General features: G+C 43.8%; 2 protein-coding genes across 2 annotated transcripts; both read left to right on the top strand.

Annotated features, from left to right (window-relative positions):
• Nucleotides 1-46,417: 46,417 nt before the first annotated feature.
• LOC311133974 (plexin-A2-like) lies at nucleotides 46,418-90,476 on the top strand (the record flags this gene model as incomplete). Its single annotated transcript, XM_084167600.1, has 31 exons — nucleotides 46,418-47,638; nucleotides 48,958-49,140; nucleotides 61,679-61,813; nucleotides 68,492-68,592; nucleotides 71,259-71,382; nucleotides 71,513-71,666; nucleotides 71,857-71,953; nucleotides 74,257-74,371; nucleotides 74,544-74,744; nucleotides 75,340-75,436; nucleotides 76,232-76,431; nucleotides 77,205-77,356; nucleotides 78,206-78,323; nucleotides 78,484-78,620; nucleotides 80,793-80,960; nucleotides 82,374-82,467; nucleotides 82,626-82,865; nucleotides 82,973-83,116; nucleotides 83,688-83,922; nucleotides 84,043-84,185; nucleotides 84,400-84,668; nucleotides 85,613-85,679; nucleotides 86,053-86,199; nucleotides 86,858-87,017; nucleotides 87,171-87,274; nucleotides 88,283-88,379; nucleotides 88,508-88,701; nucleotides 88,806-88,975; nucleotides 89,089-89,301; nucleotides 89,978-90,128; nucleotides 90,342-90,476. The coding sequence occupies 31 exons, from the start codon at nucleotides 46,418-46,420 to the stop codon at nucleotides 90,474-90,476; spliced, it is 5,766 nt and encodes a 1,921-aa protein (XP_084023726.1).
• Nucleotides 90,477-111,831: 21,355 nt separating this feature from the next.
• LOC311134300 (uncharacterized protein) lies at nucleotides 111,832-139,859 on the top strand. Its single transcript, XM_084167935.1, has 8 exons — nucleotides 111,832-112,015; nucleotides 128,856-128,963; nucleotides 131,589-131,767; nucleotides 131,874-131,954; nucleotides 136,167-136,287; nucleotides 136,383-136,435; nucleotides 137,473-137,622; nucleotides 138,455-139,859. Exons 1-8 carry the CDS (start codon nucleotides 111,928-111,930, stop codon nucleotides 138,635-138,637), a joined length of 963 nt encoding a protein of 320 aa, XP_084024061.1. The 5' UTR covers nucleotides 111,832-111,927; the 3' UTR covers nucleotides 138,638-139,859.
• Nucleotides 139,860-144,179: the final 4,320 nt, after the last annotated feature.

Here is a 144,179-nt window from a genome sequence, read left to right as displayed (position 1 = left end):
CTGGGCCAGCCACAGTCTCCTCCCAGCCTATACTTTCAGGTGAGATATGTGCTGCTGTGTCTGGACTTGCACAACATTCAAGGCTGGCTGCAATCTTCCCAGCAACGCATTTGATCAGAGAGAGTGCAGCTCTGAGTTTCACCTGTAGCCAACACATTACTCAATGCCAAATACTGTACAAGCAGAGACAAAATAGAAGGGGAAGGTGGGGAAGCAAAGCAGAACCCCATCACGAGGCAAGAAGACACTTTGTGACAAGCCAAGCTGGCATTACAGTAGATGAACACATCTCACATAAAACCTGTGAATTGGTTTGGCAGAAAAATACGCTCAGATTTGCTACATCAATTCCATTGTCATCAATGTGAAGCTAATTCTACTGAACAAAAATATAAACGCAACATGCAAACATTTCAAAGATTTGACTGAGTTACAGTACATACAAGGAAATCAGTTAATTTAAATAAATTCATTAGGCCCTAATCTATGGATTTCACATGACTAGGCAGGGGTGCAGCCATGGGTGGGCCTTCGAGGGCATAGGCCCACCCACTTGGCAACCAGGCCCACCCACTGGGGAGCCAGGCCCAGCCAATCAGAATGAGTTTTTCCCAACAAAAGGGTTTTATTACAGACAGAAATACTCCCCCCCCAACCCCCGTTAGACGATCCCGCAGGTGAAGAAGCCGGATGTGGAGGTTCTGAGCTGGCGTGGTTACACGTGGTCTGTGGTTGTGAGGCCGGTTGGACATACTGCCAAATTCTCTAAAACGACATTGGAGGCAGCTTATGGTAGAGAAATGAACATTCAATTATCTGGCAACAGCTCTGGTGGACATTCCTGCAGTCAGCATGCCAATTGCACACTCCCTCAGAACTTGAGAAATCTGTGGCATTGTGTTGTATGACAAAACTGCACATTTTAAAGTGGCCTTTTATTGTCCCCAGCACAAGGTGCACCTGTGTAATGATCATGCTGTTTAATCAGCTTCTTGATATGCCATAAGCTTCTTGTGCGTATGGAAAGAATTTGATCTATATTAGGGTGTCAGTTTGCAGAGATGAATTATTTTGATTAAACCAATGATCCAATCCAGTGTCCTCCCTTGGGGCGACTGTGACATGCTGTGTGCTCCCTGAATACAAAACCCTAGCTTCAAGATTCTAATCTAATTTCATGATTGTGGTTAAGAGCTGAAGGCTGAAGGGCTGAAGCTTGGGGATGGTTGATTATAACTCCTGAAGGACCCTGAGTCTGGCCCTGATTGAAGTTTAGTTTATTTTGGATTACGATGTCACCTCCTCTGTCTTTCAGCAATGACACAGAAGAGACACAGCCTGGCAGCATTGTCAAAAGTTCAAAATGTAAAACATCGGCTACATAGTGTTTCACCACAGCAACAAATTTGGTGAGAAGTGAGGAATAGCCATAAAATACTGTATGTTCTTGAAACTAAAGCTATTATAGAGGCCAGTTGTACAGAAACAGGTTATCCCACACAGTACTAGGTTGAGTTATTGTGGTCCCTTGGCCACCCCTTCTTCTCTTTCAATCCACCGAGGTGGAATTTTCCACATGGGAGCTCCGTAGACCGGTGTGGAATGTAGACAAGATGGAACACGCTGCGCCTGTCCTGAATCCTGTCAGTCTTGTGTTGTAGTGTAGTACTTTACTTGTGCACATCATCTCCAGTGCCTGATAAAGGGGAATCCCCAAAGGGGTGGTCAATTACTCAGAATGTAAGCTACATCCACTAGTCACTGGGGCTACTGACTCGTTGCCCAGAGGGTCTTACAGCAGTCAACTAAATAGAGAAGGGGTAAGACTATAGTGAATGCCACAACAAAATCTCTCTCTGATCCTCACCCATCAGATTACATTCTGTTGTTTTGGATTGGTATGAGTTAACACAGTAGTTAAAACATGTTGCTGAGGAGCATTTCTTACCAGAAGGAATTGGTCTTGCAAATACCATGAAAACACAGATGAGAGGATGTCTTTACACTCGACATATGCTGATGTATAGAGCTGATTCAGACATTTAACAGTCATAGATGGTTATCTTTGCCTTGGAGCAACAAATCAGAACTTGTAAAGTTATACATCATGGGCAGGGCATGTGCTGACATAGCAACAGCCTCAGAGCTCTCTCTATCTCTCTCCAGACTGGTCTCATAGACTAGACGTAACATAGTAAATGTAACTCTGGGACACTCAAATTAGTATGATATGTTAAGTTTGGTATGGTTATATAAGACAGAAGGTTTGGAATGTGGTTGGTCGGGGTGGAGGGGTGGGCGTATATATAACGCAAATGTCTAGCAACCCAAAGGTTGCATGTTCGAATCTCATGATGGACAACCTCAGCATTTTAGCTAATTAGCAACTTTGCAACTACTTACAACTTTTTGCTCCATTGCAACTACTTAGCCTGTTAGCGAACCCTTCCCCAAACTTACTCCTTTTAGCTTTCCCTAACCTTAACCATTTAACCTCTACAGGATCGGTGTCCCTGTACCGGGACGGTTGCTGCTCAATATGCAAAATGTGACTAGAATGGTGTTGTTAACAACGCCAACTTTCCAGGACATAGACATGTCTTATACAGGCAGCAAGCTTAAATTCTTGTTAATCTATCTGCACTGTCCAATTTACAGTAGCTATTACAGAAAAAAATACCATGCTATTGTTTGAGGATAGTGCACAACAGCAAAACACTTTTGTCTTTGCAACTGGTTTGATACATTCACCTCTGAAGGTAAATAATGTACTTACATTCAGTAATCTTGCTTTGATTTGTCATCCTGTGGGTTCCATACATAAAATGTAGCATAGTTTTGTTTGATAAAATCAATTTTTATATTCAAATGTAGGAACTGGGTTCTACACTTGCCCCCCCCATCCCCCTCCCCCCAACCCCCAATTCGGAAAATTTGGGAAAACTCATGGCAGACTTTGCACACACAATGCTGCCATCTTGTGGACAAATTGTTAACATATCATACATTTTGCAAATACGTAACATATTGTACGTTTTGAAAGTTCATAACATATCATACGAATTGTAATTCGTAACATATCATACAAAATGGAGTGTCTTAGATTTACGTACAGAATTAAAAAAAAAAAACATTGCTCTCTCCCCTCCTCTTCCACCCCTATAGGTAAATGAAGGGCAAACCTTAAAGAAAGGTCTAGACCTTAAAGAAGCAGTAGAATCACAGATTTTGAACTATTTCCCCTAAACAGACTGAAATGTGACACAACAAGACCATGCTTGCCAATATGTAAAACATGAGGCACTAGACTTCAGCTGGAAAATCTGTCTTGACCATTACATTTTCATCCAATGAGATTCTCTGAGAACTACTTAAGTCATTTTTTGGGGTATCTGTACTTGACTATTGATAAATGTTTTTATTTTCTCCTTCAATCCTTTCTTTTAACCCAATTTTAATCTTGCCTCATCGCTGCAACTCCCCAACGGGCTCAGGAGAGGCAAAGGTTGAGTCATGCATCCTCCGAAACATGACCCACCAAACGACACTCCTTAACACGGAATCCAGCTGCACTAATGTGTTGGAGGAAACACTGTTCAACTGATGATTTAAGTCAGCCTGCAGGCGCCCAGCCGGCCACAAGGAGTTGCAAGAGCACAATGAGCCAAGTAAAGCCCCCCCCGGCCAAAACCTCCCCTAACCCGGACGACGCTGGGCCAATTCTGCGCCGCCTTATGGGACTCCCGGTCACAGCTGGTTGTGACACAGCCTGGGATCGAATCCGGGTCTGTAGTGACGCCTCAAGCACTGCGATGCAGTGCCTTAGACCGCTGCACCACTCGGGAGGCCCTAGTTCACTACATTCCTAAAGAAAATATGTACTTTTTACTCCCATACATTTTTCCTGACACCCAAAAGTACTTGTTACATTTCAAATGCTCAGGCAGGACAGCAGTATGGTGTAATTCTCGCAACCATCAATATAACGAGTTGTCATCCCTACTGCTCCTACCCTCCACGCTACCCAATGCTGGAAACCATGTGTTTGATGTATTTGATACCATTCCATTGATTCCGCTCTAGTCATTACCATGAGCCCATTCTCCCCAATTAAGGTGCCACCAACCTCCTGTGATATAGCATCTGTCAGAGTTTTCAAGACAACATAGCAGTTTAACGTGTAGCACATAAATGCCATTCCAGTGCTCTAATGTTGAGTAAAGGTGCAATATGCAGAAATCGCTCCGCCATTTTGTGGTTGCTAAAATTCTAATAGTTCACCTAATTTCAGTTTATGTGACAAAACAAGCAATGTATAGTGTAATAACTAGTCAGTTGTACAACTGAACGCATTCGACTGAAATGTGTCTTCCGCATTTAACCCAACTCCTCTGAATCAGAGAGGTTCGGGGGGCTGCCTTAACCGACATCCACGTCATCGGCACCTGGGGAACATTGGTTTAACTGCCTTGCTCAGGGGCAGAAAGAGAGAATTTTACCTTATCAACTCAGGGATTCGATCCAGCCACCTTTCGGTTGCTGGCCCAATGCTCCTACCCTCCAGGTTACCTGTAGAGAATCATTATGCCATCTAAACTGCTGTGAAATATATTTTCAACAACCAGAAATATTGTATTTTAAGCTGTTTGAAGCTGGTGTACAAAGCTGAAAGCAAAAGATGCATAAACTAAACTTAAGAACGGGAAGCATAGAAATAGCGCACATAGTTGGAATCACATAATCGCTTAGAATGCTGTAGCATTAAGATTTCCCTTCACTGGAACTAAGGGGCCTAGCCCGAAAAACAGCCCCAGACCATTATTCCTCCTCCACCAAACTTTACAGTTGGCACTATGCATTCGGGCAGGTAGTGTTCTCCTGACATCCGCCAAACCCAGATTTGTCTGTCGGACTGCCAGATGGTGAAGCGTGATTCATCACTCCAGAGAATGCGTTTCCACTGCTCCAGTGTCCAACACCACTCCAGCCGATGCTCGGCCATGGAAGCCCATTTTATGAAGCTCCCGATGAACAGTTCTTATCCTGACGTTGCTTCCAGAGGCAGTTTGGAACTCGGTAGTGAATGTTGCAACCGAGGACAGACGATTTTTTCACGCTATGCGCTTCAGCACTCAGCGGTCCCATTCTGTGAGCTTGTGTGGCCTACCACTTCACAAATGAGCCGTTGTTGCTCCTAGACGTTTCCACAATAACAGCACTTACAGTTGACCGGGGCAGCTCTAGCAGGGCAGAAATGTGTGATGAACTGACTTGTTGGAAAGGTGGCATCCTATGACGGTGCCACATTGAAAGTCACTGATCTCTTCAGTAAGGCCATTCTACTGCCAATGTTTGTCTATGGAGATTGCATGGCGGTGTGTTCAATTTTATACACCTGTCAGCAACGGGGGTGGCTGAAATAGCCGAATCCACTCATTTGAAGGCGTGTCCACATACTTTTGTATATATAGTGTAGATACTACAATGCTCAAGCTTGGTCTGTCTGCAAATTCAGAGCAGGGTTCACAAATTAATACATATGTTACGAAACGTAACATATCATTCTAAATGGAGTGTCCCGGATTTACGTACAGAATAATATGCAGGTTGTTCTACCAGCAATACACAAGAGCTGTACATTTATTTACACACATAAAAAGATTTACATCTCTTTGGAGATTGAATTTAATCTGCACTGTGAGATTCTGGAGGGGTTATCTAAAACCTCTTAAACGTAAGTAAATGTAATCGAAAATGTAATTTACGTAATCCCCAAAAGTTATTATATATTATGAGAGGGCCATAAATAACAACTAGTAATGCTGCATACTCCAAGAAAGGTTAAAATCTCACCTTTCTGGTAGAAATAGTTATAAATTGCTGAGGTGTAGGCACTTGAAGCTCAAGTGCACAGTACAAATATGTTATATGATGTACAGTTGTGGTCAAAAGTTTTGAGAATGACACAAATACTAATTTTCACAAAGTCTGCTGCCTCAGTTTTGATGATGGCAATTTGCATTTACTCCAGAATGTCATGAAGAGTGATCAGATGAATTGCAATTAATGTTTTGCCCAAAAAACATTTCCACTGCATTTCAGCCCTGCCACAAAAGGACCAGCTGCCATAATGTCAGTGATTCTCTCGTTAACACAGGTGAGAGTGTTGATGAGGACAAGGCTGGAGATCACTCTGTCATGCTGATTGAGTTAGAATAACAGACTGGAAGCTTTAAAAGGAGGGTGGTGCTTGAAATCATTGTTCTTCCTCTGTTAACCATGGTTACCTGCAAGGAAACACGTGCCGTCATCATTGCTTTGCACAAAAAGGGTTTCACAGGCAAGGATATTGCTGCTAGTAAGATTGCACCTAAATCAACAATTTATCAGATCATCAAGAACTTCAAGGAGAGAGGTTCAATTGTTGTGAAGAAGGCGTCAGGGCGCCCAAGAAAGTCCAGCAAGTGCCAGGACCATCTCCTAAAGTTGATTCAGCTGCGGGATCAGGGCACCACCAGTGCAGAGCTTGCTCAGGAATGGCGGCAGGCAGGTGTGAGTGCATCTGCACGCAAAGTGAGGCAAAGTCTTTTGGAGGATGGCCTGGTGTCAAGAAGGGCAGCAAAGAAGCCACTTCTCTCCAGGAAAAACATCAGGGACAGACTGATATTCTGCAAAAGGTACAAGGATTGGACTGCTGAGGACTGGGGTAAAGTCATTTTCTCTGATGAAGCCCCTTTCCGATTGTTTGGGGCATCTGGAAAACACCTTGTCCGGAGAAGACAAGGTGAGCGCTACCATCAGTCCTGTGTCATAACAACAGTAAAGTATCCTGAGACCATTCATGTGTGGGGTTGCTTCTCGGCCAAGGGAGTGGGCTCACTCACAATTTTGCCTAAGAACACAGCCATGAATAAAGAATGGTACCAAAACATCCTCAGAGAGCAACTTCTCCCAACCATCCAGGAACAGTTTGGTGACAACCAATGCCTTTTCCAGCATGATGGAGCACCTTGCCATAAGGCAAAAGTGATAACTAAGTGGCTCGGGGAACAAAACATTGACATTTTGGGTCCATGGCCAGGAAACTCCCCAGAACTTAATCCCATTGAGAACTTGTGGTCGATCCTCAAGAGGCGAGTGGACAAACAAAAACCCACAAAGTCTGACAAACTCCAAGCATTGATTATGCAAAAATGGGCTGCAGAGGTCTTGAAAAAGAAGGGTCAATACTGCAAATAATGATTCTTTGCATTAACTTAATGTAATTGTCAATAAAAGCCTTTGACACTTATGGAATGCTTGTAATTATACTTCAGTATACCATAGTAACATCTGACAAAAATATCTGATAACACTGAAGCAGTGAACTTTGTGAAGACCAGTACTTGTGTCATTCTCAAAACTTTTGACCATGACTGTATTTCATATTCAACAAAATTGTATGAATAAGGCTTCAAATGACTTTTTTCTAAATATACAGTAGTTTAATCAATTTATAAAATGACTAACTATAAGATTACACCTTCCTTATAACTGTAAAATACATAAACACATACAGTATTTTCTAAAGGTTTCTAAAGGTCTCTCTTGATCAAAACGTCTGCCCCCATCGCTGTGAACGTCTCACACAGCTCTGGCGTGGCTTCCTGAATTCGTTAGGAACTCGCCTTTTATCTCATATTAATCTTGTCCGTCTATCACAAGCCAGATTACTGGCTATAAATCGATCTCTGAATGTGCTACAGCTACGAAACCACTCTCTCCGGCTGCGTTATGATGTAAGGATTCCAGGCATATGCATTGTTAGTGGCTGTGAAGTAGGAGTTGATGGACAGTCAGAAGAGCGAATTAAATGGTAGGAGGGACATCTCAGCTTCAGGTGGTGTCAGATTTCACATCATGCTTCACACAGGCAGAATAGACATACTTCTGTGTCCGTGAGAACCAGGACTACTGCTCAATGCATGCCATTTCCATCTACGGTGTCCACAGATTTAAGCGAAAATGTTGGTCAGAAACGGTACCAGAACCACGCAGGTCCCCTAAACAGGGGACTTTACATCGAAGAGGTTTTAATATTGACCCTTTTCATACACTGACTTTCAGGTGCCACTTAAGCACTGTGCCTTTGAAACAGTGCTGTAGGTACTCTAGTTGAACACCTTCCCTCTGCCAATAGGCTTTACAGGGGATTAAGTAGAGGAGAAAAACTAGAGAACAAAGCTAAGGAGCCTGCACCGTTCCAAGGCTGCCTGCTTCATTCAACAGACTCATTCTGATAGCGGCTCTACATAAGGGGCTTATTCTGACTCATTCCAGTGCAGAACTCACAGGAGCATTCACAGAAAGTTTTCTTTGAAACCCAAGATGATTATGCACACTTTATAGGTTTGTTGACTGTGTGAAGAGTGTTAGGCATGGAAATGTATCACAAAGCTGCCACCTCACTACCTTGCCCAGTGGAGGGAGAGTTTTATACCTTATCTACTCAAGGTGATTTTTCCCTACTATAACTAAAAAGAAAGAGAGACAGAGTGCATGAGAACAATGCAGCTACTAAACATTACCAATGCTTGTACTCCTCCTTAACCCTTACGATGGCAAAGACACACTCTAGCTTAGATCACGCTGTTTTGTTGTTGCGCATAGAAGCACTTCCAGGAACTCGGGCAGATAAAGAGATAAAACAGACACTTGAGGGCATCTTGTTAGAATGTGATGTGGTGGTGGAGATTGAGCGAGGCAAATGCTGTAGGTTTAAAAGGCTCTCCTCTGCATGGAGTCGAAGTCTTAAATAATGTATAGGCACATCTGTCTGTAGGATCACTGTGGTCGACCTGCTGATCAATTAGACCAAGCTGGATTAACATTCATAGCAACACACCATGGCAGCACTGATTCACATCACTCTCCTGCAATATTACCATTCCATAACATATCTGCAGTGTAGCCCTGGAGTAATTAGTCCAAATGAATGACAGAAGAAAATGAGAAAATTGGCTCCCTCATGTACAGTAATACAATCTTTAGAAATAATATTTGTTGAAATGGAAGGAAAGATGAAGATGCTTGTGGATTTTACAGCATCTTCATCAAAGATACAGTATATTTCTTGAATCTATCAAGCTATAGCTACAGCAGTAAATGTTACATACAGCACATACTACATTCATACATATACAGTATGTGATTGTGTATGTGTATACACACAATCACAATAGGTAGCCTATGGGTAATGAGGGTACATTGATTGCCTGAAGCTTTCAATCTCTGCCATACATTGTGGTTTCTATGGTTGTCTTTCACTGAAGGGAGAGGAGAGGCCACTAATTTTAACGGTTGAGAACATTCTCCATGTGGTGTCCAATGAGCAGCAGCAAAGGTTCAGGTGTTCCAGTCAGACAATACCCACTGTCTGTCACGCCCTGGCTCGGGGGACTCTTAAATGTTAAGCCAGGGTGTGGAGTTTCTGTTAGTTTTCTATGTTTTTCGTTCTAGATCGTTTATATCTATGTTGGCCAGGGTGGTTCCCAATCAGAGACAGCTGTAGCTCGTTGTCTCTGATTGGGGTCCATACTTAGGCAGCCTTTTGGCATGTTAGTTTTGTGGGATCTTGTTCCGTAGGGTTTTGTGTATAACCTAGGACTGTTCGTGTCAGTACAAATAAAGAATGAACGCTTATCACGCTGCGCCTTGGTCCGCTTCATCTGTCGACGATCGTGACACTGTCACAACAGTTGCTTATTATAAACTTGACCCAAGTCCTCTCAGGTCAGCGGTGCTTTTCTTCTTCTCTCCTCCCCTCATTCCCCAGACACACATCATTACACCCTCCATCCATGCCCATATAACCCTTGTCAGCATTTCATTTATTGACCAGTTAGGCCAGAACCAGATGCCCGTTGTGACCTCCACTGAGTCGTCAGTCTTTATCTCCCTTATCACGAACCTCTACTCCAATCAATACGCGATGGCAGGCTCTCAATCACAAGTAATTAGACAAGGTAACTTTGTCTTTGTCACATTCAACTTGGGAAATGCTCTTGTGTATCTGCCAGGGGGATTTCATTTTGTGTGAACATTTTACCATAAGGATCCAGCAATCACCAGCAGGCACTGTTATTGTAAATGAGCCAAGGCAGGGATCAGGACCCCTTCACAGCATAGGATCAAGATAGTGACTAAAGGTCAACATAGAAGGTCAACATACGTTATATTCACTGCATGCTGAGTACAGTACCTATCTAAAACAAGCATTTTACACCTGCATTTTACGGAAGCTACAGGAACACATTCTACTGTCTGTTCTCTAGCAGAAGAAAGCAATCTCTAAACACCTGAAGTAAGGCACTGTTTTCTCATCTAAACCATGCAACGATAATGTTTGGGTAGGCTATACACAATGCTGTCTGATAACTCTGAGTGAGCGGAGGCAGAAACTAGAATGACAAAGTCTAAAGATGAATCGATTAGAAGGTATTCTCATTATCACAAACCATCCGTTGAGCATGCATTTAGACCTGGTTACAGACAATACATTGAGAGATGATTACTCTTTCACTGGAGATACTAAGCTTTTGCTGTCTGTCATTATGTCGTGTTTCATATGTTTGCCCTGATGAAGACCTCAACTCTTCCATTTGAAATAATTTTTGATGGAGAGTGATGAAAGTATATTTCCTTGGAAAATACCACAAGCTGGGTTAAATCTCCAAGCTGCCAAAAATCTGCCCAGAGACCAATGAGAGATACCAGAGAAACTCCCAACTCTCTGGAAACAGCATGTTATGGAAAGCACAGCAAGATGAAAATGACAGGCAAAAAATTGCAATATACAGTATGTACCCTGTCTCTATTACATGTTTACTATGTGTCATTGCATCTAACATCATCTTTTCAGAGGAACATGATGTTCCCTGCTGGAATCCATTATGAAAGGTTGCAAATAGGCTAATTTGTAGCTCTGACAGCAGTGACACTAGACTTGGCAATGGGAACCGTAATAGAGTAGCTGCAGCAGTGCCAGTCCACTGACAGCTGTGATGAGAATACTGTGGCTGAGAAAAGGTGTAGGTAAGTTCTCTCTGAAAATGTTGACAAATTAAGAATAGAAAACCTTTGACATTTTATCATGCTAGGGCGATGCAAAGCCTACAGCAGTTTCTTTCAATTTCTTTTCCCATCCCCTCAAGACATATTTAGCTGTAATAGCTTATTGCACCAGGAAAGGATATTAGGTGCCAAGGCTTCAGCAACACACACACACACACACACACACACACACACACACACACACACACACACACACACACACACACACACACACACACACACACACACACACACACACACACAATAATATTACCTCTATGTGAGCCTGTTCATATGAAAGGTCACTGTAGAATGAAGGCACTGTAAAGAGATTGTTTATTAAACTATTTTATATGAAAGAAATACATCACAAAATCACTTGGTTCCGTTGAACTACAGTAGGCCTATACATGTTGTGGAAATGAACAATCATTATCATGTTTGAAATAAGGTTCACATATTCCTCTGTTGCTTTGCTGTCTGTGGCCGGTCTCTGTGTCGTATCTGCATCCTTTCTTTCTGATGTTTACTTTAATCATCAGAGTTAAAAGGGACAAACTGCAGATAGCCTGTAGAGCAGATTAGCTAAAGGATACACGTTTTCAAGAGGATGTGACTGTGTAAAATACAACCCCAAGCATGTAAATAATGAAGGAAGTTAACAAAGTCATTGTGATTATATTGCCATATATCACTCTGTACCGTATTACGTCTTGTAACACTGGTGGAGCATGACTGTCTCATTTAAATGTTAATATAATTCCCATAATTCATAATGTAATGTGGTCTCTGGCATTTTCTGTTAATCTCTGTAGCATTGTACATGACAATCCAATTTACAAGGATTTGGACAAATTGCTTTAGCATTGTAACACACTACTACAGTATAATAGATCCAATATATTTCTCAGGTCACAGAAAGCTATTCATACTCAGCACATTATCTTCTTTCTGTCTGTTCAGTTGAATCCTTAATATCATCTTTGCTATGGGAGTTTTCCTTTGAGCAACTATAAAACTATAGTGCACCCTAACCAATCATCATACCTATGTAGGAGAGTGCCTGTGAGATTCTCCTCTGCTGTCCATCCTCCCCAAGAGGTGAAATGAGTGAAGCATTAAAACAGAAGGAGATGAAACCAGTGGGGTGGGAGGCCATGCAGTAATAGCCTTGGGGGAAATACTTCTGACAGACTACAGCTCTGAGGAGACAGAGAGGCAGGCTTAATGTTGGTATCTCTGGGACCTTTCCAGGCATCATCAGAGTGCCCAGAGCGTAGCACGTGACACTGATTCTCTGCTGCTGTATGTCTGCAATGTTTCCCTCCAGAACTCTACAAGGCCTCTGTCGTTCCTCCAGACAGACAGCGCTACTGTCATCGGACTGTAATTCAGCCCCTAATGCCCCAATTTCTTCATCTGACATGGGTATAGCTGGCGTCACTAATGATCCCTACTCTCAATAATGCATTGAAATGGTTCCCTCGCTGTTGGGTGGCTTAACCTTTGATGAGGCTCTGGCAGATCTCAGGGCATAAAGAGGATTAGTTGATTCATGAAAGCCATTGTAAAAGAAAGGTTGCATCAGAGGATGGGCATTATTTAGGGAATTTGAACAAATGCACAAGCCCAAACAAATGAGAAATTAAAGCTTGAAGAAGAGTAGTCTGATTCAATTTCAACATCTGTTTAACAAGAGTGTAAATTGTGTTAAGTATCTGTCACGGTTTCGGCCGAGGCTGCCTCTCTCCCTTGTTCGGGCAGGCTTCGGCGTTCGTCGTCTCCGGAATTCTAGCTGCCACCGATTTATGTTTTCATGTTCGTTTGCTTTTGTCTGTTTGTGTCACACCTGTTTCTGTTTTACGTGATTAGTATCCTATAAGTTTCTCGTTGTGTTTGTCTTGTGTTGTGTGTGATTGTTTTCGTCAGTGTTGTGTTTGCTCGGTTGAGCATATTTCTCTCCACTGCGCTGGAGCTCGTTTGCACTTGTTTCGTGCACTACATATTTTGTCGCACCTGTTTTGTGCGCATTTTGCCTACACGCCTTTGGCGTAGTTTAGCTGTTGGGCTTTGTTGCCCTGTTGCCTGTGTTTGGGTCGGAATACAGCTTTTGGAACCTACCGTCTGCGTCCTGCATCTGATTTCCTACACCACACCTACACACGCCCTGACAGAATCACACACCACCCATGGAATCAGCAGGAGCAGAAGCAGCCCAGACAAGACTGGAAGCCCAGGTTCGGGATCAGCAGGAGCAACTCCTGCAGATGGGGAACGCCCTGCAGGAGGTTATTTCCACACTCCGAGGCTGGGGTTCGCCTCCACCACCGCCCGCCCAGCCAGCACCATCGGTCAGCCCGCCCGTTCCAGCACCGGAACATCGAGGAGTCCGTCTATCTCTCCCGAGGGCTTACGACGGGACAGCGGCTGGGTGTCAGGGGTTCTTGCTCCAGGTCGAGCTGTACCTGGCCACAGTCCATCCGGCACCGTCAGGGCATGAGAGCGTGTCCGCCCTAATCTCCTGCCTGGCCGGTAAAGCGTTGGAGTGGGCCAACGCAGAGTGGAGGAAGATCGACGCCACGACCATCACCTACACCGAGTTCTCCCGCCGCTTTAGGGCGGTGTTCGACCATCCCCCGGAGGGGAAAGCGGCGGGGGAGCGTCTGGTCTTCCTTAGGCAGGGGAGGAGGAGTGCCCAGGAATTCGCACTCGAATTCCGTACTCTAGCGGCAGATGCAGGGTGGAATGATCGGGCCCTCATCGATCTCTACCGATGTAGCCTCAGAGAGGACGTCCGTCGGGAGCTGGCCTGTCGGGACGCCAGTCTCACTTTCGACCAGCTGGTCGACATGTCAATTAGGTTGGATAACCTATTGGCTACCCGCGGACGTCCTGAGGGGGGTCCGTCCATTCCATCCTCCAGCGCACCCGAGCCGTGTCCTATGGAGCTCGGGGGCGCTGGCGCTAGAGGTAGGAGGAGTCGGCAGAGTGGGGGGTCCATCCACTGCACCAACTGTGGTCGGGGAGGACACACCGCGGCTAGGTGCTGGGGATGGCCTCCTCGGGGAGATGACGACAGGTCCCGCACTGGGGATTCCCTCCAGGTGAGTAGGCGCCCCACTCACCCAGAGCTCACTGTTGCCCATTTTTGTATGCCTGTGTGTTTTCCGCAGGTGGCACCTCATTCCCAGTGTAAGGCGCTGGTAGATTCAGGCGCGGCTGGGAATTTCATTGATAAGAAGTTTTGTTTAGAGTTAGGGTTTCCCCTTCTCCCTGTGGAAGTTCCTTTTCCCGTTCACGCCCTAGATAGTCGTCCGTTGGGTACGGGCTTAATCAGGGAGGTCACGGCGCCACTTAGGATGTGTGCGCAGGGGAGTCATCAGGAGATAATACAACTGTTTCTGATTGACTCTCCTGCGTATCCGGTGGTGCTGGGCATGCCCTGGTTAAGTACCCATAACCCCGTTATTTCGTGGCAGGAGAGGGCTCTGAAGGAGTGGTCTGCTCAGTGTGTGGGTAGATGTTTGGGCGTTTCCTTAGGGGCTACCTCGGTGGAAAGTCCAAACCAGGTGCCCGCATTGCACATTCCACCTGAGTATGGGGATCTGGCTATCGCGTTTAGTAAGGCGAGGGCGACGCGATTGCCACCCCATAGGCAGGGGGATTGTGCGATAGACCTTCAGGCAGGAGCTGCGCTCCCACGGAGTCATGTGTATCCTCTGTCTCAGGAGGAGAAGAAAGCTATGGAGGTTTACATAGACGAATCACTGAGACAAGGATACATACGGCCGTCCACTTCCCCCGCGTCCTCGAGTTTCTTTTTCGTGAAGAAGAAGGATGGGGGGTTGCGTCCGTGCATCGACTACCGTGGTCTCAATCAGATTACGGTGAAGTATAGTTATCCACTCCCGCTGATTGCGACCATGACTGAGTCGTTGCATGGGGCGCGTTTCTTCACGAAATTAGATCTCAGGAGCGCGTACAACTTGGTGCGCATCAGGAAGGATGATGAATGGAAAACAGCCTTTAGTACCACCTCGGGCCATTACGAGTATCTCGTCATGCCATACGGGTTGATGAATGCTCCGTCAGTGTTCCAATCATTCGTGGATGAGATCTTCAGGGACATGCAGGGACAGGGAGTGGTGGTGTACATAGATGACATCCTCGTGTACTCACCTACCCGTGTCGAGCATGTGGCCCTGGTGCGCAGAGTGTTGCGGAGGCTGGTGGAGCACGACCTGTATGTGAAGGCAGAGAAGTGTCTGTTTTTCCAGGAGTCGATTTCCTTCTTGGGGTATCAGTTGTCTGCGTCAGGGGTGGAGATGGAGGTAGACCGAGTGTCAGCCGTGAGTAATTGGCAAACACCAACCACTGTGAAAGAGGTGCAGCAGTTTTTGGGGTTTGCGAATTACTACCGGAGGTTTATCCGGGGTTTTGGGCAGGTGGCAGCTCCCATCACGTCTCTCTTAAAGGGGGGCCCGGTGCGTCTGCAGTGGTCAGTCGAGGCGGACAGGGCTTTTAAGAAGCTGAAGGACCTGTTCACCTCGGCTCCGGTGCTGGCGCATCCGGATCCCTCCTTACCATTTCAGGTAGAGGTGGACGCGTCTGAAGCCGGTATTGGCGCCGTGCTGTCCCAACGGTCAGGCGCGCCACCTAAACTCCGCCCCGTTGCCTTCTATTCCAAGAAGCTCAGCCCGGCGGAGCGAAATTATGACGTAGGGGACAGGGAGCTGTTAGCTGTGGTCCAAGCCCTTAAGGTGTGGAGGCACTGGCTTGAGGGGGCTCAACACCCTTTCCTCATTTTGACGGACCACCGTAACCTGGAGTACATCCGGGCAGCGAGGAGGCTGAACCCTCGACAGGCTAGATGGAGTATGTTTTTGACCCGTTTCTCTTTTAAGATCACCTACATCCCTGGGTCACAAAACGGTAAGGCAGATGCACTGTCTCGGCGGTATGACGGGGAGGAGAGGTCCGTGGAGCCCACTCCCATACTGCCGGAGTCGTGTCTAGTGGCACCGGTGGTGTGGGAGCTCGATTCTGAGCTCGAGCGGGCATTACGCACCGACCCTAGTCCACCACAATGCCCGGAGGGTCGGAAGTATGTTCCGCTCGAGTGTCGGGATCGATTGATCTATTGGGCTCACACGTCACCCTCCTCTGGACATCCGGGTATCGGCCGGACAGTGCACTGTCTTAGTGCCAAATATTGGTGGCCTACGTTGGCCAGGGATGTGAGGGTTTATGTTTCCTCCTGCTCGGTGTGCGCCCAGTGTAAGGCGCCTAGACATCTGCCTAGGGGTAAGTTACTACCCCTGCCCGTTCCACAACGACCATGGTCCCACCTCTCGGTGGATTTTATAACTGACCTTCCCCTCTCTCAAGGGAATACTACACTCCTGGTCGTTGTGGATCGGTTCTCTAAGGCCTGTCGTTTGCTCCCCATGCCGGGTCTTCCTACTGCCCTACAAACCGCCGAAGCACTATTCACTCATGTGTTCCGGCACTACGGGGTGCCCGAGGACATTGTGGCTGACCGGGGTCCCCAATTCACCTCCAGAGTCTGGAGAGCTTTTATGGAGCGGTTGGGGGTCTCGGTGAGTCTCACCTCGGGTTACCACCCGGAGAGTAATGGGCAGGTGGAACGCGTAAACCAGGATGTGGGCAGGTTTCTCAGAACATACTGCAGGGACCGGCCGGAGGAGTGGGCGAGATATGTGCCCTGGGCTGAGATGGCACAGAACTCTCTTCGCCACTCCTCCACCCAACTAACCCCTTTTCAGTGTGTTTTAGGGTACCAGCCGGTTCTGGCACCATGGCATGAGAGCCAGATCGAGGCCCCCGCTGTGGATGAGTGGGTGCGGCGCTCGGAGGAGACGTGGAACGCTGCACACGTCCATCTGCAGCGTGCCATACGTCGACAGAAGACGAGCGCCGACCTACACCGCAGTGAGGGGCCTGTGTACGCACCTGGAGATCGAGTCTGGCTCTCTGCCAGAAACCTGCCCCTCCGCCTGCCCTGTCGGAAACTGGGTCGGCGGTTTGTAGGGCCATTTAAAGTCCTGAGAAGGTTGAACGAGGTTTGTTATAGATTACAGTTGCCAGTGGAGTATAAATGTATTAACCCCTCGTTCCATGTGTCCCTTCTCAGGCCGGTGGTAGCAGGCCCGCTCCAAGAACATGAGATCTTGGAGACCCCCCCGCCCCCGTTGGACATCGAGGGGGCACCGGCGTACACCGTGAGATCCATCTTGGATTCTAGACGTCGGAGAGGGGGTCTTCAGTATCTAGTGGAGTGGGAGGGGTACGGTCCGGAGGAGCGGTGCTGGGTGCCGAGGAGAGACATCTTGGACCCGTCGCTCCTGACGGAATTCCATCGGGGGTATCCGACGCGCCCTGCGCCGCGGCCTCCGGGTCGTCCCCAAGGCCGGAGTCGGCGCGCGTCTGGAGCCGCGCGTCAAGGGGGGGGTACTGTCACGGTTTCGGCCGAGGCTGCCTCTCTCCCTTGTTCGGGCAGGCTTCGGCGTTCGTCGTCTCCGGAATTCTAGCTGCCACCGATTTATGTTTTCATGTTCGTTTGCTTTTGTCTGTTTGTGTCACACCTGTTTCTGTTTTACGTGATTAGTATCCTATAAGTTTCTCGTTGTGTTTGTCTTGTGTTGTGTGTGATTGTTTTCGTCAGTGTTGTGTTTGCTCGGTTGAGCATATTTCTCTCCACTGCGCTGGAGCTCGTTTGCACTTGTTTCGTGCACTACATATTTTGTCGCACCTGTTTTGTGCGCATTTTGCCTACACGCCTTTGGCGTAGTTTAGCTGTTGGGCTTTGTTGCCCTGTTGCCTGTGTTTGGGTCGGAATACAGCTTTTGGAACCTACCGTCTGCGTCCTGCATCTGATTTCCTACACCACACCTACACACGCCCTGACAGTATCAGAGAAATGTAAATTTACAGCTACAGTATATATTTTAAACTGGTGATTTATAACCTTCTCTTTGATGCACTGTCATTGTATTAACTCACCATAAGACTCTTTTGAGAGACTGGCATCCATAATAAATATTACAACTTACAACCATTGTTGCAACTGTACAATATCATGTATGCAGACATCATACTCTGAATAGGGCAACAAGGCTTCAGAACTACTGCAAAAGACAATGAATATGCACGCATATTTATATGATGCCAACTACATATCATATCAGCCCAAAAAAATAGTCCAACAAGTATCAATGCATATTCAATTGAACAGACACAGCTCTGAAAATGTGTGGCAATGTTGAAAAAACAGAGAAGTTTATATCTCAATGAGTCTCCTGGCTGTAAACCAGAAGCACTATTCGAAAAGTGCATGTAGCCCTTTCCTGCAGTAAAATGACCTAGTGGCCTCATGGGTGGAATGTTATTAATATTTCTCATAATTTCATAATTAATAAACTTTGTTCTTTTTTTTTACACTGAAAATGTGGTGTTTATATGTCAAATGGTTTTGCTATATTTCAGTCTTTTGTGATGTATATAAAGTGTAATATTGGGATGTAAACTCAAAATTGAATACATTTCAACTCTATATCTGACATGGTACAGGTGTCTTATTTTTTTAAAGCTCATAACCATGTGTGTGAGGTGTATACTTTTGTTTCAAGGTAGATTTGTTTAAGACTACCAAGAAACAATCTGTGTGACCCTGATTTAGCACACTGCAGTAAAAACACATCCAAAATAACTTAGTTTTCCTCCCCGTAGGGATGTTTTATAAATTCATGACAACACTGCGTCTATGTGTTCCCTCCCATCGTCCTCCATATCTGACGTCCTCCAGACGCGCCTCTGGACAGATTGTGTTTTGAATGACAGATGAGAGGAAATTATTCATTTATCAGACAGGGCCCAGGCTGTAATCCCAGGTGCCCTGGTGATCAGACGGCTGATATTACACATCCTCCCCTGGCTGACGGTGGAAGCTGTTAATAGGCCTGTCAATAGATGTGCAGCGGCCCAGCAAATCTCAACCTCTTCTATAGGTTATCTTTCCTCCCTCCATCCCTCCCCGACTTCTCTTGATGACAGCAAACAAGCTGGCTGCCTTTGAAAAGTGGACGTCCTGTTCTTAAAGACTGGTCATCCATGCCACCTAATTCAAACGTCAGTTCAAATAGCTGAGTGAAAGGTAGACAGTTTGGAATGAGGTGTAGCCTTTCAGGACTATAATGGTTTTGTTGGAAGTGGAAATATGTGTTTGCACCCCTAGAGTGAGGATTTTCTTTAGCTTTCTACAGCATTGTCTGTGTGAATACTGGACCAGTTTTATACATAGAAAATGATTACTATGAACAGGCAGGTAATTTCAGAGCAGAAGTAACAGGAAGTTATGTGGACAACGTGAGCTGCTGTCCATGGTGCTGAAAGGGCACATGTACTAAGTGCACTGTTTTCCCTCTCCAAAACACAATTAGAGCCACAGAGGGAGTCAGGAGCTCTACCTTATGGCAGACATGTGACCATGACAGACTCACATTGGTATGTATGCCTTCCAATACAAGGCATCCAGCCGCTTCCAAAATCAGGTGTATTAAAGCCAGACTTTAGAGTGACCATGTATCCCTCTTTCTATCTCTTTCTCTCTCCATTGTTTTAGGACATAGTCCCACACTATTGGGTAGACTTCAATTATGGAGCAATGAAAGAATCTAATAAAAAGGCTGAAGGTGAGCGATAACAGACAGCAGTTTAATCAGAGAGCCATTGGTTGAACATAGTGACGGTGCCGAGGTCTGAGGTCCTTGTCAGGCTCATCAGAGTCCATTGTCAAACTGTAAGTATTTTATACAGCACAAAATCAAAATCTCCTCCAACTCTCCTGCTTTCAGATTTCTGTGGCTGACCTTTGGCACAATTTGCATTGGAGCAATTTCAAGTCCCAATGAAGGGAGAGGGAGGTTAAATGAGGCTTTATAGAGAGCAGCTTCCATTCCATTACTCTCCAACGTGGCAATATTCTATAAACCAGAGGACCTATCTTTCACAACATTTATTTACAGCCCTGAGGTGTGTTGCCCTCAGTCTTGTTGAATATGTGCACATCTTTTATTCACAAAAAAGGCACATTTACCATGCAGACGCATTCTCTTTTAACCAATAAGCAAGATGCAAATGAGTTCCAGGAAAGAAGGTCAATCGCATTCAAGTCCCATTTGAAAAGGTCTGGATGTTGCTCGTTTATAATGGAAGAGCAACTTTTAAAAGATTATGCCTTCCTAACTCATGACATACAAACAGAAAAAGGTACTTTTATTCTCCCAAAATTGATATTATCTGAAAGCACGTGAAAAAGTATTCAAATCTTTTTCAACATCTTCCCTCAGGCCATTTCATGAAATGGACAGAACTAAACCATGTGCATTAGGCAGGTCACCAAAACCATTTGGCTTCTGACCACAAACCACTCTGCAGGATGTGGGGATGTGCTGACTTGGCTGCTCTGGTCTAGTCCAGGTCTAGTCCTTCTAGACCTGTCTGCTGCCTTTGATACTGTGAACCATCAGATCCTCCTCTCCACCCTCTCCGAGCTGGGCATCTCCGGCGCGGCTCACTCCTGGATTGCGTCCTACCTGACCGGTCGCTCCTACCAAGTGGCGTGGCGAGAAGCTGTCTCCGCACCACGTGCTCTCACCACTGGTGTCCCCCAAGGCTCAGTTCTAGGCCCTCTCCTTTTCTCCCTATACACCAAGTCACTTGGCTCTGTCATATCCTCACATGGTCTCTCCTATCATTGCTACGCTGACGATACACAACTAATCTTCTCCTTTCCCCCTTCTGATAACCAGGTGGCGAATCGCATCTCTGCATGTCTGGCAGACATATCAGTATGGATGACGGATCACCACCTCAAGCTGAACCCTGGCAAGACGGAGCTGCTCTTCCTCCCGGGGAAGGACTGCCCGTTCCATGATCTCGCCATCACGGTTGACAACTCCGCTGTGTCCTCCTCCCAGAGTGCGAAGAGCCTAGGCGTGACCCTGGACAACACCCTGTCGTTCTCCGCCAACATCAAGGCGGTGACCCGCTCCTGCAGGTTCATGCTCTACAACATTCGGAGAGTACGACCCTGCCTTACACAGGAAGCGGCACAGGTCCTAATCCAGGCACTTGTCATCTCCCGTCTGGACTACTGCAACTCGCTGTTGGCTGGCCTCCCTGCCTGTGCCATTAAACCCCTACAACTCATCCAGAATGCCGCAGCCCGTCTGGTGTTCAACCTTCCCAAGTTCTCTCACGTCACCCCCCTCCTCCGCACACTCCACTGGCTTCCAGTTGAAGCTCGCATCCGCTATAAGACCATGGTGCTTGCCTATGGAGCAGTGAGGGGAACGGCACCTCTGTACCTTCAGGCTCTGATCAGTCCCTACACCCAAACGAGGGCATTGCGCTCATCCACCTCTGGCCTGCTGGCTCCCCTTCCTCTGCGGAAGCATAGTTCCCGCTCAGCCCAGTCAAAACTGTTCACTGCTCTGGCACCCCAATGGTGGAACAAGCTCCCTCACGACGCCAGGACAGCGGAGTCACTCACCACCTTCCGGAGACATTTGAAACCCCACCTCTTTAAGGAATACCTGGGATAGGATAAAGGAATCCTTCTACCCCCCCCCCAATTGTAAAGTGGTTATCCCACTGGCTATAGGGTGAACGCACCAATTTGTGAGTCGCTCTGGCTAAGAGCGTCTGCTAAATGACGTTAATGTGCCCTTGAGCAAGGCACTTAACCCTAATTGCTCCTGTAAGTCGCTCTGGATAAGAGCGTCTGCTAAATGACTAAAATGTAAATGTAAAATGTAGTCCACCTGTTCACCAGGGAATGACCTCCAGACCCAGGTAGCAGATCACAGTAGGACTCATCAGCATCATAGGCCAAATCCAGATGAGAGGAGGAGAAAGGAAACATTTGATAAAATAGTGATGCGTGATGAAAGAATAGAGGACAGGTGGAAGCGGAAAGAAAGTGTCTGCAGAAGTATTCTAAAGTATCAAGTGAACCTTACCTTTTTACACTTATCTTATTTCCAGCAGTGGTGGAAAAAGAACCCAATTGTCATACTTGAGTAAAAGTAAAGATACCTTAATAGAAAATGACTAAAGTAAAAGTGAAAGTCAGCCAGTAAAATCCCACTTGAGTAAAATTCTAAAAGTATTTGGTTTTAAATATACTTAAGTATGAAAAGTAAATGTGATTGCTAAAATATACTGAACAATTTTCGTGTAATTTTTTTAATGTAAGGATAGCCAGGGGCACGCTCCAACACTCAGACATAATTTACAAACGAAGCATGTGTTTTGTGAGTTCTCCAGATCAGACGCTGTAGGGATGACCAGGGATGTTCTCTTGATAAGTATGTGAATTAGACCATTTTCCTGTCCTGCTAAGCATTCAAAATGTAACAAGTAATTTTGGGTGTCAGGGAAAATGTATGGAGTAAAAAGTACATTATTTTCTTTAGGAATGTAGTGAAATAAAAGTGGTCAAAAATATAAATAGTAAAGTAAAGTACAGATACCCCAAAAAACTACTTAAGTAGTACTTTCAAGTATTTTTACTTAAATACTTTATACCACTGATTGCCAGCTATGCCCAACATTTACTGTAATAATGAGCGTTTGTGTACCATAAATGGATTATGAAGGCAGGAGAACATTGATGCCATTACTCCAGCCATTCAGAAAGACTTCACACAGAATTGTCACGCCCTGGCTCTGGGGACACTGTTATGTTGAGCCAGGGTGTGTAATTCTATGTTTGTATTTCTATGTTGGCCTGAGTGACTCCCAATCAGAGGCAACGAGTGTCAGCTGGTTGTCTCTGATTGGGAGCCATATTTAACTGTCTGTCTTTCACTTTGTGTTTGTGGTTTATTGTTCCGTGTTGGTTGGTGTATGTAACCAGGGACGTCACGGTTTCGTTTTGTTGTTTTGATCGTGTGATCATTTATCAAATAAAGAAGATGTTTGCCTTCAACGCTGCGCCTTGGTCCTCCTCCTTAGACGAGCGTGACAAGAATGAATGCATCTGCTGTTTCATTACCTTCCTCCAGATTAGTTACCGGAGTGTAACTCCAGTTCTATGAGTGGAGCGGAGCCCCATAGGGGAGCTCTGCTCCTATTGGTTTACCCACTGCCCTAAGGCAGCATCAGCCTGAGACAAAATTATGCACACACCTGCAGCCAATAGGAGTACAGGTGTCCCTATAAGAGGGGATGCCTCCCCTCAATCAGCCTTCTGAGATATTTATCTTCAGCGAGACTAGAGAGGGTCGGCAGGGCCTTAAGTCCTATGGGGCTCCGCTCCACTCATAGAACTGGAGTTACACTCCGGTAACTAATCGTTCTATATCGTGGAGCTCCGCCCCATAGGGGAGCTCTGCTCCTATTGGTTTAAGGCGGAGCGTAGCGCTCCAAAATGTACTCCCTACCGAGCCCAACACTTCCCATCAAAATGAAAAGGTCAGGCCTAGCAATGGCTGCAACCAATTCCCACAGTACTGTAACCACTGTCACCCTACAAGTGTCACAATATACTGCGTAATCGGTTAAAAACCCGCCCCACCTAGTCCAATGGCAACACCAATGACTAGTGGGCAGATCACCAGAATACAGGCCATACTAATCTGTACTAGCAGATAGATGGTACCTCAATATCCTGTTACAATACTACCGACCACTAATGGAATGACACAAAGTGTCACTCTACATTGTGTACACGGTAGGCCGCCTCACTCAATCAATGGAACCCCAGAGATTAGTGGGCAGATCCCAGAACACGATTCATACTAATCTGAACAAGCAGATAGATGATGTCACATAACGTCAAATTGTCATGACCGGTCTAATAGTATCGTAACCCAGGTTACTACTATTATCCCTCATCATCCCGCCTCACTCCAGTGAATCACTGGTGGGCAGATCAATACATGCCCTCTACTGTACTGAACCTGTCAGTCAGGAGTCATGCCAAAAATATGTCCTATCAGAAGCGGACCTGATAGAGACCCTATCTCCACAGTCCTGTATTCCTCCTCCTAGCTCAAAGTCTCACTTCAGCCACGCTGAGTACAGACTGAGCCAAAGAGTTAGAAGACATATCCAAGAGATAGAAACGGATAAATGGAGACGGTGTTGACCATGACGCCGCTCTACATATATCCTCTACCCCTGTTCCTCTGAAAAGGGCAGTAGAAGCTGCTACTCCACGAGTGGAGTGAGCTCTGATACCCTGAGGCAATTGTCGCCCCACTGCCTCATAAGCTGCCTCAATGCCCTCACAGAGCCAATGAGACAGACGCTGTTTCGAAAGTGGTCTACCTAGTGCAGCAGCACCATGACACACAAACTGCTGAGGCGATGACCTAATCGCTGCTGTGCGCTCAACGTAACACGCCAAGGCGCGTACTGGGCACAGGCGATGGAGCCTTTCCTCACTCCTCTCTCTATGAGGAGGAGAAAAAGCCCACAGCTCCACGGTCTGTGATCTATATGAACTCCTAATAACCTTCGGCACAAATGCCGGGTTAGGATGTAACACCGCTCTGCTCAGATCGCCATTAATGGCGAGGCAGTCGGGTCTCGTCGAAAGAGCACACAAATCACTAACACGCTTAGCCATAGTCAAAGCGAGCAACAGTGCTGTCTTCAAAGACAGCATCTTGAGGGGTATTTGATTCAATGGCTCGAACGGCGACTTACATAGCGCTTCGAGTACCAAGGCCAAATCCCACTGAGGAAGCGTGGCTCTAGGTGTTGGCCTAAGCCGCCGCGTTCCTAATAGGAAACGTTTCACTAGAGGGTGGCTAAAGACATTGTCTCTGCCAAACCCCTCGTGGCAAGCTGAAATCGCCGCTGCAAACACCTTAATGGTGGCGGGCGATCTCTGCTCGTCAAACATAAGCTGTAGGAAAGAGAGAATACTCTCAACCTGACAGCTCATGGGGTCTACACCTTGTGTGACACACCATTGTGAAAACACGTTCCATCTACTGGCATACATCTTAGAAGTGGAACTGGCACGTGAACCCTGTATGGTCCTGATCACCGCATCAGATAACCCACGGCGCTCTAGCCTGTCCCTCTCAGCAGCCAGGCCTTCAGTGGTTGGCCGATTATGGGCAACTGCCCAATCGTGCCCCCCGCCTGAGACAACGCATCCCGTCGATGTGGAATTGGCCAAGGTGGCGCAATCAACATCTGACTCATCTCCGCAAACCAAGGAGCCCCTGGGCGATCGGGGGCTACCAGTATCACTGACATCCCTCCTGACCTCACCCTGGCTAACAGTGGGAGAATGCAGGACAGCGGAGGGAATGCATACAGAAGAACTCTCGGCCACGGGTGGTGCACAAAGGCGTCTCTTCCTAGTGGCGGTTCTTCCTGCTCCCTCAGAGAGAACCATAGTTGACATTGCGCGTTCACACGTGACGCGAATAGATCCACCTCGGCTCTCCCGAACTGTTCCCAAATTTGGAGAACAATGTCCGGATGCAGACACCACTCGTCGTCTCGAGGACCCCCTCTTGACATGAGGTCTGCTCCTACATTCAAGTAGCCCGGAATGTGTGCTGCTCTCAATGAGCGAAGGTGCTCGTGAGCCCACAGCCACAATTCCTCTTCCGCCCGATGGAGAGCAGGAGACCTGACTCCTCCCTGGCGATTTATGTGGGCTACTGTGGTCCGGTTGTCTGACCAGACCAACACATCGCGACCCCGAAGGGTAGACGCGAAGTGGGTCAAAACCAGTCGAACCGTTTCCAACTCCAAGAGGTTGATGTGGCGACTCGAAAGAGGCCACACCTCCTATCGCTTGGGTCTGACATGTTCCTCCCCATCCCGTCAGAGACGCATCTGTGAACACTGGGATGTAAGAGGACACTTTGCCTATCGGGACTCCGTGCGTGAGAACGCGTGGGTTTCTCCAATAGTTCAGATCTGCACTGAGCGAGAGGGGAACCACCACCAACCGATGACGTTGACGCAATGGGTCTAGTCTTAGTTGGGCGAACCATCGTTGCATCCTGCGCATGTGCAGGAGTCCCAGCGGAACCATAGAGTGGGCTGACGACATGAGACCCAAGAGTGGCATGATCGACAGCGCCATCACCGTGTGATTCGGACGACACTTCCTCAGGGCTAGCAACAAGGCTACCCTTCGGGGGTCCGAAATTTGAGCACTCATCATTACAGTGTCTAGCTGTATCCCCAGGTAGACAATCTGATGACTGGGCCAGGGCATGCTCTTTTTCCAATTCACAGCGAACCCCAGACGTGTGAGATGAATCACTGTCTGTGTTGTGTGAGTGATCGCCAGCTCTGCTGACGGGGCGAGAACCAGTAGGTCGTCTAGGTAGGCTAGTAGCCGTATTCCCTGACGACGCAACGGTTCTAATGCCGCCTCCACACACTTGGAAAACGTGCGAGGTGCCAGGGCGTACCCAAATGGCATCCTCGTGTATTCGTACGCCACCCCTTGAAAGGCCAATCGCAGAAACTTCCTGTGACGCAGCTGTACCGGCACATGAAAGTACGCGTCCTTTAGGTCTATGCTTGTACAAAAGTCTCCTTTCTGGACACATTCCAGCAGACGTTTTGTCGTTAGCATTCGAAAGGGCCGTTTGGTTATGCTCTCGTTGAGAATGCGTAAATCCAATATCGGCCTCATTCCCCCCGTCTTTTTGGGCACCAGGAAGTAGGGCGAATATAGCCCCTTGTTCCTTTGCTCCTGGGGAACCACTGTGACCGCCTCCTTCGCCAAAAGTTCCGTAATCTCTGAAACTAGAGCAGCCACTTTTTCGGGCATTTTCATCACCGTCTCCACTACTCCCCTGAATGGGGATGGAGTCCGATGGAATTGGAGAGCATAACCCTTCTGCAACGTCTGTTCTAACCAGCGTGAGAGGGTGCAGCTTCGCTGCCACTGCCAGCAATACAGAGAAAGCGGCCGAGCGCGAAGCTGTGGTACATTCAGTAGGAAGGACCTGTATTCCTCTATGGCCCTTGCCGCCGCTGTTCCCCAACACTGAGGTGGTGGAACAGCCCAAGGCGGGCCTCCCATGAAAGGGAGAGGAAACATTAGTGCGTTCTGAACCAGAAGGAGGGGCAGAGACGTCAGTTAAACCCGTAACCGTCGTATTCCTGCCCTCCGTGAACGCAGTGCGGGTCTGAATTGCACTGACCGAGGCCACAGCCTGCGACAGGGCACCATCCCCAGCAAGCGATTGCGTCATCGTAGGTGACTGCAATTCGCTATTAGAGCCACTCACTACAATCCTCCTAGGAGTCTGTAATATGAGGTCTCTTTGAGATAAACCAAGACGGCGTCTTGGTCTCTTTCCTCCTTTCACCTCCTGTGTGCGTTCAGCTCTGCACCTCTGGTGGGCTGAACTACACTCAGTGTGGTGAGCATTGGCGCGTTCAGAAAGAAGCGGGGGCGCCGATACACTGGACACCTTCGTGACCGTGGTAATCGGGCCCTCCGTGAAGCAGCATGGGTCTGAATCGCACTAACCGAGACCTTAGTCTGCGATAGTGCGCCATCCCCAAATAGCGACTGCGTCATCATGTCAGAGTTTGACCGAGACTGCTGTCTGCTATGTGAAGCACTTCTTATACCTGAAGTGTTATGTGTACCTACTCTGAATGCCTGTTCAGCAACGCACCCTTGGTGGGCTGAACGGCGCTTAGAGTGGTAGGGTAGAGGGGGCAGCGGTATCTCCAGCCGTCTGGCAGCTTTCTCAATGAGACCCGGAAAGTCCGTCCTCAGAGCCGTTCTCAGAGCCCGTGTCGTCATCACCATAGGAACTACAAGCCCTCTCGCTAACCAAAGGAAAGGGGGGCTTGAATGTATGAGGGACGGGGTCTGACTGTTCCATAGGAATGTCAGCCTCTTCCTCATAGTCCCTATCATCCCCTGAGTCTGCGCCGTAAGACGACGCCTCTGAAGCAGAGGCTAGTATTGACAACACATCCTCTAGGGGGATATCCTCCCTAAAAAACGCCCAGCGCTGCTTCCTCTCCTTTGTAGAAAGGAGGGCGCAGGAGGCGCAGTTAGGCGGACTGCAGACGCCCTCTTTGGCATGCTGGGACCCTAGACACACGAAACATAAGTCGTGGGAGTCACCGGCCGCCATGGAGGAGCATCTGCATTGAGCTCTGAAAAGAGCTTTTGGGGGTGGAAAATCTCCTGGTGTGCTCATTTTAGGACGACGTCGATGACTGGAAATTCGACTGCGTTCTCGTCCTGAGTCTTCTCTTCTTCTCTTCGTCTCTTCGTCTCTTCGTCTCTTCGTCTCTTCGTCTCTTCTTGGCTTCTTCAGTCTAGTCCAGTCGTTGAAGATAAAGGGAGGCTGATTGAGGGGAGGCATCCCTTCTTATAGGGACACCTGTACTCCTATTGGCTGCAGGTGTGTGCATAATTTTGTCTCAGGCTGATGCTACCTTAGGGCAGTGGGTAAACCAATAGTAGCAGAGCTCCCCTATGGGGCGGAGCTCCACGATATAGAACTGTATTTACTTCTTTGCTGGGCACAAAATATTATCTACATTTCACCTGTTGAAAATGCATGAGTGATGGGAGAAAAGGCTGTTTGAATATCACATTCACAGATCATTGGTTCTCTTTCTATTTCCCCTCTCAGTGAGGGTCATGTCACCATGAGAATGGTTCTGGAGCCAATGGGGGTATTAACATGAAGATGGATTAGATTCTGGATCTTAAAATAGAAAAAAATAGGAGTAGACTAACATTACTACTGTAGGTACAGAATGTTTCCACAAAGTGTCAATAATCTTGAGAATGTCTTATTCTCTTGCTGCAGTTTTCTTAGTAGTCATTATTTAATGTCCGAGAAGCCGGTGTTTGGAGTATATGTTGGCACGAGTTCGTCTCGGGCCGGCAAACCGTGCCAATATATCCTCCAAACACTGCCTTCGAAGGCATGATCAGTGATCACTTTTATACAACGAGTTACCAACACATTCAAATAATGATTGAAATATTTTAATTAAAAACTTTATTTTTATGGATTTATTCGTACTATTTCATCCTTCCACAAGATATAGTCCCGACACAAATCTAGGGTTGCTACCCAAGCCATCTGTTCGTTCGTTCTATTGGTTCGGTTGCCAGAGATGCGATGCAGTCGTTCAGTCTTTTTGTTCTGTATTTATGGACGCCACGGTTCTAAATGTTCCATTGCCATACTGGCTGGCAACGTTCTTATCCCTTGCTTGCTAGCTAGCCAACGGCGGCTAACTTACAGTCACGTCAAACAGTGCAGACAGTAGCTTCATTTGCATTTGTTTAAGCTATTTTCTAGTGACATTTATTTGGATACAATGAGCTAATGAGGCGCGATATCGCCTGGCATCGAACATTTGGTCACTCGTCAGGACACTGTTGTTTAGAGGAGCTAGCTAACAACACAGCTAACACAATAACTTCAAACTGGAGCTGGAAAGACTGCAAACTAGCTGCACTTTGTTTCGTTTTACATTTTTTCAGTTGACATTTCTTTGTATATATATCCATAAAAATGATGCCAGCTGATTCATGATTTTGACTGGCTGTTGTTCCGACTCTGGACAAGGTTCATTACTATGGGACAGCTGGAGATCGAATTTGAATATTGACACAATGCTGCAAATGTCGGAGACAGACAGCAAGGTTTATACAAATCTCTGCTGTTGAAAACTAAATGTTAGTCTAAAAGAAATGTGAGATAATGTCTAGATGCTTTTTATAGTGGAGATCAAATTTATTCATTGCTTGGCTGGGCTGATGAGACAGTGGATTGGGCAGTCAGATGAAACAGAGTAAATAGGCATTTAACGTCACAGATTTATCCGGTGGTAATTTGTGGACTAGACACCGGCTGGAATGCGCTTTTAACCAATCAGCATTCGGGATTAGACCCACCTGGTGTATAAAATTTAATACAATCCTATACACTGGCTACAGTGCATTATTACCATGGTTCTGGTTCTCTCTGATGTGGTAAACTCTTTGTGTCCATAAGGCAGCTTCATTCATATTTACATTTCGTATGTAATTGTAAATAATGCAACAACAAAAAAAAACAGTGCACAATTACTAGGCAGGCAACATTAAAAAGCTGTGTCCCCTTAAGGTACAGGTAACTGCCAAAATGAAGGAAACACTTGAGTAAATGAGGGATACAAAGTATATTGAAAGCAGGTTCTTCCACACAGTTGTGGTTCCTGAGTTAATTATGACAATTGCCCATTATTTTGGCTACAAGAAGAGATCTCAGTGACTTTGAAAGAGGGGTCTCAAAGTAGCATAGGGGGTTTAAAAGTGTGTGTGTGTGTATGTGTGTCTCAGTCGCCAGATCTCAACCCAATTGAACCCTTATGGGAGATTCTGGAGCAGCGCCTGAGACAGTGTTTTCCACCACCATCAACAAAACCCCAAGTGATGTAATTTCTCATGGAAGAATGGTGTCGCATCCCTCCAGTATTAAGACACTTTCTTGATGTTTCCTTTATTTAGGCAGTTACCTGTATTTGCCTCCACAATGACCGCAGTGCAATTATTTTCAAACATGGCAGTACAGTACATCTTCCTGCTTGGTACTTGCATTTCATTAGGTTATCAAGTTCATTAAAGTAGGCCTAGATTACTTTTCAAGTACACTACTGTTCAAAAGTTTGGGATCACTTAGAAATGTCCTTGTTTTCCATGAAAACATACATGAAATGAGTTTGAATAGGAAATATAGCAAAATGCATAGGAAATGTAGTCATTGACAAGGTTAGAAATAATGATTTTTAATAGAAATAATAATTGTGTCCTTCAAACTTTGCTTTCGTCAAAGAATCCTCCATTTGCAGCAATTACAGCCTTGTAGACCTTTGGCATTCTAGTTGTCAATTTGTTGAGGTAATCTGAAGAGATTTCACCCCATGCTTCCTGAAGCACCTCCCACAAGTTGGATTGGCTTGATGGGCACTTCTTACGTACCATACAGTCAAGCCGCTCCCACAACAGCTCAATAGGGTTGAGATCCAGTGACTGTGCTGGCCACTCCATTATAGACAGAATACCAGCTGACTGCTTCTTCCCTAAATAGTTATTGCATAGTTTGTAGCTGTGCTTTGGGTCATTGTCCTGTTGTAGGAGGAAATTGGCTCCACAGGGTATGGCGTTGCAAAATGGAGTGATAGCCTTCCTTCTTCAAGATCCCTTTTACCCTGTACAAAGCTCCCACTTTACCACCACCAAAGCACCCCCAGACCATCACATTGCCTCCACCATGCTTGACAGATGGCATCAAGCACTCCTCCAGCATCTTTTCATTTGGTCTGCGTCTCACAGATGTTCTTCTTTGTGATGCGAACACCTCAAACTTCGATTCGTCTGTCCATAACACTTTTTCCCAATCTTCCTCTGTCCAGTGTCTGTGTTATTTTGCCCATCTTAATCTTTTCTTTTTATTGGCCAGTCTGAGATATGCCTTTTTCTTTGTAACTCTGCCTAGAAGGTCAGCATCCCGGAGTCGCCTCTTCACTGTTGACGTTGAGACTGGTGTTTTGCGGGTACTATTTAATGAAGCTGCCAGTTGAGGACTTGTGAGGCGTCTGTTTCTCAAACTAGACACTCTAATGTATTTGTCCTCTTGCTCAGTTGTGCATCGGGGCCTCCCCTCATCTTTCTATTCTGGTTAGAGCCAGTTTGCGCTGTTCTGTGAAGGGAGTAGTACACAGCGTTGTACGACATCTTCAGTTTCTTGGCAATTTCTCGCATGGAATAGCCTTCATTTCTCAGAACAAGAATAGACTGACAAGTTTCAAAGGAGAAAGTTCTTTGTGTCTGGGCCATTTTGATTCTGTAATCGAACCCACAATTGCTGATGCTCCAGATACTCAACTAGTCTCAAGAAGGCCAGTTTTATTGCTTCTTTAATCAGCACAACCGTTTTCAGCTGTGCTAACATAATTGCACAAAAGGTTTTCTAATGATCAATTAGCCTTTTAAAATGATAAATTTGGATTAGCAAACACAACGTGCCATTGGAACACAGGACTGATGGTTGCTGATAATGGGCCTCTGTACGCCTATGTAGATATTCCATTAAAAATCTGCCGTTTCCAGCTACAGTATCCATTTACAACATTAACAATGTCTACTCTGTATTTCTGATCAATTTGATGTTATTTTAATGGACAAAACATTTGCTTTTCTTTCGAAAACAAGGACATTTCTAAGTGACCCCAAACTTTTGAACGGTAGTGTAAGTCTCAGCACATTTGAGTGACCAAAGATAATTGTTTTCCAGCTGTTTTCCAGTTTTCCAAGATTCAAGTATCATTTTCATAAATGTCTTGTTATAATCCAAAGATGATGGATGTGAAATGAACAAAGTATGAAACTAATTCAGTGTGTTTGTTTAGCAGTCCTCTCAGTCTCATTCATTTTAAAGTGAGGGTGTAACAGCTCAGGTTTTTGTTGTTATTATCAGTCTGTTATGACAGCTTGATTGAGCAGCCAGTCAGTTCAATACTATTCCATTGCACCTCCCCTTCGCTTTTCTCCACAGTGTTGTGTTATGATAATATAATTCTGTGCCGTAGATTGCATCTAATTGTTCAATTCTGGTACTACCCGTGAATAGGGCCATAAGCAAAAGCATCTGAACAATGCTTTGCATGGTGGACACATCATAACTGATGGCAAATACAGATGTTGTCCTTCATGTTTTTCCCCTCTGAATTCAAAGACCTCTCACATCACCATGATGGGTTTTCTTTGATACAACAATTGAGTATTCAGACACAATAACTAAAATAACTCAAGTACCAGTCCTGTCCAGCTGATATTCTAATGTTATTTTAGATAGGCAGACAGTACACAATGGATGTGGCTGAATTCGATTATTATAATTCTCTCTATTACCTACATTCACTCTCTTGTTATTCTGCCAACCAGCTATCTTCTGAACAACTCTTGTTATATTTTCAACTCCTTCCTGTTCTGAAACCTTTGTGTTTTTAGAGTGCTCTGTCTGTCTGTGTGTTTTTCTCTGTGTAATTGGGGCTCTTGGCCAGTTCACCTGGAGTACCTGCCATCTGTGCTGCTGTGGGGGAGCCCAGCCAGCCCACTGGCCACCTAGGGGTCTCTCAGCACCACCAAGTAGAGGGTCTGACAATTCTACCGTCAACCGTTGGGTAATGAGTGCCAGACAGCTGGCCGACTGACAGGCTCTGCTACTGTCCCCAGGAAAACTGTCCGAAAGGCATTCTGAGCTTTTCATCAATGTAAGCAGTTCTCTGGTCAACACACTCTGGGTTTGACTTTGAGGTGTATACAATGGCACCCACTGCCTGTTTATTAATTAAACCATGGTTGATTTTATAACAAAATGTGACCTTATTCTGTATTTGATTAATATTGTTTGTCTATGTCCTCTACCAGGCTGAGTCTATAGCAGAATAACTCCACAAGGAATGTTATCTTATCCACAAAATTGACTCTGAGTGTAGTTTATGTACATTTTCAAAAGAGATATTCTGGATGCTCTCTCTACTAGTCTGATTAGAAGCAAGGAGAAATAGTTAATTGAACAAGTGTGGTTGCAGCAATGAACCTATAGATGTCAGTGTTTGTAAGGGAAATGAGACATTTACATCTCCACATAGAGAATACAGTCAAAAAATAATAATTGGAACTTGCTCTGATATTAAAATAATTTTCACACACCCCCCTCCACTCCAGTTTATCCTTGATAGACACACTTGAGAACAAGAAACAAAGAAATATTAAATGTATTGAATTATACTGTAATGTTGCAGTCTTTCTTGCTTTTGTCACTATTTGCATAAAGTAAAATACGCAATAAAACTGTGCAATAGAGCACAGTGTGTGAATGTGAGAGCATCAGATGACTCGATCGTGTGGACTGACGATGTCGATGAAGCCAACGCTCACTGTCCAAGAAAAAAGATTGCACTGAGCCCTCGCCAAAGGATGACGTGAGGAAGGTTGGGTTTAAACCGCACACACTGTACGTGAGATGCAAGTAAACTGATGAGAGTCCTGTCTTGAAGCCTACCACCGGCATTCAAACACCGAATGGAAACGTGAAGTATTTTGAAATGTGGCAAAATAAAATTATTGATGTTGAATTAGGAATGCGAGTTTAGAAAACACGTAGGCTAAATGTCCATTGATCAAATTAGAGAACTGTTTCAGCGTGATACATGAGAATCAAAATTGTCGCATCCTCAACGTTTTTGTTTTCGGTATATGGACATTGCGCGCTTCACAGCTGACCGTACCATTGTGGGACATTTTCCAACCCCAAAGGAAGGACACTGAATTCAGCAGATCCTTTATTCATTCAACACACCAGACAAATTATGACTGAGCCTTTCTACAGCTGAAGGTGAGTACCATACTAACATTGATAATTGCAACGCATGAGAACGAAATGGCAAAGTTGGGTTACTTTGCGCGCCCAGGACGCAGTGAAATGATAAGCGCGCGTCCAAAATAAATGAGCTACCGGTACATTCTTATTGTTCGAAATTTATTTACATACCGGTATATTATTTCAGGGTGTAGGCTATTCCAATGGTAACAATTCCGTAGAAGTAATGTGGAATAGAATTATAGGCTACTGTGATATCATCCCGTTTTCCCAGACATCGAGCAGCTGATGGGGACTTAACGCATGCAGCACGCATATGCTTCATGACTTATTTATATAGAGATAAAGTATCTGACTATCTGAAATATCACAGATTCTGATAAATTCCCTATGGAATCGCTCTTTAGTGGAACTGCAAAATCATGGACAGATTTCTCTATAGAGGCATCATCAGGTATGATCATGAGAACACCAAGATAAACCTCTGTGGGAAATGGGTTTTTGAGGCAGGCACGTTACTTGATTGCCAACTGTCAGGGATTCTGGGTTAAGGCAGCAGCAGCACACACAACCTGAAGATCCTTTCATGAGACCTCATCATCATCATCATCATCATCATCATCTTCATCTTCATCATCATCATCATTCTCATCATCCTCCATGGGCATACATCAAAATGTGCGTCCTCATAGAGATAAAGGCATCAGGTACCACCAAACCAGTTGTGAAGAGAGTTATCTAATCCTACTGAGGGGTGTTTGGCCATTATCTGTAGTTGCCTGTAGTTTACTGTAGCTTCAGTACACATAGTCAGCCTTGGCACAGGACTGAGAGCAGAATCCATTGGGTTGATGGAGACAAAGTGCAAAGCGGAGAGGAGCTGGAGCCTAAACAGCCAGAGTAGATGCAGCTGCAATGCAAACTTCCACAATGCTGTTGACCAAGCTCATCTCATCTTTGTTCTGTGTGTGTGTTTGGGAGAGGTTTTGGATTTGGTGCCTTTTAGACTCTCCCAGTCAAGCAAACCAGATGGACCCAGGGCTCTCTGTGTTTCTGCTTATCTCACTGGCCAGTTGGACTGGCTTTTATTCAGATGGTCCCACCAGAGCTGTAAAGCTTCTCACAGAGGGAGATTGGCCTCTCTCTGTTTGCTCACTAATGCCAGGCCGCTACTTTATCAGTTGCCTGCTAATTTAATAATTTAAATGGGTCTTTATTTTAGTTCATTTTTTATTGCTATATTGTAATATAATGAGATTGCGTTTTCCTTTGGAGGTGACTCTGAATTGCTTCCATTACTGTATCTCTCTATATAATTATTTGCAAGCGCCAATGGCAAACAGAGTGCTATTTCCTGCAGCACAACTTTCTGTAATCTTCTGAACCTGATGAGATAATATGTAACATCTGTCATGGACTCTCGTTTTCATTGCCTCTCATCAGTCATGAGTTCTCTTCATATCTTTAGATTCAATGTTGCAGCACTGGCTAGTGTGTTCTTTACCGAGGTGTCATGATCCCCCTTTGAAAATGATTATTGATTTAAACAAAGATTATAGATAAAAGGAGGCATGTTCAGTTCACTCACATATGAGATATATTTAGTGTGGAGTGATAGCCTGAACAAATGTTGACATTATATAGCTATGGTTGTTGTGTGATCAAAACATCGTCAGGAGCAATGTGGGTCAGCGGCAATGCCCTGTACTCTAGTTGCAGTGGTAAATCAGGCAAATTAGTGTATGTAAGACAATTACACGGTGTGTGACTGCACAGCAGCTCACTACCCAGAGCTGGAAACTCCCCCGTTGCCCACAAAGACACTGATTAAACATAACTTCTCAGACGCTACAGCCTGAGGAGAAGAGCATATGTGAAAGAGGGAGTGTCACAAAGACAGGCAGGGAGAGACACAGAGTATGAGAGTAAGAAAGATAAATAAAATCCCCCAAATGAACAAACATTTCCTGTAGCTGTTGTACTCCCTCTTCTCCCTCCTCCCTCAAGCACCTGTTTCCTTAGAGTCTGAGCCAGCATAGAGGTAAAAACACTGTACATGTATATTCAAAGTAGTGGAGAGTGTGGGAGGAGAGATACAGGTGGAAGGAAACAGGGAGCTCACCTGCCATATGGTACCTTTGGGAGGACACTGCATGCAGTGATTGCTATCTTGCAATATGGCACGACACATCCAGATTGTTATCACTATTGTCAATGTAAATGCTGCTGTCACAGTGCTGTTGTACTGGATGTTCTCCGACAGGCTACTTACGTGTTGATTTGTATTCCCTGGCACTTTGTGATTGCATTGTGCCAGTGTAAATGCGTGAGCCATTTACATATAAGGTGAGACCCACTGATGAATTAGTGAGAGGATGAGACCTACGGCGGTAATGATGGGACATTGAATAGATGAGCAGGGTTGATAACTAAGAGATAAGAGCAGGGATAAAGAGATATACAGTGGCTTGCGAAAGTATTCACCCCCCTTGGCATTTTTCCTATTTTGTTGCCTTACAACCTGGAATTAAAATAGATTTTTTGGGGGGTTTGTATCATTTTATTTATACAACATGCCTACCACTTTGAAGATGCAAAATATTTTTTATTGTGAAACACACAAGAAATAAGACAAAAAAACAGAAAACTTGAGCGTGCATAACTATTCAACCCCCCCAAAGTCAATACTTTGTAGAGCCACCTTTTGCAGCAATCACAGCTGCAAGTCTCTTGGGGTATGTCTCTATAAACTTGGCACATCTAGCCACTGGTATCTTTGCCCATTATTCAAGGCAAAACCGCTCCAGCTCCTTCAAGTTGGATGGGTTCCGCTGGTGTACAGCAATCTTTAAGTCATACCACAGATTCTCAATTGGATTGAGGTCTGGGCTTTGACTAGGCCATTCCAAGACATTTAAATGTTTCCCCTTAAACCACTCAACTGTTGCTTTAGCAGTATGCTTAGGGTCATTGTCCTGCTGGAAGGTGAACCTCCATCCCAGTCTCAAATCTCTGGAAGACTGAAACGGGTTTCCCTCAAGAATTTCCCTGTATTTAGCGCCATCCATCATTCCTTCAATTCTGACCAGTTTCCCAGTCCCTGCCGATGAAAAACATCCTCACAGCATGATGCTGCCACCACCATGCTTCACTGTGGGGATGGTGTTCTCAGGGTGATGAGAGGTGTTGGGTTTGCGCCAGACATTTTCCTTGATAGCCAAAAAGCTCAATTTGAGTCTCATCTGACCAGAGTACCTTCTTCCATATGTTTGGGGAGTCTCCCACATGCCTTTTGGCGAACACCAAATGTGTTTGCTTATTTCTTTCTTAAAGCAATGGCTTTTTTCTGGCCACTCTTCCGTAAAGCCCAGCTCTGTGGAGTGTACGGCTTAAAGTGATCCTATGGACAGATACTCCAATCTCCGCTGTGGAGCTTTGCAGCTTCTTCAGGGTTATCTTTGGTCTCTTTGTTGCCTCTCTGATTAATGCCCTCCTTGTCTGGTCCGTGAGTTTTGGTGGGCGGCCCTCTCTTGGCAGGTTTGTTGTGGTGCCATATTCTTTCAATTTTTTACTAATGGATTTAAATGGTGCTCCGTGGGATGTTCAAAGTTTCAGATATTTTTTTATAACCCAACCCTGATTTGTACTTCTCCACAACTTTGTCCCTGACCTGTTTGGAGAGCTCCTTGATCTTCATGGTGCCGCTTGCTTGGTGGTGCCCCTTGCTTTGTGGTGTTGCAGACTCTGGGGCCTTTCAGAACAGTTGTATAAATACTGAGATCATGTGACAGATCATGTGACACTTAGATTGCACATAGGTGGACTTTATTTAACTAGTTATGTGACTTCTGAAGGTAAATGGTTGCACCAGATCTTATTTAGGGGCTTCATAGCAAAGGAGGTGAATACACATGCACGCACCACTTTTCAGTTATTTATTTTGTAGAATTTTTTGAAACAAGTTATTTTTTTTATTTAACTTCACCAATTTTGACAATTTTGTGTATGTCCATTACATGAAATCCAAATAAAAATCCATTTAAATTACAGGTTGTAATGCAAGAAAATAGGAAAAACGCCAAGGGGGATGAATACTTTTGCAAGGCACTGTACAGGACTCTATGAGGGAACTTGGCAGTGTCGGACATGTAATGTGAGGAGGAAGCAATTACGCATTTAGGGGAACATGATTTGTGCAGCAAAGTCAGTCTCTTTTATTCGCTGTACCGTGCCCTTGACTCAGGCAGTAGTGCAGAGTTTCAATGTAGGGGCAGGATGGACCCTGCAGACCATGGGAAAAAGATAAGCTGATGCTTTTATTTGCAGAGCTCTGTGTGTGAGCCACCTCCTTGGCCTTATTTACACTTAGGATTAAATGTAGAATGGGTGTTGCCGGTGCACCGGAGACTCCAGAGAGGAAGTTGTGAATAGTAGACAGCATGTATTGTCTCTCCTCCTCTTCCCTGTTTGCTATGTTTCTCTCTGGGTTTCCAGTGATTTTTGTCAGCAGTGAAGGTAGCAGATGCTCTGTAATTCTTTGATCGTAATTATTCGTGCCAGCTACCTCCATCATTGGCGTCCTCCTCCCTACACAGCCATATGGCCAGTAGAGGGAAGCTGAGGAAACATACAGGCTTGGTCTGAATCAGTTATTATTTGCTTTGTGAGCGTGTCCATATAAGGATGTGTGAATTTGCCGCTTCATATGTTCCGTTCCACTGTGTATGTTATTTCCCCCTCATATACTGTACTCTGTACATGGAAGTCTACTGTCTATCAGTTAAGAGAGCAACATTATGCTGTTTCACTTTTCTATCCTGAATGATTGATGCCAACAAACCTTACACAGTATAGCAAACTACACAGTCATAACTGACTCTGAGACGAATATAGCTGATCTACATGGACAGTTAACTGTAGGGTGTCGTAACCTATACTAAAAAATTCACTCATGGCAGAAATAGACTGTCATATTGTACCAGTACAAAACTGTCTGAGTATCTAGCTGAGGGAACATATCCAAACAGAACTCTATAGATGTTCCTTGTCACTGTCCCAACCACACTGGAGAAGAGAGCTTGTGTTTCACTGGCCTTATTCCCTATTCCCGTCAGCTGTTATGCCAACAGGGCACTCGCAGCCTTACTCTTTCCCTTGTTCTTTTTCTAGTCACTACCGATGGGCGTGTTGTAGCAGCGTACAGACGTGCTCTGGCTACAGCAGAACACAGCGGGCCTCTGTCTTTGACTGAATGCTGAATTATAGAAGACCTGGTATTGCACTTGGGCTGCACAGGTCACTTTGACTTTCCCCTTTGATTGTCATGATACAGTACATGCAACATGAGCGCTCCCTGATTCAAAAGCCTATTTCAGGTCCCCATTAGCCAGTAGAGATCCACAGTGAAATCTACAGACAGAGCCCAGGGAAGATAATTCATGAATGAATCTGACTATGGCAATATTGGGATGCTCTATATTTCCATGCGGACCCAGAATTCTGCTGTGTTGCAGAAATGTCTGTTTTATCGCTGCACATAATGCCATGCATTGTCAGAGGTCACTGATTGTGTTTTGGCAATACGCTTGAAGAGATTCCTTTCCTAAACCTTGGTTCACCACCCTGTGGTTTTTATGAGCGTAACATTCTGGATTGATAGAGTGCTGTTTTATGGTTCCCCATAGACATCCTCTGCTACCCTGCCATCATTTTTAATGCTTGGTCTCTAAAGCTACCAATCGGAGAATTGTACACTAAACAATGCAATTGATATAAAAATACATTTAATTACAATTATTTTATTTATAACATCAAACAATCCAACAAACTATACTATCAAATAAAATTATGAATAGCCTGAATTTATTTGAAGAAAGATATGGTCACTAAATGGTAGAATTCACTGCTTGTAGGCCTATCCAATAATAACAGTATTAAGTGGTTTAAATGAACATCCATATGTCATTATAGCCATTTTAGGGCTGAATGTGGGTTTGTAAGAAGACCAATAAAAGCAGAATCCATAGCCCTGGGCCTGGCTCTCCAATGAGAACACAAATAAGACACGGAGGAGAGATCACAAAACATTTATTTGACCCCACAGGTCCCATGTGATTAAATCTGACATTCATTTAAAAGTCATCGTTAACAAAGACGGCATTTTCATGTCCTAATTCCTCTACCCCTCACTGTAGGTACCAGTGTCAGCCTCCGGCTATGGCTCTCTGGTTCGCTCTCCCCCCATCTCCACAACGTATGACCTACTTCTGTCTCCGCATCATTGTAAACAGATCTACTAATTGCCTTCATTTATTCATTTGGAAGTCAAGTTCTGTTGGGGCTGGCGCCCTCCCAGTTCATTCATGTGTAACGTGTACAATTATCCCCTCCCCCCATGACTCATCCACATGAATTTGTGGCAGACCCCACGACAAAGGTATCCTATTAGGCTTTGTGATTTAGCCAATGATTAAATGAGTGCCATTTTGAGGAGTGTGAGACATTTTCGCAGTGTCCCATTGTGACCGGCCTAGAAGCGACCTAGAAGTGTGGCACGTGACAATATACCGAACAGAATGCATTGACAAGCTCTAGAAGGAATGAAGATATTTTTATGGGTATATGGCTTTGTAAAGTTTTTGTCAATGCCCCTGATATATTCCACACTAAAACCTAGAAGTGTGGAACATTGATGTACAGCAATTATCTGGAGGCAGTGCAGGTTTGATATGACTAGATCACATACAGATGTTGATTTGATCACTCTTTTGTTGCTGAGAATTGTCCTTTTGTTGCTAAGAAATGTAGATGTAGTTTTGTGATTTACATAAATTCACTGAAAACCCAGTTATATTAACAGTATTGCACTTTTCATGTAGCCTACTATTGACCAGCTAATAGCCTAACCATCGATCAAGCAACATTATGGCCTAAACCTGTTCAAATCCTGTTGCTGCAGGATTATTTTGCTGTGAAAATATAGGTCAAATTAAGATCCTATATCTGTACACTATTGTCCCTGTGCCTCCATACTGTGTTATTACTCTGTTTTGTCCAGCCTGATCAGACTAGGCCACAAGAGACACAGTTTTCATCACATCTGATGAAATAACACAACTCTATTGTTGACTCAGTGTGAGAACATTGTGTCTGTCCTGCAGCCTGAAAGTTGGTGTCAGAGTCTGACTGATTCCAATCTTCTCACATGTTATCAGCCTGTACCCAGCAGGAGCCTCAGAGGCTGCTGCAAATGGAACGCATTGGGCCACACTGAGCCATAAAGTACAATAAGCACTGTGCATGAAGTGCACAAAGGGGGAGAACATTTTAGTTCATGTTTATGTATGGTTACAGACGGTTACCCTCCAATGAATCACACATAATAAGACACTGCAGAGTTTATGCCAGAATGTTACCCCAATGCAGGCTGAAAACATAGGCACAGCCCTGTGGATCTTGGTGGGGGTCTTAAGGTCAAATTAAACATGGTGGCATGGAATTTTGACTCTGATTGGTGCCCGCCACCGTAGCCAGAGGCCTGAGCATGTTCTTCTATGAGTGTGTGTGAATGAGTCACGTCTGGGGCTGAGGATGGGGTTGGCAGGAGCGTGTCTGACTGGCGAGGCAGTGTATTCAGCAGGGAGGGCTGCAGCCAGCAAGATGCTCTCTCTATAATCTAGGGTAAACAGAGCAAGCAGCATTACTGCACGCCTCAGACGTGACTGAATTGAGAAGAAAATAAATGGATGGGCTGCTGTTACTTCCTGCTTCTGACCCACCTTGTTATGTTTGGCTTGATCTTCACAACACTGAATTAACCTCTGTAGGTCTCTGTATTGTGGAACAAAAATTGAGGGAGTACCTATAATTTTGCACAGACACAGGCACAATACTTGAGGCGCAACTAACATCTTAATGCAAATTATGTTGAGGTTCATAACACTGAAGTTTTTCATATGATTTTGGATTGGAATGACTTAAAATAAAATAATGGATTTCCCAAACCACTGAACACAGCAAGGTGGTCTCCCATGATATTGTAAACTGAGAGCTTAATATAGAGTTTGAAATTGGGTCTACTCCTTGGGGGATAAAAATGATTAGCAACAATCCATTTGCTTGCGCAATCTGTTAATGGAATTCATTCTCTGCATGTACAACAATTAAATGCTGCATAGAGACAAACCAGATTACCCTGAAGCCATCATAAAACAGAGCTACGGCTCACACCTGTGTGTGAATCATGTCACAGGGCCCAGAGACTCACTAGGCTAAGGCTACTCATTATATTTCACTACAAAGGCCAACTAAATACAGTATGTTATTATATCAGTATAGAAACTAGATCAGGAATGTCTCAGAGTTAGGGTTGCAAAATTCCGGGAACTTTCAATAAATTCCCTGGTTTTCCAGATATCCTGGTTGGAGGATTCCAGATTTCTTGCTTATTACCTCCTTATTCCGGAAATCCTCCAAACGGGATTTTGGGAAAACCAGGGAATTTATTGAATGTTCCAGGAATTTTCCAACCCTACTCAGAGTCTGCATCATTCAGATGTGAGAGAGGGATTGTCAGGAGAAGGACGTGATACTTTTGTTCAAATCAAAGGAGAAGGAATGGCTAGGGAAGGAATGCTTGGTAGAGCTACAGTAGCCAAGGCTCTGATAGTAGCTATTCCAGTCAGCATCTCTTGCTCTCCCTCCCAGGGGCCACAGGATTGACCTTTTATGTGGATCCTGCACAGCACAGCCTTCCAGGGCAATGATGACACGTTTTATTTTTATCTGGATATACAGAGTTTTGACATTTTCCTTGTAACATCCAGCCTTAAATTTGTAGTACTACAACCGAGTAACTGCATGATGACAACAGAACAGGGCAGCAATGGCGGTGCCAGTATGTACACAGTACACAAAACATTAAGAACACCATCCTAATATTGAGTTGCGCCCCCGACCCCCATTTGCCCTCAGAACAGCCTCAATTCGTTGGAGCATGGATATCTCCAAGGTGTCTAAAGCGTTCCACAGGGATGCTGGCCCATGTTGACTCCAATGCTTCCCACAGTTGTGTCAAGATGGCTGGATGTCCTTTGGGTGGTGGACCATTCTTGATACACATGGGAAACTGTTGAACCTGAAAAACCCAGCAGCGTTGCAGTTCTTGACACAAACCGGTGTGCCTGGCACCTACTACCACACCCCGTTCACTTAAAACTTTTGTCTTGCCAATTCACCCTCTGAATGTCACACATACACAATCCATGTCTCAGTTGTCTCAAGGCTTAAAAATCCTTTCCTCCCCTTCATCTACACCACAGGAGGCTGCTAAGGGGAGGACGGCTCATAATAATGGCTGGAATGGAGCAAATGGAATGGTATCAAACATATGGAAATCATGTGTTTGATGAGTTTGATTACCATTCCATTGATTATATTCCAGCCATTACTCTGAGCCCATCTTCCCCAATTAAGGTACCACCAACCTCCTGTGATCTACGCCGATTTAATTGGATTTAACAATTGACATCAATAAGGGATCATAGCTTTCACCTGGATTCACCTGGTCAGTCTGTGTCATGGAAAGAGCAGGTGTGCCTAATGTTTTGTACACTCAGTGTATTACATTTACATTACATTTACGTCATTTAGCAGACGCTCTTATCCAGAGCGACTTACAAATAGGTGCATTCACCTTATAGCCAGTGGGATAACCACTTTACAATTTTTTTTGTTTTGTTATATTTTTTGGGGGGGTTGGAGTAAAGGGGGGGGGGGGGGGGGGGGGGGTAGAAGGATTACTATATCCTATCCCAGGTATTCCTTAAAGAGGTGGGGTTTCAAATGTCTCCGGAAGGTGGTGTATAATTCTCATCAGTTTGAGAGTGAGTATATAATAGGATATGTGTTGTATGTTGTAGAGAAGAGGGAGATTATACACACAGAGTGTCTGTTTGCCAAAGGGACCAGAGGAAAAAGGGACACTCCAGTGATTTCCCCCCTGAAGTCTTTGAGGCAGGGACAGATGGAGAGGAGATGCTGGAGTGGAGCTGGAGAAAACCCAGACACCACCGTGTCAGTCCCCCTGTCCTGTCTGTCCTCCCCATCCCTGGCTCCTACACAAAGCCGGACATCCTGTTAGCAGTTATGGAGTGCAGCCATGGCCACTGCTGTCCGCTGCGAGGACACACATGACAATTTTTATTTAACATTTATTCTAACCAGGAAGTCTCATTGAGATAAATTATCTATTTTCCTATCTTAAGGGGACCTGGGACAGAGAAGGCAATTGTCTCCAAGCTAAAGGCTTTGAGCTGGTCAGATGCTTCCGTACCATTCCACTGGGAAGCTGAATGGTTTGTGAAGCAGTGAGGCTACAGTAGAGAGCTGTTGGTCTGGCATCAGACAGGACAGAGCATGTGGTGTGTTGGGGCTCCACAGCCTTAGAGAGACAGCTTGGCCAAGCCTCTAGAGCTGCTGGGACTCAGACAAAAGAAGCGGGTGCAGGCAGATGTGGGCTCCTAATTTACAGTCCTCTCCTCCGCGCATGGCACTTTTATTACTACTATAATGGACTGGGATGAAGTGAGTGCATGTATGAAGCCAACAGTTCTACCTCATTGTGATCAATGTTCCCTACCCTAGAATAATAAGGACTCATAAAAAAGGAGGCCCGGTAAAAGTGCCATTTGTTCTTCAGGTCCAAATTTACTAACCAGGTTATCTAATCAGTGTGAGAATTGTTTTCATGTAGACAGATGCAAACTCAAAGCATACAGCACATGATGATGAATAGATTGTGAAAAGAAAGAAAGTCATGAATAAATATATTTTTACAAGGCTTTCACTCTCCTTTCTCTAATCCACTCATCCATCCACTCATCCATCCATCCATCCATTCCATGCAGTATTCTAGGGGCATTGTTTGTCCCCTGGTTGAAACATCTACATAAAATATGCTAATTAAGTTAAAAGGGGAAGCGAAAGGGTTGATGCTGCCCGACTCTGAATCCTAAATGATTCTCCGCCATCCCTGGAAAAGGCCTGATTAATTTAGGAATGTCGGCCGTGCTGGAGAGAGTGATTAATTCCTGGAGGATTTAACCATTTAGTAGAACAAGAGGGAGGTAAGAAAATAAAACAGGCAGCTGGAAATATGTAAGCATAATTAATACATTTGGATCCTATTTAATTAGCTGTCTAAACAGTATGTAAAGCACAGAGTCACTGTTTGTCACTGCTTTGTTGAAGTAATAGGCTACAGACCTCCCTGGCAGTCACAGAGAGATAATGAGCCCCTGCACATAGGGATAGCAGAGAGACCACCTCTCCTGCTAATCTAGCACTCTGTATTGATTGCAATGGGGATAGAAGACTACACTGATCCTGTGAAATGATTACTGGAATTACATATTCTGTTGATGTATGTTGTGTCTGAGAAAGCAGAGTGGGAGAGAACAACAAGGGTGAAACCATTTCAAGATGGTATTTATCAATTTATCAGTGTGATTGTGTTCTGTCTCTGGCCTGTATTTCTTCTTAGCCCTGTCTTTTATAATGGGAAACTCGTCATTGTAAAATGTCAACCTTGTAAAATTGGGGAGGTTATTCATATTTTTATTTGAACCAAAACGTTATGAATAAAACCCTGTTTTATGAGTCCTTGCTAAAGGTTTATGAAAGGTTTATTATAACGCCTTTGATTTGTTTCTGATTGATTCAAAGTATTCTGGGTCATCTCAAATCTAAAACGAACCATTTCTCTTCTCTTTCAGGATAATGTGAAGACCATTGTTGAGGATATCAACTACAGTGCAGCCTGACTGAGAACAGTCTTATTCATTCCTGCCCTACAGCACTAGACATTTAGTCTGGACTTGCCATCTCTTAGAAGTCCTATGGGGATGTGGACGTGTTTGGATATAGGATGGACTTACTGCGGCAGTACTAAGGGGCAGTCATGTTCCCTGATGTGGTGGCTGTTGGTCCTGATGTCCATCTCCCTAGCGATGGGCCAAGGCCAGTCCCAGTCCCTCAACACCTTCCAGTCAGAGAGAAGGGAGTGGACCCTGAACCACCTGATTGTGCACAAGACCACTGGAGCTCTCTATGTTGGTGCTGTGAACCGGATCTACAAGCTATCTGCCAACCTGACCCTCCTGGTCTCTCATGACACAGGGCCTGAGTACGACAACAAGGCCTGTTACCCTCCACTTATAGTGCAGCCCTGCTCTGAGCCCCTGGCCTCCACTGACAACATCAACAAACTGCTGCTCATAGACTACTCCCACAACCGCCTGCTGGCCTGTGGCAGCCTCTACCAAGGCATCTGTAAGCTAATGCGACAGGACGACCTGTTTATCCTGGTGGAGCCCACCCACAAGAAAGAGCACTACCTCTCCAGTGTCAACCAAACAGGCACCATGTATGGGGTCATCGTGCCCTCCTCGCAGGGTCAGGACGGCACCCTGTTCATCGGCACGGCCGTGGGTGGGAAGCAGGACTACTTCCCTACCATCTCCAGCCGTAAACTGCCCCGTGACCCAGAGTCCTCTGCTATGCTGGACTACGAGCTCCACACTGACTTTGTCTCCTCTCTCATTAAGATCCCCTCTGACACACTAGCTCTGGTCCCACGCTTTGACATCTACTACATCTACGGCTTCGCCAGCGGGAACTTTGTCTACTTCCTGACCGTGCAGCCAGAGACCCCAGAGAATGGGATGACTGCTGGCAGTTCCCCAGGTGACCTGTTCTACACAACCCGCATCATACGCCTCTGCAAAGGGGACAAGAAGTTCCACTCCTATGTGTCTCTGCCAGTGGGCTGTGTACACAAGGGAGAGGAGTATCGCCTCCTACAGGCCGCCCACCTGTCCAAGGCAGGGAAGGTACTGGCCAGGTCCCTCAACATCAGTGCCCAGGATGACGTTCTCTTTGCTGTGTTCACCAAGGGCCAGAAGCAGTACCACGAGCCCCTGGACAACTCGGCCCTGTGTATCTTTACCATCCGAGACATCAACGCCCGCATCAAAGAGCGCCTGCAGTCCTGCTACCAGGGAGAGGGCAACCTGGAACTACACTGGCTGCTGGGAAAGGACGTGCAGTGCACCAAGGCGGTAGGTACCTGTAGCTGTCTGAAGAGGGCTTTGCAACCAGTCCCTTCATTAGTATCCAGCTAGCCAGGGGAAGACCAGCACTGGCTCCTCTGATGTGGCATACAGACACATTATTCAGACAGTGGAGGTGGCAGGTTAAAGAATGTAATATTTAAAGCTTTTTGATTACCCCACAGCCTTGGTTAAACTAACAGTAGCTGATAGGCAGGTATCCTGTTGCGGAGCCCCATTCAATCTTTTTTTATATTCCACAAGAGCAACAGAGTAGTAAGTGGGGGAGATACATTTACAATTCTAATCAGAGGAGTTTTGTATGCAGCTTTGATTCCATTCAGAGGTTTAGGCTCTCCCTGCGTGGGGCAGTGGTCAGAGCAGCACGCTTCTCCTCCGAGAAGGCAATTTATTTATATATTATTGGTGAGTGCAGAGGTAGGTGTGCGTTTTCTCTCTCTCTCTCTCTCTCTCTCTCTCTCTCTCTCTCTCTCTCTCTCTCTCTCTCTCTCTCTCTCTCTCTCTCTCTCTCTCTCTCTCTCTCTCTCTCTCTCTCTCTCTCTCTCTCTCTCTCTCTCTCTCTCTCTCTCTCTCTCTCTCTCTCTCTCTCTCTCTCTCTCTCTCTCTCTCTCTCTCTCTCTCTCTCTCTCTCTCTCTCTCTCTCTCTCTCTCTCTCTCTCTCTCTCTCTCTCTCTCTCTCTCTCTCTCTCTCAGCATTCAGAAAAACAGGTAACAAGGACATCAATCAAGGTTGTTATTCAGCAACTCTCACACAACCACCCATTTTGCTAATAGTCATATACTGCCTCTTACCCATGTCATCACTGTTCCAGTGCAGAAGAAAGCAGAAGAGATTCTCTTGAGAGGTGCAGGAAATGAAAGTACAAATGTGTTGCCCTAAAAAGTGAGATTTCTATTCTACCTGACAGGCTATTAGTGGAGGTTTGAGGTGGATTGTGCTAGCTGTAGCAGGACTGCTTAGCGTGTGAGCCTCTTTGATGCTAAATCAAAACCTGACATCTCTGGGGCTGTGTGTTTGTGTGATGTCAGATCAAGCGATTTAAAATCACAGAAACCGGCACCAAATACATGGCGTTCTTATGTTTGCCAAGAGCAATTAAAATGCTCAACAAACACACTCTCTGCATTGTTGACAAATTTAACAGCCCCAATATCTTTTGAAGACGCTGCCTTGAAAACTATGGTAATTAAGTGTAACAAATGTGAAGATTATTACAGTAGTCTTTTTAATCTTTCTTACTCCGTCTCCTTCTCTTGCTCTTCTGTCTCACCCATGTCTCCCCGTCTTTCCCCATCTCTCTCTGCAGCCTGTGCCTATCGATGATCACTTCTGTGGGCTGGACATCAACCAGCCCCTGGGGGGCTCCCAGCTGGTAGCTGGCCTGATGGTGTACACTGAGACCAGGGACAGGCTGACCTCTGTCACCTCCTATGTCTATAACGGCTACAGCGTGGCCTTCATTGGCACCAGGAGTGGCAGACTGAAGAAGGTAAGCATGGTTAATACACTGACAGATTTTCAAATCAAATAAAATTTTATTTGTCACATGCGCCGAATACAACGTGTGTAGACCTTACAGTGAAATGCTTACTTACAAGCCCTTAACCAACAATGCAGTTTTAAGAAAGAATACCCCCCCCAAAAAAGCACAAAAATATACTATGTAAAATAATATGAAAAATAAAAGTAACAAATAATTAAAGAGCAGCAGTAAAAATAACAATAGCGAGGCTATATAGAGGGGGTACCGGTACAGAGTCAATGTAAGGGGGCACCGGTTAGTCGAGGTAATTGGGGTAATATGTACATGTACGCTACCGTTCAAAAGTTTGGGGTCACTTAGAAGAATAAAAAAATGTCCATTAAAATAACATCAAATTGATCAGAAATACAGTGTAGACATTGTTAATGTTGTAAATGGCTATTGTAGCTGGAAACGGCAGATTTTTAATGGAATATCTACATAGGCGTACAGAGGCCCATTATCAGCAACCATCAGTCCTGTGTTCCAATGGCACGTTGTGTTTGCTAATGCAAGTTTATTATTTTAAAAGGCTAATTGATCATTAGAAGACCCTTTTGAATTATGTTAGCACAGCTGAAAACTGTTGTGCTGATTAAAGAAGCAATAAAACTGGCCTTCTTGAGACTAGTTGAGAATCTGGAGCATCAGCAATTGTGGGTTTGATTACAGGCTCAAAATGGCCAGAAACAAATAACTTTCTTCTGAAACTCGTCAGTCTATTCTTCTTCTGAGAAATGAAGGCTATTCCATGCAAGAAATTGCCAAGAAACTGAAGATCTCTTACAACGCTTTGTACTACTCCCTTCACAGAACAGCGCAAACTGGCTCTAACCAGAATAGAAAGAGGAGTTTGAGAAACAGACGCCTCACAGGTCCTCAACTGGCAGCTTCATTAAATAGTACCTGCAAAACACCAGTCTCAACGTCAACAGTGAAGAGCCGACTCTGGGATGCTGACCTTCTAGGCAGAGTTGGAAAGAAAAAGCCATATCTCAGACTGGCCAATAAAAAGAAAAGATTAAGATGGGCAGTCTGAGATATGGCTTTTTCTTGGCAATTTCTTGAATGGAATAGCCTTCATTTCTCAGAAGAAGAATAGACTGACGAGTTTCAGAAGAAAGTTATTTGTTTCTGGCCATTTTGAGCCTGTAATCAAACCCACAATTGCTGATGCTCCAGATACTCAACTAGTCTCAAGAAGGCCAGTTTTATTGCTTCTTTAAATCAGCACAACAGTTTTCAGCTGTGCTAACATAATTCAAAAGGGTCTTCTAATGATCAATTAGCCTTTTAAAATAATAAACTTGCATTAGCAAACACAACGTGCCATTGGAACACAGGACTGATGGTTGCTGATAATGGGCCTCTGTACGCCTATGTACTGTAGATATTCCATTAAAAATCAGCAGTTTCCAGCTACAATAGCCATTTACAACATTAACAATGTCTACACTGTATTTCTGATCAATTTGATGTTATTTTAATGGATAAAAAAATTGCTTTTCTTTCGAAAACAAGGACATTTCTAAGTGACCCCAAACTTTTGAATGGTAGTGTAGGTAGAGTTATTAAAGTGACTATGCATAGATAATAAACAGAGAGTAGCAGCAGCATAAAAGAGGGGTGGGGGGCAATGGAAATAGTCTGGGTAGACATTTGATTAGATGTTCAGGAGTCTTATGGCTTTGGGGTAGAAGCCGTTTAGAAGCCTCTTGGACCTAGACTTGATGCTCTGGTACCGCTTGCCTTGCGGTAGCAGAGAGAACAGTCTATGACTAGGGTGGCTGGAGTCGTAGAACATTTTTTGGGCCTTCTTTTGACACCGCCTGGTATAGAGGTCCTGGTTACATTTACATTACATTTACATTACATTTTGACAGTGGTTGGCAGGAAGCTTGGCCCCAGTGATGTACTGGGCCATACGCACTACCCTCTGTAGTGCCTTGCGGTCGGAGGCCGAGCAGTTGCCATACCAGGCAGTGATGCAACCAGTCAGGATGCTCTCGATGGTGCAGCTGTATAACTTTTTGAGGATCTGAGGACCCATGCCAAATCTTTTCAGTCTCTTTAGGGGGAATAGGTTTTGTCGTGCCCTCTTCACGACTGTGTTGGTGTGCGTGGACCGTGTTAGTTTGTTGGTGATGTGGACACCAAGGAACTTGAAGCTCTCAACCTGCTCCACTACAGCCCCGTCGATGACAATGGGGGCGTGCTCGGTCCTCTTCTTTTTCCTGTAGTCCACAATCATCTCCTTTGTCTTGATCACGTTGAGGGAGAGGTTGTTGTCCTGGCACCACATGGCCAGGTCTCTGACCTCCTCCCTATAGGCTGTCTTGTCGTTGTCGGTGATCAGGCCTACCACTGTTGTGTCATCGGCAAACTTAATGATGGTGTTGGAGTCGTGCCTGGCCATGCAGTCATGAGTGAACAGGGAGTACAAGAGGGGACTGAGCACGCACCCCTGAGGGGCCCCCGTGTTGAGGATCAGCGTGGCGGATGTGTTGTTACCTACCCTTACCACCTGGGGGTGGCCCGTCAGGAAGTCCAGGATCCAGTTGCAGAGGGAGGTGTTTAGTCCCACGGTCCTTAGCTTAGTGATGAGATTTAGCAGGGAGATTCTTTCTCCACAGTCACATAAGCAGCCAACAGTTAGAGACCAATGAGGGTTTATCAACAGGAAAAATAAATCAACAGCCAAGACTAGCAATATCATAGATTCTAGCCCCTTGGGTTTAATCACTATGCAAGAGGCACAAAGTAATTTTGACAGTGTTTAGTTTCTTCAAGGGTCTCTCTTGATATAACTGTATTGACATAAATCAAGATAGGGGAGGATTATTGTACGGATGAATGGGAACATGTTGTTGATGTTGTGACATTAGCCAGTGGGGCACAGTGTCACCCTGTCTGACACACATGCAGGGCGGACTTGAAGCAGAGGCTCACATAACTAGACAAGCGCTCCTCTGCTTTCTCTTCCCTCGATGTGTGTGTGTTTGTGTGCTTGTGTACCTCGGGTCCATGTAAGGACAGGGTTTGCCATTACACTGACAGGATGCAGAAGCATGATGCAGACTCCTGGGATTCTCCATGGAACAGCACATCACGTCTGCACTCCTATTCCATCATCCCAAATGGTCACGGAGAGTGGAAGTGGGGCATGACAGTAAATGCCATCAGGAGATCAGTCAGGCAACAAGGCCATTGGAAAGGGCAGGCTCAACACACTGGAAGGTCAGGGGTCAGAAGGTCAAAGGAATAAGCAACACTCTCACGGTCCAGCATCTGGGGATGTCACTCATCACACCCAGCAACATCCATTTCCAGCCTGACTGGACATAAATTTTATCAATGGATTAAATATGTCTGTATGTTATGTTTTTGGAGTGTGGTCTTCTTGGGTAATTTCCTTCTAGATTGGCTTCTCTTGTCCCACTGTCTAGCCTACTGTGTTTTCCTGGCTCAATCTGTCACGCCCTGGCTCTGGGGACTATGTTATGTTGAGCCAGGGTATGTAAGTCTATGTTTGTATATCTATGTGGGCCTGAGTGACTCCCAATCAGAGGCAACGAGTGTCAGCTGGTTGTCTCTGATTGGGAGCCATATTTAACTATCGGTCTTTTCACTTTGTGTTGTGGTTTCTTGTTCCGTTAAGGTTTGTTTGTGTTGTAACCTTAGACGTCACGCATCGTTGGTTATTGTTTTGATCGTGTGATCAGTTAATAAATATATATTATGTTCACCTTCAACGCTGCGCATTGGTCCTCTCTCGTAGACGATCGTGACACAATCTCAACACCAATGCCGAGTATGCCAGTAATCCCAGACCAACATAGTGTGCCACCAGTGACAGTAAGGCTCCATTCTAATAAGATTAAATAGTATAATGCACCTTAGTGTCAGCAGGTTATGGCTTACTTTGACATAGTTATTCACTTACCAAGATGAGGGCATTGACCTCTGTAATATAGGTGTTGCATGGCAAGACCCACCTCTGTTGTGCCGAGCAGTAGTCTTGCATGACAAGGACACGAGAAGGACATGAATGCATCCAACATTCTCCTCAGTGGTTAGCTATAATCACTTAGTAGTATTTCCTTTGGATTAATATGATAAGCACACGGCTCTCACGAATGCTCTGAAGTGCAGATACTGCATTCATTATAGCTTTTTGAGAACTGACCAAGTGAGGACACTTTCCAATGTGCATTTACTAAATTATTTGAGCTTTTCAAAGACAGCTTCAGAGCGGGAAGGAGATATTTGGTTATTGAAGTGATTAGTGGAGAATCTCAGACAGGAAGATGGGGACTGGCAATGAAGGTGTGTTTGAGGTTCAGTTGAAAGGATTTTCATAACGGCATGCTGTGAACAGTAGCCTCAGTAAAGATATCTTCACAGCAGATAGACAGTTCACCACAAATTAAGCTCTAAACAGCATTTAAGTGACAACATTCATGTTTATATCCACAACATCTCAAATCAAATGTAATTGTCACATGCTTCGTAAACAACAGGTGTAGACTAACAGTGAAATGCTTACTTACGGGCCCTTCCCAACAATGCACAATACAATAAATAAATTATATATTAATAATAGAATAATAATAGTAACACAAGGAATAAATACACAATGATCAATGATACTGTAGCTTGGCTATATACATGGGGTACCAGTATCGAATCAATGTGCAGGGGTAAGAGGTAATTGAGGTAGATATGTACATATACAGTGGCTTTGCGAAAGTATTCACCCCCTTGGCATTTTTCCTATTTTGTTGCCTTACAACCTGGAATTAAAATTGATTTTTGGGGGATTTGTATCATTTGATTTACACAACATGCCTACCACTTTGAAGATGCAAAATATGTTTTATTGTGAAACAAACAAGAAATAAGACAAAAAAACAGAAAACTTGAGCGTGCATAACTAGTCTCCCACATGCCTTTTGGCGAACACCAAACGTGTTTGCTTATTTTTTTCTTCAAGCAATGGCTTTTTTCTGGCGACTCTTCCATAAAGCCCAGCTCTGTGGAGTTCGGCCCCAGTGATGTACTGGGTCGTACGCACTACCCTATCTAGCGCCATGCGGTCGGATGCCGAGCAGTTGCCATACCAAGCAGTGATGCAGACAGTCAGGATGCTCTCAATGGTGCAGCTGTAGAACATTTTGAGGATCTGAGGACCCATGCCAAATCTTTTCAGCCTCCTGAGGGTGAAGAGGCGTTGTCGTGCCCTCTTCACGACTGTGTTGGCGTGTTTGGACCATGATAGGACCTTAGCGATGTGGACACCAAAGGAACTGGAAGCTCTAGACCCGCTCCACTACAGCCCCGTCGATGTGAATGGGGGCGTGTTGGGCCCTCTATTTCCTGTAGTCCACGTTAAGCTCCTTTGTCTTGCCCACGTTGAGGGAGAGGTTGTTGTCCTGGCACCACACTGCCAGGTCTCTGACCTCCCTATAGGCTGTCTCATCGTCATTGGTGATCAGGCCCACCACCGTTGTGTAATCGCCAAACTTGATGATGGTGTTGGAGTCGTGCATGGCCACGCAGTCGTCGGTGAAAAGGGAGTACAGGAGGGGACTAAGCATGCACCCCTGAGGGGCCCCCACTTGGAGGGCACTATGGTTCTTAACGCTGAGCTGTAGTCTATGAACAGCATTCTCACGTAGGTGTTTCTTTTGTCCAGGTGGGAAAGGACAGTGTGGAGTGCAACAGAGATTGTGTCATCTGTGGATCTGTTTGGGCGGGAGGCGAATTGGAGTGGGTCCAGGGTGTCTGGGATGATGGTGTTGATGTGAGCCATGACCAGCCTTTCAAAGCATTTCATGGCTACAGATATGAGTGCTACGGGGTGGTAGTCATTTAGACAGGTTACCTTGGCATTCTTGGGCACAGGGACTATGGTGGTCTGCCTGAAACATGTAGGTATTACAGACTGGGTCAGGGAGAGGATGAAAATGTCAGCGAAGACACTTGCCAGCTGTTCAGCGCATGCTCTGAGTAAGGGTCCTGGTAATCCGTCTGGCCCTGCGGCCTTGTGAACGTTAACCTGTTTAAAGGTCTTACTCACATTGGCTACGGAGAGCGTCATCACACAGTTGTCCGGAACAGCTGGTGCTCTCACGCATGGTTCAGTGTTGCTTGCCTCGAAGAGCGCATAGAAGGGCATCTATGTCTATATCCTCTGCTTCTCTTGAGGTCTGCTTGCATTAGGACACTGAAACATATACTGTACTTAGTACACACCCATGAGTATGCAGGTTAAGACGCGCACACGCACACACACACACACACACACACACACACACACACACACACACACACACAATTAGAGTGCATTATGACTAGTTAGTAATCAGGTTTGGCAATTGCATTTGCTAACATACAGCTTGTTCAATGTTAGGGATCAATACAGCTCTCTTAGTAGCAGTGATGTAATGTCTGACTGATTAGAGCAGGTGTGTAATACAGACCTCCACCTCTTTGGCTCTCAGTAAACATGTTTCCCTTTAGGCACTGCAGGACAGACACATCATCAGCATTCAACCAAAGTCATGATAAAAAAATTAAAAATATATACATAAACGTAAGTGTAGTTTGTACAATACAGTTAGAGCAGAGCAATTTTGGCATCGAACTCAAACACATTTTAAAATGCAACATAAAAATACATTCAACTGAATTAATAAATATTTCAATAAATAAACATACATTTAAACAGAACATAATCCAACATACGGTTAATCAATGTCCACTCCAGTCTGTCTGCTAGAATTTGCCCAAACACACAGCCGTTCAACCCTGGAGGTTGCCAGACGTACTGGCCTTTTCAGTCTCTTAGAAAGAGATGTTTGGAAAATGTCATGATTCTTTGTTTCTATTGTCCCTACTACCATACTGTATCTGGGGCAAAGGAATAGGGGAGACTGGGTGGATACTAGACTAAAACGTATAGGCTAGTTGAAGAGATTACTCCCAGTCTATTATCCATATGGTAGGATACACTTAACACACTTTGCCCATGCTAGTCACATCTGGTCACATTTTGTGGGATTGGCAGGCCAACGACATGTACTGTAAACTGATCACCTTTCATACCAACCTCCAGGGAAATGGAAAGCTAATAGGAACATTTATGTACATTAATGTGTACCTCTTCTAGAACCCTTTCAAATTGACTCCTTGATCATAATAATCTCATAATCCATCCCGCATGTTTATACTTAAAGGAGGAGAAATTAGAAAAATTAGACTCCGGGAAGCTGTCTTGCAAGTTTCAAACTACCCCATTAAGCCATTTTTTAAATGACATCTAAGCCTATAGGTTTGTGAAGCACAGACACACAACCACTGAGAGAAGCTGAAAAAAGCAGCAAACCATGCAAATAGAGCTGGGAGGGAACAGGTTGTTTTCATTACTAAGAATTACGTGGGATCATATGAAATTCCAATAGTTATTTGGGTTATTTTACTTTCTTGTTTGTATCCAATGTTGGTCTCTAAGGGGGTTAAGATTAATTCCCTCTGTCAGTATCAGGAAGGAAAACACACCGTTGGAGGTCTAAATATGATTCAGGAGTGAAATGCATTTCCTCTTATAGGTTAGTTTGGACATTTAAAGGGATAGTTCACCCAAATTACAAAATGACACATTGATTTCCTTACGCTGTAAGCAGTCTATGTACAAGGTATGACAGCAATCTATGCTTTGGTTTAGTTTCCCTGTCAGTAGCTGGCACTGTTTTCAAATGCTAACATTTTAATGACTATAAGTGACTTTGGTGAGCTTCACATGATGCGCGAAAAATGCTAATATCGGTGCCATGACTTGAATGGGATTTGTGCCACAAATGCTAAAAAGTTAGTATTTGGAAACAGTGCCAGGTAAACTAAACCAAAGCATGGATTGCTGTCATACTTTGTCCATTGACTGGTTACATGGTAAGGAAACCAACATGTAATTTTGTAATTTGGGTGACCTATCCCTTTAAGGAAAGACAATCGAAACAAACTAGAGTAGAAAAAGGCATTTAGCCAAATCATTAGTAAACAGCAAATTTGTAAGTGTTAAAATCTTGGTGTTGAGGTGGGGTTAATACCAGTGGGATTGTAATTGACACCACTTGCAGTAAGTAAATTAAGTGTTATTTGAATCACAGTGAAATCAACACCGCATGTTGTTGTTACTCAACTGTGTTGAGTTCATTTCCGTTAATTCTCTCAGAGTGGAAAAGACGTGGGAGGGGCCTCATTATCATTTTGCCAGCATGCTTTGTTGAAAGTTGATTCTTGGAATAGTTTGTTTTAATACCTACAGTGAGGGAAAAAAGTATTTGATCCCCTGCTGATTTTGTACGTTTGCCCACTGACAAAGAAATGATCAGTCTATAATTTTAATGGTAGGTTTATTTGAACAGTGAGAGACAGAATAACAACAACAAAAATCCAGAACAACGCATGTCAAAAATGTTATGAATTGATTTGCATTTTAATGAGGGAAATAAGTATTTGACCCCCTCTCAATCAGAAAGATTTCTGGCTCCCAGGTGTCTTTTATACAGGTAACGAGCTGAGATTAGGAGCACACTCTTAAAAGGGAGTGCTCCTAATCTCAGCTTGTTACCTGTATAAAAGACACCTGTCCACAGAAGCAATCAATCAATCAGATTCCAAACTCTCCACCATGGCCAAGACCAAAGAGCTCTCCAAGGATGTCAGGGACAAGATTGTAGACCTACACAAGGCTGGAATGGGCTACAAGACCATCGTCAAGCATCTTGGTGAGAAGGTGACAATAATAGTGCGATTATTCGCAAATGGAAGAAATACAAAAGAACTGTCAATCTCCCTCGGCCTGGGGCTCCATGCAAGATCTCACCTCGTGGAGTTGCAATGATCATGAGAACGGTGAGGAATCAGCCCAGAACTACAAGGGAGGATCTTGTCAATGATCTCAAGGCAGCTGGGACCATAGTCACCAAGAAAACAATTGGTAACACACTACGCTGTGAAGGACTGAAATCCTGCAGCGCCCGCAAGGTCCCCCTGCTCAAGAAAGCACATATACAGGGCCGTCTGAAGTTTGCCAATGAACATCTGAATGATTCAGAGGAGAACTGGGTGAAAGTGTTGTGGTCAGATGAGACCAAAATCGAGCTCTTTGGCATCAACTCAACTCGCCGTGTTTGGAGGAGGAGGAATGCTGCCTATGACCCCAAGAACACCATCCCCACCGTCAAACATGGAGGTGGAAACATTATGCTTTGGGGGTGTTTTTCTGCTAAGGGGACAGGACAACTTCACTGCATCAAAGGGACGATGGACGGGGCCATGTACCGTCAGATCTTGGGTGAGAACCTCCTTCCCTTAGCCAGGGCATTGAAAATGGGTTGTGGATGGGTATTCCAGCATGACAATGACCCAAAACACACGGCCAAGGCAACAAAGGAGTGGCTCAAGAAGAAGCACATTAAGGTCCTGGAGTGGCCTAGCCAGTCTCCAGACCTTAATCCCATAGAAAATCTGTGGAGGGAGCTGAAGGTTCAAGTTGCCAAACGTCAGCCTCGAAACCTTAATGACTTGGAGAAGGTCTGCAAAGAGGAGTGGAACAAAATCCCTCCTGAGATGTGTGCAAACCAGGTGGCCAACTACAAGAAACGTCTGACCTCTGTGATTGCCAACAAGGGTTTTGCCACCAAGTACTAAGTCATGTTTTGCAGAGGGGTCAAATACTTATTTCCCTCATTAAAATGCAAATCAATTTATTACATCTTTGACATGCATTTTTCTGGATTTTTTTGTTGTTATTCTGTCTCTCACTGTTCAAATAAACCTACCATTAAGTCCAGAGGACCATTGTGGTCCTCTGTAGCTCAATTGGTAGAACATGGTACTTGTAACGCCAGGGTAGTGGGTTCGATCCCTGGGACCACCCATACGTAAAAATGTATGCACACATGACTGTAAGTCATTTTGGATAAAAGCTTCTGCTAAATGGCATATTAATATTATTATTATTAATTAATTAAAATTATAGACTGATCATGTCTTTGTCAGTGGGCAAACTTACAAAATCAGCAGGGGATCAAATACTTTTTTCCCCTCACTGTATGTTTCTGCATGCACATTGATTAATTGGTCTTATACTATACAAAGATAAATAACTTACATTTTTCTAAACTAATCCAATCTGTAAGGGGTTTGATTGATCGCACCTGTTACTGAGACGGTTATTCCAGTTTAGATTGTTTTTAAGTCCTTCACCATAGCAGTCATTCTGAATGCAGGTCGTGGGTGATAAAATATTCAAATTGTTGGATATCCTCCCTCTGGCTGGATTCCGATAGGATTACTAATCACTTCACAAACCAGCATATTGTGACTTGAAGGTCTGATGTGGCCCATGAGCCAGGATTTTCAGACCACAATGTTGAGGATAACTAAGCATAACTAAAGGCCTTAGGTAGTCACTTGGTGAAGACTGTAGGACTAAAAGTTTTTGAATGCAACAACCATGTCTCTGTCACTAACAAACACAGTCATGGGTGGATATCTCTCAAATTCAATCAAAAAAGGCATGCTGGGAAATATGCAAATACGGCTATACACCCTACAGTGTTAAAACAACACCCCCTCAAAATACTGTAACACCACATGTGTTATTCCCTAACACAAAAAAAGTGTAACAGCAGCAACTCTAATAAAGTGTTAATTTAAGTTAGAATTTGCAACACCCATAGTGTTAGGAAACCAACACTCTAGGGGTGTAGATTTGTCAAAATGTTGAAAAGTGTTAGTTTAAGACTATTTCAGTGGGTCACATATACACACAATAAGAAAGTGTTACATTTAACACTGTGGGTGTTAAAATTCTGATCTCAAATTTGCTGTGTATGCTTCCTGTTCAGCAAAATAGACTGCACACAAAGACAGAGCAAACATATTTGTGTGCACATACAGTAAGAGCCATGTATAAATGGATTGAAATCAAACTCTGGGCCAGTCAAAAGGTCACCATTTCCTCTGAGCTCATAAATTGGACCCTGTCCACCATGGTGGCCCCTGGTCAACCTCCTAATGCCCTGTTAAATATCGCTGGCACAATATCTCTACGGACAATTTGGGTTTTATTTACGATAACATTTTGCAAGTGGAACTCGTACAAGCTTTGGTTTCTATTTATGGAGTGTGGGAAATGGAATGGAAGCCGACTCCACTTTGCGTGGGATTGTGGTAAGAGAGACCGAGGATGAGGGGGAAGTAAGGGGGGGGGGGGGGGGGGGGGTTTGGTGCAGGGAACCACTAAATAGACGAGGAGTTAAAGAGAACAACTTTCTATTGAGTGACTGGTTAGGTGGCTGAAAGTGTCAAATCAATGGTGGACAGAGCTGGTTAAATGACAGAGTGGACACCGTGATCCTCTGGTGATCCTGCTGAGAGAATCCCCTGACCGTGTCCCTAAATAACTGCAGCTCTGGGGCTGCTTGCCAGGCGTTGGTCTCTTTGTCACAGAGGGATTGTCCTGTAGGATTCTCCCATCTCAGCCCAAGAGATGTTTTTCTCTGTACTTCCCTTTGTTTTTGGTGGGGAGCCCAGCCTGCAGGAGAGGGCTTATGACTGGAAGGTGGAAGGGTTGATTGATTGATGCAGTTTTGGAGCCCAGGGGATCCAATCATGTAATCCATTTGTAATTATTGCTGCTGTGTCTATTGAGAGAGCATTGTGAGTCTGCCAGTGGCTGTGTGCACTGTCCTGTCACACAGGGAGATTTGTTGAAGTCCAACCTGAGCTTGGTGCTGCAGATTTGTACTGTCCAGAATGGAGAATATGTTGTTTATTATGGGCTTCTCACATCTGCTCCTTAATGTCTATTCCTCTGCTTAGTCACCTGTCATACTATATTTAGATGAGTATTGTATTTATCTAAGAAAGTACATTGAATGATATTTGTGTGCTGAATTCTTAACAGCCATTAAACTTGAGATTGTACATTTAATGAGGATCTTCTCTCTCTCGGTTGTCGAATTTGAAGGTTTATTCATTTTTTCAGTCAAGTCTCAGGGTAGATGTGATAATAATGTACTGTTATGTATGAAGCAATTCAGATGTCTGATGTAGCCTACTAATGAGGGCAGTGTTTTCTGTGTATTAATGGAAATGTGGCCACTGGACAGAAGGGGGTAGGGGAAGGGAATTCAATTCTCTGTTTGGAAGTAGGCGCCTATCTGCCTGCATGCTTTTAATGAGCCCCAAAAAGGTGGTGGTTTGAAAGTCATGCCAAAGTCAAATCTTTAGAGTCTGGTTAACTTGAAAACAAGCCAGAAACATGCAATCACCAGTAACAGCATTAACTAATCATTGATTAGGGACAACATTACAAAGCCAAGCTAAGACTACAGTAATCCATAGGTATCTTTGGTCAAAACCATCACTTTATTTCATTTTCAAGCAAACAGATGTAATTGACGAGGCCTATGTCTGTCTCTCTCTCCTCCAGATCCGAGTGGATGGGCCTCCTGAGGGCGGGGTGCAGTATGAGACCCTGACCGTGATGACAGGTGGCAGTCCTATCCTCCGAGAATTGGCCTTCACTCTGGACCGCAACTCTCTCTACGTCATGTCTGACAATCAGGTGAGGAATCTCCCATTCCCTGCTTTATCAGAAGCAAATGTTTATAGGTTAATAAGACCCTTTACTATGAATAGAATGATGTAATGAATAGAATGATGTAATGTACTGTATGGGTTCAAAGTTTTGATGAAAAGAAAAATAAAGAAAGAGATGATTAGCAAACATTATTATGGCTCAGGGTTATGTGTATTATATACACTATATATACAAAAGTATGTGGACACCCCTTCAAATTAGTGGATTCGGCTATTTCAGCCACACTCATTGCTGACAGGTGTATAAAAACCGAGCACACAGCCATGCAATCTCCATAGACAAACACTGGCGGTAGAATGGCCTTACTGAAGAGCTCAGTGACTTTCAACATGGCACCGTTATAGGATGCCACCTTACCAACAAATCTGTTCGTAAAATTTCTGCCTTGCTAGAGCTGCCCCGGTCAACTGAAAGTGCTGTTATTGTGAAGTGGAAACGTCTACGAGCAACAACGGCTCAGCCACAAAGTGGTAGGCCACGCAAGCTCACAGAACGGGACCGCCGAGTGATGAAACGTGTAGCGGTTGCAACACTCACTACCGAGTTCCAAACTGCCTCTGGAAGCAATGTCAGCACAAGAACTGTTCGCCGGGAGCTTCATGAAATGGGTTTCCATGGCTAAGTAGCCGCACACAAGCTTAAGATCACCATGCGCAATGCCAAGCGTCGGCTGGAGTGTAAAGCTCGCCGCCATTGGTCTCTGGAGCAGTGGAAACACGTTCTCTGGAGTGATGAATCACGCTTCACCATCTGGCAGACGAATCTGAGTTTGGCGGATGCCAGGAGAATGCCATCTGACTGAATGAATAGTGCCAACTGTAAAGTTTGGTGGAGGAGGAATAATTGTCTTGGGCTGTTTTTTATGGTTCGGGCTAGTCCCCTTAGTTCCAGTGAAGGGAAATCTTAACACTACAGCATACAATGACATTCTAGACCATTCTGTGCTCCCAACTTTGTGGCAATAGTTTTGGGAAGGACTTTCCTGTTTCAGCATGACAATGCCCCTTTGCACAAAGCGAGGTCCATACAGAAATGGTTTGTCGAGATCGCTGTGGAAGAACTTGACTGGCCTGCACAGAGCCCTGACCTCAACTCCATCGAACACCTTTGGGATGAATTGGAACGCTGACTATGAGCCAGGCCTAATCGCCTAACATCAGTGCCCAACCTCACTAATGCTCTTGTGGCTGAATGGAAGCAAGTCCCCGCAGCAATGTTCCAACATCTAGTGGAAAGCCTTCCCAGAAGAGTGGAGGTTGTTATAGCAGCAAAGGGGGGATCAACTCTATATTAATGCCCATGATTTTGGAATGAGATTTTCGAAAAGCAGGTGTCCACATACTTATGGTCATGTAGTGTATATAACGAGAATTGAAAATATTAAAGATATATTTGATCTTGGGCTCTTCTTCATACATCTTGGTACTACTGTACATTTTAAATTCTTCTCTGATATTATATTATACGTACACTTCATGTTGGGTTGTGTGTAAAATATGCAGGGCATGTTCAGACAGAAGGACAGATGCTCTAATTACTCACCCATGTGCACCGACTAACATGCATCTCATACTACACACATCCCATAGAAAACCATTACAATTCAATACATCTACACACATCCCACAGAAATTACTTGACTTTCATGTATCTTCTAATCTACATGCTACACACATCCCATTGAAAACCAGACATTTCATTGGTTTGTGGATGTTTTTTGGTGTTCTCCAGTTGGGCCAGCATCACAGCAGCTAGCAGAGCAGTTGTTGTTGGTAGATAACCTCTGGACTCTTTGGAGATAAGAGGGAACAGTGGTAATCACTTTCAACTCCCATCAAGTGATTATTCTGGCACAGTCACATGACATTGTGTAATGGGATTAGATTTCAGTACGGCCCAAAGTCCTGCTATCACTGCTACACTCACTTGTCTCCCGACTGTTGGAATATATTTTGAGACTAAACTGATGGACAAAGAGGCAGAGGGTGTTTGGACAATACAGGCGGCATAAATTAGTTCAATGTGTCTGGAAATAATCTATAAACGTCAAGTGAAGGCAGAAATGAGGATCTCTGTGAGAAATGAGGGAGAAACAGGCACAGGCATTGTACAGAAGTGTCTCTTGATAGAAATCAAGGCAGCACTTCCTAGAATGTGATGGACTGGAAGAGACAGGACATCACTTATTGATGAGCCCTGGTTGTTCAAGGAGACACACATGCTCCCTTCAAGTAGAGACTCTTCCCATTCGGACTGTAGTATGAGAACATGAACGAATGTAACCAACCAAACCAGCCCATGGCCATCCACTCTCTTTCTCCTAATATTGGAATCATACAGTCTGCGTGTGGCTTTTGGCCCCTAGGGGCCAGGAATGGTGTAAAGCCTTCCTCCTGTTCGCTTATTCCAAATCAGGCCTTCCTAGAGCTTTACAGAGGAATTCCAGGAGGAGAGGGGCTTGCTGGGCTACTCTCTCAGATTTCCTGCTTTCCCAGCCGATCCCAGAGTATGGGGATTTTTGGATTTCTCTGAGCAAAACAATAGATAAATTATGTGGAATGAGGAGCGAGGCACAGACAGATTTGACTGAGATCAGGCGACCCTCACAGAATAACAATGAGCCTCTCTGTCTTCTGCCGAGCATGATGATGCAGAGTGGAGAGGAACGGAGTGTGTATGTGTATGTGTGTGTGTGTGTGTGTGTAAGTAGTTGAAGATTATTTTATTTTTAAAAAACCTTTATAATAGTTGAATGTCCTCAGGTTGATTATTTGTTGAAACATCTATCCCTGCTTCACTTAGGTTGGAGTCATTAAAACTTGTTTTTCAACCACTCCACAAATTTCTTGCTAACAAACTATCGTTTTGGCAAGTCGGTTAGGACATCTACTTTGTGTATGACACAGGTAATTTTTCCAACAATTGTTTACAGACAGATTATTTCACTTATAATTCACTTTATCACAATTCCAGTGGGTCAGAAGTTTACATACACTAAGTTGACTGTGCCTTTAAACAGCTTGGAAAATTCCAGAAAATGATGTCATGGCTTTAGAAGCTTCTGATAGGCTAATTGACATCATTTGAGTCAATTGGAGGTGTACCTGTTGATGTATTTCAAGGCCTACCTTCAAACCGAGCCGACTAGGTGAAAAATCTGTCGATGTGCCCTTGAGCAAGGCACTTAACCCTAATTGCTCCTGTAAGTCGCTCTGGATAAGAGCGTCTGCTAAATGACCAATTTATTTTTATTTATAAACTCAGTGCCTATTTGCTTGACATCATGGTAAAATCCAAAGAAATCAGCCAAGACCTCAGAAAAAAAATTGTAGACCTCCACAAGTCTGGTTCATCCTTGGGAGCAATTTCCAAACGCCTGAAGGTACCACGTTCATCTGTACAAACAATAGTATGCAAGTATAAACACCATGGGACCACGCAGCCGTCATACCGCTCAGGAAGGAGACGCGTTCTGTCTCCTAGAGATGAACATACTTTGGTGCGAAAAGTGCAAATCAATCCCAGAACAACAGCAAAGGACCTTGTGAAGATTCTGGAGGAAACGGGTACAAAAGTATCTACATCCACAGTTAAACGAGTCCTATATCGACATAACCTTAAAGGCCGCTCAGCAAGGAAGAAGCCACTGCTCCAAAACCGCCATAAAAAAGCCAGACTACGGTTTGCAACTGCACATGGGGACAAAGATCGTACTTTTTGGAGAAATGTCCGCAAGTCTGATGAAACAAAAATAGAACTGTTTGGCCATAATGACCATCATTATGTATGGAGGAAAAAGGGGGACGCTTGCAAGCCAAAGAAAACCATCCCAGCTGTGAAGCACAGGGGTGGCAGCATCATGCTGTGGGGGTACTTTGCTGCAGGAGGGACTGGTGCGCTTCACAAAATAGATGGCATCATGAGGAAGGAAAATTATGTGGATATATTGAAGCAACATCTCAAGACATCAGTCAGGAAGTTAAAGCTTGGTTGCAAATGGGTCTTCAAAATGGACAATGACCCCAAGCATACTTCCAAAGTTTGGCAAAATGGCTTAAGGACAACAAAGTCAAGGTATTGGAGTGGCCATCACAAACCCCTGACCTCAATCCTATAGAACATTTGTGGGCAGAACTGAAAAAGCGTGTGCAAGCAAGGAGGTCTACAAACCTGACTCTGTTACACCAGCTCTGTCAGGAGGAATGGGCCAAAATTCACCCAACTTATTGTGGGAAGTTTGTGGAAGGCTACCCAAAACGTTTGACCCAAGTTAAACAATTTAAAGGCAATACTACCAAGTACTAATTGTGTGTATGTAAACTTCTGACCCACTGGGAATGTGATGAAAGAAATAAAAGCTGAAATAAATCACTCTGCTATTATTCTGACATTTCACATTCTTAAAATAAAGTGGTGATCCTAACTGACCTAAAACAGGGAATTTTTACCAGGATTAAATGTCAGGAATTGTGAAAAACTGAGTTTAAATGTATTTGGCTAAGGTGTATGTAAACTTCCGACTTCAACTGTACACTTCATTGAATTGTAATGGTCTGTCTGTAGCATGGGGTCAGAGGGGCAATCTCTCTACAAGTGCTGCACTGTAAAATGTGAAATACTCACTCTAATTCCTTCAAATCCCCCAGTTTCACATTTGGTGTTTTGTGTATAACTCCATCTCTGAGAGTACCATTGTTTAGGACACATTAGATAACAAATTCCCCTCTTATTTCCCTTTTAGTCAGTATAATTAACCTGAAGGCAATAGCTATAACCCAGGTGAAATGAAACATCATCATACAGGCTACACATCGTACATACGAGGCTGCCTGTAGTGCTTATAGAGCAGGGCTCTCCAACCCTGTTCCCGGAGTGCTAACGTCCTGTAGGTTTTCGCACCAACCCTAATCTAGCACACCTGATTCTAATAATTAGCTGACTGATTAGCTGAATCAGGTTAGTTACAACTGGGGTTGAATCGAAACCTACAGGAGGGTAGCGCTCCAGGAACAGGGTCAGAGAGCCCTGTTATAGAGGCACCCGTGACCCGTCTCATCAAGGGCCAAAGGCAGAGGAGAAAATGCTTCGTTTCTGTGCTTTTTGTTGAGTGTGGTTTGGTCTGACTTTGTGTGAGCTTGTTTGGACAGGAAGGGTTATCAGTCTCTGTCCTGGCTTCCCCCTGACCCGTCCTTAAACCTTTTGTTATCCCTGTCAAGGGGTCAGCAGCTGTGAACACAACAGGTCAGGGAGGAGAGTAACCTCTAGCCATGTCCGTTAGTGCCCTCTGTCTGTCCTCCCACTCACCTTCACCCAGCAGATCGACTAGACACATAATAAGCTGATGGTTGATGGATATGGTCAGTTGAATTCACATTTAACACTTACATTTCATTGACAATGACAACTTTTGAAGGCAGAGGGGAAATCGCATTACTAGCGTTAGCGCAATGACATGCTAGCTGTTCCCATAGACTTCCAGTCATTGAGCCAATGACTATCCATTTAAAAGCGCGTCTCAGCAGAAATATATATACTTTTTTTTAAACACTTTTTAAAATTAATATAGGGGAAACTGCTGTAAGAGCATGATATAAGATGATGAGAATTGCATAATATAGCTAAAGCTGACAGATGCAGAGTGGATCAGAGTATATGACTTAATAATAACATACCACACCATTATTATAACCATCCATAGTTCTCTCCCTCTCACTTTCTCTTGCTTGCCTGCCCCCCCCCCCCCCCCCCCCGTCCCCCGTCCCCCCCCCCCCCGTCCCCCCCGCCCCCCCCCCCCGTCCCCCCCCCCCGTCCATCCCTTCTCAAAATCATTTTGCTAATAGAATGCACTGGATGTGTTCTGAACTCTTAAAAAAAGAAAAAATGATTTTGCGGGAAGTGGCAGATAATCAGATTTGCTAACACAGACCTGGGAGAGAACCCACTTACGCTATCAAGTGCAGCGGAGACGCTCTAATCCATAATCCACTCTTCATTTGTGATTGCTTACATCAGGAAATTGCTTGCATGGTCCGTCAAGGGGGAGAATAATCAAGTATAAAATAGCAAAGCTTCAACCTGTTTGTGTATGCACTGGCTGGCGCTGCCCACTCAACTGCAATGTCTGTCACAGCAGCTAATGGAGAGCGTATGCTTTGCCAGGTGTCCTCACAGAGAGGTGGTGGTGGTGTGTGTGTGTGTGTGTGTGTGTGTGTGTGTGTGTGTGTATGTGTGTAGGCTGATCTAGGCTGTGAGCTCACCCATGGAGGTCAGGCTTATATTTGCTGTGGCTTTTCTCCTTTCTCAGCCTGTTTGCCAGAGCTACGTTCTCTGTTGAACCCCCCACAATCAATCAGCTGAATCAATCTGATTTCACAGACTACCAGGCTTTTCTCCATTTCCTTAGATCATGTAAACTGTGTTTCATGGGTCAAGCCAACAGGAAATACACTATTTCAGTGGATACATGACATTTATCACATACTACACACAATTAACCAGCTAAACAAGTCATGAAGCAATTATATAGAGCAATATGTTTTACACTAATTGTAAATGACATGCTACTCATATCTATGTGTATGTGAATGTTGTAGCCTCCATGGCCTCTGTGCTGCATCTAAACCTTCCTCTGTTGTGTTTTAGGTGACCAAGGTCCCAGTGGAGGCATGTGAGCAATATGGGACCTGCGGAGAGTGTCTGAGCTCTGGGGATCCTCATTGCGGCTGGTGTGTCTTGCTCAACATGTAAGTCCACTACCACACTACACTTAAAAAGGCACGATGACCATGGTTTAAAACACCAATCACATAACTTACCAGTAAGAGTTTATAAAATCCCTCCAATAGAAAATGGTGCTATTGAGCACACAGATATAGACAGACTGTCTGTCACTGCTAGTATGGGGGGACAGAATGAGATAATGGGCACAGAGTATAGAGGGATTACAGGGAGTAGACAGGGTAACCCACTGGGCTGCTGCAACCTCTATAACAATTCAGTCTTTGAGAGAGTGGGCTTAACTTTTACATCTTAATTATCTGACCGGCATGTTAGCTTACGTAATAGAACAGGACAGACCAGAAGGGATTCAGAAGATTAAAACCCAGGCAATGTTTCTGGAAATGTCCTGAAACAGACCTCAGAAAGAATGTAATATGCTGTATTTTTTGGCATTTGCATTTCAGCAATCTCTACGATCATCATTATCTAAATTGCAGCTCTTGGAGAGCATCTTATCACCCTACTTGACTAGCAAAACACAGAATGGATTATACTGAACAAAAATAAAAAAACGCAACATGTAAAATGTTGGTCCCATGTTACATGAGCTGAAATAAAAGATCCCAGAAATTGTCCATATGCACAAAATGCTTATTTCTCAAAGATGTTGTGCACAAATTTGTTTGCATCCCTGTTAGTGAGCATTTCTCATTTGCCAAGATAATACATCGACCTGACAGGTGTGGCATATCAAGAAGCTGATTAAACAGCATGATCATTACACATGTGCACCTTGTGCTGGGGACAATAAAAGGGAGCGTGCAATTTGCATGCTGACTGCAGGAATGTCCACCAGAGCTGTTGCCAGAGAATTTAATGTTCGCCTCCAACGTCGTTTTAAAGAATTTGGCATTATGTCAAACCTGCCTTAATAACCGCAGACCACGTGTAACCACACCAGCACAGGACCTCCACATCCGGCTTCTTCACCTGCGGAATCGTCTGAGACCAGCTACCTGGACAGCTGATGAAACTGTCGGTTTGCACAACCGAAGAATTTCTGCACAAACTGTCAGAAACCTTCTCAGGGAAGCTCATCTGCGTGCTCGTCATCCTCACCAGGGTCTTGACCTGACTGCAGTTCGGCGTCGTAACCGACTTCAGTGGGCAAATGCTTCGATGGCCACTGGCACGCTGGAGAAGTGTGCTCTTTACGGATGAATTCCGGCTTCAACTGTACCGGGCAGATGGCGTCATGTGGGTGTCGTGTGGATGAGCAGTTTGCTGATAACGTTGTGAACAGAGTGCCCCATGGTGGTGGGGTTATGGTATGGGCAGGGATAAGGTACGGACAACGAACACAATTGCATTTTATCGATGGCAATTTGAATGCACAGAGACACTGTGACGAAATCCTGAGGCCCATTGTCATGCCATTCATCTGCCGCCATCACCTCATGTTTCAGCATGATAATGCACGGCCCCATGTCGCAGGGATCTGTACACAATTCCTGGAAGCGGAAAATGTCCCAGTTCTTCCATGGCCTGCATACTCACCAGACGTCACTCATTGAGCATGTTTGTTATGCTCTGGATTGACGTGTACGACAGCGTGTTCCAGTTCCCGCCAATATCCAGCAACTTCGCATAGCCATTGAAGAGGAGTGGAACAACATTCCACAGGCCACAATCAACAGCCTGATCAACTCTATGCGAAGGAGATGTGTCGCGCTGCATGAGGCATTTGGTGGTCACATCAGATACTGACTGGTTTTCTGATCCACGCCCTTATCTTTTTTTTAAAGGTATCTGTGACCAACAGATGCATATCTGTATTCCCAGTCATGTGAAATCCATAGATTAGGGCCTAATTTGTTTATTTCAATTGACTGATTTCCTTATATGAACTATAACTCAGTCAAATCTTTGAAATTGCTGCATGTTGCGTTTAAATTTTTGTTTCTTTATTCGTAATTAGTTTTCTTTAGTGCAGTTTCTACTCCAAGTCCCACTATTATACCTGTATGCATGCCACTTCCATGAGCTACTATTCACAATCTAGCTACTATTGCCTGAATTAAAAATTCAACTTGTCTCTCCAGAGTCAAACAGGGAGTTAGAAAATGCAACATGCAGTCACTGTATATGCCCACCCAAAGCATGTGGAGGTAAAGCTCCATGTGCCCTACAGAGGAGTGTGTGTGTGGTGTGTTAATGTCTAAGGGGCTAGGACAGGATAACAAACAGCTCTATCAAACATAACATGGAGGAGGAGATGAGATAAAAGGGAATGAAAGGGCGTCTGGGATGAAATGGCTATCCAGAGGCACTTCAATTAATGAGAGGCCAAAAAGTTACTGTCTATTCTCCCTGTGGATACAGGCTGTATCAAGGAGACGGCAGGAACAACAACCATCCATTCTGCCTTCATTGTCTTGTAATTACAGTTGAGGTCTCTGTGCGCTTTGAAGGCTCTCGTGAGATGTCACCCTTGACAACATCTGAGAGTTCATTAAGCACTGTCTCATCCCACAGTGTGCATTACACATGTAAAAGAGAGACACGCTCTATTGTTAAATCCTTGTCAAGAGGAAGCGCGATCGCTGAGAGATGCAACCTTGAGAGCCTTTCATTGTCTTAAGTGCAATGTTTTTGTAAGAATTAATAATGTCCTGGTTCCCACCCATAGGTGTGCCAGAAGAGACCAGTGTCAGAGAGCAGAGGAGCCCTTCCGGTTCGCCACTGATATCGAACGTTGTGTGAAGGTTATCGCTCACCCAGCCAGCATCGCCGTGTCAGCACACAATGTGCCCGTGAGTCAAATCTTAACCGTTCATTCTTTAACTGATTCTTACATGTTCTGAGTCTTGATGGTGGGAAGTGGTCCTGAGTTTTTCATGACAGACCAGACTGTTCCAAACCAGCTATCCCTCTCTCATATAGCTCCTGTTGGAGGTGAGCAATGTGCCTGACCTCTCAGCTGGGATCAGCTGTGCCTTTGGAGAGCAGGCAGAGATGGAGGGTCATGTCAACGGCAACAGAGTCATGTGTCTGTCCCCGTCTGGCAAGGAGGTCCCACACATACCTGAAGGACAAGGTGAGAAAAGATATAGCTCCAATATAGAGCCTATTTCTCTGTGTTCCTCAGTGATACAGATGTGACCTCTTTTACAGAGGACCAGCAGTCTGAATAAAGCCAACCACTGTATAACCAAAAACCTGGAGATCCATAGATATACTCAAAATCAGATGAATCCTTAAACCCCCCCCCTCTCTCTATCTACCAGACTGGTTGGGTGTGGAGCTGCGTCTGAACTCTAAGGAGACAGGTCAAATGCTGGGCAGTACAGAGGTCAAGTTCTATAACTGCAGCATGCATCACACGTGAGTACAACACTCCCGGCCCACACATTATCTGATCCATTCAATAGATAGTAGAGTACAACCTCATTAAGGACATTGATGTACGCAACCCCACTTAAGTTCAGGCAGATAGGTAACCCCTAAGTTCAGATTTAGGTCAACCTTAGGCAGTCAACCCCGCATTATTAGCTTGTTTCTAGACTGGTTCCCTGAGGAAAAAGTGGTTATTTATGGCCCTCTCATAATAAATAATAACTTTCGGGGATTACGTAGATTACATTTTCGATTACATTTACTTACGTTTAAGAGGTTTTAGATAACCCCTCCAGAATCTCACAGTGCAGATTAAATTCAATCTCCAAAGAGATGGAAATCTTTTTAAGTGTGTAAATAAATGTACAGCTCTTGTGTATTGCTGGTAGAACAACCTGCATATTATTCTGTACGTAAATCCGGGACACTCCATTTAGAATGATATGTTACATTTCGTATCATATGTATTCATTTGTGAACCCCGCTCTGAATTTGCAGACAGACCAAGCTTGAGCATTGTAGTTGTGAGCCATGCAAGGCAGCATCTACACTATATATACAAAAGTATGTGGACACCCCTTCAAATTAGTAGATTCGGCTATTTCAGGCACACCCGTTGTTGACAGGTGTATAAAATCGAGCACACTGCCATGCAATCTCCATAGACAAACATTGGCGGTAGAATGGCCTTACTGAAGAGCTCAGTGACTTTCAATATGGCAGTGTCATAGGATGCCACCTTTCCAACAAGTCAGTTCATCATTGCTAGAGCTGCCTCGGTCAACTGAAAGTGCTGTTATTGTGAAGTGGAAACGTCTAGGAGCAACAACGGCTCAGTCGCGAAGTGGTAGGCCACAAAAGCTCACAGAACGGGACCGCCGAGTGCTGAAGCACTTAGTGCGTAAAAATCGTCTGTCCTCGGTTGCAACACTCACTACCGAGTTCCAAACTGCCTCTAGAAGCAACGTCAGCACAAGTACTGTTCGTCGGGAGCTTCATGAAATGGGTTTCCATGGTCGAGCAGCCGCACACAAGCCTAAGATCACCATGTGCAATGCCAAGCGTCGGCTGGAGTGGTGTAAAGCTCACCGCCATTGGACTCTGGAGCAGTGGAAACACGTTCTCTGGAGTGATGAATCACGCTTCACCATCTGGCAGTCCGACGGACGAATCTGGGTTTGGCAGATGCCAGGAGAACGCTACCTGCCCCAATGTATAGTGCCAAGGAATAATGGTCTGGGGCTGTTTTTCATGGTTTGGGCTAGGCCCCTTAGTTCCAGTGAAGGGAAATCTTAACGCTACAGCATACAATGCCATTCTAGACGATTCTGTGCTCCCAACTTTGTGGCAACAGTTTCGAGAAGGCCCTTTCCTGTTTCAGCATGACAATGCCCCCGTGCACAAAGTGAGGTCCATACAAAAATGGTTTATGGAGATCGGTGTGGAAGAACTTGGCCTGCAGAGCCCTGACCTCAACCCCATCGAAAACTTTTGGTATGAATTGGAACGCTGACTGTGAGCCAGACCTAATCGCCCAACATCAGTGCCGGACCTCACTAATGCTCTTGTGGCTGAATGGAAGCAAGTCCCCGCAGCAATGTTCCAACATCTAGTGAAAAGCCTTCCCAGAAGAGTGGAGGCTGTTATAGCAGCAAATGGGGGGACCAATTCCATATTAATGCACATGATTTTGGAATGCGATGTTTCGACGAGCAGGTGTCCACATACTTTTGGTCATGTAGTGTAGCTCTCTGGCAGGTACATTCAGGTCCACTTTAACATATTAAAATAATAGAAATGTAGTCCAAAGCCTCATCACATCCAATTCATCAGAATGAGGTGTCCATTTGCAGCTAGCAACCCTCTCTGGTCTATAGTGTGATTAATATGTCAGTCTAAACAGCCTCCCCCTTCTCTCCCCTCCCCCTCTTCCTCACACAGCACAGCAGCATCAGATCAGCCTCCATGATTAATTATCCTGTTCCTGAAAAGGCCTGGCAGGCCACCTCTATTAATGCAGAGCTGTTACAGAACATACTGACTTACTGTGTGCTCATGGTCTCTCTGAAACATTGCTGTATTAACAGTATGCGTTAGTGGTACAATGTTGAGGAAACTAACTCTGCTCTCTTCATGCACTGTATCTTAGATGGATCATTAGAAACGTACGTTCCCTAAGAGCATGTGTTTGGCCACAGAGTCTCTGGAAGCATTTGGATGTCTGTTGGCTGGTTGGTCATATGACGTGTGTAACGTGTCCATCTGTCCCTCCCTCTGTCTCTGCCCTGCAGGTGTCTGTCCTGTGTGAACAGTACCTTCCGCTGCCACTGGTGTAAATACCGCAACCTGTGTACCCACAACCCCTCCAGCTGCTCCTTTCAGGAGGGCCGGGTCAATGCCTCAGAGGTAGCTACATGGCTATGGATAAACATACACCAGATTAACCATTTTTTCTCTATAATGCACATTAACGCATGTTTACATTAACCCGTGTTTAATCTATCTTTATAATTGAATGGACCTCGATAGAAACCTGCTGATGTTGTCTGACCTTTGACTCCTGGCGTACGTTCTACAGGACTGCCCCCAGCTGCTGCACTCTGGAGAGATCCTGATCCCAGCAGGGGAGGTGAGACCCATCACCCTGAGGGCTCGGAACCTTCCCCAACCCCAGTCTGGCCAGCGTGGATACGAGTGTGTGCTCCACGTCCAGGGAACCAACCACCGCATCACCGCCCTGCGCTTTAACAGCTCCAGCGTGCAGTGTCAGAACAGCTCAGTATGTACTGTGTGACCCTCTCTAACACTCCCCCTGGGACCAGCCTCAGCCTGGCTGTGCATTATCCAGGACCATTATCTCTAGTCTAGTGAATTGCGTCTGAGGTAGTCTCTGAGCGCAATCTAAATCTGATCTCATCCCACTGAAATGATATCAGTCATGCCATGTCTTGATTAAATAAGAAGTAGGTTATCTGCAGTGGAATGACTAAAACAGACATTTAATTTATGTCTGAAACCTAACATGTCCGTGTCATTCAAACATACATCTAGGTCTTTGTAATAGGGAGATAATAGGTTCCCTTGAGGCTCAATTTTGAGTCGAGACCAACTTCTCAGATAGTTGACAGTGAGGATGAGTGGCAGACAGGGCTGCACAGACTACATGACACACATTCCATGTTAATGCATCTATACCTCAATCTCCTCTCTCACGTCTAGTGAAACGCCCATTTTCCTCAGCTCTAGATGAACAGCCTCTCTAGTCCCCATAGAGTCCTATCCCAATGTGGCCGTCACAGTGGAGAGGAGCAGACAGTGGTGATGGAAATGACAGGTGGTTAAAAGCCTCCTCTCTCTCTCTCTCTCTCTCTCAGTACATCTATGAGGGTGTAAGGATCAGTGACCTGGCGGTGGACCTTTCTATCGTTTGGAACGGCAATTTCATCATCGACAATCCCGAGAAGATTAAAGGTGCCTGCGCCATCCATCATTGCCTACAATTGCTGAGGAGTGGAAAACACTCACTCTGTTGGGATGGATGGGGTCTAGCCCACGTCAAGGCTTTCACTCTGCCTTCAGATAAAGTTCACATGGCACTCACGCTCTACTGTGTTATTAAGTACTAACCAATCATTTGTGCTTTTGTGTTTACCATTTTGGTTTCTGACTGGTATAACTCTTTCCATTATGCTGCTTGATTATGTATTTTTAGGTTCTGACAAACAGAGTGAAAAACTAACGGACAACTAGTCAAAGCTCAAACCAAGTTTATTCACCCACTGGGACAAACAGCTGAAAAGACAAAGACATGTTTACACAAGCACATATATTTATACCCTACTTCTATGCAGAGTCTCCTCCTTGCAAATCTGGACAGCCAACACATCTCTGTTGCTAGGCAAGACTTTAGTGGTGACTGTACTTTCTCACTCCATCTGACCTGACCTCGGCCCAAATTTCCTCACTCCTTCCTAACTCACGGCTGTCCTACCTTATCTGTGACTGAAACCAGACCGTTGCTCTTCTCCTCTCCATAGAATACATGAGATTTAACAATAACATGTTCTGACAGAATGTAAACTTTCTGCCCTCCCCTTTCTCACTCAGTAGATTCCATCCACTCAGTTCTAATAGTGTAAGGTATTTCAAGTTAGAAGTTAGAATCCAACAGTATTTGATTGTAGAATAGTGCCAGTCAATATCTAAATACTGTCAAATATACAAGCACTGAATGTAATTCAACTGCAGTCCTCCTCTATCCCACAGTGCACCTGTATAAGTGTGGTGCCCAGCGGGACAGCTGTGGCATGTGTCTGCGGGCTGAGAGGAAGTTCCAGTGTGGCTGGTGCAGTGGAGAAGGCCGTTGCACCATGAAGCAGCACTGCCCACCCATCAGCCCCTACGCCAGCCGCTGGCTGAACTTGTCCGCCAGGAATGTCAAGTGTACCAACCCACGCATCACCGCGGTTAGATAATCAGTCAGACCCTTACCTTTTCCTGCAAACCTCTATTTTAACGTTCATCATTATCCATCATAGTGATAAGAGGCCTTCTCAGAAATAACCAGTAAAAACCATTGAGTCCTTAGACATGAGCATCATATCCTCCTTCAAATCAGTACAACACGATTAAGGAAGGACTATACCAGACATACAGCGTGTGCCACGTAGAGTACAACAGTAGCTCTGCAACCAAATAAATGCAGCCATGAGCCATGCACTATGCAGCCTATTTTGTGAGTCTTTTTGGCCCTAACTCCTTCTTTAGTACGAGAGAGACATAGTGGGTCAGACAGACACAGAGAACTACTGCACCCACTTCAAAGAGCCACAAGCCTTTGAAGTCCCTGTCACATTATTAGTGTTTCAGTGGCAGTCTGGGAGTGAATTGATTCAGACCCGGGCAGCTACTGCCTGCTGCTGGGAACAGCGATAGAGCTGCGCTACAGACCTGAAAGGTCTTTGTGTGGTCAAGCCATTTTAAGGAGAGCTTCTGAATAGTTATCTTTGTACATAGTGATGCAGTGCAAGTTGTCATGTTTCGAAAATGTAACTCTACTTCTGTGCTACTACAAGGCCTACACATGGAATATTACTTAAAGGCTGTATTTGAACCGCATGATTTCTGATTTATATGTTTTCTACCTATTATTTTATCTTCTCACTTGAAACAGTAATATACAGTGTTCTGAAGTGTTCTAAATCTCGCACTTCTCCATGCCACTGTCTCCTCCCTGTAGGTGAGCCCAGTGGCAGGGCCTCCAGAGGGGGGAACACTGATCACCATACAGGGCATGAACCTGGGACTGTCCTTCTCAGAACTGTTGGGGAACGTGGAGGTGGCAGGGGTACATTGCACTCCACAGGAAGAGGGCTACATCACTGCAGAACAGTAAGAACCAACACGCACAGAAGCACCCAGACACACATGCATGCACTCACTCAGGCACTTACACACAGACACTTACACGCAAACACACACACACACACACACACACCCACAAAGAATACAACCAATGATAGAGATAAAGATAATCAGCTTGCAGCAGGCTTGCTTTAGTGTACTGAGGAGTAGCGAGCAGAGCTGTTTTGTGTGTCTCTGCGAGGCTGATGGCACCGCTGTAATTGAAATGCGCTGCATGTCACTGCCTGCAGGGACAATCTGTAAGCCATATGTTTCTCTCACAGCCATGTCATTCGATTGGTCCATGGCTGAGGGCCCCTTATTTATATCCTTGTATAAAGGAACATGCCAGCAGAAAATTGGAAAACTGACATAGCAGAGTGTGGCGAGAAGAGGATTCATTGGGTCCTGTTATTGTAGGGGTGAAAGGTTTATCCCTAAGACATTTCTGGGACTACTCATTTAGGCCCCACATAGTGCTTTAAAGCATGGCATTACAACCATTATTTTTACTGTAGGTCAGTTTTTATAATGACTTATTCAATGCGTACTTTATCTGACAGGCTAACTAATTTATGGAGAACACATTGTTGCCATGGTGACCGAGGTAATGGTGGGTGGTAGAGATGGGGTGTAGTTTATCATTGCTATTCTATTGGTGCTATTGGTTTTCCATTAGGAAGAAAGATGGCCTTCCATATTGACCTACCACTACTATGAAAGTCTGCCTCAATCACATTGACAGGAGAGACCAACAGAAAATATCACTTTTTGTTCACTTGAAAAATGTGTACAGCAAAGTAATTACTCTCCCTCTCTATGTGTGTGTCTTGACAGGATTGTGTGTGAGATGGACTCTACATCTCAGGGAAGTGCACCTGGTCCAGTCCAGCTGTGTGTTGGTGAATGTAGACCAGAACTACGAACTCAGTCCTCCCAGCTCTACTCCTTTGTGGTATGATCTGCATCTTGAACCATATATAGAACACATCTCTCTACTACAGTATTATTGCTCTGGAACAGTTTGCTCTCATACACTATTAAATGAGTCATCGACAACAGAGTTCACAAAGTACCATGCCATGTGGAATATTGAGAAAATGCTCTTTTCCCAGACCCCTACCATGGTGGGACTGACCCCTTGCCGAGGGCCTGAGTCTGGGAGCACTAAGGTCACCATTGTGGGGGAGAACCTGGGTGCTGGTAGCAGAGTGAACGTTACCTTTGGAAACCAGACCTGTGAGCTGTACAGGTGAGTGCAGAGGAGAAGGCCAAAAGAGAACCCTCTACTGAAGCTCCTACAAAGACCCTTATATAAAAGTGGGGACTTGATGAAAGTGCCTGTGGAAAGACAAAGCTAGGACAGTGCATTGTTCTCTACTCTTATTTTTTGGGGACCTCTTTAAAAAGGCCCTGTACAGTCAAATACATGAATTTCCTGTGTTTTATATACACTAAATGACCAAAAGTATGTGGACACCTGCTCGTCGAACATCTCATTCCAAAATCATGGGCATTAATATGGAGTTGGTGCAGGCCAGTCAAGTTCTTCCACACCGATCTCGACAACCATTTCTGTATGGACCTCGCTTTGTGCACGGGGGTATTGTCATGCTGAAAGGGCCTTCCCGAAACTGTTGCCACAAAGTTGGAAGCACAGAATCGTCCAGAATTTAATTGTATGCTGTAGCGTTAAGATTTCCCTTCACTGGAACTAAGGGGCCTAGCCCGAACCATGAAAAACAGCCTCAGACCATTATTCCTCCTCCACCAAACTTTACAGTTGGCACTATGTATTGGGGCAAGTAGCGTTCTCCTGGCATCCGCCAAACCCAGATTTGTCTGTTGGACTGCCAGACGGTGAAGCGTGATTCATCACTCCTGAGAACGCGTTCCCACTGCTCCAGAGTCCAATGGTGGCGAGGTTTACACCACTCTAGCTGACGCTTGCCAATGTGCATGGTGATCTTAGGCTTGTGTGAGGCTGCTCGGCTATGGAAACCCATTTCATGAAGTTCCCGATGAACAGTTCTTGTGCTGACGTTGCTTCCAGAGGCAGTTTGGAATTCGGTAGTGAGTGTTGCAACTCAGTCCCGTTCTGTGAGCTTGTGTGGCCTACCACTTCGCGGCTGAGCCATTGTTGCTCCTAGAAGTTTCCATTTCACAATAACAGCACTTACATTGGACCGGGGCAGCTCTAGCAGGGTAGAGATTTGACGAACTGACTTGTGGGCAGAACTGAAAAAGCGTGTGCGAGCAAGGAGGCCTACAAACCTGTCTCAGTTACACCAGCTCTGTCAGGAGAAATGGGCCAAAATTCACCCCTTATTGTGGGAAGCTTGTGGAAGGCTACCCGAAACGTTTGACCCAAGTTAAACAATTTAAAGGCAATGCTACCAAATTGAGTGTAAGTAAACTTCTGACCCACTGGGAATGTGATGAAAGAAATAAAAGCTGAAATAAATTATTCTCTCTACCATTATTCTGGCATTTCACATTCTTAAAATAAAGTGGTGATCCTAACTGACCTAAGACAGGGAATTTTTTTCTAGGATTAAATGTCAGGAATTGTGAAAAACTGAGTTTAAATGTATTTGGCTAAGGTGTATGTAAACTTCCGACTTCAACTGTAGATGTGTGAAAGTTAGTGTATAAGCTAATTATCCATCATGTATGACATTCCTGGGAGTGTGTAAACTTACATTTTGTATTACCATATCATTTTTGTATGTTCTCTATAGTTATGTACTTGAAAATGTATCAATTGACCAATTCGGCACATTTGGGTAGACTTGATACAAAATAATCCAGTATTGCAACGCATCACTGGATCAATCTGAAACTTTGCACACACACTGCTGTCATCTAGTGGCCAAAATCTAAATTGCAATATTATATTGTGGCCTTTCTCTTGCATTTCAAAGATGATGGAACAAAAGAAAAAATAGAAAACGCATGTTTTTTTTGTTTGTATTATCTTTTACCAGATCTAATGTGTTATATTCTCCTACATTAGTTTCACATTTCCACAAACTTCAAAGTGTTTCCTTTCAAATGGTATCAATAATATGCATATCCTTGCTTCAGGTCCTGAGCTACAGGCAGTTACATTTGGGTATGTCATTTTAGGCGAAAATTGAACAAAAGGATCCGATCCTGTTACCCAGAAGTGTTGATATTTGATAAAGATCAAAAAGGCCCTCGTGAGAGTCAGGAGTGTGAAGAAAAGGCACCATTAGCTAGAAATAATTTCATCTCTAACGTGTCTCTAGCGAGGAAGAGGCTGTGGAGACAGTGCTCGCTCACCCTGCATGGTAATGTGCATAACTCTGTAGTAGATTTAAGATTCCCACACAGTAAAGAGTAGGCACAGACAGAATCAAAGGAGTTTAACCTTGTTGGTATTCCCTGTTGGTTTTCCCAGGCGGACCATGTCGGAGATCGTGTGTTTCTCTGCCCCCTCTGTGACGGGCGCTGGCCTGGTGCAGGTCAGCCTCAATGTGGATCTGGCCAAGGTGCCAGGAAGCCTGAGCTTTGAATACATTGAGGATCCCACAGTCCAGCGCATCGAGCCAGAGTGGAGCATCACTAGGTACAGCAAACCCCCCAGCAAAGAAGTTGTGTATGCAATAAACTGATATTTTAATAAATTATTGATGTTTTCCCCCCATTTGGTTCAGCTGTTTATTACTGAGGGATAAGGTGAGTGAAGGTGCAAGGCACCACAGCAATCTGCTCTGCTGGCCTTCCTGTCAAAGATGATGCATGATACGGCCCAGTACATCACTGGGGCCAAGCTTCCTGCCATCGAGGACCTCTATACCAGGCGGTGTCAGAGGAAGGCCCTAAAAATTGCCAAAGACTCCAGCCACCCTAGTCATAGACTGTTCTCTATGCTACCGCACGGCAAGCGGTACCGGAGCGCCAAGTCTAGGTCCAAAAGGCTTCTTAAATGCTTCTACCCCCAAGCCATAAGACTCCTGAACAGCTAATCATGGCTACCCAGACTATTTGCACTGCCCCCCCCAACCAACCCCCTCTTTTACGCTGCTGCTACTCTGTTTATTATTCATGGATAGTCACTTTAACTCTACCCACATGTACATATTACCTCAATTACCTCGACTAACCGATGTCCCCGCACATTGACTCTGTACCGGTACCCCCTGTATATAGCCTCCCTACTGTTATTTTATTTTACTGCTTCTCTTATTATTTGCTATTTTTTACTTATCAATTTTTTTGCTTAACACTTTTTTATTTTTTGGTTCTTTTCTTAAAAACTGCATTGTTGGTTAAGGGCTGGTAAGTAAGCATTTCACTGTAATGTCTACACCTGTTGTATTCAGCGCATGTGGCAAATACATTTTGATTTGATTTGATGATAGTTGGTGCAGGGCTGGATGTGACTTGAGGACACAGAGACAGCCAGCCAGGGAGAAGTGGTGCAGAGTAGTGGCTAGTGGCTTTCTACTCTGTCAACTGACAGAGGATTTCACAGACTTATAATTAAAGTCCCATCGTCTCATCATCTGTGTGCAGTCACACCATGTGGCCACCAAAGCTTAGGTACCCTTTGAAGTGTGGGAATGATTGGATCCATCTCAAGCTGACTAGACAGATGTTCCACTTTTCCATTTAGTTTCTCTCTTCTCTTCAGGTCGGTCTCTCTTTAGTCAGAGCTCTACATGTAGTCCAAGTGATATCACAGCTAGTTTGTTTGTGTTAATACATGCAACACAATCAGGTAGCATTCATGAAATGCCAGCCTTGGATCCCTGATATATCAATAAACAGGAAGCCAGCTGGCAGAACTGTTCCACTTGGTTCTAACTGGCCAGAACAATTAGATGTTTTCCTGGTACCAAAGATGCATTTATGCTGAAAAGCACAATTCAATGCAAGTCAGGTGCTTTTGATAACCCCAGGAAGCCGAGGAAACCTGGATCACCTATTCAGAGGCCGATATGGAGGTGTAAAATGGTGTATGTGTTGTATTTTCTAGTGGACACACTACCCTGATGGTGACGGGAACCAACCTGGATGTGGTGCAGGAGCCGAGGGTCAGGGTCAAGTATGCCGGTCACGAGTCTGTCAATGTGAGTCTGTCCACTGATAACATATTACTGTATCTCTTTCCCCTGTCCAGAATATTCTATAGTCCTGAGAAATGGTGGCCAACTCTAATTGTCATTTCAAAAGTCTTGACAAGTATTTCTCTGTGCTTGTCTGTCTCTGTCCCTGGATCTCTCCCCAGGTGTGTAAGGTGCTCAACACCACCACGATAAGCTGCTTTGCTCCCTCCCTGAAGGCAGAGTACACACCGGACCAGGAGTCAGTGAAACACGTGGAGGAGTTTGGTTTTGTCTTCAACAACGTGCAGGCCCTGCTCACCTACAACAGCACCAGTTTCATCTACTACCCCAATCCTTACCTGGAGCCCCTCAGCTTGTCTGGGGTGCTGGAGCAGAAACCTGGCTCCCCCATCATACTCAAGGTGGGACCGCCCAGCCTAGAGCAGCCCATAACTCTGTAGCACTACTGTCATAAGATGATGTGTTCTATCTACTCACCTGATGTGGGGTTTTCCTCTCTGTGTTGCAGGGGCGTAACCTGGTGCCCTCGGCATCTGGCGGGGCCAGGTTGAACTACACTGTGCTGATTGGGGTCACACCCTGCACCCTCACCGTCTCTGACACACAGCTACTCTGTGAGCCGCCCAACCTCACAGGCCAGCACAAAGTCCTGGTCAGTTTGTCTGTCAGACTGTCTAATCCTGGTCTAGATAAACTAATAAAGGCCCAATGCAGCCGTTTTTATATCAAATAATTTCTGTGTAACAATTAAGGAAGAATTTTGCTAGGACTGTCTGGGAGTGGTCTGAACGGTGAGGGGAAAACAGAAAATCTAGCTGTTAATGGCAGACAGGTTTGGAACTCTCTTTGTTATTGGTCTTTTAACTTTTTAATTTACCACCTGGTGATGTCACCAAGCAAGCCAAAACTCCACCCATGCAAAACCTGCTGATTAGAAGGTCTTGAGTAGGTTGCATTTTCAACCAGCAACTATCAGGAAATAACACTGATAAAATTCTTTCAGACTTTTACAGTGTTATTATCATCATCTGTTATACAATATGATACAAAACACAAGAAAAACTGAATTTTGACTGCACTGGGCCTTTAAGTCAAATGCAGCTTGGCCAAGGTCAAACAAATATATAAAAAGGAAACTATTATTCAGTATGGTTTACCTATGTGTTACAGTTTGCATGATGGCCTATGTACACGTGTGTTTATCGTTTATTGTCTATGTAAAGGTCCAGGTGGGTGGTCTCCACATCTCTCCTGGTGCAGTCCACATCCGTTCAGACAGCCTGCTCACCCTGCCTGCCATATTCAGCATCACGGCTGGAGGAGGCCTGCTGCTCATCATAGTCTTCATCGTCCTATTGGCCTACAGACGCAAGTCGCACGAGAATGACCTCACTCTCAAACGCCTGCAGATGCAGATGGACAACCTGGAGTCCCGGGTGGCTCTGGAGTGCAAGGAAGGTGAGTCTGACCAGCACATGTTATCAGACAATCTCAACTGCCCATACAAGAGAGCAATATAATGCTAATAACTCACAAAAAGCTTGAATATTGACTAAATTCCTCTATAATTGTGTCCAGCTTTCGCTGAGCTGCAGACTGACATCAACGAGCTGACCAGTGACCTGGACAGGGCTGGGATCCCCCACCTGGACTACCGCACCTATACCATGAGGGTCCTCTTCCCTGGCTTTGATGACCATCCTGTACTCAGGGAGCTGGAGGTAACCAACAATTACCACCATTACAAACCTGGCCACACCTGTCCCCTTGCCATCTACTGTAACTGTGCATTATTTGTAGAATCAGAACATCTAACAAATACATCCAATATGCCTATAAATCGACAAATACTTTGTGAGACAAAAACAGATTATATACCCCACGCAAGATCACTCTCTAACGGAGGGTTCTGTGTGTGTCTCTGTGTGTGTGTAGGTGTCTGGGAGCGGGCAGCAGGGTGTGGAGAAGGCTCTGAAGCAATTTGCCCAGCTGGTGGATAACAAAGTGTTCCTGCTGACATTTATCCATACTCTGGAGCTCCAGCGCTCCTTCTCCATGCGTGACCGCGGCTACGTGGCCTCGCTCATCATGACTGCGCTGCAGGGCCGCCTGGAGTACGCCACAGACGTGCTCAAACACCTCCTCTCTGACCTCATAGAGCGCAACCTGGAGAGCAAGAACCACCCTAAACTACTGCTGCGCAGGTACAGACAGAGAACGCTTGTCACCTGTTTTTCTGAATGCTGAGAACCTAATATCACACAGAATAACTGTCACAAATGGAAAGAAAGCAAGAGAGCGTGAGTGTAGACAGCCATTGTCAGTCTGACTTATCCTCTATGTGCCACTCATGAAACATTCAGCTGTAGCTCACATTTCCTCCCCTCCACCTCACTTTATTCTGCACATTGTTTTCCCAGGACTGGGAGAAGCCTGCTAAATCTTTCACAGGAGGCACTCAATCTGAGACACACTCTTTAAATATAGGGATGTGTTAACATGGGAGCCAGCAAGGCTGACCTTGTTAGCCCAAACATTCTGCACTCACAAAAAGAATCCCAAAGATAACGGAATGCAGGCAATGGGAAAGAAGTGACGGCCAGGTATATGCATGAGAATGAGCAGTGAGCAGGACCTAGGAGCTAGAAGCAGAGCTGCCATGTATATCGGCACCATCTTTCGAGAAGGAAAGAGATGAGCAAGTAAGGAGGCTGCAATGGAGCTATAGTATTAACTCTAAAGGGAGGCAAAAGGTTAATATTTAACAATTAGATCTTTGAATGTTTTATCAGATAGAACATACAAGTATGTTTTAGTGTATCTATTGATACATAATAAATCACTATCTTGCCCATACAGCATTTGATGATGGGATGAGTGCTGCTGACACAGTGAAAGGACAGAAAGTGGTCAGAAAGTAGCGTTTGCACAATTATGTCATGCCCCAAATAGGTTCTGTTCTATAGCAGCGGCACTCAGGTTCTGGTGAGTTAGTCCTCTGAGACCATGCAGAGCAGTATGGTACTTTTACATAAACATTTGGTTGTCTACTGTCCCTCTTAGGCATTCTCTCTACCTAAATGGTCAGACCACTCTACGTTCCGACATCTCTCTCTTAAAGATGTATCTGTCTGTTCCTTTCTTGCAGAACCGAGTCAGTTGCAGAGAAGATGCTGACAAATTGGTTTGCCTTCCTACTTCACAAATTCCTTAAGGTAATATCAATGACTTGGCACCTCATCACTGCAGATGTCACCATGATATATCACTGCAATCCTCTGATGATTGTTATTGATTATACACCAGATGGATTTCTATGTGCGTTGGGATTACACGTGTGTCCCATGGTGTGTGATATGGATGTGTTTTATGAACAATGTAGAGCAATAATGTTCACCTCAGAAGTAATCAGGTCTCATTGGTCTCTACAAATCAACACTAAGCAACCTGGAGTTTATTCTATTTGATGACTCATGCTCTGTTCTCTGGCTCCCAGTCATATGAGGGTGAACAGCTCACAGGTATATCTCTCTCCTCTCCTTTCCTCTCTCAATCCTCTCTCACTCCTCCTTTGCTCCCTGGACAAAGGAGTGTGCAGGTGAGCCTCTCTTCATGCTCTACTGTGCCATAAAGCAGCAAATGGAGAAGGGGCCTATAGACTGCATCACCGGGGAGGCTCGCTACTCCCTCAGTGAAGACAAACTCATCCGCCAGCAGATTGAATACAAGACCCTGGTGAGTCACCATACCATACAACAATTTGTCTTAGATGTCAGATTCCATTAAAACCACTTGGAATATTTTCTTAATTATAGTTAACACCATAAAAGTGAGAGGCTTGCTTACACCACAGTTGGTAGGCGACATGCTGTGCGAGCCTACCATTAACTCATAGTGCCCTTATGTTAAAGCTCTGAATAGGAGAGAATTCATTGGCTAGATAATACAACAGTAAAGAGCCAAAGGATGATACAAATAATATTACACTATTCAGTGACATAATCAGCTAAGAGTTAAAAGAGATTATCTAATCAAGGCTACACAGTCCCAGTTTTTGCTTGGCCACTGGAGAAAATGGTCCGTAGCTAAAGCAGAAGTTGGATGCAGCAGCAGTGTGGCTCATCCCCCAAGCAATAGCCTGAGAGCAGCCCAGTTACAAGATGACACCTCTCTGATCGCCCTGCCGGAGAGGTAGTTTCTCATTACCCATTTAATGCCCCTCTAGAGCTGGCAACCCGGCATCCAGCTGAAAGTGTGAAATTACATTTCTGGCCAAAGCTGTGAGAGAGATGGCACACAAGGAGAGGAGAGCCTTTTCCATGCAGCCAGTAGGCCAATTTAAAGAGAGGGACAGTGGATAGTAATGACAGCACTCTCTCGGGTCCCTCCTCAGACTCTGAGCTGTGTGAACCCAGACAACGAGAACAGCCCCGAGTTCCCCGTCAAGGTGCTCAACTGTGACACCATCACCCAGGTGAAGGAGAAGATCCTGGATGCTGTCTGTAGGAACATGCACTTCTCCCAGAGGCCTCGGGCTGCGGACATGGACCTGGGTGAGACAGACTGGCTCCAGTCAGAATGAATGGATGCCATACAATAACTAATATTGAGATAAACACGTGATTATTCACTGTCTGCTTGTGTCTGACTTATTGAACCTTGAAAAGGGACTCATAGATGCACACCTGTGTTTTTTCCCCCAACAGAATGGCGCCAGGGGAGGACGGCACGTGTGGTCCTGCAGGATGAAGACATCACCACTAAGATTGAAGGCGACTGGAAGAGACTCAACACCCTCATGCACTATCAGGTCAACCCACTCACTCTCTCTCCAATCCCCATCACACAGTTCACTAACATGAATGCTCAATGCTGCCTCTGGCCATAGTAAACCAAACTGATCCACCTCTCTCATCTTCTGTATGAGTCAGCTGCCATCTCACTCTGCACTCACAAATGCTCTGACTCTGGGGTGTAAAACATGTTTGCATTAAGCCAAGAGACAAAGACACCCAACTTTGGCTGCCACACCAGGAAGGGGGTTTGAAAGAGGCGAATGTGTTGATCAAATCTATCAAGGAAGTGAACAATTTCCCTCGATTACTTACTTTTAGTCTCTCTGCTGCGTACCTGGTTCTGTGACAGCCCGGTCTGTGGCTCCTGCAGAGCAGCAGCAGTGAATTCTGCTCACGCTGGGAGCCTGCTTTACTGCAAAAGGCATGCACACCTCTCTGACCTTCTTATCCCCTACCAACCCACCACAGGAGGCTGCTGGGGGGAGGACGGCTCATAATAATGGCTGGAATGGAGTGAACGGAATTATTATGAGCGGTCCTCTCTCCAGCAGCCTCCTGTGGTGGGATTCACTTACCATTCCAAATATTCATTTCCATCCATTACTATGAGCCCGTCCTCCCCAATTAAGGTGCCACCAACCACCTGTGCAACCCACACACTCACTCCGTTCTACCACAGCAGGCCACCTTGTGACTCGTGTCCAGGACCAGGCTCCAGAGCTTCAGCAACAGCACCTTCTCCAGGGTTAATCCTAGGCTCTGGAGCTCCCTCCCTCCAGCCATCTGTGACTGAGTTCATCACTATCTTTCAGTCCCGCCTAAAGACCCACCTCTTCACCATGGCCTACCCCCTAAGCTCAAGTTCATTATACTGTATATCTCAAATTGTAAATTGAATAACTTCTATAGGTCTTCATCGGGCCAAATTCATCATATCAATGTCATGTTCTGACCCAATAATGTTGATTTGGGAGTGGGTCAAACTGACATGAACCCTTGTGTTTTCCGTATGAATCCTGCAGGTGTCAGACCGCTGTGTGGTGGCCCTGGTGCCCAAGCAGATGTCCTCGTACAACCTGCCCTCCTCAGCCAGCTTCCCACGCAGCATCAGCAGATACGGTCAGTCAGTCAGGCCTGCCCTGGAGCCACTCTCACCATCAAACCACTCACTTAACTATTCATTATTCTACCGGACCTACTGAGATAATGTTTAGTGACTGTCTGGGTCCCTCGCTCTCTCTCTGCAGATGTACCGTTCCGCTCCACCCCCACCAGTCCTGACAGCCCTCACTCCCGTGTGCCCATGCTCACCCCGGACATGGAGAGTGGGGTGAAAGTGTGGCACCTGGTCAAGAACCACGACCATGGGGACCAGAAGGAGGGTGAGCGCGGCTCCAAGATGGTGTCCGAGATATACCTGACCAGGCTACTGGCTACTAAGGTATTCCCTCACTCTCCCCCCAGAGCATCTTAGCAATTACAGATTCAGTAGTTTTGTTCCAATGCTATGGTGTGTTTTTAACATTGCTGTGGTGTTTTCTTTAGGGTACGCTGCAGAAGTTTGTGGATGACCTGTTTGAGACGTTGTTCAGCACTGTGTGCCGGGGTAGTGCTCTTCCGCTCGCCATCAAGTACATGTTTGACTTCCTGGACGAGCAGGCTGACAAGCACGGCATCCATGACATGGATGTTCGCCACACATGGAAAAGCAACTGGTGAGGGAGTGCAGATTTAATGTGCTACTTGAAAGCAATAATGATTTTATGCTGATCGTCTCAATATATAGTCTGTCTATAAACTGTTATTTCTCGTCCTCTCTCTGCCCCAGCCTGCCTCTGCGCTTCTGGGTGAACGTGATCAAGAACCCCCAGTTTGTGTTTGACATCCATAAAAGCAGCATCACAGATGCCTGTCTGTCTGTGGTGGCCCAGACCTTCATGGACTCCTGCTCTACCTCAGAGCATCGCCTGGGCAAGGACTCCCCATCCACCAAGCTACTCTATGCCAAGGACATCCCCAACTACAAGAGCTGGGTGGAGAGGTGAGATGAGTGTGTGTGTGTTTTACTTACATCACTCAAATGTGATATTATTAATAGATTCTTAGTTATTCTTTTACACTGAAATCACAGAGGAAGACTGACTTTAGTGTCCAGACTACCTTTATAGCTTACAGTCACACGTGGGCCACCCTCAGCGCCATCGGCAGAAAATCGGAGACATCTGCTTTTCAGGGGAAAAGGAAGAGAGCCTGTGACACGACTTCCGCTTTTGGACATGCACTTCACTGTTAACAGTCCCCGGTGAAACATATACCCACTGGGCACACACTGGTTGAATCAACGTTGTTTCCACATTATTTCAATGAAATTATGTTGAACCAACGTGGAATAGACGTTGAATTGACGTCTGTGCCTAGTGGGTAGCAGCTAACGACATGTTTGCTAGCTTGCGCTCTGAAGTTGTTTCAATCCGGAATATTAACAAGGCAACACTCCATCTTAATTCCGCCTCCACATTTACTGGATTGGTTGAACAGTGCAGAAGAGAACCTATCAACAGTTTTTTTTTATCTCGTCATGACCAGAATGTGGGGTATGTAGTTTCAGGTGTTTCTTTTACACCTGCTACGTTAGGTTACATGTTGGCTGACAGAACAGCTCAAACCCCCAGACCTGATGGCTGCTGACAGTACAGTGTGTTTCTGTCTCCTTCTAGGTACTACGCGGACATAAACCGCCTACCTGCCATCAGTGACCAGGACATGAATGCCTACCTGGCCGAGCAGGCCCGCCTTCACTCCAATGAGTTCAATGTGCTGAGTGCCCTCCATGAGATGTATGGCTACGTCAGCAAGTACAGCCAAGAGGTGAGGCCCTATACATCAATATCTTTACAAAATACAGTAGGGGGCTAGGGTGGCATCCAAAACAGGGGCATCTAGATTCAAAGTAAGTTAAAGTATCCCTTAGCCTGCCTATTTGTAGTAACAGGAGGGTATTTGCAGTACAAAGTACAGTAACCTTGTGTTCCCCTGCCTGCTTTGCTGATTTTATGTCTGTCTTGTATGTATATGTGTCAGATCATTGAGGCCCTGGAGCAGGATGATCAGGCCCAGAAGCAGAGGCTGGCCTACAAGGTGGAGCAGATCATCGCAGCCATGTCTGTGGAGACATGCTACACCAGAAGAGCAAGCAGCCCCAAAAGCAGCAGGTGAAGGGAACTGAACAACAGAATAATTCAGCCTGAGTGCTCAACAAGGGAAGAGCACAGATAGACAAGCAAATTCACCAAACACTGCTGTCCTCTCTCTGTCGGCTGCAATGGGGCGACATGTGGAGGTGTAAGGGATGAGCAGGCAATGAGAGACAACTAAGCAGTACTACAAAAACAAAAGTACATGCATATCATAGCCTTGGCCTTGGACTGACATTTCCTTTTCAGTGGACAAGTCTAATGTTGCATCATAAAGCCTTTATGAAGCCTTATGAAGGCTCTATGAAGGTTAGTGAACTCTGCGATTAGGTGACATTAAAATCTCCAGGTCATCCAAGGTAGCAGAATATTTTGGTTTGGTTTCCACGCTGCCTGACACTCACTTTACCAGACACACTCTGAGCACTCTATCATAAAAAGCCACACAAAGCTCTTATTACAGGGAGGGAGGTCAATTCCATTACGGCATACTTTGGGCTGGATTCAATCAAATCTGCCTTAGCAATGTTTACACAGTAACTCTGCCTACTGCCTGTGCAAACATGTGCCTAAATCTGGAAACTGGATGCATTGCGAGGGGAGGTAATCTGGAGCCCAAAACCTTTCTATGAGTCTATTTGAATTTATTTATGCTGTTGTGTAAACACTGCAGTGCAGATTTAATTGAATTAAGCCATCAGAATTAAGCACATTTGTAAAGAGAACAAATCTGGATAGAAAACCATTCAAAATATATCCCTTATTTAAAAAGATCACTTCAGCCTGTTGACCCTTGCTCTTAGTTCAAAAAGTTTCTCATGTTTCATACTATGTAAAATGCCCTGTAGACAAAGTAGAAATTACTTATAGAAAAGTTTAACAAGGTGGTCTTAAGTTATTAAGGCACTCTGGGGATGACAGAAATGAGGGAAGTGGATTTCTAGGCCATTTATTTAACCAACTGTATATTAGCAGTGACCCAAAGTAGCCAAATGGAGCTTCGGGAATCATTCCATAGAGCTGGAAGATTAATTACACTTCCTGTGGGTCAGATCAGTTTCCTCCTGGTTTATGAGACCTCTCAGCCATCAGTCAATGTTTACATTGAACATGATACTTGAATTTCAGTATATCATTGTTGTGTGTTATACTTTCAGAGAATCCTCAGGCTTCTAAATAGCATACTTTCAAAGGTGGAAACTCAAGTAGAATGTACCTTTCTTTTAAATATGTCCCATTAACGTTTTTAAAAGATGAGGTCAAGATGAGAGAATAGCTTTTTAAATGGTTTGATTTTAACATATTCAAATGACAAATTATTTTTGCTGCTGCATTCACTGAGTGCCATTTTAAAGATTATCATTATAAAACTGGGCTCTCCATAGGATTGATTTAATTCAGGGTTTCTGTTTGTTATGTTTATCTGCATTGAAATCATTCATTACGAACTTGATGATTTCTCCATTATTCTACAGTCATTTTGACCAGTTACTTGTTCTGGGCCCGGTTTCACGAAAGCATAGTTAATCGTTAGACCCTTCTTCGTAGGAGCATCATTAAATCTCTAAGCTGTTTCCCAAAACCAGCGTTATAAACGTTGTACTTGGAAACGCTCGTAATCTAACGCCTGCCTCAGACCACTCGTAGAACAGCTAAATGCGTCCTTAGATGCTTTTTTGCCCTCCCGCGTCACTTTATACATAGAATATCTCCAGTAAACATAGAATCACATGGTTTATCCGTTTCTGTGGCCTCGGATAACCTCAGAACAAAGTTGACTACAAATACAAAGTTGCCAATGTCTTTGCAATTGATACAAACAAGTGACGTATTAAAATATGCTTCAAATCAAAACTGAGATGGATGCATTAAAATATAAACAGTAGGCTATAGGCCTATTTCATTTATATAGAAATACATTTCATTTTCAAGGTGTGCGGTGTGGTCAGCATGTTAGTTCCATCGCTATAGGGAAACCGGGCCCTGGTCATTTTGGTCAACATTGGAGGGCACTCCACAAATAAATATTCGTAAAATAGTTAAAACAAAATAAGAAAACCCATGTCCTGTTTAAGTGTTAAATGTTTCATGTGTGACGTTTTTATGATGATAATTTATAAATGTGTGGTGCAATACACTGTATGAAATTTAGCATTTAATCTTTTTTAAACAATAAATTATTGTATAAATATTGTACATACAAAACACTCCTATTTTGCAAGCAAACGATTCACTTTGTACTGTTGCTATACATTAAAATGTCAACTGATGGAAATACATTTGTCTGGATTCTTTTACAGCAATAATGTGTTTTTTAATTAGCATAAATGAGTCATTGCTACAATGTGTAGGCCTTGATTATATGTTACACTAGTAGCTTACAGATATGCAGGTAGCTTAGTGGTTAAGAGCGTTGTGCCAGTAACCGAAAGGTCGCTGGTTCTAATCCCCGAGCAGACTAGGTGAAAAATCTGTCGATGTGCCCTTGAGCAAGGCACTTAACCCTAATTGCTCCTGTAAGTCGCTCTGGATAAGAGCGTCTGCTAAATGACTAAATATCTAAAATATGCATATTATTCTTTACAATATTTCAGACCAATAGAATAGACGGCCTTGACGCTGACTTGGCCCATCTGCCTCACAATGAAGCTAACAGTGGATTTTCTACTGAAGCATCTTCTGTTTCATAATTCATGGCCACTCCACTCCATGTTCCCATTCTTACACTGGAGCCAATGTCTGATGCGGTTATTGGGGAGGTGATTTGTCTGCCGGGGTAAGCAGCACTAGACCCAACCCAGCCCTGTAGCCTACTCTACTCATCATGCTTAGGCTGCATTAGCATGCAAATTGAATAGTGTAAAATGGTATCGGTTTTGCCTGGAGTGGTTCTCTGAACAGGGCCCCCACAGTCTGATGTCAGAGGTCAACACTGATCTCTGGGAAATTGTCCAACTGTTGTCCATTAATCTGGGTAATTGCTAACATTGATTTGGCCATCTCCATTATTGATGCCTTTAGAGCTCAGAAACCAGAGCTTGGAAAAGTAAATACCAACTTCAGGTCAGTCCCATTTTCTTGAAAAATTGACGTGGGTATTTTATTGAGCTAAAATAAATCATTTGAGCAAATGAAAGAGGGATTGGATTCTTAGAATCTCTGAAAATCAATTTGTGGAAAATAGCTTGAATTAAATAGGAGCCACAAACTTGGCTATATTTGAACAAAGAAATTGTTTTGAATTGGAGATGGTACTTGACCACTTGTCCTACAGCCAGCACACAATTCTACAGTATGTAGGTACAGTAGAGGGGGCCTCAAGGGTACTTACCATAGGAGTAATTCATTATTCATACTAACCCTCTGGGGCTCTATGTAAAGGAGTGGGGGAGAGGTACCTTGCCTTTAAGACCCTATACTGTGCCTGTCATATCAAGGCAGAGGGGGCTTTTTCAGTACTGACAGCCTGACTTCTCTGCCTGTCAGAGAGCTGCCACCCTCCACCCAGCAGCTAGCATCCAGCTCACCTCCCAGAGAAACACTGGGGAGCATCATTCGAGCTCACACCTTCTCCACCCACAGACAGACAGACAGACAGACAGACAGATGAGCAGCCGACAGGAAGTCCTATTATTTGGCATATGAATGCATGGCCAGAAACCGACTGGATTTATTCACACTACAGTAGAGCTACAAGAAACACACTGTGGCACTTTAATCACAACCCAACAGCCATACAATGTGAGAGTGCATTTCCCCTGCTTGATGGGAACATAAGCCTACCTGATTCTATCCAGTCACAATCTGGCTGCTTCAATAGTCCAGATCTCTTCTTCCTCCATAGCCCTGGCTGCATTACGTTTAAGCCAGGCAAAGCAAGACCTTGCTCTCACTGCAGATCTTGGAGAATAATTCAGTTCTTAGCTATCACTGTGCAGTGAATACTAAATGGGAAAGACCTTGGAGTCTCTTTGGACCCTGTGCAACAGAACAGTCAATGTAAAGTGTAGCCATTCTCTACGCACAAATACAGATCATAGTAGTATCTTCTATTTCTCACTCAATATCTCACCTCACTTTTTCTCACACGCATAATCAATTATGCAGGTGCACATTTACAAAACACATTCTGCCATAATTGTTTATGAAAAAAAGGGCTAAGTATAACCATCATAGTCAGTGTTGTTGGATAGATGGATAGTATTTTCTCTACAGTAGACTGCTAGACCTATAATGTTTGTTGCTCATTATTCTCCAGTCTGGTGCCCAGGCTACCTCTTCAATATTCATAAACTGGTCATATCTCATGATTAGAACAAGGTGATTACTTGTAAGTCAACCTAACCTTTTTTACACAAGTCATATTTGCATAAGATTCATGCACCCTAGTCAATAATTCATTTTCATGCCACTAGACGGTAGCATTGAGATGGCAACAATCATTTAGTTCTTCGGCTTCAACGCCTGAAAAGTGCTTTTTCAATTAAATGTCCATGTATCAGAGAGCACTTTAAAAAAATGTATTGATCCAACCTCAGTGAGAAAAAACCAAGGCTGGCCAAAACAACTCTCACCTGAGTAGGGAAAATACCGTAGAGACCTGGATAGAGAGGAACTGTGCCGGACCCATTCTTTTCAAAAGTCACCATTAAATGGTAGACTAATGACATACTGCAAAAGCATTTGTGTCAATCTATTGGTCTTCCATTATTTTATTCTAGTTAGCTATATGGCTAATAATGGCAACGATATAAGAGAAGTAATCATTCTCTACATCATATATCCTGCGGCATCTCTTATTGAGTAATGATTACATATTCCCTAAACATCATATATGTGGAGGTACACAGTGCCATTTTGCTGTATCAAGTATAATATTGACAAAACGTTTTTCACACGTCATCATTTATTATGGAAAGTTCTGATGGCGCCATCACCTGGCCAAATCCATTATCACAGCCTCAGGATAGGAATAAACAACTAGGAAAGGAATAGAAATACCCCCACAATGAGCATGCTCCCTTTATTATAACATTTCGACTAGGTGGTCTTCTTCAGGCTAGCAATCAAACATATGGAGAATGCAACAGTGTGCGGGTAGTTCTATGCCTTTCGTGTGACTTTCTTCCACCCTACACCTAGACATTTGTTGGATGTGTAAACACTAGGCTATAAAATCACTAGGCTATAACATCATTAGGCTATAAAATCACAAGGCTATAAAATCACAAGGCTATAGAATCACAAGGCTATAACATCACTAGGCTATAAAATTACTAGGCTATAGAATCACTAGGCTCTAAAATCACTAGGCTCTAAAATCATAAGGATTAGGAATGTGAACTTGTTTGTGTGTTGACATGAGTTACTCTGAATACATGTCTGTCTATTCATGAGTATGTGTGTGTAAATGCACACCCGTGTCTGTGTGACAAAAAAATTTCTGTCTCATCAAAGGGTTGCCTGAGGGTAGAATACAGCTGCTGAGCTGCACAGGGTCACATAGTCATAAGGTTAAAGGTCACAAGCCCATGGCAGCACAGCCCCAGTTAGTCAGTTCTCTGACAATGCACAGTCCTCTCCTCAACTCATTCCTCAACTGCCATTTGGTTTTCCTCCATCTTCTCTCCACCTTCTCTCCCTCTCTCCTCTTTCTTTGTTCTTTCCTACCCTCTCCTTCTGCTTCCTCCTCATCACACACCACGCGGATAGATTGGGGTTGAAAGCTAAATTGCGGTTGGCTTCTTGTTTCCCTAACATTCAACAGCTCAGTCTGAAATGAAAGCCCTCCCACTGTAACAACCCCTCCCTCCCAACACTTCAGCAGCAGAAATCACTTCAAGACTGGTTCCCTCCATCACAGCCAATCACAGATGATTGTGGGATTTATGGTTCCTCCTCTCAGAAGTCTATAAAATGTGTGTGTGTGTGTTTTGGCTCATACACTCAAATAAATCAACACACCCACTTAGTTTGTCGTTTATAGAAGAGAGACGGATAGTGTCTCAACTAATTAATGAATCACTCAAGCTACTTGTCAGTAACAAACGGTCAATATTTATTTTCTTCCCACAAAAGGACGTCACATTAGTAAAGAATCCCCATTTACAACTTCCTGTGGAATCTGGCTTCTGCCTCAGGCTCTTCCACTTACAAATAATGATCTGATGTAAGTTCTCTCTCAGTCCAAAAAGAACAGCGCTGCGGAACACCAGAGGTACAACAACACCGATATTCAAACAGTTTCAACGACAATTCTGTCTGATATTTGTTCACTTTTATCCCCAGTCTGCCATAAGAAGTTGCAACTTGCAAACAGCTTTAAAGTAATTGTTTACAATGAGCAGTGTATGTGAAACATAATTCAAAACATACAGTTGAAGTCGGAAGTTTACATACACTTAGGTTGGAGTCATTCAATCTTATTTTTCAACCACTCCAAAAATGTCTTGTTAACAAACTACAGTTTTGGCAAGTCGGTTAGGACATCTACTTTGTGCATGACACAAGTAATTTTTCCAACAATTGTTTACAGACAGATTATTTCACTTATAAATGACTGTATCACAATTCCACTGGGTCAGAAGTTTACATACACTAAGTTGACTGTGCCTTTAAACAGCTTGGAAAATTCCAGAAAATGATGTCATGGCTTTAGAAGCTTCTGATAGGCTAATTGACATAATTTGAGTCAATTGGAGGTGTACCTGTGGATGTATTTCAAGGCCTACCTTCAAACTCAGTGCCTCTTTGCTTGACATCATGGGAAAATCAGAAGAAATCAGCCAAGACCTCAGAAAAAAAATTGTAGACCTCCACAAGTCTGGTTCATCCTTGGGAGCAATTTCCAAACGACTGAAGGTACCACGTTCATCTGTACAAACAATATAATTTATATATAAATGCCTGGAGCATTTCAATTTTGGAGAATCTCTTATAAAATGGGTCAAAATCATGTATAGTAACCCTATGTGTAAAATAGTAAATAATGGCTATTTCTCAGAAAGTTTTAAACTGTCAAGAGGAGTGAAACAAGGTTGTCCACTATCGGCATATCTATTTATTGTGGCCATCGAGATGTTAGCTATTAAAATCAGATCCAATAATAATATCAGAGGATTAGAAATCCAGGGCTTAAAAACAAAGGTGTCATTGTACGCTGATGATTCATGTTTTCTTTTAAATCCACAACTAGAATCCCTCCACAGCCTCATAGAGGATCTAGATACATTTTCTAACCTCTCTGGATTACAACCAAATTATGATAAATGTACTATATTACATATTGGATCACTAAAAAATACAATTTTTACATGACCATGTAGTTTACCAATAAAATGGTCTGATGGTGATGTGGATATACTCTGAATACATATCCCAAAGGAAATAAATGGTCTCACTTCAATACATTTTTAATAGAAAGTTAGCAAAAATAGATAAGATCTTGCTACCATGGAAAGGTAAATACCTGTCAATTTGTGGAAAAATCACCCTGATTAACTCTTTATTATTATCCCAGTTTACCTATTTGCTTATGGTCTTGCCTACGCCTAGCGAACAGTTTTTTAAATTATATGAGAAAAAAATATTCAATTTTATTTGGAACGGCAAGCCAGAGAAAATTAAAAGGGCCTATTTATATAATGAATATGAATTCGGAGGACAGAAATTATTAAATATTAAAGCATTAGACCTATCACTCAACGCTTCAGTCATACAAAAGTTATACTTAAATCCAAACTGGTTCTCAAGCAAATTAGTAAGAATGTCTCACCCAATGTTCAAGAATGGCCTTTTTCCCTTTATTCAGATTACAACCTCTCATTTTCAGTTATTTGAAAAGGAAATCATCTCCCAAATATCACTATTTCTAAAACAAGCCATAGAAAGTTGGTTGCAATTTCAATTTAATCCTCCAGAAACAACAGAACAAATAATGCAACAAATATTGTGGTTAAATTCAAATATAATAATTGACAAAAAACCTTTATTTTTTGACAGAATGTTTAAAAAAGGTATAATCTTCGTAAATTATATCATCGGTAGGACTGGTGGAGTTATGTGCGAACATGCAGCTAACAAAAATAGATGGAAATGTCTGCTCTACCCAAAATTACAACCAAATAATTGCAGCCTTACTGCAAAAGTGGAAGAGGAAAGTGGAAGGGGGAGAAAGTAAGGAACTTGTCTGTCGGCCTTGCATTAAAGAACATAATTGGTTAAGGAAAACTGTGATAAATAAAAAAGTATATCAGTTTCACTTAAGGACCAAAGGATTGACAGCCGTCCCATATAAATTGCAAAATAGTTGGGAAGAGATTTTTGACGTACTGATCCCATGGCATAGTGTTTATGAACTGACACGCAAAACGACACCGGATTCAAAAATTTGAATCTTTCAATTTAAATAATTCTATAAAATTCTTGCTACCAATAGAATGTTATTTATATGGGGGATACAATCTTCCCAGCTCTGCAGATTTTGCTGTGAAGAGACAGAATCATTAGATCATTTGTTTTGGTTCTGTCCATTTGTAGCTTGTTTTTGGACACAGGTCCAGGAATGGCTAAAGGATTGCAATATTTACCTGGAGCTAACCTTGCAGATAGCATTACTGGGTGATCTGAAAAGTCATAGTCAATCGATCAATAATATAATAATACTTTTAGCAAAAATGTTTATTTTTAATTCACAATCTGTAGAAGCAATGAGAATAGAAAGGTTCAGAACTTTTGTAAAACATCACAGTACGGTTGAAATATATATGGCAAATAGAAATCCTATATGGATGGTGTTAAAAGATAGATGGGAGGTATTAAATGGAGTTGAAGGATGGGACTAATAACAAATAACAATAAATAATAACAAGATAACTAATAATGTAAGCATACTGTGTCCATAATAAGTATATACAGTGGGGAGAACAAGTATTTGATACACTGCCGATTTTGCAGGTTTTCCTACTTACAAAGCATGTAGAGGTCTGTAATTTTTATCATAGGTACACTAACTGTCAGAGACGGAATCTAAAACAAAAATCCAGAAAATCACATTGTATGATTTTTAAGTAATTAATTTGCATTTTATTGCATGACATAAGTATTTGATACATCAGAAAAGCAGAACTTAATATTTGGTACAGAAACCTTTGTTTGCAATTACAGAGATCATACGTTTCCTGTAGGTCTTGACCAGGTTTAGACACACTGCAGCAGGGATTTTGGCCTACTCCTCCATACAGACCTTCTCCAGATCCTTCAGGTGTCGGGGCTGTCGCTGGGCAATACGGACGTTCAGCTCCCTCCAAAGATTTTCCATTGGGTTCAGGTCCGGAGACTGGCTAGGCCACTCCAGGACCTTGAGATGCTTCTTACGGAGCCACTCCTTAGTTGCCCTGGCTGTGTGTTTCGGGTCGTTGTCATGCTGGAAGACCCAGCCACGACCCATCTTCAATGCTCTTACTGAGGGAAGGAGGTTGTTGGCCAAGATCTCACGATACATGGCCCCATCCATCCTCCCCTCAATACAGTGCAGTCGTCCTGTCCCCTTTGCAGAAAAGCATCCCCAAGGAATGATGTTTCCACCTCCATGCTTCATGGTTGGGATGGTGTTCTTGGGGTTGTACTCATCCTTCTTCTTCCTCCAAACACGGCGAGTGGAGTTTAGACGAAAAAGCTCTATTTTTGTCTCATCAGACCACATGACCTTCTCCCATTCCTCCTCTGGATCATCCAGATAGTCACTGGCAAACTTCAGATGGGCCTGGACATGCGCTGGTTTGAGCAGGGGGACCTTGCATGCGCTGCAGGATTTTAATCCATGACGGCGTAGTGTGTTACTAATGGTTTTCTTTGAGACTGTGGTCCCAGCTCTCTTCAGGTCATTGACCAGGTCCTGCCATGTAGTTCTGGGCTGATCCCTCACCTTCCTCATGATCATTGATGCCCCACGAGGTGAGATCTTGCATGGAGCCCCAGACCGAGGGTGATTGACCGTCATCCATTTTCTAATAATTGCGCCAACAGTTGTTGCCTTCTCACCAAGCTGCTTGCCTATTGTCCTGTAGCCCATCCCAGCCTTGTGCAGGTCTACAATTTGATCCCTGATGTCCTTACACAGCTCTCTGGTCTTGGCCATTGTGGAGAGGTTGGAGTCTGTTTGATTGAGTGTGTGGACAGGTGTCTTTTATACAGGTAATGAGTTCAAACAGGTGCAGTTAATACAGGTAATGAGTGGAGAACAGGAGTGCTTCTTAAAGAAAAACGAACAGGTCTGTGAGAGCCGGAATTCTTACTGGTTGGTAGGTGATCAAATACTTATGTCATGCAATAAAATGCAAATTAAATACTTTAAAATCATACAATGTGATTTTCTGGATTTTTGTTTTAGATTCCGTCTCTGACAGTTGAAGTGTACCTATGATAAAAATTACAGACCTCTACATGCTTTGTAAGTAGGAAAACCTGCAAAATTGGCAGTGTATCAAATACTTGTTCTCCCCACTGTAGGTTGTATGTTGGGAGCTTTTGGGAAAGAGCACAGTTAGAAAGATATGGCATATAGAAGCAAACCGGATGGACATCATGAAAATGATCGGAGAGGTTGAGAGTAGAAGAAGTTCAGGAGCAAAAACAAATAAAATATAATTATTGTAAAATTGAATGTGTCCATAAGGTGTAGATAGTAAGTAGAGGCCTGGGCATTGTTGTTCACTAATTTACCCCAAGTAGGGAAAGGATGGCGGGGTTGAAAAGTAATAAAGGGGAGTATATATATAAAACACATGGGGGATTGGAAGTGATGCAGACAATTACATTGATGGAAGTTACAATCTATCTGCAATATTAAGCTGATCTACCCCCAAGGGACTGGTGCACTTCACAAAATAGATGGCATCATGAGGAAGGAAAATTATGTGGATATATTGACGCAACATATCAAGACCTCAGTCAGGAAGTTACAGTACATACAGTTGAAGTCGGAAGTTTACATACACCTTAGCCAAATACATTTAAACTCAGTTTTTCACAATTCCTGACATTTAATCCTAGTAAAAATTCCCTGTCTTAGGTCAGTTAGGTGGTACCACTTTATTTTAAGAATGTGAAATGTCAGAATAATAGTAGAGAGAATTATTTCTTTCAGCTTTTATTTCTTTCATCACATTCCCAGGGGGTCAGAAGTTGACATACACTCAATTAGTATTTGGTAGCATTGCCTTTAAATTGTTTAACTTGGGTCAAACGTTTCGGGTAGCCTTCCACAAGCTTCCCACAATAAGTTGGGTGAATTTTGGCCCATTCCTCCTTACAGAGCGCTTTTCCAGTTCTGCCCACACATTTTCTAAAGGATTGAGGTCAGGGCTTTGTGATGGCCACTCCAATACCTTGACTTTTTTGTCCTTAAGCCATTTTGACACAACTTTGGAAGTATGGTTGGGGTCATTGTCCATTTTGAAGACCCATTTGCGACCAAGCTTTAACTTCCTGACTGATGTCTTGAGATGTTGCTTCAATATATCCACATAATTTTCCTTCCTCATGATGCCATCTATTTTGTGAAGTGCACCAGTCCCTCCTGCAGCAAAGCACCCCCACAGCATGATGTTGCCACCCCCGTGCTTCACGGTTGGGATGGTGTTCTTCGGCTTGCAAGCCTTCCCCTTTTTCCTCCAAACACAACAATGGTCATTATGGCCAAACAGTTCTATTTTTGTTTCATCAGACCAGAGGACATTTCTCCAAAAAGTACGATCTTTGTCCCCATGTGCAGTTGCAAACTGTAGTCTGGCTTTTTTATGGTGGTTTTGGAGCAGTGGCTTCTTCCTTGCTGAGCGGCCTTTCAGGTTATGTCGATATAGGACTCGTTTTACTGTGGATATAGATACTTTTGTACCCGTTTCCTCCAGCATCCTCACAAGGTCCTTTGCTGTTGTTCTGGGATTGATTTGCACTTTTCGCACCAAAGTACGTTCATCTCTAGGAGACAGAACTTGTCTCCTTCCTGAGCGGTATGACAGCTGCGTGGTCCCATGGTGTTTATACTTGCGTACTATTGTTTGTACAGATGAACGTGGTACCTTCAGGTGTTTGGAAATTGCTCCCAAGGATGAACCAGACTTGTGGAGGTCTACAATTTTTTCTCTGAGGTCTTGGCTGATTTCTTTTGATTTTCCCACTACATACTTAGTGTATGTAAACTTCTGACCCAGTGGAATTGTGATACAGTTAATTATAAGTGAAATAATCTGTCTGTAAACAATTGTTGGAAAAATTACTTGTGTCATGCACAAAGTAGATGTCCTAACCGACTTGCCAAAACTATAGTTTGTTAACAAGAAATTTGTGGAGTGGTTGAAAAACAAGTTTTAATGACTCCAACCTAAGTGTATGTAAACTTCCGACTTCAACTGTACTTATGGTCTGAAATCCCTGATAATGTCTCTACTTAAATTGTCACCTTACAGTGAGGGAGATCTCATTAATTAAAAGGGTGCTTGTATTTCTACCATCGCAACAACAAAAAATGTGTCACCCATTGCTATTCCAGTGCTAGCCTTATTAGCGACTGAAACAACACACTTTAAGAAAATAATACGCTTTTGGAGCCAATCACTGATTAACTTTTCTGCCTCACTAAGACCTGAGTAGTGACATTACAGTCAGGTTTTATATATGAAGATAAAGCACAGATATAATTTTAAAAAAGGTCTACATATTCATCATCACATTCTGATGTCCATTGCAGGACAAGGTTAGCATTCAACTCCACTTTATCTACCTTCAAAACTGGGGAGTGGGGGGAGAGAATTAGCATTATTATCCTACCTTGTTAGCAGAGGAGGTTGGTGGCACCTTAATTGGGGAGGAAGGACTCGTGGTAATGGCTGGAGCGGAATCAGTGAAATGGTATCAAATACATCAAACACATGGTTTCCATGTGTTTGATGCCATTCTATTAGCTCTGTTCCAGCCATTATTATGAGCTGTCCTCCCCTCAGCAGCCTCCACTGCTTGTTAGAGATGTGTATAAGGGTGTGTGTAGGAGAGCATTTGTTTGTTTGTGGGTGTGGGTGTGTGCATGCATGAGTGGTGGGCATGTGCCTGTATACAGTATGCCAAAGTATGTGTGTGTGTGTGTGTGTGTGTGTGTAAGAGGCAGAGTGAGAGTATTTTAGACTTGGGTGTGTGCATGCGTCTGTGAGATAGTTGGCACACAACTCGAGAGTTTGTGTTCTTTCAAGTAGAGGTTGAATTTAGACTCCTCATGAGAAAAGCAGAATGAAAAGATAAGCTCTTGAAATCAAATCCTGTTGTGCACTATTCTTTATCCCTTTACTATCCTCTTATCCATTTAAAACCCACACACACACACACGATCAAAAGTATAACAAACAAAGCTAACAACATAACCCCAAAAGCTGCTTGACACACACAGGCTACAAAAAAAACCACAAAGCTGTCAGAAATCATATACAGTGAGGGAAAAAAGTATTTGATCCCCTGCTGATTTTGTACGTTTGCCCACTGACAAAGAAATGATCAGTCTATAATTTTAATGGTAGGTTTATTTGAACAGTGAGAGACAGAATAACAAACAAAAAATCCAGACAAACACATGTCAAAAATGTTATAAATTGATTTGCATTTTAATGAGGGAAATAAGTATTTGACCCCTCTGCAAAACATGACTTAGTACTTGGTGGCAAAACCCTTGTTGGCAATCACAAAGGTCAGACGTTTCTTGTAGTTGGCCACCAGGTTTGCACACATCTCAGGAGGGATTTTGTCCCACTCCTCTTTGCAGATCTTCTCCAAGTCATTAAGGTTTCGAGGCTGACGTTTGGCAACTCGAACCTTCAGCTCCCTCCACAGATTTCCTATGGGATTAAGGTCTGGAGAATGGCTAGGCCACTCCAGGACCTTAATGTGCTTCTTCTTGAGCCACTCCTTTGTTGCCTTGGCCGTGTGTTTTGGGTCATTGTCATGCTGGAATACCCATCCACGACCCATTTTCAATGCCCTGGCTGAGGGAAGGAGGTTCTCACCCAAGATCTGACGGTACATGGCCCCATCCATCGTCCCTTTGATGCGGTGAAGTTGTCCTGTCCCCTTAGCAGAAAAACACCCCCAAAGCATAATGTTTCCACCTCCACGTTTGACGGTGGGGATGGTGTTCTTGGGGTCATAGGCAGCATTCCTCCTCCTCCAAACACGGCGAGTTGAGTTGATGCCAAAGAGCTCCATTTTGGTCTCATCTGACCACAACACTTTCACCCAGTTCTCCTCTGAATCATTCAGATGTTCATTGGCAAACTTCAGACGAACATGTATATGTGCTTTCTTGAGCATGGGGACCTTGCGGCCGCTGCAGGATTTCAGTCCTTCACGGCGTAGTGTGTTACCAATTGTTTTCTTGGTGACTATGGTCCCAGCTGCCTTGAGATCATTGACAAGATCCTCCCGTGTAGTTCTGGGCTGATTCCTCACCGTTCTCATGATCATTGCAACTCCACGAGGTGAGATCTTGCATGGAGCCCCAGGCCGAGGGAGATTGACATTTTGTTTGTGTTTCTTCCATTTGCGAATAATCGCAGCAACTGTTGTCACCTTCTCACCAAGCTGCTTGGCGATGGTCTTGTAGCCCATTCCAGCCTTGTGTAGGTCTACAATCTTGTCCCTGACATCCTTGGAGAGCTCTTTGGTCTTGGCCATGGTGGAGAGTTTGAAATCTGATTGATTGATTGCTTCTGTGGACAGGTGTCTTTTATACAGGTAACAAACTGAGATTAGGAGCACTCCCTTTATGAGTGTGCTCTAATCTCAGCTTGTTACCTGTATAAAAGACACCTGGGAGACAGAAATCTTTCTGATTGAGAGGGGGTCAAATACTTATTTCCCTCATTAAAATGCAAATCAATTTATAACATTTTTGACATGCGTTTTTCTGGATGTTTTTGTTGTTATTCTGTCTCTAACTGTTCAAATCAACCTACCATTAAAATTATAGACTGATCATTTCTTTGTCAGTGGGCAAATGTACAAAATCAGCAGGGGATCAAATACTTTTTTCCCTCACTGTATATAAGAAAATATGAATAGCCTAGGAACACCTGCTCTTTCCATTACATAGACTGACCCGGTGAATCCAGGTAAAAGCTATGATCTCTTATTTAGGTCACCTGTTAAATCCACTTCAATCAGTGTAGATGAAGGGGAGGAGACAGGTTAAAGAAGGATGTTTAAGCCTTGAGACAATTAAGACATGGATTGTGTATGTGTGCCATTCAGAGGGTGAATGCGCAAGACAAAATAATTATGTGCCTTTGAATGGGATATGGTAGTAGGTGCCAGGTGCACCGGTTTGAGTGTGTCAATAACTTTAACGCTGCTGGCTCAACAGTTTCCCATTTGTATCAAGAATTGTCCACCACCCAAAGGACATCCAGCCAACTTGACACAACTGTGGGAATCATTGGAGTCAACATGGGCCAGCATCCATGTGGAATGCTTTCTACACCTTGTAGAGTCCATGCCCCGACAAATTGAGGCTGTTCTGAAGGCAAAGGGGGGTGCAACTCAATATTAGGAAGGTGTTCCTAATGTTTTGTACACTCAATGTAGGCCTACTGTTACTGAATAAATATTGACACGGCTAAAGGGACAGAGAATGTGTTTTCAAACTCCCTAAACTAGAACAGATTAGGCCAACAGTCAACATACTGTTAACAAATAAAAGCTGTATTTAATGCCTAGGCTTTAAATCACAGTTAAATATAAGGAGGAGAAATGCCTTCCAGATTGGCTTTCTCACAGGCTGGAGATGGAATGCACATGCTGTCTGTATTGGTTTCCTGGGCTGAGACGATGACAGACCGGGCTGCAGCACGCCATCTAACGACAGACTATAACTGGAGTCAAAGAGAGAGAGAGAGGGAGGGATAGAGAGCAGAGAGAGAGGAGAGTAAAAAGAGAGAGAGACAGAGTTAAAAAGACACTTAGAGAGAAACAGATAGAGGAATTTGCCCTGGCACTTCCAACTGCCCTTTCACAGTGGAAAAAATGGTTTTCTGTGCTTTTACTGCCATATGAGAGGAAGTTATGATTCACTGCAGCCAAAATGCCTCTAACTATATAACAGCCTAAGTAGTGAATGTTTTACTGCTGTGACATGGGCTGTGTTCCCCAGCTGTGGTGGGTCCATATCCCAGTTACACATGCTGCCCCATCAACCCCCCAGTCATACCCCATCAACCACCCAGTCCTACTCCATCAACCCCCCAGTCCTACCCCATCAACCCCCCCAGTCCCCTTCCCAGGATGAGGGCAAAGCTCAGGCTGAGAAGCAGCAAGGGGCCAACTATACACCTCAGCGGCCGCTGTTTTCATTTAATGTTACTGATAGGGGTTTGGTTAGGGGGATAGGGAGGAAATGGGATGAAGCCAGAGATGGGAATGGAGGCCAAAGCAGGGACAGGGAACGTTAAGTTATCAGGTTACGGTTCTGTTTCTCCAGCATAAAAAATAAATAAATGTAAAGGCATGTGTAGGAAGGTCTTAACCCCTAAAAGTCAAAACCTTTGGGGGAGGGTTAAAGATGGTCATACCATGGATCATTTTTCTGTTAGATATTTAATTTATGACCCCTGTAGGAATCAATAAAATATATGAAAACAATTATTTGATAAAATATTGAATTTCACCTGTAGGTATAAACATATATATAAAACAAATATTTGATAAAATATTGAATTTCACCTTTACTGCTATAGCCCATAGAAATGCATTGAATAACACATTCATAAATGGCAAAACAGACATAATAAGGTTTCGTAGTGTCAAATCGTAGTGCAAATAGTCCGGGTAGCCATGGCTTGGGGGTAGAAGCTGTTGAGAAGCCTTTTGGACCTATACTTTTCAGTCTCCTGAGGGGGAATAGGCTTTGTCGTGCCCTCTTCATGACTGTCTTGGTGTGTTTGGACCATGATCGTTTGTTGGTGATGTGGACACCAAGGAACTTGAAGCTCTCAACCTGTTCCACTACAGCCCTGTCGATGAGAATGGGGGCGTGCTCAGTCCTCTTTTTTTTCCCTGTAGTCCACAATCATCTCCTTTGTCTTGATCACGTTGAGGGAGAGGTCGTTATCCTGGCACCACGCGGCCAGGTCTCTGACCTCCTCCCTATAGGCTGTCTCATCGTTGTCTGTGATCAGGCCTACCACTGTTGTGTTGTCGGCAAACTTAATGATGGTGTTGGAGTCGTGCCTGGCCATGCAGTCATGGGTGAACAGGGAGTACAGGAGGGGACTGAGCACGCACCCCTGAGGGGCCCCCGTGTTGAGGATCAGCGTGGCAGATGTTGTTACCTACCATTACCACCTGGGGGCGGCCCGTCAGGAAGTCCAGGATCCAGTTGCAGAGGGAGGTGTTTAGTCCCAGGGTCCTTAGCTTAGTGATGAGCTTTGAGGGCACTATGGTGTTGAACGCTGAGCTGTAGTCAATGAATAGCATTCTCACGTAGGTGTTCCTCTTGTCCAGGTGGGAAAGGGCAGTGTGCAAATTGGAGTGGGTCTAGGGTTTCTGGGATAATGGTGTTGATGTGTGCCATAACCAGCCTTTCAAAGCACTCCATGGCTACAGACGTGAGTGCTATGGGTCGGTAGTCATTTAGGCAGGTTATCTTAGTGTCCTTGGGCACAAGGACTATGGTGGTCTGCTTGAAACATGTTGGTATTACAGACTCAGTCAGGGACATGTTGAAAATGTCAGTGAAGACACTTGCCAGTTGGTCAGCACATGCTCGGAGTACACGTCCTGGTAATCCGTCTGGCCCTGCATCCTTGTGAATGTTGACTTGCTTAAAAGTCTTACTCAAATCGACTACGGTGTCCGTCCTATATCTAGGAGATATAAGAAAGCTCAGGATTATTTTTTATTTTTTACACATACAGTACATTACCAAAAGTATGTGGACACGCGCTTGTTGAACATCTGGTTCTCCACTCTTCTGGGAAGGCTTTCCAATAGATGTGAAACATTGCTGCGGGGACTTGCTTCCATTCAGCCACAAGAGCATTAGTGATGGCGGGCACTGATGTTGGGCGATTAGGCCTGGCTCGCAGTCGGCATTCCAATTTATCCCAAAGGTGTTAGATGGGGTTGAGGTCAGTGCTCTGTGCAGGCCAGTCAAGTTCTTCCACACCGATCTCGAAAAAACATTTCTGTATGGACCTCGCTTTGTGCACGGGGGCATTGTCATGCTGAAAGAGGAAAGGGCCTTCACAAAACTATTTCCACAAAGTTGGAAGCATAGAATCGTCTAGAATGTAATTGTATACTATAGCGTTAAGATTTCCCTTCACTGGAACTAAGGGGCCTAGCCCAAACCATGAAAACAGCCCCAGACCATTATTCCTTGGCACTATACATTGGGGCAGGTAGCGTTCTCCTGGCATCTGCCAAACCCAGATTCGTCCGTCGGACTGCCAGATGGTGAAGCGTGATTCATCACTCCTGAGAACGCGTTTCCACTGCTACAGAGCCCAATGGCGGCAAGCTTTACACCACTCCAGCCGACGCTTGACATTGCACATGGTGATCTTAGACTTGTGTATGGGTGCTCGGCCATGGAAACCCATTTCATGAAGCTCCCAACTAACAGTCGTTTTACTGACGTTGCTTCCAAAGGCAATTTGGAACTCGGTAGTGAGTGTTGCAATCAAGGACAGACGATTGTTATGCGCTACGTGCCTCAGCACTTGGCGGTCTCGTTCTGTGAGCTTGTGGACGTTTCCACTTCACAATAACAGCACTTACAGTTGATTGGGGCAGCTCTAGTAGGGCAGAAATTTGACGAACTGATTTGTTGGAAAGGTGGCATCATATGACGGTGCCATGTTGAAAGTCACTGAGCTCTTCAGTAAGGCCATTCTACTGCCAATGTTTGTCTATGGAGATTGCATGCCTGTGTACTCGATTTTATACACTTGTCAGCAACAGGTGTGGCTGAAATAGCCGAATCCACTCACTGCTAAATGACGTAAATGTACATTTGAAGGGGTGTCCACATACTTTTGTATATATAGTGTACATAACCCCTTTTTTTGTTGGCACAAAACTACTTCCATAAAAAAATATCAAGTAAACCATTCACATCGGCTGTAGTGGATCGGGTCGAGAGCTTCAAGTTCCTTGGTGTTCACATCACTAACAAACTATCATGATCCAAACACACCAAGACAGTCGTGAAGAGGGCACGACAAAGCCTATTCCCCCTCAGGAGACTGAAAAGATTTGGCATGGGCCCTCAGATCCTCAAAAAGTGCTACAGCTGCACCATCGAGAGTATCCTGACTGGTTGCATCACCGCTTGGTATGGCAACAGCTCAGCATCCGACTGCAAGGCGCTACAGAGGGTAGTGCGTACAGCCCAGTACATCACTGGGGCCAAGCTTTCTGCCATCCAGGCGGTGTCAGAGGAAGGCCCTAAAAATTGTCAAAGACTCCAGCCACCCAAGTCATTGACAGTTCTCTCTGCTACAGCATGGCAAGCGGTACCTGAGCGCCAAGTCTAGGTCCAAAAGGCTCCTTAACACCTTCTACCCCCAAGCCATAAGAATGCTAAACAGTTAACCAAATGGCTACCCGGTTATTTGCATTGAACCCCTCTTTTACTCCGCTGCTACTCGCTGCTTATTATCTATGCATAGTCACTTTACCCCTACCTACATGTACAGTGCCTTGCAAAAGTATTCATCCCCCTTGGCGTTTTTCCTATTTTGTTGCATTACAACCTGTAATTAAAATGGATTTTTATTTGGATTTCATGTAATGGACATACACAAAATAGTCCATATTGGTGAAGTAGAATGAAAAAAATTACTTGTTTCAAAAAACTAGACAAAATAAATAATGGAAACGTGGTGCGTGCATATGTATTCACCCCCTTTGCTATGAAGCCCCTAAATAAGATCTGGTGCAACCACTTACCTTCAGAAGTCACATATTTAGTTAGATTACACACAGGTGGACTTTATTTAAGTGTCACATGATCTTTCACACGATCTCAATATACAGTGGGGAGAACAAGTATTTGATACACTGCCGATTTTGCAGGTTTTCCTACTTACAAAGCATGTAGAGGTCTGTAATTTTTTTATCATAGGTACACTTCAACTGTGAGAGACGGAATCTAAAACAAAAATCCAGAAAATCACATTGTATGATTTTTAAGTAATTCATTTGCATTTTATTGTTGGTTGTTGGATTTATTGTTGGATATACAGATGTTGGATGTGCACTGTATATGAGAACAGAGGAGAAGAGTTAACAGTAAACCAAAGATCCACTAGGGGAGGTAGGGGAGTGTTCTGTACCCTGTAAAGGTGTGAAAGCTTGAGGCCTCTCCAGCAGTGCCTGGCCCTGTTGTGCTGTTGACGGTATTGGATTGGCTGGTGTTGATTGATGCCCTGGATGGGAGCATCAGCAGCTATAACTTGCTGAGATGGATTAAAGACTTTAGCATAACAACAGGTCACACCACTGTTTTGGCTAGCATCTTAAAAGCGTACCTTACCTCAGGACATCTACATAAGGCCATTAACACACAAATGGCCCACAGTCTACCTTCCATTGTGTGCAGAATGACTGCTTCCTCCAAACCCTTTTAGGAGTGATCTGGGGCCACAATACAAGTGAACATTTACATTTAAGTCATTTAGCAGACGCTCTTATCCAGAGCGACTTACAGTTAGTGAATACATATTATTATTATTTTTTTATACTGGCCCCCCGTGGGAATCAAACCCACAACCCTGGCGTTGCAAACGCCATGCTCTATCAACTGAGCTACATCCCTGCCGGCCATTCCCTCCCCTACCCTGGGCCAATTGTGCGCCGCCCATGAGTCTCCCGGTCGCGGCCGGCTGCGACAGAGCCTGGATTCGAACCAGGATCTCTAGTGGCACAGTTAGCACTGCGATCCAGTGCCTTAGACCACTGCGCCACTCAGGAGTTAACTATGTTATGTTAAGTTGTAGCCACTCATGATAGACATTTCATTTTATGACCCGCAGGCATTCTAACTTCGAAGTTATTAATTAGCCAACATAATCTGTATAAATTGGATGTTCAACAAAATGACAATATTTTCAAACTATGTTCAACTCTACACCAAATACAAGTCCATTCTTTCTCTTCTTCTCTCTCTTTTTCCCTCCTTCTGCCTTGCTCCTTCTCTACCCCCTCAGCCCCCATGCTCCCAGTAGGGATGGGGCACTAAGGAAGGGTTAAAGTAACCAATGAGAGAAGGGATGTGGGGTTGGGCCTCAGCGAAGGAGGGGAGCCATATAAAAGTACCAGAGCACAAGTGGCGCTTTATCTGCCCCGCTCACGATAGGAGGAAACCCTAAACTGGTCTGGTCCACTGGCGCACACCTTCTCTCTTTCACATACTCACACTGGACAGTAGGAGAATGGCAGCAGCAGCATCCACACGGAGAATGAATGAGACCCACAAAATGATGGCTTTCGCTTTGCTTTTCATCGCCACACTCTTTCACAGTAAGTAAAAACTCATACATCCAGGCTTCCCATGCTGAAGTTGAAAGAAAGCATGGCCATCTGCAGAGATAGGGAGGGTCAGGGTAGAGACTCTTCAGAAGTATCTTTGTGGTCACCGTGCCTAGAGTATAGACTAGTCTTCAGATGGCAGAATAGAAGCTATTGTCTGGAACATAAACACTTGCAACATGCCTGATGAGAGGGTTAAGTACAGGATTGGGAGGTTTTGCCTGCTATCTCCATCTGATCAATCACATTTCCTGCCAATCAGAAGAGACCTCACTTGAACTTTGAGACAACCGAACATGTCTTTGTTCTGATGGCAACACCAAACTGCACATCAATTATCATTACAACAATAGCAATTATTTATGTTATACATAATAGCATTAGACTTTTGTTGCCGTGGAGGATGACATATTGACATAGTAATTTGTTTAATCTGAAACTCATGCCATGTTCATGGGATTTATTACAAATTAGGTCATTGGTAGTGGAAGTATCAGATTCTATTTCTATGAGTAGAAGACAGCTGGTTCAGCTATGGAAAGTAGCTCGATCTGAGGAACACATGCATGTAGATTAATGTTGAAAAGGAAATATTATATGTTTACACACATCTTAAAGAATCTTGAATCTTAAGAATGTGTGGGCACTTATTTAATATAATTCACCATTCAATGAAAAGCTGGACATCACAATGCCATGCCAAGCTAGCGGACATAAATGAATGGTAGCAGAATGCCTTACAGTTGTTCCAAGCAGTGTGAAGGAGAATGCATGGGTGCCAAAGGTGGAAAAGCAACAGGAGAAGCAAGAGGTAGGGACAGAGAAACCGAGAGTGAGAAAGATGGAGAGGGAGAAAAGAAGGGAAAATAACAAAGCAGTCTATAGTTTGTTTAAAGTCTGTATTTCCTGAGAAGAGCCAAGTCTTTTTGCTTTCTAACAAAGTCAAATTTATACCATTTGTTTTATCGCCGGGTGCTACCATCAACTTTAGAGATGTGGAAGAGAGAGGGCTGTATTATGTAAGCACTACGCAGAATTACTATAATACTCTGGATTGAGTCAGAACTAAAAGACAGATGTTGGCATTGCTGTAGTAGGAGGAGCTTGTGAGAGATGGGGTTGGAGAAAGGATTCAAAGAGCTACAGCCAAACAGCAGTTTGAGGGAAACTACTAAGGTGTTGTTGAACCCCAAAAGTTGATGCAATTGTAACTTTTTAAAGTCACCTCCAAAAGTTAAACTAAACAAAACAGAGAATAGATGGATCTCATCTGTAATCTCTCCACCTCATTACAGCTTCACATGATGAGATTGTAAATGCCTGCCAGTCTGAATTTGAATTAGAGTAAAACCACCTTGGGTTCTTAACTGAAGTTTCTAACTAACATTTCTAGAGGTTGTGTTTGTAAACACACTACAAAGAATTTAAGCCATATGCTTTTCCTTGGTTTAAGGAGGCTTACTAGTTTCAGAGAGAACTCGACCTGACCTCAGGGCCTGTAATTATGTGAATCATAGATATTGTTTTAGCAACATCTACTGAACACTCACATAGGAACATATCCAACAACAAAGCAGCCACTCCTCTCAAAAAGTAAATAACATATGACTGAAAACCCAGTCCAAGTCTAGCACCCAGTCTGAGCCAGAGGTTGCTTGTAAATACCTACTCTGGCATACACACATACATAATAGAATTAAGCAGATTTGTTTTTATCTCAAAGGCAACACATGGACTTGTGATAATAATGTTGGGCTATTCCTAATGAGAAGCAGGCTGCTTTTCCACACAGTTCTCTCCTCAGTACTCAACTATATATTTTACCCCCACCCCTCTTTTTTTTGTTACAATTATATGGGCACTTTACATTACAGCACAGAATAAAGTAGTAATAACAGTGGTAATACGTATGCTACCATTTTGCTCTCTCAGATCCACTGATTTTCCACAACCCGTTTTAAGTGTTTATTATAAGACCTATAATAAGAGTTGAAAAATAAAGAAAAAAAGTTTACTAATTTACTCTGTCCAGACAGGAACAGTTAAGGTAATGTATACAGCAGTGAAACTGTAATGGACAATCATTGGAGTGAAATGCATACACAACTAGAAACAGATTACATGTGTACTGAATCCTGACTGAAGTCCCCAGCACTTGGCTGTCATAGCCCCAGGGTGGGGCAGTACTAGGGCCTGATTGGAAACATGAGATCCTCCATCCTCTTTCTGGGTTTAATGCCAGGGAAAAGAGGGCTGGGTTGGTTCTGGGACAGAGACAGAGGTCAAGATAGCAGGTCAGGATTCTGCTGTTTCAGAGGCAAGAGCTGCAATGCTGTGTTTATACCCCGAGGGACTGAGGTCCAATGTCACATTCCTCAGCCACTAAAAGCGGCACTTTCAGACTCAAATTCCTCAAGTCCACTAGGAGAGTTGTACTATAGTGTCATACACAAGAGAAACCTGATGAGTGACTAGGATCGCCAATAGAGCAAGGTTTTATTCAACATAATTCCACCTCTAAAAGCACAATAAAGAGGATTGACACCCACCATGTCAGATTGTTCTGAAATCTTTTCTGTTGTTAGAAACGGATAAGATTAGCATTCATGCAACATTATTTTGTTGAAATATAATATATATATAGATCTCTGAGAAATTAAGCCAATTGATTGCATCCAAAAATTGACTATTTTAATTTATACGATTCATATAAAATAAATATAGTACCTAACATCCAATTTGGACAAAAAATATTTTAACAATGGGTTAGACATGAAGATGGTGGTCCTCTGTAGCTCAGCTGGTAGAGCACGGCGCTTGTAACGCCAAGGTAGTGGGTTCGATCCCCGGGACCACCCATACACAAAAATGTATGCACGCATGACTGTAAGTCGCTTTGGATAAAAGCGTCTGCTAAATGGCATATTATTATTATTATTATTATATATTAAGATTCCAAATGAATGGTCAAAAGCCACCCACGGAACCCCCATGCCAATCCCATCCCAACAACGAGTATATAGTATTAGTTCTGACAAGTAGTATGGAGCTGTGGCTCTGAGTATTGTTTCTTCATCCTATGTAATGTATTCTCAGTGAATTTGGTGATGTTTTTTTCCCACTTGTTCAGAGAAATTAGTCATTGAAGTTGTTAGGTTTATGTCCCATCCTACATCCTGATATTACCAGGTTCTGACCACTAGATGTTGCTGTTCCTGCTCACTGTTGGGTTGAAATTGGCGTAGGGTGTGTGGGGGGGGGGTCCGTGGGTGGCCTTCAACCATTTATTTGGATTCCTCATGTCTTACTCATTGTTAGATAATAGTTTGATCCAAATTGGATGTTAGGTACTATATTTATTGAATATTATATTAATCCAATAAATTAAAATGGCCAATTTCAGTGCAATCAATTAGCTTAATTTCTCAGATATCAAATTATATTTCAACAAAATAGTGTTGCAGGAATGGTAATCTTATCTGTTTCTAATTACAGAAACGTTTTCAGAATAATCTGAGATGAAGGGTGTCATGGCTTTCTGAAATGACATGGAACGACCCAAAAGGGAGGGAGAGCCTTACCTTATAATCACCTTAGAAGAAAAGTAGTCACACATTGAATTGTCTCCTGAGAATGATTTAATGCTACCCTGGCCTTGTGCTTTGGTGCACTGTATACAGATAACTATACATGGAGGGGGTCAGAGGGGTGTTATGACAGACATGGGAGGATGGGGTGGGGGTTATAATCAGGGTCTTAAGCAAGAAACACACCAAGAATCTCACTGCCAGTAGACTGCCCATAGGTACTTATCACAGTGGGAGGCCGTTCCTTCTGTTGCTAGAACAAAAGTGGTACCTGCTGCATGCCGACCCGGTAGCAACAAACCTACCGATTCTACTTGTAGAATAACTTCACTTTAGCTAATCAGGGAGCTAAGAAAAAAGAGGGCATTTTCTCTGTACATCCACAGTTGAGCCAGTCACACTTCATATGCAATGTAGGCTATGGGATGGTAGCTAGCTAAGTGCACAGACGCAATGCACACAACACTAAATACTTCCTCCAAGATAGCTAACCACTGTAGCTAGTATTGATATTATAATTAAATCACAATGGATTAGCAAATTTCCATGAAACAGCTGCCTGTGTTAGCTGCCGAGTTAGTGCAGTGTCCTTAGCTAGCGAATATGTCGTTGGCTAGCTAGCTAAACATTTGGCAATGGGCTGGCACTGGCAGCATGAGATTATGGAGATTGAATGAAATTGTTTCTTCGTCATCTTGCTAGGTAGTTATCTAGCTGTGGCCATCTGGCTAGTATCAACAAGGGCTTTCTACAAAATAACAACATTAGTGAAGATAGCTTGGAATCTAGATCATAAGCAATACGCCCAGATATGCATTGCCAAACAACACTACTGCCACCTTCTGGTTTTGAGTATTTTAACAAGGCTGAGAGGCTGACGACTTCCAAGGTCTTTGCAGTGTGAACACAAAAGAGATTGACTGCCGACACTCTGTTCAGAGCTGCTAAGTAGTCGGCAGGCAAACATTTGACAATCCTACCGGTTTGTCTGAGCTTTACATGCAGGACCACCCGGTGTTCCTTCCCACGCACCCCTCTCATTCCTCACTGAGCCACCCTTCACACATATCCTTTTGGAGGATGTGTGAGGATCATTCCCAACATATATTGCAGACACCATTTTTTGTATATATATATGTTTAAATCCAGTTTATACTGTAGAACCTGTCTTGCTTAGAGGAGACTCCCTTACTCTAAAGATATATGCATTTAGCTTTATAGTTTGTGGAAAAAAGGTTTTGGCTAAGGCAGCATTTTATTTGTGGAATTTGAAGAATAATGAAAGTTTGATTTGGAGTTTGCGTGTCTTGCCCTCACTGTGCAAACACTGTCTCATGTGGTTACCATAGCACACTGTGTGTGAAGGGTGGGTACTGCTAATTTGAGGTTTTGGGTTGACGTGGTGGTCCACTCGCTCCTGCAGACCATTATCACCTCATTGAGCCCTGTGCCACAGCCCAAAGCTTGCTCTGCCCCTGCCACTCCAGCAGCAGAGAGGAGTAGCCTACTGTAGGGCCAGTCTGGTTGTCTGTTGCTGGCCATGGGAAGAGAGGGCCACTACCCAGCTCTGAATGTGGGCATGGCGTGTTGCGTTGCGAGGGAGGGGTGTGCCAGGTGAAAGTCTACTTCTCACCTCTGTAGATCCTGGGGATTAGAGGTCTGGGGGAGGATGAATGGAACAGAAGGGGGGTTGCCTGCAGTTTAGCCGGCTTGTTCCCCTCCAAGGCTTCTGCTGCTGCCTGATTCCTCCACCCGGAACTCCCTTGAGACGAGTGAAAGCCTGAGGATATCCAGATCTTAGCCGTCACTCTGACCAATCTGGTGGGAACATCTCAGAGAGCAGGGCAGTCAGGGACCATTGGAATAACATCTGAACAGGTCTGGGGGTCACTGTGCATATTTGGTGATATAGGGGGGTGAATAGGTTAAGTCACATGGCTCATGCCTACACATTAGTGTTCCATGCAACACATAGTAAAGAATAGATAAGATTAATATAGAGGGGATGCAATAAATCCCAGACATACAGTATTAGCTATAGCTGGGGTTCCTGGGTAGAGGGCAGAGGAGAGGCCATCCTGTGAGAATCAGAGAGGAAGTGTGCTATCTGATATAGCTAACCTCCTGCTCAGAGCAGCATGGCAGCTGACCCCACAAGACCCCACTGTTTCCATTACAATACAAACCAAAGGTGATGACTACATACTGGCCCTATGCTCCCCAGCTATGGTAAAGGTTAATAACACTTCACCATTCCCATATAGTGAGGATCATCAGTGATGACTAACGGCTATATAAAATCTTTAGGGCTGTCCCCAACATTTTTTTGTATTGGTGACCGAGAGTAATCTTTTCTCTCGACCAATTGAGTGGTCGAAATGTTAAAATGTGTATTTTTCCATATATAGACATACCCTATGTGTTTTAATAAAATCAACTATATGTACTGAACTTGTCTGATGCTTGAGCACGCTGTTTGATTGAATAATTAACAAACACAAATTACTCAAGAGGGAGCCAGAGATCAAGATACCCTAACCAGAAGAAGAAGAACTGTCACGACTTCCCCCGAGGCTGCCTCCTCTCCTTGTTCGGGTAGGCTTCGGCGTTCGTCGTCACCGGCCTTCTAGCCACTGCCGTTCCTCATCTCACCATTTGTTTTGTCTTGTTTATTACACACACCTGGTTCATATCCCTTCATCAGTACCTGTATAAGTGTTCCCTCTGCCCCCTTGTCTTTGTGTGTGATTGTTTATTGTGGAGGAGTGAGAAGCTCGGTGGAGCTCCGTGTATTTTGTATCGCCGGGAATATTCCCCTTGTGCCTTGTATTTTCCAATGCACCTGTTTTGCGCACTGGAGTGTTTTTACGCATTACTGCGTAACTCTGTGGTTCAGAAGAAATCCTGTTATTCTGTGATTTACCCTCCTGCGCCTGACTCCTTAAAAATCACCTCATCAGAAACTGTTTCCGACCGTCCTCCTTCCGCTGCTGCTGGCCTTCGCAGATTCTGCCATTAGGCTTCTGAAGTTTCCAGTAATAGGCTACACCAGGGTTCGTCAACCTTTTCCATTTAGAGTGCCAATTTATCTTACCATTTCTACCGATCTGCGTGCCAGTTATGATTTTCATATGCACATTCCATTTATAATAGTCTTTGCATCTCAAAATCATTTTCAGGTTGTTAATCTAAATTCTATCTAAATCTAAATGAAAATGATACAAATCTAAAAGTAGCTTAACCTCTATTGCCATTGCCAACTATGCAAAAATAGCCTACATAAAGCCAACAAATAAAAAATATTGCAGCCTGTAGGTAGTAAATATATAAAAAATACATATCCTAGAAATCACATTGGCTAAGCAAGGCCTGTCTGCAACAAACTTGAAACATTGTATCAACTATCAACTGTGTCCAGTCCGAAGCTTGCGCAAGCAAATTTGCAACATAGTTAAAAATATTCTGGGCCCTCGCAGTTTCCCACGCCAGTGAGCTCGGGACAGACACAGCTGTAGGCTATTTGTACAAGGGATAAGTAGTAACCAGGTATTTTATGACGTTTTCACTGGATCAGAGCATTCCATTTTTCCCTTTCACGCCGAGAGAGCTGGAAATATTTTTCAAATACATTGAGGAACTATTATCATTCTCGATGGATTTTAAAAACAGACTGTTTACTTGCCTTAAAGAGGTGAAGAAAAAAATACTTTGAGAAGCTTCATTAGTGGTGGTGAGTTAAGACAATCAGAAATACTATCAGACATCACATTTATAGCCCTACATTTGCGCGAAGTAGTGCTGAGTGATTGGTGCTTCTCTAGTTCGGTTTCGGATCGATTATAACAAAAATAATCACTGTTTTCGATTATTAACATTAAATGTAGCATCGAACAGCCCCCGCGATATGCAACTTTTCAGGGAAGTCAGGAACCAATATACACAATCAGTTAGGAAAGCAAAGGCTAACTTTTTCAAACAGAAATGTGCTCCTGTAGCACTTCTCCATGGACACTGTAAAGTCCATGGAGAATAAGAGCACCTCCTCCCAGCTGCCCACTGCACTGAGGCTAGGAAACACTGTCACTACCGATAAATCTACGATAATCGAAAATTTCAACAAGCATTTTGCTACGGATGGCCATGCTTTCCACCTGGCTACCCCTACCCCGGCCACCAGCTCTGCACCATCCGCTGCAACTTGCCCATGCCCCCCCGCTTCTCCTTCACCCAAATTCAGATAGCTGATGTTCTGAAAGAGCTGCAAAATCTGGACCCCTACAAATCAGCTGGGCTAGACAATCTGGACCCTTTCTTTCTAAAATTAGCCGCCGAAATTGTCGCAACCCCTGTCACCAGCCTGTTCAACCTCTCTTTCGTATCGTCTGAGATCCCCAGAGATTGGAAAGCTGCCGCAGTCATCCCCCTCTTCAAAAGGGGGTGACACTCTAGATCCAAACTGTTACAGACCTATATCCATCCTGCCCTGCCTTTTGAAAGTATTTGAAAGCCAAGTTAACAAACAGATCACCGACCATTTAGAATCCCACCGTACCTTCTCCGCTATGCAATCTGGTTTCCGAGCTGGTCATGCGTGTACCTCAGCCACGCTCAAGGTCCTAAACTATATAATAACCGTGATCGATAAAAGACAGTACTGTGCAGCTGTCTTCATTGATCTGGCCAAGGCTTGACTCTGTCAATCACCGCATTCTTATTGGGAGACTAAATAGCCTTGGTTTCTCAAATGACTGCCTCGCCTGGTTCACCAACTACTTCTCAGATAGAGTTCAATGTGTCAAATCGGAGGGCCTGTTGTCTGGACCTCTGGCAGTCTCTATGGGGGTGCCACAGGGTTCAATTCTCGGGCCGACTCTATTCTCTGTGTATATCAATGATGTCGCTCTTGCTGCTGGTGACTCTCAGATCCACCTCTACGCAGATGACACCATTTTGTATACATCTCGCCCTTCATTGGACACTGTGTTAACAAACCTCCAAACGAGCTTCAATGCCATACAACGCTCCTTCCGTGGCCTCCAACTGCTATTAAACGCTAGTAAAACTACAGTGAGGGAAAAAAGTATTTGATCCCCTGCTGATTTTGTACGTTTGCCCATTGACAAAGAAATGATCAGTATATAATTTTAATGGTAGGTTTATTTGAACAGTGAGAGACAGAATAACAACAAAAAAATCCAGAAAAATGCATGTCAAAAATCTTTGGAGGGAGTTGAAAGTCCGTGTTGCCCAGCGACAGCCCCAAAACATCACTGCTCTAGAGGAGATCTGCATGGAGGAATGGGCCAAAATACCAGCAACAGTGTGTGAAAACCTTGTGAAGACTTACAGAAAACGTTTGACCTGTGTCATTGCCAACAAAGGGTATATAACAAAGTATTGAGAAACTTTTGTTATTGACCAAATACTTATTTTCCACCATAATTTGCAAATAAATTCATTAAATATCCTACAATGTGATTTTCTGGATTTTTCCCCTCAATTGTCTGTCATAGTTGACGTGTACCTATGATGAAAATTACAGGCCTCTCTCATCTTTTTAAGTGGGAGAACTTGCACAATTGGTGGCTGACTAAATACTTTTTTCCCCCACTGTATATCTAGTTTAACTAACCGATTTTGATGGAGATTTTTTTATTATGTTACTTAAAGGCGCTGCATGGTCAATCTGACGTCTGCATTGGCCGTGCAGCATTTAGGTTGATATGGCCTCTGCAGAAGTCAGGGCATTCACACTTCTTGGTCTTCATGGAGCAGCGCAGAGATGTTGTGATGGAAGTTGTCGAGGAAGTGAGTTTGTGTTTATACAGGATGTCACGCCCCCACCTACCGTCAACCAATCATGTCAATGCGGAGCTATACTGAGCCCTCAGCTATGTTACAACATTTGGGAGGCGCACGGCAATTCCATTTGGAGCTCCATTTGGCCTCTGCATGCCTCCAGAGGCTCCGCAATTGCGTCACACCCTCCAGCATCCGACCACATTTTCGGATCAAGCATAAATTGGCTTTAAATGGACGCACCAGTGTGTCAAAAGGGTTTTAAAGTCATCATCTCAACTCTGCTCAGGCAGTAGCAGCCAAACAGCTAGACAACGTTATCTCTCTGCTCCCCATACTGTTGTCTTTAGTCACATGGGCAACAATTAGAAAAATTGAAGCGAGTCTGTTGCAGCTGTATATTTACATGACACTTTATCAGGATACATATTTGGTTATGTTATCTCTGTTCGCACAATACATTTGTTAATCTTGGTATGTAAATATATTGTTTGTTATTCGGTCCTCTGTAGCTCAATTGGTAGAGCATGGCGCTTGTAACGCCAGGGTAGTGGGTTCGATCCCCAGGACCACCCATACCTAAAAAAAATGTATGCACGCATGACTGTAAGTCGCTTTGGATAAAAGCGTCTGCTAAATGGCATATTATATTATATATCCTATTTAGCTAGGCTAGGTGCAGAGCTGTCTGACGAAATCATTTTACTAGTTCATCAAAGAAGATAAGGCATACTTTCAAACGGTCGCTATCCCTTTCTCTTGTCATTGTGTTGTGTACATTCCTCTCTCATGAGGTCTATGCGGTATGTGTGCATCTAACCTAACGTTGCAGGCGTAAAAGTGTATCCATCACTGCCTGAGCAGAAAACACTAGCGCAATGGATTATGGTCATTGTAGTTAATTACCACGTTTCTATCATAAGTTGAATGCACCAGTTTGTAAGTAACTCTGGATAAGAGCGTCTGCTAAATGATGTTAATGTAAATGAACTAGGTTGACTATTTCCTTAATGAAGACTGCAACTCCCTTCAGCCCAGCGTCTCAAATAGTTATTGAGTTGATTTCACTCGTGAATGATTAGATTTCTCTCTAGAGAAACGGCACGTTGGGCTCACAAAAAAAAAAAATGAATTAAATGGAATTCAAGTAACTGAACCGACGTTGGTAAAAAAGTGAGTTGTCAAGGAAGTGAGTTTGTGTTTATGCAGGAGGTACCGCCCCCACCTACAGTCAACCAATCATGTCAATGCGGAGCTATACGGAGCCCCCGCATTGTTACAACATTTAACAGGCGCACATGGCTTGATTTGGCCTCTCCATGCTTCCAGAGGCTCTGCAATTGCGTCACCCTCCATACGAAGCCTCCGAACACATTTCCCGGAGCTCGATTTGGCCTCTGCAAGCCTCTGGAGGTTCCGCGATTGCGTCACACCTGCTCCATATGGAGCGTCAAATAAAATAAAATAAAAATATTTGTCACATGTGCGGAATACAACAGGTGTATACCTTACAGTGAAATGCTTACTTACAAGCTCTTAACCAACAATGCAGTTTTTAGAAAATAGAGTTAAGAAAATATGTACTAAATAAACTAAAGTAAAAAATTAATATACTAACAAAAAAAGTAACACAATAAAATAACAATAATGAGGCTATATACAGGGGGTACCGGTACTGAGTCAATGTGTGGGGGTACAGGTTAGTCGAGGTAATTTGTACATGTAGGTAGGGGTAAAGTGACTGGATAGATAGCAAACAGTGAGTACTCCGGGTGGCCATTTGATGAATTGTTCAGCAGTCTTATGGCTTGGGGGTTGAAGCTGTTAATGAGCCTTTTGGACCTAGACTTGGCGCTCCGGTACTGCTTGCCGTGCGGTAACAGAGAGAACAGTCTATGACCTGGGTGACTGGAACCGTTGACCATTTTTTGGGCCTTCCTCTGACACCGCCTAGTATATAGGTCCTGGATGGCAGGAAGCTTGGCCCCAGTGATGTACTGGGCTGTACGCACTACCCTCTGTAGCGCCTTACGGTCGGCCAACCACATTTCATGGCGACCGACAGGGCGTTTACCTTCGCTTTCTTGGGCACAGGGACTATGGTGGTCTGCTTGAAACATGTAGGTATTACAGACTCGGTCAGGGAGAGGTTGAAAATGTCAGTGAAGACACTTGCCAGTTGGTCCGTGCATGCTCTGAGTACACGTCCTGGTATTCCGTCTGGCCCCACGGCCTTGTGAATGTTGACCTGTTTAAAGGTCTTGCTCACATCGGCTACGGAGAGCGTGATCACACAGTCTTCCGGAACAGCTGGTGCTCTCATGCATGCTTCAGTTTTGCTTGCCTCGAAGCGAGCATAAAAAGGCATTCAGCCCGTCTGGTAGGCTCGCGTCACTGGGCAGCTCGCGGTTGGGTTACCCTTTGTTGTCCGTAATAGTTTGCAAGCCCAGCCACATCCGACGAGCGTCAGAGCCGGTGTAGTAGGATTCAATAATAAACTGTAATCCATGGCTTCTGGTTGGGATATGTACGTACGGTCACTGTGGGGACGACGTCAATGATGTACTTATTGATGAAGCCGGTGACCGAGGTGGTATACTCCTCAATGCCATTGGATGAATCCCGGAACATATTCCAGTCTGTGCTAGCAAAACAGTCCTGTAGCGTAGCATCTGCGTCATCTGACCACTTCCGTATTGAGCGAGTCACTGGTACTACCTGTTTTAGTTTATGCTTGTAAGCAGGAATCAGGAGGATAGAATTATGGTCAGATTTTCCAAATGGAGGTCAAGGGAGAGCTTTGTACGCGTCTCTGTGTGTGGAGTAAAGGTGGTCTAGAGTTTTTTTTCCTCTGGTTGCACTTGTGACATGCTGGTAGAAATGAGGTAAAACGGATTTAAGTTTGCTTGCATTAAAGTCCCCGGCCACTAGGAGCGCCGCTTACGGTCCGCCATTGCCAGATCAAGCATAAATTGGCTTTTAGCCACACTCCCCTTCTTCTTGGACTGTGGCATCCCCGCGGCCTCCTCAATGGATTAGTCCACTGAGACATGCTCAAATCAGACAGGAGTCTCGTGTGCCATACGAAAATGCATATATATTTGCCACTGCGCTACAAAAACGATCACAGTCGACCAACAGCCTATCAACTAAACAATCGACCAGTCAACTAAATCTTTCATACAGCACCACCATTTGTATGAACATAGCATTAAGACATACAGTATAATGTCATGAAATCATGGAGCACGTCACTAAATTAAACAAACTGGTGTTCAAATGTTAATTGCAGTTAACATGGCTGGTAATGATGAGGTTAGATTCTGGTTGAGTGGGTTTGCTCCACGGCCCAGGAAGGAGTGTTAAGCAGTGTTTGTGTGTAGAACATGACTGATGCTCAGGGTTTACTGGCCATGCTGGCAGGGTTGCTAAACAACATGCTGTGTATGGTTCTGTTTTAAATTAAACAACCTAGCTCTCCTTACCCAATCTGGCAACCAGGTTTTATGAGTGTGCTGCTGGTGCGATTACATAATTAATGTGACGGCAGTAAAATGTACTCACATTGTTGGGTCGTAGGTATCGGAAAACACTATTTTCAAGCTCAATTCTCAAAAATCATCTTTACAGTGGTAGAAAAAAAGCTAATAACCAAATCACATAAAATAAATTATATCTAAATGGGAACATGACAACATAATGGCTGTCAGCCGGCAAAGCAGGTCAGATCTGGACTAATTCTCACGTCACTGTGAATGTAGAGCCTGAAGTATCTCTACACTTCAGTTACTTTGCCCTTTATGTTTACAGCTCCATCCATGAAGAACCACACATTCCAAATCACATACTCCCTGTTGGGTCAATAGCTAGGTGGCGGAGTGGAACCCTCTGTTAAACACTATTATTGTACACAAAGTGAGTCCATGCAACTTATTATGCGACTTGTTAAGCTAATTTGTACTCCTGAACTTATTTAACAAAGGCTTGCCATAACAAAGGGGATGAATGCATATTGTCAAGACATTTCAGCTTTTCATTTGTAAACATTTCTAAAAACATAATTAGACTTTGACAATATGGGGTATTGTGTATAGGCCAGTTACACAAAATCTAAATGTTATCCATTTTTAATTCAGGCTGTCACACAACAAAATGTGGAAAAAGTCAAAGGGTGTGAATACTTTCTGAAGGCTCTGTATATATATTTTTTACTAAGTCGCTTAAACGAGATACTAAGTCATTCGAACAAGATATTAAGTCGTTCAAACAAGATACATTATTTTTTTTTTTCTACAGAATTATCATAATGCCTAGTGGGTGAGGTAATTACGTTGTGTGAGGAGAGGAGAGGAGAGGAGAGGAGAGGAGAGGAGAGGAGAGGAGAGGAGAGGAGAGGAGAGGAGAGGAGAGGAGAGGAGAAGGAAATGAGGGGGCCATCAGTATCTCAGTAAACATGTTCAATTTCAGGAAAAATGTAGTCAGACACATGGCTTATTAGTGTTTTTTATACCAGCAAGATCTATGTCCAGTTTAGTCTATTAAACATACACTGCCCAGCATGGTATCCACTGCATTAGCACTGCCTGCAGTAGCTGAAAATAGTAGCATTTAATAGTACAAACTATTAAGTCTGAACTTGATTCAACCCACCACAGTAACTTACTTGAAAAGATAAATTGGCACATCACGTAAAACAGGCTTGATGGGTAGAACTAGTTTAAAAAAAAACTCATTTTTGGAAAGAATATATTAATTCAACATCACTGTGAGCCAACAATTTCAGTAAAGCAGCAGTATATTTCAGCAAGGCATTCAGATGTTTAACAGGCTAGCTAGATGGAAACTTAATTCACCTAGATGACTTGATGTTGTGTATTCCACTGACTAATGTGTCTGAAACTGGCACTGGTGTTGTCTAGGGAAGCACAGCTCTCCTATTACTTCTTCTTTGCATGTGAGAGCTGGGATTGAGATGGAGTCAGTATCAAATCCCATTAGTCTAAAAGACATGGCCATCCCCAAGTAAGGGTATCAGTGATCTATCAAGACCCCCATTCAAAAGGCCCCACTTACAGGCACAAGGGACTTATATTTCACATATTGTACATTAAAACTTGCCATGTCGTTTATATGCCCATGAGCAGTTGCACAGCTCGGTTTCACCCTGTTGGAGGATAATGGGTGTTATAATTACACACTGGAAAGATATTCTTACCCTCTTATAGCATGATGCCTGGCAATGAAAGACTTAAGGCCTACCATCTTCTGATGGTTGGGCATGTAAATAACAAATGCTTCAAGGGTTTAGAAATTATAAGTTAGTTTTTGAGAGTGCGAAAGCAGTGCAGGTGTTATACTGAACAAAAATATAAAATGCATACATGTAACAATTTCAAAGATTCTACTGAGTTACAGTTCCTATGAGGAAATCATTCAATTTAAATAAATTCATTAGGCACTAATCTATGGATTTCACATGACTGGGAATACAGATATGCATCTGTCGGTCACAGATACCTTTAAAAAATGGACCTCACAATGGGCAACAGGACCTCATCACGGTATTTTTGTGCATTCAAATTGCCATCAATAAAATGCGATTGTGTTCGTTGTCTGTAGCTTATGCCTGCTCATACCATAATCCCACCGCCATCATGGGGCACTCTGTTTACATTGTTGACATCAGCAAATTCTCTGGCAACAGCTCTGGTGGACATTCCTGCAGTCATCATGCCAATTGCATGCCCTCTCAAAACTTGAGACATCTGTGGCATTGTGCTGTGTGACAAAACTGCACATTTTAGAGTGGCCTTTTATTGTGGCCAGCACAAGGTGAACCTGTGTAATGATCATGCTGTTTAATCAGCTTCTTGATATGCCACTCCTGTCAGGTGGATGGATTATCTTGGCAAAGGAGATGGCAAAGGAGAAATACTCACTAACAGGGATGTAAACAAATTTGTGCACAAAATTTGAGAGAAATAAGCTGTGTATATTCATCTACATACGTAGTTATGTCGTTTTGAAGAAGTAAGAATCCCATTTGTCTGTCCAGCTGCATAGCTAACTGGGTATGAGGATATGAATGCACATACTAAGACTTTAAAGAGTGTAATAATAGAACTTCCATTTCCAGTAAATGACACAGAGGCCCATGTATTAAAGCCAGTGTACTTGCTGCATAGCTCCCATAATGTCTGTCATTAGACCAGAGAGAGATTTCCTTGGAGGGCTCTTACCCACCATCCCAGCGGGAGTGTGTCTGGGGTCAGGCTTCCTGGCTGGTGGCGACAAGAGAACGTTTATTTGCACTGGGGCCGTGTTCCCACGCATCCAAGACATCTACTTGAAACAGTTACTGAGGAAGTCCCGCAGCATCATCAAGGACCCACACACGAGCTGTTCACTCCCTTACCATCGGACAGACGGTATCGGAGCATGGTCTGCGACAGTTTCTATCTAAAAGCCATCAGACTGCTGAACACTTGAACTGGACTGACCACCTGCACTGACTCTCCGTACCTTAGCACACATGCATGCACACACCCACACACTCATGCTACACACACACATCACAATTTCTGCTACCAGACTCTTATTTACTATTGCTAATACTGCACAATTTAAACACTTGGCCCCCAATCCCTCTTTTTTTAGCAGACGCTCTTATCCAGAGCGACTTACAGTTAGTGAGTGCATACATTTTCTGATAAATATTGTACTATAAATTGTGCCTTTCTGTATTATACTGATGCTAAAATGTTTATTATATTCCACTGAGCCATTTACTTTATGTTAGTATTCTTATATTTTATTATTGTTGTTGTATTGTCGAGAAGGAACCTGCAAGTAAGCCTTTCATTGGATGGTGTATACCATGTGTATCCTGTACATACGACTAATAAGACTAGAAACTTGAACTTGGAACAGGCTGAGCTGAAGACTTATCCCACAGTTAGGCTATTAATTACAGGCTCATCTTTAAATGCTGCATGGGGCCTAATTGATTTCAGGGTGGAGTCTATTAGAGACAGACTCCACTGGCTTAACACAAACACCTCACTCAAGATTACATTCACAGCCCATGAGATCACCCCCCTTGGGATCACTACTAATACCAGAATATATTGGTTTGGCCGGATTGCTATCAGTTCTGCGAGTCCAGATGCTAGTTTGCACACATGCTGTCGATTCATGTGGTTATATAAGCCACGACAGGTCTGGGATCAGTTGAGCATAGCTTGGAAAGACAATGTCATGTAAAAGTCCAGACAAATTACCATGTAGCTTGGTGTAAATTAAAACAGCAACCCTCAAGCTAAGTGACGCAGCAGACTCTCTACTCTTTCACGATCATTGTTGTGACAAAGTTGTCATGGTAGCTACAGTACATGTTGGCATTCAAGTTTTATAGTATAAGTTATCCCTTTGTTGTTCTCTTTCAGGTGGCGTAGTTGCAGAATATGAGGTTGTTATTGGGCCCACAAGGCCAGTGGATGTTGCTGGAGTCATTCGTGGGGACGACATTTATACTACACAACTGGCAGATGAAGGTAAGAAACTGATCCATTAGTAGATTATCTCCACAGAGCCACTATTGGTGTTGCTGTATTTATATACCATCCTATAGGCTCATCCCATCATTTTTTTTGTCAACAATTAATTAAATACAACTGGACATAGGCCTAAAACCCTAAGAAAGACACCGGATTCAAAACCTAGAATCTTTCAATTTAAATTATTATATACAATTCTTGCTACCAATAGAATGTTATTTATATGGGGGATACTATCTTCCCAGCTCTGCAGATTTTGCTGCGAAGAGACAGAATCATTAGATCATTTGTTTTGGTACTGTCCATTTGCAGCTTGTTTTTGGACACAGGTCCAGGAATGGTAAAGGATTGCAATATTTACCTGGAGCTAACCTTGCAGATAGCATTACTGGGTGATCTGAAAAGTCATAGTCAATCGATCAATAATATAATAATACTTTTAGCAAAAATGTTTGTTTCTATAGATTGTAAATTGAAAATAATGAGAATAGAAAGGTTCAGAACTTTTGTAAAACATCACAGTACAGTTGAAAAATATATGGCAAATAGAAATCCTATATGGATGGTGTTAAGAGATAGATGGGTGGTGTTGAATGGAGTTGAAGGATGGGACTAATAACAACTAATAACAAGATAACTAATAATGTAAGCATACTGTGTCCATAATAAGTATATAGGTTGTAGGTTGGGAGCTTTTGTGAAAGAGCACAGTTAGAAATATATGGCATATACAGTGGGGGAAAAAAGTATTTAGTCAGCCACCAATTGTGCAAGTTCTCCCACTTAAAAAGATGAGAGAGGCCTGTAATTTTCATCATAGGTACACGTCAACTATGACAGACAAAATGAGGAAAAAAAATCCAGAAAATCACATTGTAGGATTTTTAATGAATTTATTTGCAAATTATGGTGGAAAATAAGTATTTGGTCAATAACAAAAGTTTCTCAATACTTTGTTATATACCCTTTGTTGGCAATGACACAGGTCAAACGTTTTCTGTAAGTCTTCACAAGGTTTTCACACACTGTTGCTGGTATTTTGGCCCATTCCTCCATGCAGATCTCCTCTAGAGCAGTGATGTTTTGGGGCTGTCGCTGGGCAACACGGACTTTCAACTCCCTCCAAAGATTTTCTATGGGGTTGAGATCTGGAGACTGGCTAGGCCACTCCAGGACCTTGAAATGCTTCTTACGAAGCCACTCCTTCGTTGCCCGGGCGGTGTGTTTGGGATCATTGTCATGCTGAAAGACCCAGCCACGTTTCATCTTCAATGCCCTTGCTGATGGAAGGAGGTTTTCACTCAAAATCTCACAATACATGGCCCCATTCATTCTTTCCTTTACACGGATCAGTCGTCCTGGTCCCTTTGCAGAAAAACAGCCCCAAAGCATGATGTTTCCACCCCCATGCTTCACAGTAGGTATGGTGTTCTTTGGATGCAACTCAGCATTCTTTGTCCTCCAAACACGACAAGTTGAGTTTTTACCAAAAATATATATTTTGGTTTCATCTGACCATATGACATTCTCCCAATCCTCTTCTGGATCATCCAAATGCACTCTAGCAAACTTCAGACGGGCCTGGACATGTACTGGCTTAAGCAGGGGGACACGTCTGGCACTGCAGGATTTGAGTCCCTGGCGGCGTAGTGTGTTACTGATGGTAGGCTTTGTTACTTTGGTCCCAGCTCTCTGCAGGTCATTCACTAGGTCCCCCCGTGTGGTTCTGGGATTTTTGCTCACCGTTCTTGTCATCATTTAGACCCCACGGGGTGAGATCTTGCGTGGAGCCCCAGATCGAGGGAGATTATCAGTGGTCTTGTATGTCTTCCATTTCCTAATAATTGCTCCCACAGTTGATTTCTTCAAACCAAGCTGCTTACCTATTGCAGATTCAGTCTTCCCAGCCTGGTGCAGGTCTACAATTTTGTTTCTGGTGTCCTTTGACAGCTCTTTGGTCTTGACCATAGTGGAGTTTGGAGTGTGACTGTTTAAGGTTGTGGACAGGTGTCTTTTATACTGATAACAAGTTCAAACAGGTGCCATTAATACAGGTAACGAGTGGAGGACAGAGGAGCCTCTTAGAGAAGAAGTTACAGGTCTGTGAGAGCCAGAAATCCTGCTTGTTTGTAGGTGACCAAATACTTATTTTCCACCATAATTTGCAAATAAATTCATTAAAAATCCTACAATGTGATTTTCTGGAGAAAAAAAATCTCAATTTGTCTTTCATAGTTGACGTGTACCTATGATGAAAATTACAGGCCTCTCTCATATTTTTAAGTGGGAGAACTTGCACAATTGGTGGCTGACTAAATACTTTTTTTCCCCACTGTAGAAGCAAACCGGATGGACATCATGAAAATGAGAGTAGAAGAAGTTCAGGAGAAAAAACAAACAAAATATAATTATTGTAAAATTGACTGTGTCCATAAAATGTATATAGTAAGTATAAGCTGGAAGTAGAGGCCTAAGCATTGTTGTTAACTAGTTTACTCCAATTAGGGAAAGGGTGATGGGGTTGGTAATTAATAAAGGGGAATATATATTTTTTAAAGGATATGTATGTATGTATATATATATATATTACATATTACACACTACTGTTTTTTCTTTTTTCAGAAGCAGATACACCCCATGTCCAGATCATTGTATTCCCCAGTATTTTAGATGACACCACAGACATGAGGGAGGCCACAGGGAAGGCTGGTAAAGCAGCAATCACAGACCCAGACCAGGAGACCCAGGCTCCCCAGCAGTTCCTGACCTCCCAGTCAAGTGACATTGTGCTCATCCCAGAGGTGAGCCTAGAGTGCAGTGACAATACCATCCAAATCACCCAATCCAAGTCCAGAATGAATGATACACACTCTAGTCTAACTGAGGTGGTCTGGTCTCTCTCTACAGGCTGATGTGATGTGTGTTGATAAAGAAGTGGTCCAGGACAGAGATGTAGTGAGTCTGAAACTCAAGGCCTCGTCCAGCTGTGTAAGTACTGTCCACGCCACACGCACGCAAATCTGGCCCTCTGCCCTCCCTAAGTTGTGGCATTGAACGATTCAGCAGACTTTTAGCCCTCCATAACTGGCTACAAGACTATTGCAGCTCTGTGGGTGTAACATGTATTGACAATTTTGATACCTTCTGGAAACAACGCTCGTATTATAAGGAGGATGGGATCCACCCAAATCATTTGGGTTCCTGGATCCTTTCACAGCATTATAAGGCTGCGTTGAGACAATGACTTATCAATGACCCAAATCCAGCTCATTTAATCCCTACCATTGTGTCGCTGAGTTGTCATAATGATTCAGCAAAAGTATATTATCCTAGGGCCGTTGGAAGACCTAATTTATGTCCCTCTTACTGCCTGGAATGCCTCTGCTGATCCTACAGCTATTGTATGCAGTACTCATATGCCTATGAACCAGAGTAATACTGTTAGTACTGAGGTGGTGTGCCCTAGTAGGAAGTCCACTGTGTGCAGCTCACCCTGCATTAATACAAATAACCTGAGTATGTCTACCTCTGCTAAGTTTCCCAGTCAAGCAAGAAAAATTATCAAGCATCCCAGAAAAGTGTTAAAAATAGCCCACGTTAACATATGTAGCTTAAGAAACAAGGTTCATGAAATCAATAATTTGCTAGTAACAGATGACATTCATATTCTGACAATCTCAGAAACTCACTTAGATAATACCTCTGATGATACAGTGGTAGCAATACAAGGTTATAACATTTACAGAAAATACAGAAATGCCAACGGGGGCGGTGTTGTGGTCTATATTCAGAACCACATTTCTGAAAAGCTTAGAGAGGATCTCATGTTAAATACTGTTGAATTAATATGGCTACAGGTTCACCTGCCTCACCTAAAGCTGCTATATACCACCAAGTACTAACAGTCAGTATCTGGATAACATGTATGTGATAAACAGAGAGGTATATTTTCTGGGTGACCTAAATATTGACTGGCTTTTATCAAGCTGCCCACTCAAGAGAAAGCTTCAAACTGTAACTAGTGCCTGCAACCTGGTTCAGGTTATCAATCAACCTACCAGGGTAGTTACAAACAGTACAGGAATGAAATCATCAACATGTATTGATCATATCTTTACCAATGCTGCAGAATTCTTTTTGAAAGCACTATCCAAATCCATTGGATGTAGTGATCACAATATAGTAGCCATATCTAGGGAAACCACAGTTCCAAAAGCTGGGCCTAATATTGTGTATAAGAGGTCATACAATACGTTTTGTAGTGATTCCTATGTTGTTGGTGTGAATAATATTTATTGGTCTGTGGTGTGTAATTACATTTACATTTTAGTCATTTAGCAGACGCTCTTATCCAGAGCGACTTACAGTTAGTGAATACATATTTTTTTATACTGGCCCCCCGTGGGAATCGAACCCACAACCCTGGCATTGCAAATGCCATGATCTATCAACTGAGCTACATCCCTGCCGGCAATTCCCTCCCCTACCCTGGACGACGCTGGGCCAATTGTGCGCCGCCCATGATGGTCGCGGCCGGCTGCGACAGAGCAACCAGACGCTGCACTTGACACATTTATGAAATTGCTTATCCCAGTTACTAATAAGCATGCACCTATTAAGAAAATGACTGTAAAACGGTTAAATCCCTGTGGATTGATGAGAAATTGAAAAATTGTATGGTTGAGAGGGATGAGGCAAAAGAGATGGCAAATAGGTCTGGCTGTACAACCGATTGGCAAACGTACTGCAAATTGGGAAATCATATGACTAAACTGAATAAAAAGAAGAAGAAACTACACTATAAAACAAAGATAAATGACATAAAGAATGATAGTAAAAAGCTTTGGAGCACCTTAAATGAAATTTTGGGCAAAAAGGCAAACTCCGCTCCATCATTCATTGAATCAGATGGCTCATTCATCACAAAACCCACTGATATTGCCAACTACTTTAACGATTTTTCATTGGCAAGATTAGTAAACTTAGGCATGACATGCCAGCAACAAACGCTGACACTACACATCCAAGTATATCTGACCAAATTATGAAAGACAAACATTGTCATTTTGAATTCCGTAAAGTAAGTGTGGAAGAACTTTTTAATAAAGTTTTATTGTCGATCAACAATGGACAAGCCACCGGGGTCTGACAACTTGGATGGAAAATTACTGAGGATAATAGCGGATGATATTGCCACATCTTCAATTTAAGCCTACTAGAAAGTGTGTGCCCTCAGGCCTGGAGGGAAGCAAACGTTATTCCCCTACCTAAGAATAGTAAAGCCCCCTTAACTGGCTCAAATAGCCGACCAATCAGCCTGTTACCAACCCTTAGTAAACTTTGGGAAAAAATGCTATTTTACAGTAAACAAATTGACAACAGACTTTCAGCACGCTTATAGGGAAGGACATTCAACAAGCACAGCACTGACACAAATGATTGGCTGAGGGAAATTGATGATAAAAAGATTGTGGGGGCTGTTTTGTTAGACTTCAGTGCGGCTTTTGACATTATCGATCATAGTCTGCTGCTGGAAAAACTTATGTTTTATGGCTTTACACCCCCTGCTATATTGTGGATAAAGAGTTACCTGTCTAACAGAACACAGAGGGTGTTCTTTAATGGAAGCCTCTCCAACAAAATCCAGGTAGAATCAGGAATTCCCCAGGGCAGCTGTCTAGGCCCCTTACTTTTTTTCAATCTTTACGAACGACATGCCACTGGCTTTGAGTAAAGCCAGTGTGTCTATGTATGCGGATGGCTCAACATTATACACGTCAGCTACCACAGCGACTGAAATGACGGCAACACTTAACAAAGAGGTGCAGTTAGTTTCAAAATGGGTGGCAAGGAATAAGTTAGTGCTAAATATTTCAAAAACTAAAAGCATTGTATTTGGGACAAATCATTTACTAAACGCTAAACCTCAACTAAATCTTGTAATGAATAATATGGAAATTGAGCAAGTTGAGGAGACTAAATTGCTTGTCTTGGAGCAGTGGCTGCTGGGCTAACAGGAATTCTGCCCTGTGCAGGTCGGGCCAAGTAAGGAAAGGGATGTCTGGCATTTCTCAGCTGTGTCTGTCTGCCTGCCATCTGGAGCTCCAGCTCCTCTGAACTCAGTCGAGATTAAATTGTATTAAATGGTTCCCTGGAATAGAGGAGTCTATCCCCCATCAAGAGGCCTGTGTAACAGTATTGAATGGGACCGGGCTCCCCCCTCTCTTTCTCCATCTAGGCTAGCATGGGAAAGCCCCTGCAGCATGGCATGTAATCAGTGACACACTCACTCCTACATCAGGCCCAGGCTAAGCTTTATGACTTGATTGGCTTCATCTGGGTTAGACACCACATTCCTTTTGAAGTGGGGGATCTTTAATGACAGATCCATGTATGTTTCCTATCATATGAGGATAATATTTAGATTGGTATATAAAAAATAAAAAATAAATCAATTACAAACAAATTACTGATGAATACTGATACAGTTATGAGGTAAACTGTTAGCTGTACATTACACAATATAGCTGCATCAGGGGCTGGAGGCAAAACATGTTTTACCTTGTGCTAACAGTAACTACTCAAACGTCTAATAGAACATTTCTGAATGATAACATAAAGTAGGCTATCAAATACATAATGTCATCCAGTGACCCCTTACCCCTCAATTCTAACCCCTTACAGAGAGTACTTGAAAAGAGAAGTGAATAAAACTGTTTTCAATATAAAGATTATAGTTCATGTGCTGTACATGCATTATATTCTACATGCTCTGAGTGCCGTAGCAGATGAGACCTTGAGAGCGGTCCGGTTTCCTTGGCACAGAGCCCGTGAGCTTTGTAATGAGACCAGCTGTCCGCTCTAGGGCTGGGATCAAGAGTTTGAGCAGAGCTGTCTGTGGGGGCTGGTGGCTCTATTTGGATCATGTTACATAGGGTGGAGTATAATTGCACAATGTTTTGGTTTCATTTATTGGGTTATGAGAGAGGAAGAAAGGGGGAGATATGGGATGGGGTAGGGCCCTTTCAGGGTGTACATTTCTAAAGAGCCATAGTTGTGAATGTGTATGCACAAGAATGTACTGTATGTGAGCACATTTCGGGATGACAATTAATACTTACCTAAATGACAAGGACTAACCAGAGGTTCTGTAGCCCCAAGTGCAAACACTGTTTATTAATCCAACTGGTCTTTCCACAGGAAGAGACCAGGTCTAAAATTGAGAGTGTTCTGGAGCACCTGTGTGGGGTCGACTGTAAACTGGAGGTCTTCCAGGAGGACAACTCTAATGAAATCCTGATCTCTGGCCAATACATAGAAGGTTGGTCTCCTCCTCTGCTTGTTAATGATGTGGGATGACTTTGATAGTCTGTTGTTGAAAAAACATTAACCAAATCATATTGTTCCTTCTCACAGCTGATGCTAAAGGAATGGCAGATAAGTTCAACAATGACAATATAAAAGACAAGGTAGAGTATCACTTCTCTCTATTTCTAATTAAATACCAGTAAAACAACAGAGTATTCCAATTCCCCATATGAAGTTCACATAATTCTCACCACATACACTTCATGCCTGAGTCATGAGAAAGACATTATGTTCAGTGGCCACTGCAGTCCCACCTACAATAAAGGGCTTTAATTTGTGCACAGTGGTAAGTGAGGAAAAGTCACAGTGCTGATTTGGCTCCTGATCTAACCACAGTGAAATAAACAAGGAGACACGCTTCCACCACAGACAGGATTCCTCACTCACGGCTCCAAGCTGCCTGGAAGATGCTGCATGACAAACAGAATTTTAAAAAATCAGATGGAATTAATTTTTGTTCCCAGTGGGAATGAGGAATGGGTGTTTCCTTCTCATGCTCCAACTAAGTTGTCCCTTTGACATTAGACACACTCTGTGATCCATCCCTACACCCGTCCTTACAACCCCTTGCCACATTAAACAGTTAAGTGAGCTGCACCCAGCCACATTTTTCTCATTATGTTGGTCAGTCAGTTCAATGGCACCTTTGTGTTCAGACTTTGCTGTGGAGGGTTGGGAGATTATGCCCTTTCTCCACTCAGTCAGTTATCTCTATACTGTATAGCCTTACTATAGCCCTGGGTACATAAAGCCTATAGTCATCCTCTGCAGCAGGGATGGGCAACTTTGATGGGGGCCACAAAAAAACAGAACTCATCATGTACAGTACCAGTCAAAAGTTTGGACAAACCTACTCATTCCAGGGCCTTTCTTTATTTTTACTATTTTCTACATTGTAGAATAATAGTGAAGATATCAAAACTATGAAATAACACATATTGAATCATGTAGTAACCAAATAAGTGTTAAATAAATCATAATATATATTATATTTGAGATTCTTCAAATAGCCACCCTTTGCCTTGATGACAGCTTTGCACACTCTTGACATTCTCTTTTTTCACCCACCCCCTTACATTTATTCATGAAAACCCTGAATTCCTGATATTAACGTGTATAACGCTCCTCGTCTCTCCAGATTGATTTTGAGGAGGCTGTTCCTCGCTGGGGGAAGAACTCCAAGCTGGTGCTAGTCTCCCTGCTGCTCACTGGACTGCTCCTGGCTATTCTGCTCATTGCAGGTTACTACCTGAAAGCCCACCGCCCACCACCCAAGGGAGCGAGACTGGTGAGTGGTCATGACGTGAGAGAGACTCATGGAAAACTAATACTGTGTAAAGGACCCAGTTCATTGGGAAGATTGGGTGGTTGATGCACCTCTTGCTTGTTTATTTAAAATGTTATGACTGTATTTGAGGTAAGGCTTGTGGTTATCCTTTGGTTGCTTCCTCACTCAAACCCACATTCACATAAATAGCTCTAAGTCTTCTCTGCTGTTTCTTTTTCATCCTCATGCCAGGTGGCCACAGATATTACATTTTTTTCTCCTACAAAAGCCTCATGAGATTGTCTGAAATAGCTTTCATACGGGCCACACCCATATGCTGGTTTAGAGAGAAGTATGTGGAACTGCCTTCCTTTGGCGTCTTGTTTTCACAGTCAATCGTCATAGGCATCGTATAAACTAACCTCAGTCTCCTCATCTGATTGACACAAACAATCCTAACCTCAGCCCAGACTCCCTGTCTCCACCATACATGTTTGAATTACATCATAGAGAGAGCGATTGTGTTTTAATCCTCTCATCATCAGGCTTTACCTTCAACTTCACATTCCCTTCAGTACAAACACTGAGGTGTATACATACACATAGCTGACAGGTCATATGAAAATAACTAATTTAATTCATTGCTTTTCTGAACAACACATAAAACATGTCCTAAATTCCATACTCAGTGCAAACTGTATGTGATGTGCCGTTGTTTGTTATTCCTTCAGTTGAATCTGTACTGTTATCACACTATTTCAGTAGTAAGTCCAAGCTCTATACCTCTAACACTTATGACCCAGCCCAGCCTGCCATCAGTGTTCCTTTAATTTAATCTATATGGTGCCTGCAGGCTGAAGAGGGTTTCCAGGTGGATGAGGAGAACCAGGCCAACACCCTGGTGTCTGTTGCCCCTCTGCAGCCCCAGGAGCCCTTGGACAAGCCCACCAGCAACGGGGAGTCTCCTGAGAGCCAGCCGCCCCCCACCAACGGCCACTCCGCCACCCAGACCTCCGTTGCCGACACCGAGATGTGAACAAGCTCTGAATGACACCCCCACCGCCCCATTCCCATTCCTCCATCACCACATTCCCAATCCCTCTCCCTCTCAGAGTGTACCTGGGGACACCGCACTCTGACACTGACACACATTCAACATCCAACCCCACCCCACCCTACCTGATCCAACCCTTGACCCCCAGGATGATGACAATGAGGAAACTGATTACTATGACGATGATGACGATGTCTGTAATGTGAAGAAGAGATTGTGATCACTGGCCTCTATTAGGTTTCAGTAGTGGCAGAGAAGGAGCCTAAACGCTGAGTTTGGGGGACTGGACAGCTGGGTCACAGACTGCAGTCCAGAAACAATAAATCGCTGCAAAAAAAAGGACAACAAATCACCGAAATTGACCGTTTGTGTTGCTGTTTCCAAATTCAAGTATGAAGCAAAGTATATGCTATATCTTAAACACTAGCAGATCTGAAATGGACTCATTTGAACCAAAGGGTCATCGTAGTTTAAAGTATTGATTGCTTGGTTCATTTGTTTGTATGATCTTATGTGATTGTTTGCTTGACTCGCCTGTTCGAGGTAAGAAGTAAAATCTGGGTAAAAGAAGTGGAGAAAGAGTGATTCAATCAATGGAGATTATTTAAACTATTGAAGAGATTTGAATAGGCAGCTTTTAAATAAGTATCAATATGATTGGCTAGTGCAGAGATCAGAGTTTAATCCTGTTGCCTTTTATCAAGGCCTGTCATAAGTTGTGTGAGGGGTTGCCGTATATTTGTTTCAGAATTATGTACAGTAGGCCTAGTGTGTCACTATTTCCATCAAGACATACTTTCTATTGTACTGTTTTTTTTAAACATGTTTTTTTCTGTTCTGACTTACCACTGTGTCTTTGAGAATGTTGAACCAGGTAGACTCATTTTATCATTCAGGAAAACAGACAGACATACGTTTTGTGTGGTGAATTCGATGAATAATATTAGTCTCTCTTATGGTGCACTGTCGTTAGATTTCTACACAACCCCTAATAACATATTCAACATTCCAAATACACTTTTTATGCCCTCAATAAATCAGTTCATCATGAAACATACAGTATGTTACATGGATGAAAGTAAACCTATATTTTAGCTATTGTTTTTTTAATGACTGATTGTTTTCATACAATACTGCATGTGTACATATGCCAATTTTCTCTGTTTGTAATATCTGTGTGCCCCATAAATTGTGAGTCAATGTTGCTACTGTTTCTTTGTCTTTCTGACCACGTCACACTAGCCTGACCATGTCACAAACATGGCACACACACAAACTTGCATCTCTTTATAGACCCCATATTAGGGAAAGTGAAGGCATTATTCCAATGGGGTTCTTATGATTCCTCCAGCTGTTTTGGGCCTCTGATCTTTTATTAAATCTTTATAAACCAAATGTTTAACATGTACAGTATTGACTAGCATTGCCAGATGAACTTACCCACAGATGGACATTGAATTATCTGAGTGTGTATGCTAATCATGTATATTTCTAGCAATACCATTCTAGACATCATGATCATATGACAGCCACAAATGTTTGTTTATGGTCATAGAGATGATGTGTGTTAATTGTTGCTGCAGAGTCCATACAGAAATAGATCTACCCTATTCTATGGGGAACAGACCAGCATCTGAGATACAGGGATAGCATGAGAGTTAGTGGGACTGCCCTCATACAGGTGTAGGATCTTAATTTGATCACCCTGTTGCAGGAGAACTTTCAAACTTGTAGTATATTTGAGGTTTAAAAAGGCTTCTGAAGTTTGTAATTTCCACTTTGAAATTTCAGACTTGATTTTCCCTTATGAAAAATGTATCATCCCCTACACAAATGTCCATTAATTATAATCCACATTTCCTGATGCTGCAGGATTATTTTCCTGCTGTAGCAAACTGGTTTAAATTAAGATCCTACATCTGTACTATAAAAGTAGTTACATCAGGCTTTAAGTAGATCCCTACGGTCCAGTGAACAACTATGGGTGTTAATATTTAAATCACCAGGGAGGTGTATGCAGAGCAACCCCTGCACAATGTGTACTGTACAGAATACATCGGAAGTATTCTGCACTTATGCATCCTTATTTAGACGTGAAACCCATCCCTGGTGTGCGTGGCCAAAGAGCTCCATTTTATTAATGTCATCTGACCATAGCACCAGTTCAAATCCAAGTGCCAATGCCGTTTAGCAAACTCCAGGCGGTGCCATGGTCAGATGACATGAAAATAGAGCTCTTTGGCCACAAACACCAGTGGTGGGTTTCAAATAAAAAAACTGAAGCATATGCAGAAAAGTACCTCATACCTATTGTAAAATATGGTGGTGGATCTTTGATGTTATGGGGCTATTTTGCTTACACTGGTTCTGGGGCCCTTGTTAAGGTCAATGGCATCATGAACTTTACAAAATACCAGGACAATTCAGCCAAAAACCTGGTTGCCTCTGCCAGGAGTCTGAAACTTGGCCGCAAGTGGATCTTCCAGCAAGACAATAACCCCAAGCGCACATCAAAATACACAAATAAATGGTAAATGTAAAGGAATCTGCCACATGTATTTACTACGTCATACTTTATAAAGTGGTAGAATAATAGTTGTACTGATTACATTCGGTGAGGGCTTTAGTACCTGTTCTGGCTTTATAGAGGATTAATGACCGATGTGCTGTCAATGTGATCTCTTTTGGTGACGTGTGCTGTGTAGCTCAGTTGGTAGAGCATGGCACTTGCAACGCCAGGGTTGTGGGTTCGATTCCCACGGGGGGCCAGTATGAAAAAAAAGTATGAAACATTTATGCACTCACTAACTGTTAGTCTCTCTGGCTAAGAGCGTCTGCTAAATGACTAAAATGTGTAAAAATGTAAATCGACCACAGAATCGAACATTTTCAATGGCCATCTCAGTCTCCGGACTTGAACCCCATTGAAAACCTGTGATTTGAATTGAAGAGGGCAGTCCATTAGCGCAGACAAATGATATCAAACTCCCCATATAAAGAAAAACAACCCCTGGAATATACTTCATGTCATACAAACCATGTGATATTGCATAACTCTATACTGCTTAAACAAAAGCTTTGCCGTTCTATGTTGTTTGAACTTTTCCGTCCAGTGATTAGTCTGAGTTTGGCAATGTACCACTATCTAGGAAGTCAATTTATCTCAAAGGAAAATCAGAGATTGGTCTAACTAAATCTAATTGATCAAACTATGATTAATTAGGGAGCGGTCTGCTGTGGGTCTACCCCCATCCCATGTCTGTGACGAATCAAATTTGTTTTTTTACAGCTCAAACGGATTACTTCAAATTCATATCACGGATTTTTAAAAAATTCAGATGCAACAATTAGTGTAGGCCTATTGGGTAGCTCTTCAAGATAAATTGTTTCTATCTAGTTGTACCCCACCATTATGTAGGTGCAGTACAGACATGCATTGTCTGAATATTACTTACCAAAATGTATAATTTATGGATCTCTATAGGGCAAAATGTGTCTCCATCATTGGTTAACGTTAGTACAAAAGATACAACCAATCAAAATAAGGAGTTGAAAATAATCTCTGATTATAAAGCCCGTAGTGTAACTGTTTAGCTAGAAACAGCAAATAATGGGATGTAAAACATGGCGGCACCGATCTGCTTAATTGATATCAATGGCGTAGAACCATGACTTCTCAATCTCCTGGGCCACATGTGCAGAATTTCTCAATCTCCTGGGCCACATGTGCAGACATGAAGAGAGGAGCAGACAAAGCAGACTCCTTCAACCAATCAGGTCTATCCCAGTACACCCATTTCTGCTGACCCTGAAGTTCATTTTATGGGTACTGGGTAAGAGATAACATTTTGAATCCATTATCTCAGAGACTCATGCATAAAATACTATAAGGTAAGGAGCAATGGGCAAAAACTGTTTTCTCACCATCCCCCATTCTCAAAAAACACAAGAGTAAAACCCTGTACCCCCTCCCTTCCTACCTCAATGACTCAGGGTGGAGGGTCCCCCCTCTCCCCTTCCATTAGGGCAGGGTTTCCCAAACTGGGGTGCACATTTTGGTTTTTGCCCTAGCACTACACAGCTGATTCAAATAATCAACTAATCAAGCTTTGATCATTTGAATGAGCTTTGTAGTGTTAGGGCAAAAACAAAAACATGCACCCCTTGGGGTCCCGAGGACCGAGTTTGGGAAACGCTGCATTAGGGTGACCCCCCCTCTCTCAGGACCCCCCAGGCTCTCAGTCATTACAGTCAACAGCATGTAAAATATGATATAGGCACTGCTAGAAAAGTAACACATTCCTTTGACATACACTTTCAATCCTAATACATCAACACGCATCCTCCTACAACCACTGATATATTGCACATATGATAGTACTTGTCTAAGACCTTCTCATTCCACTAATCTGCATAATGGAAAAAAGTTAACTAAAGGCCATGCCATGCCAGTACTCATACCCATTTATTTTTTTTGAAAATGTTTTTTCAATCAGTGCTGAAATTATGAATGTATGAATGTCTATTGATTTTAATTTGTTGTAAAAATGCACAGGCATAGAGATGCAAAGAGCACACAAAGCCAGACAAAACCCTTCGATTAGAAAATGAGATACGATAAGGAGCCTGTTACTTCTTATGGCTGTTCAAATCAAACTACGCAGCAAAGTAATGGCAACTGGTGTAGGCCAGTGTCTACTCTGTATAATATTGCCCTCTGCTGTATTGAAGAAGGCATTACAATAACAGTTTAGGAACACTGAGGGAGTTGGATTAGACTGAACCGGGGTGAACTGAGCTAACACCCGGCACGTCACCGGGCAAAAGCGGCGAGGGAGGAGCGCCCGGCTCAAATCGAGAATCACCAGGCCATAATGACAACAAAACAGCATGATGAATCTTTGAGAAACATAAAACATGTATTTTCCATTAAATTAATGTTAACATTTTCAAAGTAGTTTTCCTTGGAAAGGCAGGTAATGCGTTTTTATCATAAACACTTTTGCATGTGAAAATACTGAATCAAACTCATTACTCCAAATGCTTGACATACACTTTTGTTTTCCGCCGACTTCGACGTCGGCTTTCAAAAGGGCACCCGGCTCACTCCCGGGAGGCAGCCCGGTTTCAAAACGAATGCAATCAGTTTTAACCCTATCAAACTCCTCTCACAGGGGGAACCCGGGCGAGCTAAATCGAACATCCTCACTGGCACAACCTTTCCTCCCGCCCGCCCGCATACCAAAACAGGAGGGAACAGAACATCAAGTACCACTTTCTCCAAGAACATTAGACATTGTGTAATACTTATATCTGAAAAATGCTTTTGTACCCTATACTCTCCAACTGGGCTCCCAAGTGGCGCAGCGGTCTAAGGCCCCCTCCCCCCCAATAATCACCTAAATGAAAGCTAGACAATCAGGGAGAATCGAAAATTCGAAAAACGATGGATAGAAGAGGACTATTGTTTTGCAAATTTTGACAGCGAGGAAATATAACCCATTTTCAGTGCGGCCCTCCAGAC

The sequence above is a fragment of the Coregonus lavaretus genome, assembly GCF_964263955.1.
Source record: "Coregonus lavaretus genome assembly, chromosome: 8".
In the NCBI taxonomy this organism is placed as follows: Eukaryota; Metazoa; Chordata; class Actinopteri; order Salmoniformes; family Salmonidae; genus Coregonus; species Coregonus lavaretus.
Note: the sequence above shows the minus strand (reverse complement) of the source record. Positions and strands in the feature narration are given on the sequence as shown.

Excerpts from the sequence above, each read along its gene's own strand:
- LOC311134300 (XM_084167935.1), top strand. The coding sequence starts at position 111,928 with ATGGCAGCAGCAGCATCCACACGGAGAATGAATGAGACCCACAAAATG. Across the intron at positions 131,768-131,873 it reads ACATTGTGCTCATCCCAGAG|GCTGATGTGATGTGTGTTGA; the intron begins GTGAGCCTAGAG and ends CTCTCTCTACAG. Across the intron at positions 131,955-136,166 it reads TCAAGGCCTCGTCCAGCTGT|GAAGAGACCAGGTCTAAAAT; the intron begins GTAAGTACTGTC and ends GTCTTTCCACAG.